The sequence below is a fragment of the Protomyctophum bolini genome (assembly GCF_963924005.1).
Source record: "Protomyctophum bolini genome assembly, chromosome: 4".
Lineage (NCBI taxonomy): Eukaryota > Metazoa > Chordata > Actinopteri > Myctophiformes > Myctophidae > Protomyctophum > Protomyctophum bolini.
The window spans coordinates 19,713,573-19,857,751 of NC_137865.1; the positions used below are offsets into that span (position 1 = coordinate 19,713,573).

The following is a 144,179-nucleotide window of genomic DNA, read 5'->3' on the forward strand; positions in this document are numbered from 1 at the left end:
TTAAGAGCTGTGTTATTAAAGAAAAACAGGTGACGATGGCGAAAATTGTCGATCGAAAATTGGCCAATTGGATGAAGTGCCTGTTTTCAAGATGTTTTGGCCATTATCTCTGGACGGAAAGTCCATCATGCTCAATGCAAAGCTTGTTGGAAGCGTGACTTTGAGGACATTCTGAATCCAAGGGCCCCCATTGGCTCAGGGCCTGTAGCCTCGGTCCCGAGGCTTACTCCTGTGCATGTGCATTGTGCACATTTGGCACACCGTAATTCGTCCGCGCGCGTGTGTGTGTGTGTGTGTGTGTGTGTGTGTGTATGTGTGTGTGCATGCGTGTGTGTGCGTGCGTGCATGCATGCATGCTTGTGCAGTAATCCTAGTATATTCATTCAATCAAGTTGTTTTCGCACGTAATTACGTTACAATGCAACATTAACCCAGCAATCTTCTGTTGCAAGATAATCTACAAATTTGCACTGTTCTAAAATAATGATATGGTCTGCGTGACAGCCATTGTAGGTTCTGGCAAGAATCCAGCCGGCTAGCTGCTATCTTCATTCCATAAATTTCCATCTGCAATGGAGGAATTATAAGCACAGGACAAAAATACAAGAATAGGTTGCACATAGCAGGGGGGTGTTGAAGTTGGCACGCCTCTGCATTATTCACAACAACTTAGACTGTTACTGGCAGCTATAAGTGCATGCACACTCTTGGGATGAATAAGTAATGGATGTAATTTCTTCTTGCAGAAGAAAAAAGCCACCTACTACTGGTGCAGCAGCAGCAGAAGCAGCGCCATTTTATTATTTTTTAACCAGTAAAAAACACATTGAGACTAACGTCTCTTTTACAAGTGTGAACTGGCCAAGAGAAGAGGCAAATAATATTACACAGCTCTGCCAGTACCAACACATATTGGACAACATTTAGGACAGACAAATAACATTTGTAAGCACCCACTACCTATAGGAAGCTCAAGGAAAGAACAGAAATATCTAATAAGATGACCAATAAAACTGATAAGGATAGGACTAGCAGACATTTCCTATACGTTGAAGCAGGAGCAGTGTCTGGGAAATGTGCCCATGACAAACCTTTTAATACTCACTAGGGGGAATCACAGAAGCCAGTTTGAGTCTGGTAGGTTTGTAGGTCATTCCAAGACCGAGGCCAGAAGAGCGCCATGCTTTTTTCATTTGATTGTGGTACTGCAGGGTACGACATAGCATTTGATCTGAGATCGAGAGAGTTTTGGACAAGCTCAAATTCATACTGAGAATGGCTTTGTATTGTTTGTAAGTGAGTACCAGTGTAGCAGCCTGTGAGACTTTAAGGAGGACCATAGTAGAATGATGAGTCCAGGCCAGGAAATTGGTAAGGAATAATGTTGAGGAACAGGCAACGCGATAGACGGTATCGCCATAATCGAGCTGTGACAGGAAGAGGCCTGTGACCAGCTTTTTACAAGAAGCAATGGAAAAGACTTCATTCTATTGACCTTATGCAGACCGTGGCCATCTTGTCAGCACGGTGCTAACTAGATGCAATTTCCCATTGACAGCCCATTCATCCAAACAGAAAAGTCCTATCTGATTGTATTAAACAACGTCAAACCCACCAACATTGCAGCTGTGCAAAAAGCTTGAATTTTCCTCTTTCTATCTGCAGTGTTAAAATTCACTGTAGACTTGTTATGAGCAACTTCCTGTCAAGAGTGAGATGTTCCAAGGCAAGTGAGTCGATGTGTTTCCTCCAACTGCTCCTTGGTCTGCCCCGGGGTCTCCTCCCAGTGGGACGTGCCTCGAGGACCTCCCTAGGGAGACGCCCGAGAGGTATCCTAACCAGATGCCCGAACCAATAAGCTGGCTCCTTTCCAGGCGAAGAAGCAGCGACTCTACTAATAGTTAATAATTAATAGTTAAAAGTTAATAATTAATCGCAATTAATCGAAAAGTCTGCGGTTCTATCATTGAGTGGTTTTCTGTGATGCTGTCTGCGTGCGCGCGTGGCCAAGAAGGAATGCACATACAAGCATGCCAGCCAGCCAGCCAGCCAGCCAGGGACACACATTGCGCATTGAAGTGGCTACACCACTCAAAAAGGAAAGTATAATCCTGTTATACTAAGATGTATATCGTAGTTCTACAAGCAAGCACATCATCAGTGGTTTCAGGGTTACTTCTCTGAAACAAGAGTTACAAGGTCCTATAAAATAATTGTGAAAACAATTACAGCAAAAAATACGAAATTTACTTTTACTTACATTTAAAGTACATTTTAAGTACATTTAAAAGTAAGTACTTTTTTACTCTCACTTAAGTAACATTTTGATTGAGAGCTACTTTTACTTGTAGTGTGTGTGTGTGTGTGTGTGTGTGTGTGTGCGTTTGTGTGTGTGTTTGTGTGCGTGTGCGTGTGTGTAGTGGCTGGTGAGCACTTGCAATACCCTGAATGCCCACCAGTGGGCCTCGGAACAGCTTCTAGACTCCAGAAGAAAATCAACGGATGGATGGACAGTTTGGAAAACCAGTCCCATCCAAGCAACATGTGGCCACAGGGGGCGCTGTAAACCCTGTAGTGTAGTAGTAGTAGTAAAGCCCAGAGCCCAGCATGGACATACATAACAGTCAGCGTTCATTCCATTGAAGAGACACAGAGATGATGACGGAACTTCTCTGATTCCAATCCTTTCCTTCCAGGCAGTCTGCTTTCTGTGTCTGTCTGTCTGCTGGCCCACAGCCTCGCTGTCTGTCCGTCTGTCCCCTGCCTTCATTCCACGGTCTATCGTAGTATCATGGACGGTACGTGTAACGGACTGACTGACTGACTGAGAGAAGGAGAAGACATGTCTCCACTGCGCTGAATACAACAAGAGGAAGCTCTCCAAACAACCGCTGCATGCACAGCAGCAGCACCAGCCCTCCACACTGAGTAAGTTTATATCTGCGGATATTCCTTTCTTATACGAGCAACAGGAAAAAAACACATTACAGCCTGGAGAATAATGTCGCTCCCACGCGGCTTTTTTCTTTTAGTTCTCGAGAATTGCCTTTCTTTTCTTTCACGCGCTAGCCCGGGCTAGCGAGGCTAATGCTAACTCAAGTATACAGGGCTGACTGCCACTTTAATGTGATTTCTGTTTTGTTTTTGTTTTTTCCTTTTTTTTGTTTGTTCGTGTCCCCCCCCCCCTCCAGTGTGTCTCTCTCTCTCTCTCTCACTCACACTCACTCACTCACACACACACACACACACACACACACACACACACACGCACGCTTAACACGCACGCACGCGCGGGTGGGAACTGCATGGTGTCCCCGTTCTGGTCCCCGTTCAGTTATTAGGCTATGGCTATGTATGTATTATGTGTTATTTTATGTATTATGATGAGTTAGTTTATCAACGTTATATGGGCTACTATACACCGTAATAGGCTGCAACCTGTGTCTAATATTAGCCAGTCAGCTGAAACGGGATGAGGCTGAGGATGCCTGCCACATGTTTTGACTGTCACTTGTTTGCATGACAACCATTATCCATTAGCCGTGTGTGCGTGTGTGAGAGAGAGACACAGACCAGGGCGGATCGAATCTGTGCGTGCATGATGCTCTTCTTATGGATGATACATGTATTCATCTTGTTGCCTGGGGTTGTTACAGTTGGTTTATGAATGTGATGATTATTAACTCACGAGGACGGAATGTCCGATGTAACACGCTAGCATGTGTTTTTAAGAAGATACAGTCTCAGTCAGGCTGCATAACCCATGATTAATTAATGCCCAGAGTGTAAGCCAGTGGTCATAATAACAGTGTAGTTACATTACAACACATAGGTAACAGGAGAGGTGGGCACCTCAGTGTTTACATTGGCTAATATTGTTTATGCAAAATGTAAAAAAATAAAGTAAAGTATACATGAGTATAGGACATGCTTAAACATAGAACAATCTGATATTTCTACAAATTGCTACAAAACCTGTATATCCAGTGGATTTTGGGGCATAAATAACAACAAAGACGTTTAATGATATAATTAAGTCTGATCATCATAATGATGTATCGGCCTATCGGGCATGTTCACATCATGAATAATGCAAGAAAAGCAATCTGCAAGCTGCTTAGATTGGCTAGTCCCAGCAAAAGTAGTTAATGTAGCATCCCAATCATTTCACCACTTTATCCATTTGTATTTTAGCATTTTGGCTATGTAAAAAATAATAGTAGAACTACGAGCACACTGTGCAGTGCAAGCTATAGCAGTGGTACGTCTGCTATTTACATTTTTGAAAATCTTCTCTTCTGCATGGGGTCCCTGGCTGGCACAACACCTTTTCAGATGGGGGGGACGGACGGACGGACGGACGGACGCATATCAATTTGGGTATCCTTGACACGAAAAGCTCTGAGAACTATATATGCACTGGACTGGACTGGTGGTTAATGTATACTGACTGCATGCATGGTGACCTAGCCTGCAGCCTGACTGGCTGACTGTCTGCAGCCTGACTGGCTGACTGTCTGCAGCCTGACTGTCTGACTGTCTGCAGCCTGACTGTCTATATAGAGGCTGCAGACCAACAGTTCAATGTCAAATCCATGCAGTGCAGGGCCAAGCTGCAGGGCCACGTCTGCAACGTGACAATCCCCGCTGTTGATGTTGTGGAAGCCAGAGGTGTAACCTTTCCCTCCATGTGTTCATAGTCAACACGTGATGGTTGTCAACAAGCCTTTGAGGTGCACACACCTCTCTCATCTATTGTAGAAGATGTACACACACACAGACAAAATGCTTACACAGGTGATTGACTTTACAGCATGCACTATGCTACTACTTTCCTTTTCTACCCTGGATTTGAGTGTGAAGTGCTGAAATGTTTACCATAGGGATAATGGAGCCTGTCTGCTTGCTCGGGGGAGGGGATACATTGAATCTTGGCCATCAGGTCAATATTCTTGTCAGATTCTGTGTCTAGGTGAGACAATTGAAGAACAGGCAGACAAATATAAACTTATATATTGTATTAACATACAGATTGGACAAAAAAGTTACATAGTGCCACTTTAGCTTTAACCAGTTGAACTCCAAGGGCTGTATTTTGCGTGTCTTAAGTACCAGGTCTTATTCCCTAACTTGAGTAAACTAAAGACCTGGAGGCGTGATCAATGCCATTTGGCTATTCTGAGTGGCCAAAGAGCATTGACCACGCCTCCAGGTCTTTAGTTTACTCAAGTTAGGGAATAAGACCTGGTACTTAAGACACGCAAAATACAGCCCCAAGCATCAATCATTCATAATTCTGAATCTGGAGGGGGGAACATTAGCAAAAAATAGCCAATTTAATCTACAAGCTTGTTGTTTATTTTTGGCGAAGACATTTGGTGTAGACTGAAAAGTAGCCTAATAGAAGGCGCAAATGTAATGATATCCTACAGTATGCTGATTACGCCAGTGATGAAATCTGCAGGTTTGAATCATTCCATTTGGACCAGAGATTAATCTGCTCGTTTCCAGAGAGACAAATATAAGAGTTTATCTTTCCGAGATGAAACGTGCAGCCTCAGCGCTAATATTTCCATTTGTAACTGAGAACAATTCGTCTCAGTCGACTCGAGTGGAAACCTCATAATGTCTGAGGTTGCTGTTACTTTCCAGGATTCACATTCAAAAGCATGGAAAGTAGCAGACCGACTAGGTCTGTGGATCTGCTACTTTCGATGCTTTCGTGTGGCGCTGTAGTTAGTATGATCAACGAGGACGTTACTTTACGTAAAAACGCAAAAAGCTAGAACATGCAGATAAGAGGTTTCTTCTCGTCAGTGACGAAATGTAATGTGCCCTCAGAGTTAAGTTGACGCTTAAGATTTGAAAGTGTGTTGTTGAAACCACCACAAATGGAAATGATTAGCTACAACTGACATGTCGGGTGAGAGGTGACATTTTGGTAAATTACAGCTTAATGAGAAAAGAGAAGCATAACAATCTCTCCCTTGTTTCCTCCTCCCTCCTTCACGCCCTCTGGTTTCGTTCTGCCCCGGTATGTTTTTCTTTGCTTGGTTGTCTATTCCACACTGGTTCTCAAACTTTTTCATGTGATGGAAGATAGATGATACAAGCTCGAAGTGATGCACTGTGAGCTTGTAGATCTGCTATTTTTAAACAGCCAACATATAAATGGATAAAGACAAAGTGGTTAAAAGGATTGTGTTGCTATGTTAATACTGTTGCTATTACCTTTGCTGACCAGCTCAGTGGCCTTGTGGTTAGAGTGTCCTCCGTGAGACTGGGAGGTCAGGGCTGGGGTTCAATCCCCGGCTGGGTCATACCAAAGACTCAGTGCCTCCCTCAGCATCAAGGGTTGGATTTGGGTCCCTGTGACATACTAGCGTCATGTCCATGGGGGTGTACTTGTACATCAAGCTGCCTCACGCTACAGAAACAGGAGATAGGCTCCTGCCTTATGGGCCTCATGGCTCAGCAAGGCAACTTACTTACTTACTACTTTTGCTGAGGACCCCCTGGAACCCCTCCAAGGAGGTAACCGGAATGTTATTTGTAGGAATAAGGTTAGGTTTAGGCATAGTTTTACTGAGGTTATGTTTAGGAATAAGGTTAGGTTTAGGCATAGTTTTACTGAGGTTATGTTTAGGAATAAGGTTAGGTAATTTAGGCATAGTTTTACTGCGGTTATATTTAGGTTAGGTTAGGTTTAGGCATAGCATTACTGAGATTACGTTTAGGAGGTGGCGACTGTTCTGAGGTCGCCAGACTTGACCCCGGCGAAGGTGTTTTGGGGGCGAGCGTTCTTGTACTTTGACAACCACTGGTCTATCTATTCCTTTCCCAACACACCTTTTTTTTTGTCTGGAGTTTGGAGTGCTGCTGTAGCTGCTCTGCCTATGCAGAACATTCAGAGAGGGGCTGCAGTTCTCTTCTCACACTCTGGCTCGCAATTTTGACACAAAAATCAACAGAATATTGATCGAGTCGGAACACAAAATATCACCATGCTGCAGCTTTTTTGTGTTGTAGCATTTATATCTCCTGCTGCCAGTAGAGAGATGCTACTATAGTCCAACAAGGCATTACACCTCTGCTGCCCGAAAGCCCATAAAACAGATGCCTGGGACCTTGCAAATAGGCCAATCGATCCGTCAGAGAGCAGACATATTATTTAGTGTATCCCCCATTCTATTATGTGGATTGTTGACTCCTTAGTGCCTTTTGCAGGTTTTATTATAGCTTGTCTTGTCCTTTTCATGAAACAGATTTTATCTTCTTAAACCAAGTGACCTGCTGTTAATACTTTCAGTAGAGTTCGGTGCGAGTTGACTCAATTTAGGCTTTGAGGCTTATTGGTATTGATTAGAGGCTTGTGGTGGATCTGATCTCATTCTCTCAGCAATCTCTTGTGCTGTGATAGAATCTGCCCTGTGCTAATCCCAGCGGTGGGCAGTAAACAAAGTACCACAAAGTAATACATTGACTTGAGTACTGTACTCTTAAGTACATTATCTGTACTTTACTTGAGTATTTGTATATTTTTGTGCCTCTGAGACCTATACTAAGGTCTCAGAGGCACTTTCCTTTCCCATTGGGCAAGTAAAATTCAAAAACGGCAAAAGTAGCAGATCTGCAAGCTCATAACGCTTCACGCCAAATTTCGAGTTTGCAGATCCCCTCTGCTGTTTTGATGCCTTCGTGTGATGCTGTGGTATGATCTAGTAGTAGTAAACGTTAAAATATGAAGGCTTGTAGTTGAGTCATATTTGAGCAGGTGTATCTCTATACTTGGACTCAAGCACTGGGGGTTGAGTACTTTGTCAACCAGTGACTAATCCGGCAGGCCGTTTTAATGGTGTTGGCCCTTAAACCTATCAACTAAAGTTTTAATACTGTTGGCCCTTGAACCTATTCAACTAAAGGTACAGGGGAGAGAGCGGATGGTGGGGTGGGGGGGGGGGGGGTTATGGGTACCGTCCACAGCTTTACTGAGAGAAGGAAACAGTGTGCAAGTGAGTGTTTGGAAGACTGTTTGAAGGGCTGTCTGATAACTTAGGCTTGATTTAGGTTGACACTTTGATTGATTGATTGAATCGATTGATTGAATCATTGACAGATTAAAAGCATAGTATGTAAGTAGCCCTGTGTTTACATAACAGAACAGAATATATCGATTTGTTTTCTCACCAATTATTTCTCTCTATAGCAGGCAGTTATCAGCCACCCGACGGAGGTGGTGGTGTTTAGAGTCTGCAGAAACACGCATTGCCCTCTCGCTGTCATTTGGGGAGTTTTTACCGTTTGGTTTGGTAGCTAGAAAAAAGTGCCTGGCTACCAAAACAAAAAACAGTGTGTTTGTTTTCTGCAGCTAAACGCCACCATACCCCAGTGGTGATGTGATACACTGCTGGTGTAGAGGGAAATGACCCCAGTGGTGATGTGATACACTGCTGGTGTAGAGGGAAATGACCCCAGTGGTGATGTGATACACTGCTGGTGTAGAGGGAAATGACCCCAGTGGTGATGTGATACACTGCTGGTGTAGAGGTCACCATACCCCAGTGGTGATGTGATACACTGCTGGTGTAGAGGGAACCATACACCATACCCCAGTGGTGATGTGATACACTGCTGGTGTAGAGGGAACCATACACCATACCCCAGTGGTGATGTGATACACTGCTGGTGTAGAGGGAAATGATGGATACAAAATAAATAAAATGCATTGTTTTCTTATGTTTTGTTGTTCTGTTCAATAGAACCAGGTCAAATGAGATTCACAAAATAAAAACAATAACATAAAAATAATAATACAAACTAGCTTAGTCTTCTATTAGTGCAGTGGAGTCTGTACGTACTGTACATAAGTCCAGTACGTTCTGGGGCACAGTGTGAGAGTTTGACTGCTGTGGCGTGATGATGAGCCATTCTTTTATGAATGCTCTCTCTAGGTCGTCCTCAGACGAGCCCTCCATCGTCGTTTCCAGTCATCCCGGTTCTCCATACATCTGGCCAGTTCGTTGGTACTTTGCGCTCCTGCGTCGTTCTTGAGTACATCCACGTATGTTAGCGTTGGACGTCCTCGTGACCGGTGCCCGTGTGTTGGTTCCCACAGCACTAGTTTACTGGCTGGCAGCTCTTGGTGTCTTTGGCAGTGTCCTGCTAGTCTCATTCTCCTGGCTGCTATTTTCTGGGTCACCCTTGGCATTCCATCATACAGAGTTGTGTTTGTAACATGTGTGCTCTTATTGATGTTGAGTACTGCCCGCAACATTCTGGTGTAGCACCCATCGAGAGACTTCTGCAGGGTTGGCTTCAAGGTCCAGCATTCACTGCCATATAGGAGAACGGACTCTACCGTTGCGTAGAAGAAGCTGAGTTTGGTTTGACAGGGGAGGTTGGAGTTCCATACGCTGGCCATGCCGTTTAGGGCCCTCCATGCAAGGGCCTTCCTCACTTTCAGGTCTTGTTCGGTGGAGTTGACCCATGAGCCCAGGTACTTGAAGTCATTGACTTCCTTCAAAGCAGTGCCTTCTGTTGTTGTTAGAGGTGGATGCTCTGATGGGATGTTATAAGTGATAACTTGAGTTTTCTTGGCATTCAGCCGGAGGCCAACCTTGGCACATTCTGACTCCACTCTGGTCAGGAGCTCCTGCGCTTGTTCCACGTGGTCAGAGAGCAGGCTGATGTCGTCCGCGTAGTCCAAGTCTGTCAGGACTACTGTTGGGTGTCGCCTCGACCTCCTTGGTGTTATGGTGAGGCCAAGGTCCTGCTCTCGTCCATTGATGGCCTTCCTCAACGCGTAGTCCAGGACTATGACGAAGAGGAAGGGGGCTAGGGTGTCTCCTTGCAGTACTCCAGCCACGATGTTAAACTCCTCACTGTTGCCATCTGGAGTCAACACCTTGGCCCTTGTTCCTGCGTACATGGTTTCTATTGCCCGGTGTAAGTTGGGAGGGACACCGTAGGCCTTAAGGATCTTCATCATCGTTCCTCTGTGTATCGAGTCAAATGCTTTCTTGAAGTCGATAAAACACAACACGGCAGTCAGGTTGTTCCTTTTGACCTCCTCAATGATTCTCCTTAGGGCCAAGATCTGGGCCACGGTAGTTCTCCCTTCTCGAAAACCGTTTTGGTTCTCCCTCAGATGAGGGTCGATGGCATGCCTTATCCGGTTCAGGATCATACGGTTGTAGACCTTTGCGGTGATGCATGTCAGGCTGATGCCTCGGTAGTTGTCTGGCTTCGAAAGGTCCCCGGCCTTAGGCACAGGGATGATGTTGGACAGAGACCAAATGTCAGGCTGCTTGCTGTTTAGCAAGGCGAGGTTACAGAACTGTAGGATGACGTTGTCAAACCCGCAGTTCTTTACCACCTCTGGAGGTATGCCGTCCGGCCCAGCACTTTTGCCCACTCTCAGTGTGGCTTTCGCCCTGGTTAACTCACTGACCGTGAAGGGGCCATCATTGATGTCGAGGTTCTGGAGTAATGGTGGTATGTCTTCCTCCTCTCCCTCAACTGTTGTTCCCAGCAACCTTTGGAAATGGTTGAACCTACTTTGAACCTACTTTGGAAATGAATGCCCTACTTCATCATACTACAGCGTCACTAAAAAACATTAAAAATAGCAGCTCGGCAGGCTCAAGAGTGTTGCGCTCGTAGATATGCTACTTTTGTTGGTTTTGAATTTGAATTCTTGAAAAGTCACAGTTTTGGACATATGAGTTTCCGCCCAACAGAGATGATATATAACTACTGCACTTATACAGTACGTATCCACTATCCAGGATACCTTTGTTTTGCAGCTTTCAAAAATGTTTCCTGGGTGGCTTGACTGTAGGCTTAAAATAACTCTGGAAATCTCTAGTGGGAAAAATGAATGGGGTCTGGAACGATGGAACCTGAAAATGGCCACCACTGCTATGCCCAATTGGCATTATATTAGGCATTACTGATAGTCATCCCCGCAGTGTGGTCAGGTCACAATATGGTTATAGTAATAGTCATCCCCGCAGTGTTGTCAGGTTATAGTAATAGTCATCCTCAGTGTGGTCAGGTCACAATATGGATAATAAGTCCTACTGTAGTTGCTGCCCAGTAATGTTCTAGTTCCCCCTGCAGCATCATCGCCCTTACTTATCTTATGTGGGGGAATCTAGGGTAATTCTCTATTTTCTCTTCACTTTCTGCCTCCAGAGAGGTTGCATTTTTAGCAGCCTTCTGTCGTGTCGTGCCAATGTTCCTTTCTCTTTCTGTCGCAGGGTTGTTTTTATCCCTTTCCCCAGTTTTTTCCCGGGTTATTTAAGGCTGGCCTTTTTGTCTAAAAGCAGCTTCCTCTCCCACACAGACCGTCTTTCTCCCTCAGAGAGTGAGTGAGAACGAGAGAGAAACACTTTGCTGTGAATAAGATGGATCAAAACGCACATTAACGACCAGATCACAATCTTGAAAACCTTTTGATCTAAGCTGTGTTCTGAAATGCCTTAAGCAGACTGATAGATTTTAGTTTCTGACATCCTGTAGATCAGTGCTTCTCAAAACTTTTCATGAACATATTTTGTGCCAAAACACAGATTTACAAGCGTTGTTTTGTATTTTAGATGTATATAGGTTTAAAGTGGTTAATGTCCATTAAAGTTGCATCATGTCCTTGTACGTAATTCATCAACGTAGAACCAATGTTCAACATGATTATAATTTGAAGCATAAACAAGTCTCCCTATTTTGTGTTGATTTTGTTTTCTCATTTAATAAAGAAATCCAAAAATAGCTAAAATAGACAAACGTTTTTGACCCAAGTGATTCAAACCAGGAAAACACATTACATGCGTGCCATATCCAACATCCCAGACGATAGTAGTAGGCTCCTACCGCGATATCAACATAATAATATTGATATATTGCCCAGGTCTAAATCAAACAATATATTTTTGAGGGGTGCTAGCCCCGACCCCATCTTATGCCCAGCTTTGTGTGTCTGTGTATTTGTGCCACGGAATGTGTTGATTTGATTGGCTGAGCACAGAATGTGATGTATGATGATAGGAACACCCCTCACTTCACACACGTGTGATTTTTGAGCAGCGATAGCCCCTACTATGTCCAGCTTTTGGTATGTGTGTAAACACAAACATTGTCCTACACAAACATTGAATGCCAATGACAATTAATGGACAATTTTGAGTGTTTGTGTAAACACAAACATTGCGTACCACAAACATTGAAGACGAAGGTGAGGACGCAAATTCTGATTGGCCGGAAAGAGATGATGTATGATGATGTACGATGATAAGGGCGCCCCTCACTTTACACGCGTGTGAGTTGTTTTCTCCCTACGACCTAGTACAGAACAATGGGAAGAAAACCGTGTTCATTTAATCATTTATCCTCTAAACCCCACATAGTTCTAATAGAGGGTATGCGTGTGACATCATCATCATACCTGGAAGTTATGCAGGAACGCCCACTGAGTGGCAAAAAACTACTTTCTGCCCTTGACAGGCCATCCAAACAGAAAAGATCTGATTGTATTAAACAAAGTTAAACAACTCGATCTGCCACTCGATTTGCCACTGACTTTATGCATGGGCATACCCTCTATATGGAACAGTGCCGATCAATATGCGCCTGTCTGATATGAAAGGTCAGCTCTGATCTAAAGGCCACGCCAGTCCACACCAATGCAACTCCTTCCACCCCAATGGCTGTGCCGCTGTTGCATTGGTGTGGACTGGCTTTAAAACTCTTTTGTTGCAAGGAGATGCGACTAGTTGCATTGGTGCGGTCTGGCCTCTTAAGACACATGAATGACTGTAATCCTGGTGAAAATAGCCGATCTACGATCAACGAGTCGCGATGCGACACATTGCCAAGCTTGTAGATCGTAGCTTGTAGCTATCACTACTTTAGTGCAACACTCGTAACAAGTTGACATATGGAGATCAGAGATATGAGGTTTCTGCCCCGACAGCAACCAGTTGTATATCACTGACAATCAAGCCTCAGAAGATATGCTAAGGACGTGACAGTTAGATGCTGTGATGACGTGATCTGTCCACATTAACCATGTCAATGCTGCTGGCTCGAACGCATTTAGCTGCTTGCATACAATGGGGCCCTTATATAGGGCAGTGGTTCTCCGTCCGTCCGTCCGTCCGTGTACAGCTAATCTCCGACACCGTTTAGCGGGTCGATGCCAAATGTAGCACACACACTCCCTGGATGCCAACAATGAACCTCTGTCACAACGGCCTGTTATAGCGCCACCAGGAGGCCGACTTTTGAAAAACATAATTTTTTATATTACTCCTCCAGATTCTGTCAAAAAATCCTGCAAATCGTTACACACCATCTCTACAGTCATTTGTTCAAGCCGGATCTGTCCGATATTTCATATTCCATCCTAATTTGCCCCGAGGGGCACTTTATCTAGTCTTTTTTTATAATCCACTCAGTGTCTTTGTCAAAAACTACCGATCTACAAGCCAACATCGCAGATCTGCATATTGGTGTATGACACTGGCATAGCAATGATTTGAGTGGCTGATCACCCCATAGCGATGATTTGATTGGCTGATCACTTCATAGCAATGATTTGATTGGCTAATCACCCCATAGCGATGATTTGATTGGCTGATCCCCCATAGCGATGATTTGATTGGCTGATCCCCCCCATAGCGATGATTTGATTGGCTGATCCCCCCCATAGCGATGATTTGATTGGCTGATCCCCCCATAGCGATGATTTGATTGGAATGTATTGAGGATTAAAAGTGAGGACAGAAAGTGAGGACGCGAATTGTGATTGGCCAGAATGAGATGATGTTATGATGATAAAAGTGCCCCTCACTGCACACAGGTGTGATTTCTTTCTTGAGGGGCGCCAGCCCCTCCTATACACAGGTTTAATGTTTGTCTTAACATTCCCCCCCCCCCCCCCCCCCGAGGCGTCGCGACCCCCAGGTTGAGAACTCCTGCCTTAAACAACCAACCATTTCTCCTCATAACATCTACTTCTCAAATTCTACTATAGGACATCATGGTCCTCACAAGTTTAGTAATACACACGGACACACAGTCACACTGTCACTGTCAATTGACCTCTGACCGCTCATGTTTGTTCCAGAGCTGCATGCATGCATGGGGCTGGCTTTGCCAAAAGAGCGTATTTATAGACACAGGTTGCTGCTTGTCTCTCTCTCTCTCTCTCTCTCTCTCTCTCTCTCTCTGCAGACACAGGTTGCTGCTTGTGTCTCTCTCTCTCTGCAGACACAGGTTGCTGCTTGTGTCTCTCTCTCTCTGCAGACACAGGTTGCTGCTTGTGTCTCTCTCTCTCTGCAGACACAGGTTGCTGCTTGTGTCTCTCTCTCTCTGCAGACACAGGTTGCTGCTTGTCTCTCTCTCTCTCTGCAGACACAGGTTGCTGCTTGTGTCTCTCTCTCTCTGCAGACACAGGTTGCTGCTTGTCTCTCTCTCTCTCTGCAGACACAGGTTGCTGCTTGTGTCTCTCTCTCTCTCTCTCTCTCTGCAGACACAGGTTGCTGCTTGTATCTCTCTCTCTCTCTCTCTGCAGACACAGGTTGCTGCCTGCTTGTGTCTCTCTCTCTCTCTCTGCAGACACAGGTTGCTGCTTGTGTCTCTCTCTCTCTCTCTCTCTCTCTCTCTCTGCAGACACAGGTTGCTGCTTGTGTCTCTCTCTCTCTCTCTGCAGACACAGGTTGCTGCTTGTGTCTCTCTCTCTCTGCAGACACAGGTTGCTGCTTGTGTCTCTCTCTCTCTGCAGACACAGGTTGCTGCTTGTGTCTCTCTCTCTCTCTCTGCAGACACAGGTTGCTGCTTGTGTCTCTCTCTCTCTGCAGACACAGGTTGCTGCTTGTGTCTCTCTCTCTCTGCAGACACAGGTTGCTGCTTGTGTCTCTCTCTCTCTCTCTCTCTCTCCGCAGACACAGCGCAGCGCAGGGACGTGCACTCATAGACATCAAAGGGGGCTTCAGCCCCTGCCCTCTCCAGATTTACTTTGGCGAAAGAAATGCAAATGCCACTCCTTGCCACGCCATACCAGAAGGCAGCATTCAGGAGAATAGCTTTTTTCCGATGTCTCCTGAACTTGAACACAGCATTTCGCGTTGAACTAATTTGTTTAGAAATCCATGTCGTTACACCGCATCTCCACTAGCTTATAAAGAGTGCGCCCCGGAAATAGCTGATCTACAAGCTCTCAACTGCGACGCATTGTGAGCTTGTAGATCTGCTATTTTCGTCCAAAACTGCCCTCTTACAGGGATTGCAGCCCCTGCCCCTCTAAGTTCTAACACTCTCTGCACGTCCTGGTGCAGCGGCTCAGAGAGAGAGAGAGACGGTTCTCACGGTGGTGGTGGTGCCTTTTGCACTTCCAGAGCCACCTCTCTCTCACTCCCTCAGTTCAGATTAGTGTCCAGAAGCTGCTGATATCCTTACACGCTGCCGAATACACTGGCTCATTCAAGTAGCAAATCGTTGCTATCGGGCAGAAACCAATTATCTCCATATTCTACATTTTTTTGTTTTTGAGGGTTCGCTAGGTATCTCAGCTTTGTGTACAACATTTGTGATGATTTGATTGGCCAGTGTTGAGTGTTTGTGTGTACCATGGTTTGATTATTTGATTGCCTGAGCATGGAATGTGATTTTTGATGATAAGAGTGCCCCTCACTTCACAGCAGTGTGATTTTTGAGTGGTGCAACCTGCACTCCTATAGACAGCCATGTGTGTCCCTGCCTGGCTGGCTGGGTCTGTCCGAGCACGAAATAGCGTTTGGTTAGTTTTCACAACCAAGTGTCACTGTACATGTTGCGCAGCCTAACACACACACACACACACACACACACACACACACACAAACACACACACACACACACACACACACACACACACACACACACACACACACACACACACACACACACACACACACACACACACACACACAGATTTGGAGACCAGCCGTGTAATCCGGGGGACCCTGCTCAACGAAATATTTAGGGTGCAAGTCTCAGTGTAATGGTTAAATTGCAAGGCTCATACCTTGCTTTGTCATCACGTTGTAAGCATTTGTTTAATTGAGTCTGTATAGTGTATACAGTATGTAGTTAATAGTTCATCTGGTTCACCAGGCTCATCTGTTGTCATGGGTTTCCTAGAAGCTGTTTTATGAGCATTGGGACCTTGGGACCAGAGATGACTGCTCCACTCAACTTTATTATCACATGGGTTAACACTAATGGTTACCCGTCTGCCTGTGGCAGGTAAATAAAAGGGTCGGGCAGGTGGAGTTTGCTTTCAGGTTGCACCTATAGGGGAAAGTATAGACATAAGATGCATGGAATACTCACTGGATAAGGAGCGTTGTTAAGGCCAGAGCTGCCAGACCGCACTAATCCAACTAGTCGCAACTACAACAAAACCGTTGAAAAAACTACTAGGAGTTGCAATGGTGTGGAGTCTGTGGACTGTCCTTAAAACGATTTTGTTATATTTTTGCATGGACTTGCAACTTTAGTTGCATTGGTGCGGTCTGGCCTTTAGAAATAGCAGTGGCGCGTGAGGAAGTTAAACACATAGCAGATGTTCACGTAAGTATGTCAAGGTGCATAGTTGCAGTTAAAAAAAGCAGCAGCATGTGTCAAAAAAGAAAAAAAACACTTCGCGTCATATTTCGACTTTCGGAAGTAGGGCGTTAATTTTGCGAATAAACATGGCAAGATATAGAATATGGAGGTACTGTAAGAGGTTTCTTCCCAACATCAACGATAATGACAGTGTGCGGCAAGGCAGCTTCGGGCTATAATGTATAGACAAAAAAAAACAAGACACTAATCCTGTGATGTTGGCCTGTTTCATAAACATAAACCATGGACACCCCATGCTGGTAATCCACAGCTTTAAGGGCTTACCTGCAGTCTGTCTGCGTCATGTTTACAGGAGAAATGCGGCTGTGTCATCACTGACACATATGGTCGGCCCGCTTGCACCGACAACGATTGAAGGGAACTTTCATTAAATTTTTTTTTTTTTTAATGTCTATTCAGATTTTTTTTGTGCACACCCCAGACTATTAACTGCCAGAGTTTCTCTAGAACAGGGGTTCTCAACATCTTAGGCTGGGGAGCCCCGGAAATGCTTTGGCCATGTCTCGCGGGTACCCCCGGGGACCCTCACATGGTAACTCTGTTATTTTTCTACCGTTTCCGACGTGCGGCAGCTTGCCGGAACCGGCCCGACCCTCTGGACGCACTCCTGGGGGTCTGGATGTTCCGGGTATCCCTCGGGACCCCCACATGGTAACTCCATCATTTCACTCCTGGGGGTCTGGATGTTCCGGGTATCCCTCGGGACCCCCACATGGTAACTCCATCATTTCACTCCTGGGGGTCTGGATGTTCCGGGTATCCCTCGGGACCCCCACATGGTAACTCCATCATTTCACTCCTGGGGGTCTGGATGTTCCGGGTATCCCTCGGGACCCCCACATGGTAACTCCATCATTTCACTCCTGGGGGTCTGGATGTTCCGGGTATCCCTCGGGACCCCCACATGGTAACTCCATCATTTCACTCCTGGGGGTCTGGATGTTCCGGGTATCCCTCGGGACCCCCACATGGTAACTCCATCATTTCACTCCTGGGGGTCTGGATGTTCCGGGTATCCCTCGGGACCCCCACATGGTAACTCCATCATTTCACTCCTGGGGGTCTGGATGTTCCGGGTATCCCTCGGGACCCCCACATGGTAACTCCATCATTTCTCCACCGTTTCGGACGCGGGTGGCTCGCCGGAACCGGCCTGGAACCCTGTGTGGGTTCCTGGGTGTCTGGATGTTTTGGGGACCCCCGCTCAGTACACTACAATACAGTACAGAGCACGGTAATTATAACAATAAATGTATAGTTGCACCGGTCCGCTCAGTTCACACAGGTGTGATTCTTCGCTTAAAGCTGCACTATGTAACTTTCCTCGTGTGTGTGTGTGTGTGTGTGTGTGTGTGTGTGTGGGGGCCTGGATTGACTCCAAACTGTAAGCCTGTTGTCATGACGATTGGCCCTGGGGGGTCACTGGTTGACTACTGATCGTCATCACATCATTCAGCTGTTTAAGCTGGCTCATTTGACACCCTCCTCCTTCATACTCCAGGGTTAGCACCATGGACGTGTGTGTGTGACGTGTGTGTGTGTGTGTGTGTGTGACGTGTGTGCATGTGTGCATGTGATATAGTCGTTGGGAGGCAGCAGGCTCAAGGGAAAGTGCCAATGTGTCAAATTTCCCCTCGAGAGGATCTTGTGATGACACTTGAGAGTATTGCCCCCCCCCCCCCACACACACACACACACACACACACACAAATCTTAGCTGAAGAGTTCTCGGAAAGTTTCAGAGCATGGACAGTTTCCATAGCAGTGTTTCTCAAAGAAGTTGAACCACTTCCACCCTGAATGCGGGCCAATCTCGGACGAGGCCTACCAGGCCGCACTTCAGGAAAGTTGCGTAGCACATCTATGCACGGAACATCTATGTTCACAGTGAAAGGGGCGTGTTGTTGAAGAACCACACGCCTGGTCCCTTTGGGAGACCCATACAGCCATTATTTATTATGACCACGCCCACTCGCTACGCATGGTCCCTTTGGGAGACCCAGCCATTATTTATATTGACCACGTCTCAATGGAAGTAGCTCACCAAAGAGCAGAGTTGCTTACATGTTGCCCTTTGTGTGCATATGAATGAAGTTCTTTCCTTTTGTTTGGAGGGAAGACTCTTATAACTGGTGAGATATGAAACCTGAGAGATCAGAGACACCATTTAGACCCGTCTATTCTCGACTCAATTCTACAAAATGTCTTCTAAATCATGACTGTTTTCTGAAAAACCTCATGTTTCTATGTCAGTGGTTCTCAAACTATTTCATGTCAAGGAGCCCCAGGAATTATTTGTATTTGGCTGCCGACCCGCATCTGAAAATATGTTGTTCCAGGGACTCCCCCAGAAGCAAAGATTTTAGCTAAAAAACGTTCACTGTGAAAGAATATATATTGCGCTACATTTTCACGATTTTTCAAAAATAGCAGACCTACAAGCTCTATCTTTTAGATCTGCTATTTTTCAATAGCTAAAGTATAACATAATGCTTAAAACACCAAAAGGTGTTCCCGCCCAAAATCGGTTAAGTTCCTCGCGCACGCACGGCTTCCATTGAGCACTGTAAAGAGCGACCACCACCATACGGTGGAATGTTGCCCTATACTTCTCCTTGTTCTGGATAGGAAGGAAGTGTGATTGAAGCTGTATGCAAAGGCCCTACAGCTATTGTTGTCATTTAATCATATAACAGCGTACATATAGGTCAATGAAGACAACCTAGAGATACAAACACACACACACACACACACACACACACACACACACACACACACACACACACACACACAAAGATCGACTAGACAAACAAAACTAGACTAGACCACTCAGTCACACTGTCCGTCAATCACAGGAACAGGAAGGAGTCGAGGCTAAACATATAATGGGTTATCATATAGATAACGTAATGCAGGGAAGGGAAATACAGCTTTAGTTCAGATAAGCTTTCAAATGCAGCCCATCTCAAACCATAGACCTGAGGCCCATTCTACAAAGCCTTCTAAATGCAGCCCATCTCAAACCATAGACCTGAGGCCCATTCTACAAAGCCTTCTAAATGCAGCCCATCTCAAACCATAGACCTGAGGCCCATTCTACAAAGCCTTCTAAATCAGTAGTTCTCAAACTTGTTGTGCCAAAGACTCCCCAATTTGGTGTTTTGCAGCAAACCCCTAATCTGAAACGGTTTGCCAGGTACCCCCCAGAAGAGAAGATTTATGTGATAAAAAAGAAGAAGAAAATCTTTCATGATTTTTCTAACATAACTGTGAGCTTGTATATTATGCTAATTTGTAATAGCCAACGCTAAAATCTAAAATGACACAGATGCTTTCCCGGTTTTAACGGGTAAATCGTGCTTCTTTTGAAGAATGTATGACACCGGTGTTGATCAGTTTTCACCTCATTGGCGTTGACCTTTGATCCCGGAATGTGTCAGACATTGAGTAAGAGCTCTATTACATAAAGTTTGTGTTGTGATTTGATGACAGTGTATTGAGTCATTGTGGACAGAGAGACAGACGGCCTCATTACGTTAGGTTTGCAATCACGACATGGATCATAAAAAAAACCCTGCCTGGCCTGCTATCCATGCAGTTATGAAGATGCATTTGGCATTCACTATTACTGTACGTTTTCCTTTTTTGGTGCTTGGAGCAGCCGGCAACTCCTCTCGACCACAGCAGCAACCCCATGTTCTGGGAGTTCTGAATCTGGGAGTGGATCTTCGGTCACAGTGAAGTGATTACATTTACAATGGAGATTGTGTGGTATGCATAGCGCATCAAAATAGTAGGCATGTGATGGATCATGGAACACTGAAATACTAAGACATTTTCTGTATGTTGATGAGAACATGAGAGCTGGCGCCACAGAAATGTCCTTCAGTTGTGCGCTGTATGAGCAACTTATGACTGCTATATCTTGTAACACATCTTCCTTGTGCTGAGCCGTCAATGAACAGATGATGAATTGAAAGGGCATCTCTCTCTGCTCCTCAGCAACATCAGACAGGCCACACTGTTTCTCATTAAAATGTACCGGAGCAAATGGCCACTTGAATGTGCAGACTAACGTTTCAACATTTCATCAGTCCTCTGATGAAGATGTAACACTAAAACGTGAACTAAAGAGGCTTCAGGTGCCCACATGCTCCTCAAAGCAGCCTAATATTTATAATAATTATTATTTTATGTAAAAAATAAATACAAAAACTTGCCTGTGCTAGTATGTGCCACTATAAGGCTGATATTTTGTTACCATACAAAAACTCGGCAGCCAAAACAAGTCAGGGCCCAAAATGTCTTGTGGCATTCGGAACTTAAAGGCCAAATGTGGCACTTGGCTGGCAGTGTTGAGTTTGGACCCTGCTGATCGTTGTAGGACATTTGTAGGATAATATAAGTAAAGGGTTGCACACAGCAAGGATGTATTTTCGTTTTGCATTTTATTTTTTTCTACATCACAAATGGCAGACATTTTGGCTATCCGGCCTTCATCAGTGTGTGGACACTTGCTGTATGCAACCCTATATTCCTACAATGATGATTTAAGCGGGTAATGCACCATTCGTCAAAGCGCAGTGGTTACAAGTAAGGGGACCCTGCAGATCAGCCATAATGCAAATCCTCACAATGTGTCAGTACTGGGCAGGGCTGCTGCAACTGCTACTATTGATTATCATTCATTCGTAGTGAATATTCTTTCAATTTACAAAAAAAGTTAAAACATGGAAATAATTGATTGGTTCCATTAGGTGTTGCACATGCAACCCTACTCCTGTATGGCTGAAACCGTGTCGCACAGGAACACACAACCCACGGCTTCGCAGGGATTGCTCCCTGAGCCGAGTCAATGCATGGAAGTAAAAATAACAATTACATCACAACACAGTGTGGGCTGGCCAGCGGCTTCCTAACAGAGAGCCAAGAGTGATTCATAGGAAGGAGTTTGAATCTGAGGGTCTAGGGCAGGCCTGATTCTTTTACAGCTGATTTATATTCCTGCCAATGTAGGGAAGTGTCGGGGAAGGTGGAAGGACATAAATAATGTTTCTAGGCGTGAACTTCTTCTTGCTCTATATTACGGACCGATATACAGTTACTGTAGTAGCTGCAAGGAACTTAATAAGACCACACCTACACTGCAGCAATCCCTGTTGAGTTATTAATTCAACTCTGAAACTGAACTGAACTTCTGAACTTCTGAATTAATTTCCTTAGTACAGGCAGGAATCTGCCTGAGGTTTTGTACGCTGCAGGGCAGTCTGTAAGATTTTAGGCCTAAACAAAAGTTCTACAAAATAGCTGTTTGAAAGCATTCATTAAATGCTCCCTCCTCAAATGTCTTTGTTTTTGCAGTGTTAAATTAACCACATCAACCCTGGTGTGCCTATTTTGGACAGGTCATCATTCTCCCTATGTCGTCCTCAGACAAGCCTTCCATCGTCGCTTCCAGTCATCCCGGGTTCATACAGTACATATGGCCAGCTCGTTGGTGCTTTGCGCTCCTGCATCTTTCTTGAGTACATCCACATATGTTAGTATGGGACGTCCTTGTGACCGGTGCCCATGTGTTGGTTCCCACAGCACCAGTTTTCTGCCTGGCAGCTCCTGCTGTCTTTGGCAGTGTCCTGCTAGTCTCATTCTCCCGGCTGTGTGTACTCTTGCTGATGTTGAGCACTACAAGTAACATTCTGGTGTAGCACCCGTGCCTTCTGTAGAGTTGGCTTCAGGGTCCAGCATTCACTGCCGTATAGGAGAACAGATTCTACTGTCGCATAGAAGAAGCTGAGTTTGATTTGTCAGGGGAGGTTGGAGTTCCATACACTGGCCATGCCATTCAGGGCCCTCCATGCAAGGTCCTTCCTCTCTTTTAGATCTTGCTCTGTTGAGTTAACCCATGAGACTTGAAGTCATTGACTTCCTTCAGCACAGTGCCTCCTCCGCTTAGCATTTTTCCAAGTAGCACGTGTGCTCCCAAGTTGAAAAAACTAGTAGCACACAAATTATTTTAGGGGCACGATGAAAGGTTATCAAATAATGTGTTTTTCTTTAATAAAGGGATATGAGGTCAATGCGGAGGCATTTACAGCATAAGCAAAAATGCAATACATCAAATTGTTTTTGAAAAGGAGCCACAGGAATGTTTTCTGCCAGTCCGCATTAAAATTGTACTTCTTACGGCTGTGAATATTAGCGTTATCGCCTGCTCCTCCGGCTTCTTCAGTCACGTTAGCTTCTTAGCTAATGCTTATTCTTCCTCGTCCTCGTCCGTTTCGTCCTATTCCTCCATTTCGGCCTCGGTGCCGGAGTGCACAGCTTTTGGCTCTGCCGCCGCCGTCGGATTCGGCCATTTAAAATAATCGCTAATGCGCTTCATAGTTCATACTAGTTCATGTATTTTCTGTTTCACAGTTAAGTTTGGACTTAGTTTCCCCTCTACCTGGCTTCCGCTCACCAGTGAACTATTACTTAGTTAGTACTATTAGTACTATTTCTTACTAGCAAATGCGAGTACCTGCTCGCAACTGTCGAACCCTGCCTGCATGACAAAGTATATACAGCAGGTTGGTTAACACAGCTGGTTAAAACATGATTGCACTGTGTAAATAAACACCTTGATATCTAAACACTTGAGACACACTTCCTTGGCCTACAGGAAGTGTATGCCTACAGTACGTGCAAATTTCCACACTGACCGGTCCAGGTTTTTTGTCCTTCAACTACCTCCCTTCGTTCGATGTGATTTTTACTATTTTCTGTCTCTTTCTGCCTTGATTCCTGTCACAATCACAGTCCAGTTTACTATCCCCTTCCCTACATCCCAATCCTCCCCAGAACCCCTTCAGGCTTCCATAATGGACCATAATGGGACTCCTCATTCTTAATAAGGGGAAGAAGTAGATTGTAGTAGAGTGAGTGTGTGTGTGTGGCAGCCTGAATGACACCTGAACTGCCCTGCCCTCTATAACGATTTATCTTCTGACTAGATGGTGAAACAGTAAAATCGACTCTCTCGCTCGAGCCTATACATATGAGGAGATTGCCTTGCCCGTCTTCACATTAGAACCCACAAGAGGTGTGTTTGTGTGTGTGTGTGTGTGTGTGTGTGTGTGTGTGTGTGTGTGTGTGTGTGTGTGTGTGTGTGTGTGTGTGTGTGTGTGTGTGTGTGTGTGTGTGTGTGTGTGTGTGTGTGTGTGTGTGTGTGTGTGTGTGTGTGTGTGTGTGTGCAGCAGATTTAGTCCAGGTTTACGTGTGGGGTGGACGGAAAAAGCCACCCCTCAAAAATAAAGTGTCTCTCTAATCAGATGAAGCCTCCTCCATTTTCCCAATTTCCATCTCCGCCCTCAATAGCTCCCACATGACTTTGATGTAATGGCTTAGTTGGAGGAGGCTGGCCATACGGCGCGCAAAAGACCTTCAAATCAAAGTCAAACACGAGGGGAGTCGAGCGGCTGTTTTCGCCAAGCAAACCTTTCTCCGTGTGCAAAGCGATTAGGCAGAGTGAGTCCTCCGTCAAGCTCCCCTGAGCTAATGGGCCCTAAACCAAGTGGATAAGTTGAGTTGATATTTACAAGGCAAAGTCGATGCCTGTGGACTGGCTTTGCAGAGTGCAGACGTTGTTTGTCTAACTAGGCCTGGCCGCCGTTGCGTCAGAACATTATGTTTCGCCTGCGTCCCCAGGATAACAGAACAGTCAGGAGAGAGCATCCGGGAGGCGCAGAGGCGATGGGAGCAGCCGGCCACCGCTGCTCCTAATGGCCATCTATAGAGGCTCTAAGGAATGGATGGTGCCTGGTCTGAGGGCAATTAAAACGTTAAGTGCATTTCAATGCCTTGCAGACCAATTACTGTTCATCACACACACTGTCCCCTGGGAGAACACACTGTCTGTGCTGTTAGGTTTTATTTGTACTGCCTGGAACGTAGAGAGAAATTGATAATAATTATACATGTCAAACAAAAATACAAGATCAATTGGCTCGGAAGTGTTTTGAGCTTGTAGACCAGCTATTTTTGCTATCTTCACCGCAAGATGAAGTGGAGCTGGCTTAGTGGCTAATGTCTATGGTGAGAATATCGGACGAAAAACTGCTCTTAGGTCGCATTCTCACCTAATACTTCGGTAGACTCGAATGCGTATGGGAGGAGAAATGGGATTCTTGCATATTTAATTGGCTACGGTTTGCCTTCACACTGTCATGATCCGCAGCAATTGGAAACGCAGCAGGGGGGACCTTTATCAATGTGTTACATTCATAAACTAGCCTACACAGTGAAATGATAAATCTATGGTGATAAAATTATACTCAGATAACGTGAATTATGTGTCGTGCTGTCTGGGACTGCCCCCCCCCTCTCTCGCTCTCTCACTATAAGCACGCAGCCACGCACTGTTCTTTTGGGCATGGAGGCACAGCGCTGAGCGCACTGATATAACAGACAGCAGCGCAAAATGTTTACAAGTTTATTGAGATGAAAGTTCCTACTCCCCACTAGTCCCCACACAGTGACAGCATTCCATGTTTACGGCACGCACAGACAGACAGAATATTCTGTAGGCTATAATACTATTACACTGCACTGCAGTGTTTGTGTTTTCTTAAGCAATTGATTAATGTACTCGTCCTCATTTCGATCAGGGCTTCAGTCTCCACTCTCCTCATTCGACCACGTCTATCCACGGTAACGGGACATCTTTGCGCTGCGTAAAATATGCCTTCTCCGTCTCCAACTGTGTTCAGCTCCTCACCCGCCACATATGTTTGCTTCATTTCCTGTATTTGCTGCGGATTGCATTCACACCTGCACCGAATCGTAGTCAAGCGCGATTGGAAGCGAAGCGAAACCCCCGTTTTTGCTCGGAGTAAAATGCGGTTCTTTGTTGCGCATTAGGATTCGAAAGAGCCTTCACACCTGCCAAACGAAGCGCACTTTCTGAAAATGCGCAGCAGGATTCGTTTTAATCGCAGCAAAGCTCTCTGGTGAGAATGCGACCTTAGACAACCCGTTCAGGTGGCAGAGGTTCATGTGAAATGCACTGACACGTTTTTTATATCGCCCTGCCTGTACACGAAACAAGCAGTCGTGCCAAAACAGACAAACACTCACATAAACAAGTGTATGTTACAGTATGCTTGCTGAGGAGCTCATGAAATAGTGGAGGTAAAACTGTAGATCTGTTGTCTTGTGAATCCCAGCAGGGGACACAGTCAGTCCACTGGGGTTCTCATGCAAGCTCACCCCTCCTGGTGTCGCTAGGGTTGGGAACTGGAGGAACCAATTATATATAATTTGTGGGGTCCTTGACGTGAAATAGTCCTCACGTGTAACTCAAGATTTAAGATACATTTGAATATAGTCAAACTTATGTGTGATTCGTGTGAATTATTTTTCTTTTTACTGAACTGGATATTCAAACGTTCTGCTGGCAGCTCTCTCCTGCATGCCAACCCTTCATCCAAATTGCCACAGGCGCACTGTGTTTTTGGCACACTGCACTGAAGGCTCAATTCGATGCAGTCAATAAATATTCAAACTGACACCTTATTCAGTACAGTGGCGGAGTACTATCACGATTCACCCATGAAAGGACAAGAGTGCGGTCAGTATGTATGTATACCCAACACTTAGTGTGTGGAGGTAGTATATCGTCCCCGTCAGGCAGAAACCTCCCATCTCCATATTTCAACTTGTATGCTATGCCCTAGGCTATACTTTGTCGCCCCACAAAAGCAGTGAAAACAACTGATCTACAAGCTCACAAAGTGTTGCGATGCGACACGTTGTGAGCTTTTACATCGGCTCTTTTCACTGTTCCTGAGAAATGTCTTTCCTTTTCCTCAAAAGCAATTTTGAATTTACAAGGTTTCCACCTGACAGCGACGATGTCGAGGCGTGCAGCCATCTGAATCACTCGCAGCATCTCTGGACTTGCAGGGGGCGGGTCCAGACTGTCTGCCAATCATCACTGGTGTTGCAATGATGAAGAGTAAAATTGAGCAACTTCCCTCTGCAATGCTTAATTCTGCACTGCGAACACTGCAATACACAATTTGTTACGCGCACCTTGTTAACGTGCACACAAGCACAACGCTGCTGCTGCTTACACCATGACACCTGAACTGCCCTGCCCTCTATAACTATTTATCTTCTGACTAGATGGTGAAACAGTAAAATCGACTATCTTGCTCGAGCCTATACATATGAGGAGATTGCCTTGCCCGTCTTCACATTAGAACCCACAAGAGCGGTGTGTGTGTGTGTGTGTGTGTGTGTGTGTGTGTGTGTGTGTGAACATTCTCCGAGCAGACTAGTTGGGGGTGGTGGTGGCTCAGAGGTAGAGTGGCTGGTAACCGCAAGGTTGCCATTTAAACCCGGGCTCCCCCAGAGTTAGTGTCGAAGTGTCCTTGAGCAAGACACTGAACCCCTAATTGCTCCTGATGTGCTGGTTGGTGCCTTGCATGGTTTCCGCTGCCATCGGTGTATGAATGTGTACAGTAAGAATTTAACCTTGTCGTTGTCATTGATGTATGACCAACAAGGACATCTTTTTTACATTGGCCAGAGGAAGAAATGTGTAAAGGGTGGGATATATTCCTCAGCCTAGTAGGAAAGTGCATGAAAGATTTCACGTAAATTGCACGTTCCGTTCATGATTTGAGGCTATTTTGTTCAAAATGGGCCGATTCTGCAAACTTTGAAAGCCAATGTTAGCCAATTAGGATGGAATATGAAATATTGGACAGATCCGTCTAAAGCACATGACTATAGAAATACTGTGCAACGATTTCAGGGAGTTTTGGACAACATCTGGAGGAGTAATATAAAAAACTGTGTTTTACAAAAGTCTGCCTCCTGGTTAACGGTGCCAGAGATTAGCTGTTAACGGACGGACGGAGACGGACACACGGAAGGACGGAGTGCAAAAGGACTGAAGTAGCATACTGATTGTAACGTTTGTAAACCACATCACAGTATCTCCTTCCTCCACGTCTACACGTTAGTCCACATCATACGCGGGCCTATTCTCGCCACAGAAAACCACACCCTACCTACAGGAATATAACTAGTAGGTGTAATAGTAGGTGTAATGGTTCCATTCCGACCTCTCCTCTCTCTTCATGCCTCAGTGTCTTAAATTACCCCTCTTGCTTCTTTTTCATCCCTCTGCCCTTTCTCATTTTCTCTTCCACCTCCCCCCTGTTCTCTCTTCACTCCCCTTCTCATCTCAGCCTGGGGCGCCGCTGGCTCAGGGATTCTCTCTCAGACTCGGTTCATATTTAGTTTAGATGGACTCTGGTGTTGTAACCGCCTCTCCCCACTACACAATCTGGTGTTGTAACCGCCTCTCCCCACTACACACTCTGGTGTTGTAACCGCCTCTCCCCACTACACACTCTGGTGTTGTAACCGCTGCTCCCCACTACACACTCTGGTGTTGTAACCGCTGCTCCCCACTACATACTCTGGTGTTGTAACCGCCTCTCCCCACTACACACTCTGGTGTTGTAACCGCCTCTCCCCACTACACACTCTGGTGTTGTAACCGCCTCTCCCCACTACACACTCTGGTGTTGTAACCGCCTCTCCCCACTACACACTCTGGTGTTGTAACCGCTGCTCCCCACTACACACTCTGGTGTTGTAACCGCTGCTCCCCACTACACACTCTGGTGTTGTAACCGCTGCTCCCCACTACACACTCTGGTGTTGTAACCGCTGCTCCCCCACTACACACTCTGGTCTTGTAACCGCCTCTCCCCACTACACACTCTGGTGTTGTAACCGCTGCTCCCCACTACACACTCTGGTGTTGTAACCGCTGCTCCCCCACTACACACTCTGGTGTTGTAACCGCTGCTCCCCCACTACACACTCTGGTGTTGTAACCGCTGCTCCCCCACTACACACTCTGGTGTTGTAACCGCTGCTCCCCCACTACACACTCTGGTGTTGTAACCGCTGCTCCCCCACTACACACTCTGGTGTTGTAACTGCCTCTCCCCACTACACACTCTGGTGTTGTAACCACCATCGACAGTACTTGTGCGCTCTGGTTGCGCACTAGTAGGCCATTTATGGCCTACTTGTGTGCAACAAGCAAGTAGGCATTCGACAGAGTGCAGTTCTAGTTTTGTTCTGTATCTGTTTTGTATTTGTTGTCATGTATTATAGTTATTCTATTTATAGTGACTCATAGGAATAGACTATGTGACAACCAGGTATAGTCTGGTGACCACTGGAGAGATGGGTGACAGCCAGAATGTAGACGGCACCCGGGTGAGCAGTATGTGCTAACGCCCCAGCCTGTGTCCTCCGTGAGGAGGAAGCCCAGCAAACCTTGGTGAGGCCTTTAGGAGGGCCATTATAGTCCACCACTCCTGAATGCAGTGCCTGGTACTGGGAGTCTGGTGCAACGCACAGGTCCTGGGCCTGGTGAGAGCAGGAGTGGACCTGGTGAGACGTAGGAGGGGCCCGGTCAGGAGTCAACCCACAGAGCCTAGTCTTTCCACGCGCCAGATTTTGGTTCTCCCAGTACCGGCAGAGTAGTTCCGGAGCAACGGATTGTGTGGCCTTGCTCATTCCCTGATGGACTGATCAAGGGTAGCTACTGGGACTTAAGTCGGGATTTGATCAACCCCGGCTGGGTTGCCTGAGTGAGGGGTATGATGGAAGACCCGAAACCACGTTGACCTCAGGAAACATCACTGAGGATACGTCCCAGGTGCATCCATGCAATGTATTTTTATTTATTTATGTTAGTCCTTGAATGTGCAAACTTCAATAAAAATACTTGAATAATAATAACACATTATGTAAATGTAATTATGCAAATGAGGAAAGTTTGCATAATGTAGTTATGGCAAGAGATTACTATTAACATAATATATATAGACACTAAAATAACCTTGATATGTTAATGTTAATATTTCGCTAATTCCTACCTATGTTTTACATACATTTATGGAAATTATGCTAATGAAGAAAGGTTGCATGACTTCACCATTATAGATGAATTTCTGGATATCACAAACATGGACTTTGATTCTTAAGTCTCCTTTCTCTAAATATATTTTTTATCCCCCCACCTTCGGGTATGGGCACTGATGACGCGGTGGAGGAAACACACCGCCAGCATCCACAGTGTCCCGAGCGGGAATCGAACCCAGGACCTTCTAGCTGTGAGGCGACAGCACTACCAACTGTGCCACCGTGCCATTTCTAATGGATGCAAAATGATAGACATTTCCAATTTCCAGTCAAATAAGTTTATGATCTCTGTCGGGTGTAAACCTCATATGTCCATTAGGGCTGTCAGTTCACCTCTATAATCCAATTCGAATTTCATTGCTTCATTATTTGTAATTTTCGAAAATATTCGAATATTTACATTGTTTATTTTAGCTCATATTTAGCCTATAATAATACACAGATTGACGATGCACGTTCTGTCCACTAGAGGGGCCCCCCTTCCAAACGACAAAGCAGTACTTTCAGCCCATGTAATAATGGTTTTCGGCACAAAATAGCGTTTAAACTGTTGTTTTATTGAGCACAGTGCACTCAGCACGGTAAGATTGTTGTCTGTCTATAGTGCAAATGCATTTTACAGTGAACGTTGTATACTTCTGATACAGTATAGTCTGAGTAGTGAGTAGGCTAGTCAGGAATCATGAACTTTTTCTTTTTTCTTTTTAAACAGAATGCTGTCACGATGAACAGGCCATCATTAGTAAATAGCAATGAAGATATATAGAGAAGCCTATATTTTGCGCTAAAGTAATTGTTGAATAACACATAAATGTAGGTTTTAAGGCTAGAATGGCATTGTAGTGGACTATAGTGAGAGGCGAGATTGTCTTTCCTTCATTGCGGGACTGCAGGACTAGTCTGGAGATAGTTAGTCGTGGATGATCAGCTTCAGACAGTCAGTGTTTTTGTTCGTACCTGGAGTTTTGCATTATCTCCGCTGTGCACAGGGGAATTGTCTTTAATATATCCATGGTCGTTTTCAGTTGCTTTCCATGTGCAACACAAAAGTAGGCTACCATGTGTTTGTTTTGGTAATAGCCTACTGCAGGCGCAGCCATGCTGATTCACGTAATCGCGTAGGACAAAATGAAACCAGCCGGACCAACGTTAATGGTTTAATGCACGTAGGACCCGCATTTTCAAACTGTCCACAATATGCGACAGACTCGACGGTACTAATAAAACATGTGAGTGATTCTTCTTAGTTGCAGCGCGCTGTGCGACTGTGCGTGTGTGCATGCGTGCAGAGGAGGGAGGAGGTGACGAGGCGCGCGTGTGTGCGTGCGTGCAGATGGGAGATTTCACAGCGGTAGATTCGTTACTCAATACATTTAGTGAGCGGATAAAATAACATAAAACAAAATAGAAATATTAAATAGAATTAATAAATGATAAAAGCTCCATTCGAATGGCAATTTTAGCTTTCGAATATATATATATTTTTTAATATTCGAATTTCTTTCATATTATGAAATTCGTTCTGACAGCCCTAATGTCCATAACTGTTACGTTTCATCATTCAAAGTTCAAACTCAAAAATAGCTGATCGCGACACGACAAAACGTGTTACTTTGGGCTGCATTTCGAGCTTGCCGATCTTTCAAATTTAAAGTTTTTTATTCAGCATAGAAGAGGGGTATAGACAGGGGAAAATGCAGTACATATGTTATTTTTGTATATACAATACTGAATACAACATGACAGGAAACAGGACGGTTTTGCTACTGCATTTTGGTTTTTGAATGGTTACAAAACGACCCACCACCCTCCCACACGTTTTTTTTAATAAAATAAATAATAGCAATAGCCAGCAAGGATTTCATGAGCATAAGAGAAGAGAAGAAAGAGAGAAGAATAGAATGGTGAGATAAGGACTCCATGGTGTTGTAGGAGAGAATGGCAGAAAGAGATGGTTGGTTGTGCGGAGTAGGAGGGGAACATCATGGTTGATGATAACTGATGCCTGTTAGAACTGATAACTGATGATGGTGTGAGCTTGCAGATCTGCTATTTTTTTAATACTTTTGTGTGACGCTTAATATGATCAATTAGGGCGTTCATTTACGACAATTATTTTTGCTCAGAATTTTATTAAAAGGATCCTTGAGATGCAGCATCAACAGCAACGACAGTCACATACCTGTAGGGTTTAAGTTCACCCTCCAGTGTTGACAATAATGCATTTGAAAGTGTGTTATTTAATGGGGTCAGATCCACTGTAATGAGTTCCAGTAATCACAACTCGGCATGTCTGAGTTTCACCAGAGGGAAAAGTCATCTGCGCTTGTAACGCTACTCTGTGGTTGGTCCACGGTTTGTCTAAAGGAGGTTTCGTTATTGGTCAATTCGTTATGTCTATCATGCATCCCCCTGGCCCCCTTCTCCATATAGTGCCCCAGACATTAGATATGCATCTATCTAATCATCTGGCTAGTAACTGTGACACCATGTTTCTATAGTGAGAGTGCATGTCTGTGATACTGTATATGGCTTATCACACTTGGCCAGCTGTTCACAATGCATTGTTCTGTGGCACGTACAGGATTAAACAGGCTTCAGAGAAAGGGAAGAACATTTAACTGTAGCAACCGGAATCAATGCACAGGAGGCAATAGCACTTACAATGCAGTTAACGTATACGCTGCTATGAGAGACAAAATGCTTCAATTAGCAGTGAGCAGCAGCATCCAGTTACAGTATGCAAATGCCTGACTTGTCTGCAGGAGTCACCCGACTAAATAAACCTTCTGGCTTCATGGCTTTCCCTATACCAACTGGGTGTGTGTTTGTTTAATGTATGAGAACAGTAATGATCGTGTGTGTGTGTGTGTGTGTGTGTGTGTGTGTGTGTGTGTGTGTGTGTGTGTGTGTGTGTGGGGGTGTGTGTGTGTGTGTGTGTGTGTGTGTGTGTGTGTGTGTGTGTGTGTGTGTGTGTGTGTGTGTGTGTGTGTGTGTGTGGTGTTAGGCTGTAACTGCCACTGTAGCCGTGTTGACTCAGTAAACACTATGCACTCTGAATAGAACCCTGTTTTCCTTTTCTCGCATGAAATAGTTCCCAAAAAAGGAGTACTTCTTCTGTCGCTGTTCGCTGCATGCTGCCGAAAGGCCCCGACTAATGACCTTTTCAGGGCTTCAATTATGCTCTAATTCTGTCGGACTTCACTGGCATGATAGACGGATTAAGTAGGTCTCTGCAGCTGCAGCTTCTTCTATAAAAGCCTGTAGTATGTTAACCGTCGACTGACAATGATTGACTTGACAGTGTTGTTTACATGCACTTTCACGAGGCAAACTGGGCTGTGCGCTTGCTTGCTTGGCCCAGGGTGATGGTGGTGCGCTCCAAGCCGAGACGCCCAGGGACTGGGTGGGTGGGACCCCTCTCTCTCCCTCTCTCTCTCTCTCTCTCTCTCTCTCCCTCCCTCCCCGGCGTGACTCTGGCGGTGGTGTGACCAGGAGGGAGGGATGGAAGGAAGAGGGAGGTATAGTAGGAAGGGCATGTGTTTTCCAGAGTGTGTGTGTGAGAAGTCAGAATGAAGCCTTATTCTCTGTTTGTACCTCTCTCCGTCCGCAGGTGAGACGAGCTGCTTCCCAGCTGAGGCCTTGTTCTGGATGCTGTTTCCCCCTGCACGGTCCAGGTGAAAGGTAAGCCAACCGAGCCCTCCTCACCTGTGTGTCAGGTCGACACGACCTGACCCAGCACTCTGATGCTCTCAATAATTCACACGGCCTGGTCAATTACAGACTCATTGCCATCTACTGAAGTGAGTTAATCACATGGTTTGCATAATGTCGTTCACTCGATGCTTCTAATGTGGAAAGCCCAGTTTAATGGCCATGTGTCACTGTTTGATTTGTGGGTCAGGGTTCTGTCTGGGGTGTCAGTCTACTTTCAAAACAATATAGCACCGATGGTGCTTTTGGCACCCTGGCTCCCTGAAAGGGTTGACTTGATTTTGGAGCAGGATGGCATATAAATAGGATATTTCCCCATAGGGCTACAGTACACTACTTACTTCTTCTATGTGTGCCAGTATATTTTCCCTCTTGACTCCTTGCAGCTATTTGTACCATGGAATTCTCTCAGGAGGGACAGTCAAATCTCACGGTTACACTTCCCACGATGGCCAGCGCTTCACTTGAGTGTGTCCGATGCGTTGGTAGTGGTGGTGGGCGGGCGGGCGGGCAGACAGCCGACGTTTGGAACTGCACTCGGTCAAAGCTTCGAACAGCCTCGAACAGGCGCCATCGTGAGAAAGAGGAGCAAACCTACACAGAGCTTCTTTATGCAGCGGTCCTCAAAGAGGCACTTACTGTAGCCTGGAGGAGTGTTTGTCACCTTTGATGTAACACTGTGGTAGAGAGGTGGTTCTCAAAGTGGGATACCACCCGGGGTGGGGGTCTTTGAAGGGGTTTCAGGGGGTGACCAGAAAAATGAGGAACAACTTTAACCCTAATTTTAAACTTGATTTTTCAAGATTTTTCCAAATGTTTCGAAAATTCTCTTATGGGGGCCCTATACATTTTCAGAATAGTGCTCTGCAGCCAAATACATATCAAATGATGGAGTCCAAATACATACAGATCTGTTTTCTTGCATTCATGTATTTACTTAATTAATTTGACAGCAGTGTTCTGTCTCTAGGACAGGCCAGTGTTCCAGGGTCTTCATGTGCATTGATTTGTTGGGTAAACAAACAGCAACGGCAGAAGGCCAGCTGTTCAGCACACGATGTGCTCTGAGTCGACTTGGGCTCTGACCATAGAAACCAGGTGTCTCTGTTTAGCGGGGACTGTGCATGCTTGCTGGACGGATATCCCACTCTTGTGTGTTGTTGTGCAATATAATTTATATGTACTGATGCTCTCCCATAGCAGGTTTTTTCTTTCATTCATTGCTGCTGGTTCCCTATATAGGGCAGTAGTTTCTAAACTTTTTGTGCCAACTAAGGACCCCAACTTGATAGTGGATAAAATGATTGTGATGCTATATTAACACATTTAGCTGGGGACCCCCGGGAACCTCGCCAATGCCCCTGGGGGTCCCCAGATCTCACTTTGAGAGCCAATGCCCTGGGGTATAGCAGGGTGGCAACAGGTATGCCCTGGGGTATAGTACGGTGGTAACAGGCTGTGGTTTTGGACGGTAGGGAGAGAAAAGCAGCACTTGGCCTCATATATCAGTCAGGAAGTGTTTACATTCGGCCTCTCCCGCCTGCCGTGTTTGTCTTGGCACGTTAAGCAGCGCCAACAGTTTATGAGATTGAACAGAAAATGACACATTAACCAGGGTTACAGTAACAGCCTTCGCCGCTCACTCTCACACAAACACACAATCTTGAAGTTGTACATTTGCGAGAATGTTTTTGCCTGTTTACGATTGACTACGTTCATTTCCCTATACTTTAAACGGTGCCCTCAAAGGAGTAGTTCACCCCCCAAAGATATTGGTATTTTCTATCAATAACACACCCCATGAAGCCTTGAATGTCTCAATCCTGAGCCAATAATTGTGATGACCGGTTCATCGGTCAGTAGGAGACTCTGTAGTAGGCTTCATGGGGTGTAATTGATAGAAAATAAGTCATGTTGTGGGCGAACTCGTCCTTTAACCCGTACAATAGAATACATTATATGAAAATGAAAGATTGTTCCCACATCTTTCGCTCCTTTACGAGTATGTTCAGTCCTCACAAGGGCAGTCGTACACGTACACGGAACACACAGAGCTTCTTTGATTTACTACGTCATTTAATGCTTTTTTATGGCAAAGCTAAGATAAGACGTATAGATAATTCCCTTCATGGTTTATTATAATGATAAGGGCCCTATACCGCTCAGCTCTTGCGTTCCATTGACCCATTAACAATGTGACAACATCAGTGACGTTTTATACTTGGGTTATTCAAAAATGTTCTATTTGAAAAGAACATTTTTTTTGCAAATAGTTCAATATATGTATTATTAAAACAAGCATTTTTAACTCAAATCTAAATATTTTGAGATGAGAGGACGTGATACAAAGACATATATAAGTTTGGGGGTCCTTGACATGGAAGAAAAGTTTTGAGCACCACTGATACAGCAACATATTTTTTCAGAAAACCGTTAGGATTTAGATTGACGTTTGGCTTAATAACATTATACACCCACGGTGTGTCCATGTACTGGCCTGCTCTCCCACACATACAGTCTGAACAACAGAGAGAATATGGCTTCAGTTTGATGTACAATCTGTCATAACAAGACTCGGCCACCCAATAATTATGGAGTTCTCTGCGGAATTTGTGACCTGAAAAATGGAAAGTTGTGCAGTTCTTTAGCCCTTCCTTCACTTATAAAAGTCCCTCTCCCTGACTGTCATGACAGCTTCGGCGTCCTCTTCGTGACTGATTTTTTCTTCTTTCTTTTTTGTCCTTTGTACCTGTCTCTGATGAACCTCTTCCCTTTCTCTCTCTGTCAAGGTTAGGTTCCTACTTGCGAGGTAATTGTTGTTCTTATCTCTCGGCACACACACAAACTCACGCGCGCACACACACACACACACACACACACACACACACACACACACACACACACAGACACACAGACACACAGACACACAGACACACAGACACACAGACACACACACACACACACACACACACACACACACGTTGAGTCTCACTCAGTCCTGCTGCTGCTGTGGGAACTTGGAGAGAGACAGAGTCATGTGGGCCACGGCTTGGCTGAAGAGTCATTAGTCACTGATTAACGGCTAATTGTAAACCACAGTTTCAATATTACAGAATGACGCATGATAATAAAACAAGTTAGTGTCCAGGGTCAAGGACGAAGGCCGTATTTTAACCCAATCAGACCTGAAGCAGATTCCAAATATGTCGTTTCTAAAACGGTTAGTCACAATACTTGATTCTGATTGGCTGGCTTCTGATTCGATAGGCCGACCATATGTCCTCTTTTCCCCAGACATGTCCTCTTTTGGGGGGCTGTTCGTTTTTTGTCCGGGGTTTTGCACGTATCTTTACGGGGAACGCTGACACAGACCATTAAAGAATATGTATTTACAATGCACTTTCATGGTTCCTTTGGAAAAGCACTCTGAGAGGCGGACTGTGTATTATTCATAACTCAACTCTGCCCTAGCAGCATGTGCTCTCTCCTTGTCCTCGCGATGCACAGATAAAAGGCTAGCTGTTGCTGCACTGTGCTGCACTGTGCTGCACTGAACTGAGCTCTCCTCTACCGTGAATGAATTCAAATGACAAAACACTATGCCATTTCACCATTGAAATGCAGAAAAAGTAGGCTACCGTTTTTTTGTCGTGCCCAATGAGAAGCAGATTGTATTGTCTGCAGGAACTTGTGTCTCTCAAATAAAAGTTCTGACAGCACGTCCATTAATTATCAACACTACAAAAGCCTACAGCTGTGCGTGAGCTGAGCTCTTCTAAATTGACCAAAGTACTAATTCTTAAGTCGTTAAGAGTCGTTCTCAAACGTTTTAATTATTTCTCTGCCGCTAGCTGTTAGCATAAATGAAGTTAGCCTATGCCACCATCCGCGTTCACTTTAACATTAGCATGACTGAAGTCAAATGTGACAGAAGTAGCATGTGCTTAAATTCATGTTTAGAAAATCAGATTGCTGAGATGATGGAATGGTGATGGATGATGAAAGGGGATCCTTCTGAAAGCTTCATGGGCAAAGATAATCAACTTCAATATCTAAACAAATCCGTAAAAATAACCTCCCCCCAATAGAGTGTATGCAAAAAGTGAATGGCAGATCGAGTGGCAGATCGAGTGGCAAAGTGAGTGACAAAGTGAATTTAATGTTGTTTAAAGTAATTTAATTCAATCAAATAGGACTTTTCTGTGTGGATGTCTGGGCTGTCAAAGCCAGAAAGTAGTTATTTGCCACTCAGTAGGCATTCCTGCATAACTTCCTGGTATGATGATGATGTCACATGCATACCCTCTATACACACACGCTTGCATGTCGGGAGCTACGCAGTACAAAGTGTGGTCCAGGATCAGTCAGGTGCAGTGTAGTCCAAGGCAAACTCCATGAGTTGGTGGGGGACAGACCCATATGAGTTGGTGGGGGACAGACCCATATGAGTTGGTGGGGGACAGACCCATATGAGTTGGTGGGGGACAGACGCATATGAGTTGGTGGGGGACAGACCCATATGAGTTGGTGGGGGACAGACCCATATGAGTTGGTGGGGGACAGACCCATATGAGTTGGTGGGGGACAGACCCATATGAGTTGGTGGGGGACAGACCCATATGAGTTGGTGGGGGACAGACCCATATGAGTTGGTGGGGGACAGACCCATATGAGTTGGTGGGGGACAGACCCATATGAGTTGGTGGGGCACATTCGGTGCAGACTGCAGAGTACTGAAACAACGGTCCAAGTCCAGTCGTAACTCTGATAAGAGTTAGAGCATAATATGACAATTTGCCAAGGAAGAATGCAATGGGTTGGGCTAGTGTAGTGAGTCGCAGGTAGCGGGGATGGACCCCCAGTCTCCCACTCGCCAGACCGACGCACAATCTGAGCCCGATTGGCAGGGCTGTTGTGGGCCGGGTCTTGGCTGGGAGGCTACATTAGGCGACGTGTAACATCATGGTTTTCCAAATGGATTCAATTTGCTGTCCTTCCAGAGAGTGTAGACTAGAGTATTCTTAACACCCTGAGCGTACAGGACCAAGTTCTCCGCCTTTTCAAAACGCCCAGCGCTCAAGACGGAGATTGATCAAAAAGATTGCATCATTGCGTCTGTTGCGCAAAACACTCAATGTTATTTTCCGGTGGGAAATAGCCGACGAGATGGAAAATCTTAAAACGTGAATAACTCTTGATCTAAATCATTCCGTCCAATTCTAAGAAAAGATCATGTGTTAGACGGCCGACCGTGTTCCCGTCGCTAGTTGCGATAGAATGAATCACAACCTCCCGTTGTTGTCGATCACTCCGCTCAGTTGATTCTTTGAGGTGGCACCGTGGCAGTGAAAGTAATTCGGCCTGGTTCATTGGTTTTAATTTCCTTCAAAAGGTCTTTGACTTCCTGCACCTCTTGCTGTCCTGCACCCGGCTGAGTGAGCGCAAAGATGGTGTACTCTGTGACCCCTGCTTGACTCCAGCGTCTTTTTCATCATAGAATGTAAATATGAAGTCGTAAGCCACAATACAAGCCTTATTATCATCAAGTTCCTTTAATACACTTTTGAAAGGTTTGTGGCTTGATTGCGACTTGATTGCGACACTCATTTCCCTCTTTGAAGAGCAGGAGAGGCTGAGAGGCGCTATCCTCGCGGCGGTATACACCCGGTATTTTGCGAGCCATGGTATTTCTCCACAGTATCAGAAGGTAGATTATGTCCTGGTGATTTGCTCATTAAAATGACACCAATCATATTGGGAGAACTCTTTGAAACACCGGTCGTGTGCAGCTTCAAAATACGTTTCATTTGGCTCTGACCTTGGAATATTGAAGCCGGCAGAATTACAATTTCCTGTCGAACGTCAGGCAGAATAAATCACGGTTGGGCTACGAACTTGGCCAGCATGTTTTAATTGTTTCTAGTGCTAAAGCTTTTTTTTTGCATAAAGTGTCAACGTAATGCTTCGTTAAAGGACCACTTCACCACTTTTTAACCTATCTTCATGTAATACTAATTCTAATCATGATAAAATGGCACCATTTCTTTCTACTCAGTCTGTGTCTCATAGGAGGGCTGTGGGCAGTTCAGAAACCTGTCATTGGGAATCCAAGCTAATAGAAACGGCAGGCTTTCTAGTCCTGCAAAGTTGCAATGCGAAAATGGAAGCCACTGTTCTCACCATAATACAAATCTAAGCATTTTTATAAAATAATCTTGTTTAAAAGAAAATCTGTCTAATGATAATGTCAGCCCTCCTATGAGACACAGACCGAGTAGAAAAAAATGGTGCCATTTTATCATGATTATTAGAGAGGACCTATTATATGAAGAATAAAGATAGATTGAAAAGTGGTGAAGTGGTCCTTTAAAAGAATGAAGTAGAGCGTTGCGTTGAGTACCCTTTTGATCATAAAATGCAAAGCGTCGTTTAATGAGCACAATGCAGTCTGCAGACTCATGTCTATTCATATGCTTTAGTCGTGCTTTGTGTTTGATCTCACAGCCTCTTCCTCTTCACCAATGACAGGAAGAAAGCAATCAGGGCCTTATTGTCTTCTTCTTCTGAAGCACCGTAATGAAGACACAATTAGACCTGAGGCCGATTCTGCAAAATGTCTTCTAAATCCTGAGAGTTTTCTTGAAAAACCTATGTTTCTATATCAGTGGTTCTCAAATTATTTCATGTCAAGGACCCCAGAAATGATCTGAAATTGGCCACTGACCCTCATCTGAAAATATGTTTTTCCAGGGAGCCCCCAGAAGCAAAGATTTTAGTTAAAAACATAGTTTGTAAAAAGATAGCAGAGCTACAAGCTTGCTATGAGCTTGTAGATCTGCTATTTTTCAACAGCTAGTATAACATAATCCTTCAAACAGGGGTTCCCGTCTAACCTGAGTTCCCGTCCTGAATGGGATAAAAAATAAATCACACTTTGTCTGCCATGGTGAGCTGTGATATTGTTTGTCTTCATTATTGTGCGTCAGCAGGAAGCAGCATATAGGGCAACACATTGTACCTTGGACCCTTCGCTGTTAATGATGTTCTTAAGGATGATCTCCAGCTCAACAGCATTTATGTCGCTTCTGTATTTTAGACAGCTCCCACACTCTCTTTTAAGATTGTCTGCTGTTGACGTATACATATATTTTAATAGCCATCTGTTGTCTGCGATTGACGTATATGTTTTTTATCACTTTATATGGATCTGAAACGGCACCGCTAAAAAAACGTTTTGCCCTGAGCCAGTAGCTAGGCAACGAGCTTCTCCCCGCACGCACAGAACGTGCTCGCGCATGCGTAGACTACTGTTATAATTAGGATCTTCTGCATGCGTAGACTACTGTTATAATTAGGATCTTCTGCATGCGTAGACTACTGTTATAATTAGGATCTTCTGCATGCGTAGACTACTGTTATAATTAGGATCTTCTGCATGCGTAGACTACTGTTATAATTAGGATCTTCTGCATGCGTAGACTACTGTTATAATTAGGATCTTCTGCATGCGTAGACTACTGTTATAATTAGGATCTTCTGCATGCGTAGACTACTGTTATAATTAGGATCTTCTGCATGCGTAGACTACTGTTATAATTAGGATCTTCTGCATGCGTAGACTACTGTTATAATTAGGATCTTCTGCATGCGTAGACTACTGTTATAATTAGGATCTTCTGCATGCGTAGACTACTGTTATAATTAGGATCTTCTGCATGCGTAGACTACTGTTATAATTAGGATCTTCTGCATGCGTAGACTACTGTTATAATTAGGATCTTCTGCATGCGTAGACTACTGTTATAATTAGGATCTTCTGCATGCGTAGACTACTGTTATAATTAGGATCTTCTGCATGCGTAGACTACTGTTATAATTAGGATCTTCTGCATGCGTAGACTACTGTTATAATTAGGATCTTCTGCATGCGTAGACTACTGTTATAATTAGGATCTTCTGCATGCGTAGACTACTGTTATAATTAGGATCTTCTGCATGCGTAGACTACTGTTATAATTAGGATCTTCTGCATGCGTAGACTACTGTTATAATTAGGATCTTCTGCATGCGTAGACTACTGTTATAATTAGGATCTTCTGCATGCGTAGACTACTGTTATAATTAGGATCTTCTGCATGCGTAGACTACTGTTATAATTAGGATCTTCTGCATGCGTAGACTACTGTTATAATTAGGATCTTCTGCATGCGTAGACTACTGTTATAATTAGGATCTTCTGCATGCGTAGACTACTGTTATAATTAGGATCTTCTGCATGCGTAGACTACTGTTATAATTAGGATTTTCTGCATGCGTAGACTACTGTTATAATTAGGATCTTCTGCATGCGTAGACTACTGTTATAATTAGGATTTTCTGCATGCGTAGACTACTGTTATAATTAGGATCTTCTGCATGCGTAGACTACTGTTATAATTAGGATCTTCTGCATGCGTAGACTACTGTTATAATTAGGATTTTCTGCATGCGTAGACTACTGTTATTAGGATCTTCTGCATGCGTAGACTACTGTTATAATTAGGATCTTCTGCATGCGTAGACTACTGTTATTAGGATCTTCTGCATGCGTAGACTACTGTTATAATTAGGATCTTATCTGGCTCTTTTCTTGAAAACTACATCGCTGTCCGTTGTGCTGATCAGACATCCGAGGTTCGGATCTGAGTTCAGATTTTTCATCGGATCGCGATTGAAATATAAACGTTTCTCGAGAAATATAGCTAGTGTGAGCTAAGGCTAACATTAGCCTTTTCTTACAATGGCGGTCTGCGAGCGGGGAAAACGCCGGAATCTCCCCAATTCCGGAGCCACACAAGATATTTACATATTAGAGCATGTCTGAAATAAGTGTCAGAGCTGAAATTGACATGTAAATATGAAATAAATGCTTAAACATGTAGCTAGGTGTAATGTTAGAGACCACATAAGTGAACCTTTCAAGCCTGTTTTCTCAACTCGCTGTTTTCTGCAAGACATTACTCTATAAGCCATATCTCCAAAACTGGTGGGTCAAACTGAAGAACCAAAAAACGAAAATTCAAAAGAATCCAATGGCAGTCCCTCAGTCAAATTTGGTCACATATTACTAAAACATCATACTTTTACATATTGTGAAAATTATTTAGGAAACGGTGCTATAGTGTGTGGCCTGTGGGGCTTGTTTCACACTGTTTCACAAATCGCACATAGGATTTGGTCATACAGTTTTTCAGTAGTATGTTTGTATTTTTGCTTTAATCCATGCAATCTCCAGCTAAAGCACAACAGCTTCTATAAGTCTCTGCTTCTGTAATTTAGACAGCTCCCGCACTCTCGTTTTGCCATTGATCTTTGCGGGCCTGTGTGCTGTGTGTTTGTTGACTAAACCGGGCTGGCATCTGGCAGAAGAGCCTCTCGTCCATATGCTGATGGACTCCATCGGTCTTCTCTCTGCCCCACATTGAATTGCTGTCGTGTTCATTCGATTAGCACTCAAAGGCTGCAGGCCTATATAAGCCTGTGTATCTGTCAGGGAAAAGCACCACCCTTCCTGCCAGCCAGCTTCTATAAAAACATCTTGTCTGTAAGTTATATAGGGGCGTTGAGGGACAAGGGAAGCGAGACAGGGGGATGGACCGTTTTGGCGAGAGAGGTGTTCATGTGCACCCATACAACGTGTCGGACTGTCTGTATTGCTTGCTGACTGATCAATGGGTCCACTATGGAAACGAGTCGCCTGGGGCATTTTGTGTTCTCCTTGCATAACCTTTGACTGTATTACATGTACTGTTATCAAACTGGTTAACCCATTTAGACCGGCTGCCGGGCCCACGGTACTTTCCCCTTATTGTTACATCACAGATTATCATTTTAAGGTGCGTAGACTCTGACACTCTGACAGTCTTTCAAAGTTTGTATTTTAGATTTGAACATTTGAACATCAGGGTCTGCAAATATTTGACACGTGACACCATAAAATATGCTTTGAGTGTGTTTTTTTTGTACAATGCATTGTTCTGAATGATTCTCATCTAGCATCCCGGGGACATTTAGGCAGCTCTCTGTGCCAGTGTCATGAATCAGAATAACAGCAATTTTGAGGATTAAAAGACCTGAAACCACTACTGACAACGGTGTGTGTAACCAGAGCACAGTGGCTGTTTAGCCATCGGGACCTACACAGCATATAGTGAAAGCCTAGCCGCGCTGCAGCGTAACTTGGTGTTCATTTAGCTTTTGGGCCTGGCAGCTTTGTGACACGGCTATCAAGTGGCTGCCCAAGACAAAAGGCCAGAACTTGCACTCTCAGTGACAGTGACCCCATTGACTTCCCTCTCGCTGCCGTTTTAAATAAACCATGAAGGTGTTTAGTTGTCTTATTTACTTACTTACTTAGGTACTACTCTCTCTGTGTGTGTGTCTGTGTGTCTGTGTGTGTGTGTGTGTGTGTGTGTGTGTGTGTGTGTGTGTGTGCGTGCATGTGAGTGTGCGCTATGTTATTAGTGGCCCAATAGGTGCTGCGTAGAGACCAGCGGATGAGCTTTTTTGTCACCTGAAATCCGTGTGTGCATATTAATAATCCGCCCGTTATCCGACCGCATTAATTCATTAATGTATTAATCTGCAATCCGCTGCGCAGGGAGGCCTATACAGTATAGCCAATCTACAAGCTCACAACGACGCTTTGTGACCTTGTAGATAAGCTATTTATACGTACTCGTACAAACAAATTAATATGTCACTCACCACTCTCTCAACACAGTTCACCAATGTTACGTAGTGGTTGTATATATCCATTTCCATGGTAAAAAGCCGTCCACGTTCTCACATTGCAATGTATTTTCATACGGCATATCCATCCGTCATCGGCAGGGTTGAGAACTTAATCACTCCCAGTCCCACGCCAAACGTATATTCCTCCCTTCAGTTTGACTTAGTTTTAAGTTTCTCTCAGTCTCACTATACTGTAGCTGCCTGTTAGCAGCTTTAGCCTAGCTGCCTGTATAGCAGACCACATTGTTGTTGTTTTGCAAGGAGGACCCAACTTCATAGGCGGCTAATTTTTGCCAGATGGAAAATTATGTAATATTAGAATACTACTAGCGCACGCACGGCGAGATTTTGTGAATTTCATAAGCATATAGATAGATGGCATTAATTTATTTCCCGCGGTTTATCCAATATTAATTTATAATATATTGAATTAAGCCAAATCCACCCTAAACTGCCGTTACCCGTGGCAACCGCGGCTAAATCCGCCACCCTGGTCTCTACTGCTGCGGTTTGACAGAATTCCTCTTTGGGGCCTTTTTAAAGTTTCTTCTTTTCCAGATAGGAATGGACTGGCTGTTTATACAACCAGTTTATACAATCAGTTTATACAATCAGTCTCTCTCTCTCTCTCTCTCTCTCTCTCTCTCTCTCTCTCTCTCTCTCTCTCTCTCTCTCTCTCTCTCTCTCTCTCTCAAATATAGTCATCGTTACTTTTCGGGATTCAAATAAAATAAATACCGAAAGTCGCAGATCTGCGAGCTCTAGACGCTGTTCGATGCTGTAGTATGATGGAGTATGGCATTAATTAACGTTAGAATATGGAGATGAGAGGTTTCTGCCTGACAGCTAGGATCTATCTGGAACTGCTCCCAGCATGGTGTGTTAGGAGGAGGAGGGCCTGTTCAGTTCCTCTCTTGTCTCCAACATGATGTCAGCTCCAAGTCTGCCAGACAAAAGGGTCCCATTGAGAGGAGAGTGAATTAACCCATTTAAACCTGAGGACGATTCTACAAATGTCTTCTAAATCCTGACAGTTTTCTGAAGAACCCTATGTTTCTATGTCAGTGGTGCTCAAACATCTTCATGTCAAGGTCCCCCCAAAAATATTATGTAATTGGCCACCGACCCCCATCTGAAAATATGTTGTTCCACTGACCCCCCAGAAGTCTTGATTTGAGTTAAAAATGTTCGCTCTGAAAGAACATATTCCAAATTTGCGCCACATTTTCACGAATTAAAAAAATAGCAGATCTACAAGCTCATAGCGCGGCACGCCGTGCTACGAGCTTGTATATCTGCTATTTTTCAATAGCTAAAGTATGACGTAATGCTTAAAACACCAAGTTCCCGTACAGAATGGGTTAAAAGCACCCTGCTAGGAAATATTATCAGGCTCTCTCCATTCAAGCAGAATGGGACCCTGTAACAACCCTGATCCTGGAGCCAGGGACTCTTGTTTTAAAATGAGACTCTATATTGGCCGGTCATGCTTGAGGGAAACTGTAGTCCGACGAGACAAGACACCATTCAGTATCTGAGCTCATGGCATCACCATAAGCTTCTTACCTTCAGATACGGGAACTTGATTTGAGCCGTGGATTAAAGCGCTCAGTCTCGCCACGACTGATCTTTCAGTCATTTGGATTCCATAGTCGGCATGTCTATCAGTATCTGATACTTTCACGTTATTAGTTAGTTTAAGATTAAGAGGAGGAAGGAACACGTGTTTCTACAGCTCCTCCCTTTTGCCTGATGAAGACCTTGAGGGTCGAAATGTTGCATTTTTGCCTTTAATAAAGTAAGTCTTTATAGGAGCTCCATAAACAAGTGTGCGGATGTTCCTCCTCTTTGATGTTTGCCTTGATTCCTTGAAAAGGGTATCTTTGAAAGACAAAGAAGAGGTCCTGCACACTGTCAGACACAAAGAAATGTTGCTCTTTATTAGGTCGACGTTTTGGTCGCTTAGACCTTCAGTAGGACAGACAATGTCCTGATGGAGGTTCTTGTACTACTAAAAATACGTGTTCAAAAGTGTGTATATTAATTTTGGCTGCCTGGTGGCCAGTGTGGCGATGTTGCTGCTTGTGAAAAGCAGAGCTCACTGTTGAGCCCTGCAGTGCGTCTATAGCATTGCGCAACACAGAGATTAGAGAGCTTGTTGCTTTGTCATCCATAACTTAAAGATGGTCCTCTCCTCACGTCTGATCTGCATTCTGCACACGATCAGCCTTCCAAGACAGACAGGCAGGCAGACAGACAGACAGACAGACAGACACGTGCGCGCGCACACATACGCACACGCGCACACACACACACACACACACACACACACTCCCTCGAGGCCCGCCCTTTACACATCCAAAACCCACCCCATGTTAATCAGCTACAGGCTCATTCTTTCTCTGCAGCCTCTGTCTACAGCATAGTATTCTCTTCTCTACCGTGGAGGGATAGAGGGTTATTGAGCTCTGTAAAAAGGCCTCGTCATGATCTACTCGTAACGGGGCCTTTAAATGCTGCAGAGAAGTGAAAATAGAGCATGCATGGGAAAGAAGCTCATTTGCATAGCCCCCTGTTGTATAATTCAAATTGCCGTTGCGATTCAACTCAAATTGGCTGCTTGCGTTGCTTTTCCTTGTCGTGGTGGTTGTGTGTGGAAATTGAAAGAGTGTCATTTAAGAGCCCAACGCAAGGCAGGGCGAGATGTGGCCCTTGCAGTGCGTTTTAACAGCGGGCAAACATTGGCCGACACATCGCCCGTTATCGCCCGAAAAGGTGAATTATCTTTTCGACAATGTTCCTCCGCCCACTTTTCGACCATCGCCTGTTGCCTGCTATCGCCGGTAGTCGCCGGGTCCCATAGACTGTCGCGCAACAATGTGTTGATTAGAATGTACTGTAGGAATTACCACTCTTACTCTATTTCTATTTACTCTATTTACCCTTGGTAATTGCGAACGCACTGAGCACTAACTATGAGACCCTGCAGATCATGTCTGTCTGTCTGTCTGTCTGTCTGTCCCGCTGTTACACCACCCGCCCGCCACCAGAGGGCGCAGCTGTATCACACACAAAATAAACATGCACGCAAAATAAAAGTGTGTGTGTGTGTGTGTGTGTGTGTGTGTGTGTGTGTGTGTGGTGTGTGTGTGTGTGTGTGTGTGTGTGTGTGTGTGTGTGTGTGTGTGTGTGTGTGTGTGTGTGTGTGTGTGTGTGTGTGTGTGTGTAGCAGATCTACAAGCTCAAAACACGTCGCTTCGCGCAGGGCTTCGCGCTTGTAGATCTGCTACTTTTTATGCGCTGTAGTATGGTCAAAAAACACAATTTGGACATGAGGTTTCCACCCGGAACTATATCTGGAAAACTACTAGCTGGGTTGCTCTCCTCCCTTCGTACATTTTTCAGTTTGTTGTAAGGAGCAGCGTGGCCCCTAGGGGCCACTTACAGAGCTTTTAGACAGTCTTGTTACTGTTCAGCTATGTCCCCCTCCTACACTCTAAACCACCTGTGGGAGCTGCTCAGCACAACACCCCAACCTGATAGTGGGCCACTAAAGGGACATTTAGGCTTTGGTGCGACAAAAGTGACATCAAAAGGGCAATGTGTCAGAGGGCCACCGATGGCCATTTAGACCTAAGTTCGATTCTACAAATGTCTTCAGTTTTCTGAAACACCCATGTTTCTATATCAGTGGTGCTCAATATTTTATGTCAAGGACCCCAAAAGTTATATGTAATTGGCCGCCGACCCCCAGCTGAAAATATGTTGTTCCATGCAGGAACCCCCCCAGAAAGAAAGATTTGAGTTAAAAACGCTCACTCTGAAAGAATATTCAAAGATTTGTGTCACATTTTCACGATTTTTCAAAAATAGCAGATCTACAAGCTCATAGCGCGGCACTCTAACTCTCGGGTCGGTACTTGACTGTCAGTCTGTCTGTCAGACCGTCATGTTTGTGAACCATAGAATGCATGCATAGGCGCAAGCTGCACGCTACTCGGCTATACTGTATATATCATTTTTTAATGTGCTGACCAATGTTGGGGATTGGGGACACATGCCTACATATTTTATTTGAGGTTTGGGAACTATTAATTGATCCAGCATGAAGACTAAAGCCTTCTAAATAAATATATGCATGCCTTGATCAGGTTACACCACCCTCTGAGCTGACATGGAATAGGAAATGAGCGGAGTTTACGACCAACGGCCGTCAACGTCACAGCCAAGTTCATGGCCATGGATTCCCACGTAACGTGGGAATCCTCGTAAATGCCGTAATACGATATGATGTGAATGAGGTCCATAGGCTCTAAAGCAGGGGTGCCCACACTTTTTTTACTTGAGAGCTACTTTCAAAATTACCAGCTCAACAAGATCTACCCACTGAAATAAATATTATACCGTTGCTGAAAATAGTTTAATACCTGAGGGGGCTCTGGAATAGCGACACTGGCGTTACATATAAGACAAATGCACTGGGAAATAGAGGGGGAGATATGGAATAGGTAGGGTATTTTTGGTATTTAAGTTATAATGTTACCAACGTTTGTATACAGCAACACAGGCCCTTTTTTATGTCAATCAATCAAGTCACCTTAATTCAAGTGGCAGATGCCAAAAATATTTTTTTTATATTTCAATTAAATATCCTTTAGGGGCATGTCACGCTCAAAGCATGGCCTAGATGTCATGGTAAAATTAACATTACTAATTTTAAAATTAATTCATTTTTAAACCTAGACCAGGGTCTCTTTTTCAATGCTGCCCTGTAACCTCACGTCACCAGGCTTTCCACCTGCTCTGTGTTACTAAATTGATCCGGTCAGGAGCGGATATCGTTACGTCATGTTGTCATTGTTTTGTAGTCATCAGGCCGAAAACCATCAAACCAGAACATATTTTCCCTCAAAGCAGAAGACTAATACATTCCAAATAAAAGCCTTGATGTGGCGTAGTGCGAGTCATGCTTTTATTGGGAAGGTATTATTCTTCCGGTACTATTCTCCATATTTTGACTTTGTGTTGTTGTTTTTTTGTAAATGAATGCACTACTTGATCATACAGTGTCACACATAAAGTAGCAGATCCTTTGCGATGCGTTTTGAACTTATGGATCTGCTTTTTGCTATTTTGGAATTTGAACCCTGAAAAGTATTAAACACTTTTGGACATATGAGGTTTCCACACGACAGTGTGCACATGCATGTGTAAAAAATAAATATTTAGATTAATCAAAATTAATCTGAATAGATTATATCTCTGACATAAAATAAAACTAGCTTAGTCCCAGTTAACATAGTGTAACAGAAATATGTTCATGTTGTTTCTGTCTTGTCTATTTCTGTCCCTCGCTCCCTCGCACAGGAATTTCAAAACAAAACTGTGAGTTCAAAGCATGAATGATTGATGGCTGCTATTCCAGCTGAAAGTGTGAAAATGGAGCCGGATTTACCTTTGCAGAATGAATCCACTGAAAGTAAGTGCGTGCGTGCGTGTGCTGCTTGTACACCGACACAGCTACCGTAAGATCTGCTTCTCTCGGGCTGTATGTTCCATTGATGCTGAGAGAATCCCTGATGTCCCATTTTTTTTGGTATTTCATTCTATGCTAGGAGAAGTGTTTAATTGTACGACGGGTTTAAGTTGTTAAAGGAGCACTTCTTTATCAACTTCATCTTCATATATTTGGTACTTACTAATCGCTCATTAAGATATAGCCTGGCATAATGGTTACTTAACCCACTACCCGCTCTGTTTGTCATTGGCGGGCTATGGGCACTTTGGGCAGTTCAGAAACCGGCCTACCAATGACATCATCAATGGGGATTCCAAGATAAAAGGAACTACAGCGTTTCTCTTCCTGGAAGGTTAGCATGATTAGCCTGATTCTATTCTACGTCCGAGCATAGACATGGTAACGCCCCGCGTGCCTCTGATTGGCCTACTGACACTGCCCGTCTTACCCAGCTGGATAGTCTGACGCGAGGTTACTCCATGGTGGGAGATAATTAGGGGTGTAGCCATTGTCCTTGCATCAATGAAGTGATAAATAAGTTTAAAAAAATGCAAACTTGTTTGAAATGACCAACTGAACTGTTCACAGCCCTCCTTTGAGACACGGATAGAGTAGACAAAAATGGCACCATCTCATAATGAGCGTCGGTGAGGTCCAATTTAGGGTCGAGGAAGGTGGGTGAAGTGGTCCCTAAAGCATGTGCAAAGTGGCACTGCACTGCATGCTGGCTGTGTGAGTGTCCTCATGGCACTGCACTGCATGCTGGCTGTGTGAGTGTCCTCATGGCACTGCACTGCATGCTGGCTGTGTGAGTGTCCTCATGGCACTGCACTGCATGCTGGCTGTGTGAGTGTCCTGATGGCACTGCACTGCATGCTGGCTGTGTGAGTGTCCTCATGGCACTGCACTGCATGCTGGCTGTGTGAGTGTCCTCATGGCACTGCACTGCATGCTGGCTGTGTGAGTGTCCTGATGGCACTGCACTGCATGCTGGCTGTGTGAGTGTCCTCATGGCACTGCACTGCATGCTGGCTGTGTGAGTGTCCTGATGGCACTGCACTGCATGCTGGCTGTGTGAGTGTCCTGATGGCACTGCACTGCATGCTGGCTGTGTGAGTGTCCTGATGGAACTGCACTGCATGCTGGCTGTGTGAGTGTCCTGATGGCACTGCACTGCATGCTGGCTGTGTGAGTGTCCTCATGGCACTGCACTGCATGCTGGCTGTGTGAGTGTCCTGATGGCACTGCACTGCATGCTGGCTGTGTGAGTGTCCTGATGGCACTGCACTGCATGCTGGCTGTGTGAGTGTCCTGATGGCACTGCACTGCATGCTGGCTGTGTGAGTGTCCTGATGGCACTGCACTGCATGCTGGCTGTGTGAGTGTCCTGATGGCACTGCACTGCATGCTGGCTGTGTGAGTGTCCTGATGGCACTGCACTGCATGCTGGCTGTGTGAGTGTCCTGATGGCACTGCACTGCATGCTGGCTGTGTGAGTGTCCTCATGGCACTGCACTGCATGCTGGCTGTGTGAGTGTCCTGATGGCACTGCACTGCATGCTGGCTGTGTGAGTGTCCTCATGGCACTGCACTGCATGCTGGCTGTGTGAGTGTCCTCATGGCACTGCACTGCATGCTGGCTGTGTGAGTGTCCTCATGGCACTGCACTGCATGCTGGCTTTGTGAGTGTCCTCATGGCACTGCACTGCATGCTGGCTGTGTGAGTCCTCATGGCACTGCACTGCATGCTGGCTTTGTGAGTGTCCTCATGGCACTGCACTGCATGCTGGCTGTGTGAGTGTCCTCATGGCACTGCACTGCATGCTGGCTGTGTGGGAGACATGGAGGAGTCTCATGAGTGACGTCACTTGGGCATGGACGCAGCGTGCCTTCAGCACTTCCGCTTGACTTCCTATCTTCAACGGAGACACGTGGCTCCAACGAGGCATCTCTTTTTTTGTTTTAATATCTATGGTCACCGCTAGCGCTGCTGCTGCTTTGTCCGTTGTGCTCCGTGCTATATGTGTTAAGTGTTTTATATGCATGTCCACACGTCACATGGCGGTATGCCACGCCATGCCACACGGCTGTGGCTGTCTTAAGATTGGCCCCTACATACAGATAGATCAGTGGTTCTCAACCAGTGGTCTGGGGACCACCAGTGGTCCGTGAGGGTGTTCTAGGTTGTCCGCAGCTAAATGATGGAGAGTTTGTAACCAAATGGACCTAGTAGTTCTTTAACTCTTGAGAGTGTAACATGCACAACATACACTCTCAATAGTTCAATTATTGTTAAACATCTTAATTAATTACTTACCGTAATTTACAAGAACAATTAACGGAATTGTTATTGAAAAAACGATAAAAACATTGTCCATGAGGACAAATTTCAACGGCAGCAGTGAGAATTTAAGGCCTCATTTAGACTGCAGTCACAGTTCTAAATGCAGACCGGTCACATACAAGTCACATGGAATCTGATTTAGAACAGGTTGTTGCATTCAGACAGACAGGTCAGATTTGAATCAGATTTGAAACCACCTCTGAATGTGGCTCAAGTCACATTGGAAAAAATCTGATTCCATGTGACTTGTATGTGACCTGTCTTGTATGTGACCAAAAGAAAGAAGTCTTCCGTTTATCTTTTTGACTTTGTCCTGGATAGTTTTGCTGCGTTGCAGCAGCCATAGATGAATTGTTTTGCCAGAAGACTGTCGGTGCGTAAAACAGGTCACTGAATAATTAGGACCCACAGGAAATGCAGCCATGAGGGCGTGTGCCATTTCTGTTCAAACATTTTATTCTACAGTCTTTCAGTCAAAAAAAAGCCTGACAATAGCGACTAAAATAAACACAATTTGAAATTGTGTCAATTACAGAAGAAAAGGCATGACTCTCGAACCATGCACAACTTCATAACACATCACAAATAAGGGGGGGGGGGGGGGGGATAACGTTTGCACGCAGAAACTCCCTTCATTAACGTTACGAGTTTATAGTTTATCCTAACCATGCAAAACATTTCCTTTTCAGGGCTGTGTTTATCTTGTTGTTTTCCCCTCGCCGCAGCACTGACAGAAGCCTCTTTCCTCTCCAGAGCCAGGCTGTTTACCAAGGGCAGAGAGAGAGCAGCAGTATAGCTACTGCCTGCCAGGGCTGACCCTAACCCTAAGGCACCGAGAACTGAGGAAGCATTCTGCCCAATTAGCCCCTGAATAGATGGTTGCTTTCCATGTCCCTGGTTGACCCTGAGCAGACGGGAGGAATGCCGGAGATAGAGGAGAAGGCCTTGACGTTTACTGTCAACCCTCGCTCTCTCCTGCCTGGCCTTTGATCGGCGGGGCGTCTGGGTAGTGTGAAGTACTTGTTTTTGAGGAGGGGGAAGTTGTGCATGCGTGCGTCCGTGTGCGCGTGTGTGTTCGTGTTTATGTTGGCGTGCATCAAAGTTTCCATGAGGTGTTTTTTTTTTTGCAGACGTGGTGGTTTTGAAGGATGCAACTGGAATTGCTTTGTTTTAGTGATGGAACTGCAAGTGGTAGCGAGGGTCGCAATTTAAAGTTTTGAAGATTAGGGGCGAAAATACTGTGAAAATAGCTGATGTACAAGCTTTATATGGCCTACTTCTTGGTGTTTGTTTTACTACAAAGTAAGACGGTTAAAGGTAGGGTTTTTGTTCAAAAATAAGTTTTAAAATAGTTCTATATTTTCTCCTATTGTTCAATAACAGTGCTCTCCCCATCCCTCCAGCTCTGTATTCAACACCGATCAACAGTAAATGCATTTTCAGGTTGGAATATCAATTTCTATCCAGTGTGATATCCAGTTTATCCTGTGAGCGAACTCACAGGATTCAGGATAAACAAGTGACACTATAGAAATGAAGCTGATAAGGGTACTCTCCTGATTGGCTGAAATTGGCAACCCACCTGCAAATGTATTTTCTGTTTTTTGATGAGCTGGAGAGACAGGGAGACCCCTGTTACTGAACAAACACTAAAGCTACAATTACTATCAGAATATCTTTCGTTTTACAATATTCCTTTCTTAGAAAAAAAAAATCACTTAGACCTACCTTTAAAAACTAGCCAAAAGAAATAGCAGATCTACAAGCTCACAGTGCAACGCATTGTGTTTGTTGTAGGACAAAGTAAGCGGTTATGGGCAGACATGGGTTCAGGAGGGCACAGAGTGAGTTCCTATTTTTAATCCAGAGATGAAAGCGCAACTCTGGCTTCAGAGCATTTTCCCCCACGTCAGCTTCCCCAAAATACACCTGCACTTCCCCATCCCACCCCAGCACACACACCGGGTGTCCTAGAATAGAGCAGCCACGTCATATGCACCTCCCCGGTGACCCCCTGTGTCCTAGAATAGAGCAGCCACGTCATATGCACCTCCCCGGTGACCCCCTGTGTCCTAGAATAGAGCAGCCACGTCATATGCACCTCCCCGGTGACCCCCTGTGTCCTAGAATAGAGTGGCCACATCATATGCACCTCCCCGGTGACCCCCTGTGTCCTAGAATAGAGTGGCCACATCATATGCACCTCCCCGGTGACCCCCTGTGTCCTAGAATAGAGTGGCCACATCATATGCACCTCCCCGGTGACCCCCTGTGTCCTAGAATAGAGTGGCCACATCATATGCACCTCCCCGGTGACCCCCTGTGTCCTAGAATAGAGTGGCCACATCATATGCACCTCCCCGGTGACCCCCTGTGTCCTAGAATAGAGTGGCCACGTCATATGCACCTCCCCGGTGACCCCCTGTGTCCTAGAATAGAGTGGCCACATCATATGCACCTCCCCGGTGACCCCCTGTGTCCTAGAATAGAGTGGCCACATCATATGCACCTCCCCGGTGACCCCCTGGCACGGAATTAGACCATAGGAATCCAGAGTGCACAGTCACAATTCAATTTATGATATATCCTTTTCAGAAAGGAGGTAAATTCAGGTAATGAACCTCTTCTGACACTACAGTCTACATGTGCAGCATGTGTATGGACTAGTAACTATGGACGTGGCACTGGTGTAATGTTTTGTAGAATAATAACACAGAGATGTGAGCGTTTAAGTAGACCAGCGGTTCCCTACAGTAGGTCATATTGTAAGGGATGGGTATCGTTGTTTCATTGATTCCAATTCTGCTTATCAAGCTTGTCGAGCGATGATGCATTGTGAGCTTGTTGCTCGTCTATTTACTCTGTTTTCCATATATTTTTTAAAGCATAACATTATTAAATGTAGGTCAGGTAGGTCAGTCATTTCTTTGTACATATTATTATCCCGGACCCTTACATATTAAACATTGTGATAATATAATTTTGTTGTTACATCCATTTAGTGTTGCACTGCTTTTTTTTCTCCTCTTCTCTGCTATTTCCAACTGAAACGTTTTGAAAAAATCTTTTTTTGGGGGGTTCCCTGGTGCACAACACCTTTTCAAATGGCGGTCTGTGGCGCCAGATCTATATTATTTTAGTGGTGCTAGACATGAACGCGTGTCTGCTGTCTGTGGTTCTCAAACGTTTTCAGAACCACTGAAAGTGTTGTTGTTTTTCCCAGTTATCTACAGCAGTGTGGTCCCCTCATGCAGATAACATGAAAAACAACCGGCTGCGTCTCCAGGCGTAACTGCGCGTGGTTCGTATCTGCCTGGGTCTGCTGTGCCACTGCGCACGTATTTCTTTGAAAGATGCATGTACTGTAGCTCACACACACATGGCTACACACGCGCGCACACACACACACACACGCGCGAGCACACACACACACACACACACACACACATACACACACACACACACACACACACACACACACGCACACACACACACATACACACACACACACAGAGAGACACTGCAGCAGCACTGGGACAGGCTTCCATCGAGTCTTGCGGCAGTGGCACACTCCAGCCACGTGTCTGTGTATGACTGGCCGCAGTTCCGCCCATGAAGTAATGTGGCTGTCGGGGCAGAAACCTCTTATCTCCATATTTTAACGTTGCCTGTTTTTTTCGATCTGACTGTTTATGTTTATGGGACATATGAGGTTTCCACCCGACAGAGACGATATGTAGGTCATCCGGCTAGACTGTAATCCTGTCGGAGACCAGTGGAAGGGGAGAAGGGGTCCTGCCAGAGACCAGTGGAAGGGGAGGAGGGGTCCTGTTGGAAACCAGTGGAGGGGAGGAGGGGTCCTGCCAGAGACCAGTGGAGGGGAGGAGGGGTCCTGTATGGTGGAGACCAGTGGAAGGGGAGGAGGGGTTCTGTTGGAAACCAGTGGAGGGGAGGAGGGGTCCTGCCAGAGACCAGTGGAAGGGGAGGAGGGGTCCTGTTGGAAACCAGTGGAAGGGGAGGAACGGTCCTGTCAGAGACCAGTGGAGGGGAGGAGGGGTTCTGTTGGAAACCAGTGGAAGGGGAGGAACGGTCCTGTCAGAGACCAGTGGAAGGGGAGGAGGGGTCCTGTTGGAAACCAGTGGAAGGGGAGGAACGGTCCTGTCAGAGACCAGTGGAAGGGGAGGAACGGTCCTGTCAGAGACCAGTGGAAGGGGAGGAGGGGTTCTGTTGGAAACCAGTGGAGGGGAGGAGGGGTCCTGTCAGAGACCAGTAGAAGGGGAGGAGGGGTCCTGCCAGAGACCAGTGGAAGGGGAGGAGGGGTCCTGTCAGAGACCAGTGGAAGGGGAGGAAGGGTCCTGTCAGAGACCAGTGGAAGGGGAGGAACGGTCCTGTCAGAGACCAGTAGAAGGGGAGGAGGGGTCCTGTCAGAGACCAGTGGAAGGGGAGGAGGGGTCCTGTCAGAGACCAGTGGAAGGGGAGGAGGGGTCCTGTCAGAGACCAGTGGAAGGGGAGGAGGGGTCCTGTCAGAGACCAGTGGAAGGGGAGGAGGGGTCCTGTCAGAGACCAGTGGAAGGGGAGGAGGGGTCCTGTCAGAGACCAGTGGAAGGGGAGGAGGGGTCCTGTCAGAGACCAGTAGAAGGGGAGGAGGGGTCCTGCCAGAGACCAGTGGAAGGGGAGGAGGGGTCCTGTTGGAGACCAGTGGAAGGGGAGGAGGGGTCCTGTCAGAGACCAGTGGAAGGGGAGGAGGGGTCCTGTCAGAGACCAGTAGAAGGGGAGGAGGGGTCCTGTCAGAGACCAGTGGAAGGGGAGGAGGGGTCCTGTCAGAGACCAGTGGAAGGGGAGGAGGGGTCCTGTCAGAGACCAGTGGAAGGGGAGGAGGGGTCCTGTCAGAGACCAGTGGAAGGGGAGGAGGGGTCCTGTCAGAGACCAGTGGAAGGGGAGGAGGGGTCCTGTTGGAGACCAGTGGAAGGGGAGGAAGGGTCCTGTCAGAGACCAGTGGAAGGGGAGGAGGGGTCCTGTCAGAGACCAGTGGAAGGGGAGGAAGGGTCCTGTCAGAGACCAGTAGAAGGGGAGGAGGGGTCCTGCCAGAGACCAGTGGAAGGGGAGGAGGGGTCCTGTCAGAGACCAGTAGAAGGGGAGGAGGGGTCCTGCCAGAGACCAGTGGAAGGGGAGGAAGGGTCCTGTTGGAGACCAGTGGAAGGGGAGGAGGGGTCCTGTTGGTAGTGATGATGGAGAGATGCAGAGTGATGGACTGATGGAGAGTAACAGAGCAACTTATGTTCGCCAACCTTAACGAATGTTCGCCTACCTTAACGCATGTTCGCCAACCTTAACGCATGTCCGCCAACCTTAATCCGATGGTTTTCCGCATGTCGGTCCTATGGTATGTCGGATAAGCGTGCGCACCCCAGCTGTCTCTCTCTGTGTGGACGTTCCCCTGCACACTGTCACAGACGGCTCACACATAGCTGATGGAAACTTAGACATGGTCTTGGGGGGGGGGGGGGTGCTTGCATACACACATAGCTGATGGAAACATAGACATGGTTTTGGGGGGGGGGTGCTGGCCTGTCACTCATCACCTCCTTTGTGTGTCCCTATATATATCTTCTCTGTCGGGGGTGGAAACCTCATGTTCTCATAAAACCTTACCTTTTCAGGATTCAAATTAAAAAACGGCTGCTACTGCAACTGCTACTTCTGATGCTTTTGTGCCACGCTGTAGTATGATCAAGTAGGGTGTTCAACTGTTCATTTACAAAAACAAAAAGTTACTACTGATATATGCCTACTGTACATGCCTTACTGATATGTACTGTACTATACTGTTTGTCTAAAAAGGACAGAAAAAAAACCCCTAAACTAAACTAACTAACTAATATCGCCGCTGTTGTGATGAGAATCTGGGAAACCGTTAATTCCGTCAGTCACGTCACCATATGGCTGTCAGTCCCTCACGCCTTGTGACACGCTCCATATATGGGCCCTCAAACCCTGTACACTCAAGACACTGCCCCCACTGCCACCCGTGGGTTTCAATTAAAACGTTAAAAAAATAGCCTAACAAGCTAACAAATCGTCGCGTCATGAGACATTGTGAATGAGATTTTAGATCGGCTATTTGCTCGGTGTATCGGTGAGCAGAAAAACCACAAACTCAGTATCTGAAATGAGCCTGTGAATATCTAAATTAATGCATGAATAAATTCACGTATAAATTCACGGTCCTCCATTATTATATCACATGACTTCCCGGTGAAGTTTAACCTCACATGGTAAACTGATGGCCTAAACGTCCGTCTATCACACTCATCTAGTTAGCGTTACAAGATTATCCCCCTGATTCGTCCAAAGATAAATCAACTAAGCATGACATCAAGTTAAAATGACCTAGTTTAGAAACAAACGGTCCTGTTTCCTTAGCGTTGTAACCGCTGTGGAATTTGTATTGCCAATTAATCATCACCCGGGTAATTAAATAATCAGGGGTTAGTGCCCTCATTTGCACATGTGCGGCTTGTTTTGATGTTTGCGTTGTAAGCAGATGGACACAGACTCTATATGAGCATGTCAGCTGCCTCTGTGTAATTATATTGGTGGCCGAGACACAAGTGCATGTTAGTTACTATTCTTACTATTATTTATAAGATTTAAGTTTCTTAAATTATTTGACTGTCCATGGATTTGGATTGACTAATAGACATGAGAGAACTGATTGGAAATAACTTTGTTAAAACTCAGGTCGTCTCTGTCGGGTCAATTCAAATAACAAGATGGCGAGTGATTTCTGGTATAGAGGGGAGAGTGATTTCTGGTATAGAGGGGAGAGTGATTTCTGGTGTAGAGGGGAGAGTGATTTCTGGTATAGAGGGGAGAGTGATTTCTGGTGTAGAGGGGAGAGTGATTTCTGGTATAGAGGGGAGAGTGATTTCTGGTGTAGAGGGGAGAGTGATTTCTGGTATAGAGGGGAGAGTGATTTCTGGTATAGAGGGGAGAGTGATTTCTGGTGTAGAGGGGAGAGTGATTTCTGGTATAGAGGGGAGAGTGATTTCTGGTGTAGAGGGGAGAGTGATTTCTGGTATAGAGGGGAGAGTGATTTCTGGTATAGAGGGGAGAGTGATTTCTGGTATAGAGGGGAGAGTGATTTCTGGTGTAGAGGGGAGAGTGATTTCTGGTGTAGAGGGGAGAGTGATTTCTGGTATAGAGGGGAGAGTGATTTCTGGTGTAGAGGGGAGAGTGATTTCTGGTATAGAGGGGAGAGTGATTTCTGGTATAGAGGGGAGAGTGATTTCTGGTATAGAGGGGAGAGTGATTTTTGGTATAGAGCGGCGAGTGCTACAGCGATCAATGCGTTGGATTATATTGGTTCACCGATCACTAATGAGCGATTGGAACACGTTACTGTTTTTAAACCTTGCACATATGCAGGGCGTCCAGTGAACCAAAACAAGTGCTCAACTGTGGTGAGAATCGCTTAACACGCAGATTATAATGTACTTTTTTGACCTATTTAAGTCCTATATACAGTATACGCTTTTGGAAACTATTACTATAGTAGGATTAGGAATGATAGGGTGTGTGTGTGTGTGTGTGCAACATTCACTTCTGTTGGTTAGCTTTAAGGATTGGGAAACACATTTTGTCTATAAAAATGCACGCACACACGCAATGCACACACGCGCTCACGCACGCACACACAACAGTGAGACAGAGGACCACACAACCTCTTTTATTTCCACTCTGAAAACGTAGGCTAATTCGGGGGTGTTTCAGAATGACATGACATTATCCTCCGTAAATAGCAGTGCTGTGGACAGATGTAAATAGCAGTGCTGTGGACAGATGTAAAGTGATTTGGCCTTAAGGGGCTCTGTGTAAAACACACCGTGGACCTCCTTTGACTGCAACAGGACACTGTCGGGCAGAAACCTCCTATCTCCATATCCTAACTTTTTGTGTAAATGAATGGCCTTCTTGATCGTACTACAGTGTCACACAGACGCATCAAACATATAGCAGATCTGCTCTATCTGCTAAACTTATGCTATAACTGTTTTATCTTGAATCCTGAAAAGTAACAGTTTTGGACATATGAGGGTTTCCACCCGACATGCAGAGACGATATTCTTCCTATAGCTCCGGCACTGTGTGTGTGTGTGTGTGTGTGTGTGTGTGTGTGTGTGTGTGTGTGTGTGTGTGTGTGTGTGTGTGTGTGTGTGTGTGTGTGTGTGTGTGTGTGTGTGTGTGTGTGTGCATGTGCGTGTGCGCGCGCACCCCCCCCCCCTTTGGTTCTTGTATGTGTGTGTGTGTACGTGCATGGGTGTGGCCCGAGCCTGCCAAGACATTTATTGTTCATCACCTCTCCCTGGAGGAGTATTGTGCCAGCCAGAACAAACCCGAAGCGCCTCGGCTGGCAGAGCATGCACAAAGGGGTTTCAGGGCTTAATTTAATTCCAGCGGCCTGGGACGTTTTTTTTCCGTCCCCGACCTCTTGCCGAAGGGTGTCATCATCAGCCCTTAAACATCTCGACACCGAACAGCCCCTGAGCCCCGTACGGACTTCATAACAGTGACAGAAACAGTCACTGTGCGCTCGTTAGCTCACTCAGGCATATTACCATCGCACAGGTCGCGGCATGTCGGAGTGATCCCTTGCAGCCAGACACCTCTTTCCCCTTCATCTCCTCCTCCTCCTCCTCTCCCATGTGGGTAATGACTGATGAAAAGCAGCTGCCCCCCTGCGGAGATAAGGCTGTGCAGTGTTTCCATCATCGCAAGGCCAAGCAAGGCCTGGGGTTGGTGGGGGGCTTGAACTCTTAGTTTTTGTCTGCATGCCTCAGGCTCTTCACTCACTCACGACTTCAATGTCATCGCAGGCCACACACACACACACACACACACACACACACACACACACACACACACACACACACACACACACACACACACACACCAGCAGCACTATTGACTGACCCAGTTCCCCATCCCTCACTATACCTGGGGCCTTATCTTATCCACAGGTAGCCGCTTCGTAAGTACATATCAGAGGGTAAATATTAGCCTAGCGCCTGAGGACTCATGCACATGGTGAATAGGGTTAATATTAGCCTACTTTAAACAGACGCTACTGTGTCACGTAAGTAATTTGGACTTTGGGGCGAGGGCAAGGGGGGTGTTGCGCGTTGTTTTGATGCTGTATTAATAAAAGATGAGTCCGTTCCCAGCGTAAACCACAGCGAGTGGTTTGGGGGTTTTGCTCGAAAACGATCTGTCAGCAGATTTGTTGGCTACTACGTACAGTACGTCAGGACAAATTCCTCTCACCCCATATTCTCCTTTGTCAATATTTGAACCTGTGATTGAATGTCACCAAGCCAGGTGCAATTTCCCAGGAGGAGTGCTATTTTGCGAATGTCAAGGGGAAGGACAGAGGTGGGAGGGGGGGGGGTTGGGCCATTTTATGTTTTCCCTTTTCTCAGATATAGGCATACGTCCAGTGCTGCCATGTCTGCTTATTATAAGCGACTTTGGGCTTTGTTTTTTCTGTAAAGTTGCTTGTAAATATGCGTGTTGCGCCTTTTTTTAGTGTACAGTTGCTTATTTTTGGGCTTGTTTACTTATGTTATTTAAACCAGTAGTTTAACATTTTCATGTCAAGGACCCATGAATGAACAACAAGCTCACAACGTGTCACAGCGCCTGACCAGCTTGTTCTGGGATGTCTGGGGCCTTTTTTGTAAGGCCTCTGTGGTGCTGTGGTACCAAGAGGTGACATTGGGATGAGTGCTTCTGTTAGAGTCCTCAGTGTATTCTTACTGACCAGTAAGGATCTTGTACAAAAATATTTTTTTACTACTTTAGTTGCCATTTCATCACTGGAAAGATTTGCCTTTGAAATGGAAAACCCAGGAGCCAGTTGCTTATTTCTCTCGCAAAATCTGGCAACACTGCTTTAAGTCTCTCCTTGCCATTGACCACAAGGACATGTAGGCCGACGTCGACCGCCTATTCATGGCTCATGTGTGTACAGTGTGTTTTGTTTTGGCTCTTTTGTATCGCTACCAAGTGGACTTTCCCCCCCAGCGGTATCTGGTGAATGCTCTTTCCGGTAGCCAACACCACATCAATGTGTTTTCATCCTCCTCAGTGGCACAGTCTCCGTTACACGTGGCCTCCGTCTACCCTTTCTGTTGCAAAGGCCAAACGCTGCACTGCTTCAGCTCCGACTCTGAGAGCATTTGTCACATCAAAAGAAGTGAGGTTGAGATCTGAGATGGACCGTATAGCATTGACTTGTTGCCTCTCCTTCGAAGATAGACTTTGTTCGTTGTCTTTTAGAAGGTCCCGGTTGACTGAAACAGAGTAAAAAATGAATGAAGGAAAAGTGAAATACCAGCTGCATACTCGCAGATGCAACATTTAGAAAAGAATGTCTTTTTTTTCAATAGCTGATGGGCCCTGGGGGTCCCCGGACCCCACTTTGAACCTGAAAGTGTACAAATGGAACAAATGGACCCTAATGGGTCCATTTGGTTCCATTTGTACACTTTCAGAGTTACAGCCACAGCAGTGTCCATTTGGTTCCTATTCCTAACTATCCATCATTTATCTGAGGACCCCCTGGAACCCACTCAAGGACCTCTGGGGGTCCCCGGTCCTGGTCTAGACACAGCGTGTGAAAGCGTGGCGGATGGTCAGGTTTCATGAGAGTGACAACAGAGGAACAGAACTTAGCTGCTGTTACCGGAGCCTCTGCCAGGTGCAGGTGCAGCCTGCAGCCATACTGCTACGGCTCATACTGGGAAAGACATTCCAGTAGCAGAGCGGAAATAGTACTCTATTCTTTTACCGGCTGCTTGACAAAACAAGCTGGTCAATTTCCTCCCGGGATTGCATCCACGGCCGTAGTCACGACCTGGCTTCCTGATTGGCTGCCTCGTATCTAGGCAACCAGACACTTTTAATGCCAGCAACAACCCATCGTCTAAACGGATGCGCGAACCAAGGGATAACAGGCACGGCACGGTGCAACAAAAACAAAAAATACAGAAATACAAAAAACCAACAACAGACACACGTGGCCCGTTGAGAACTCTAATTAGGGCTGGGGCCAGACACATGACTGAGCAAAAATGGTTTCGTCCAATGAGCTCGGCTCATGCATACGAGACGACGTAAAACGCGTCACATAGGACCATAGGAATTCGGCCCAAAAACCTTTCCAACCCCGAAGGTGTTAGCACAGAAAAAACATTTTTATCCTCAGACAGTGTACTCTAGTTCAACATTCTTTTTAAAAGCTATGTCAAATGTCAATATATTTATTCATAGTTTTAGTCATAGCTTAGTTTTGATTGGGTTTTTATTTAGTATTTGTCAGTGAGAAAAGGTGAACATTTTTCTTCACTGGTTTGAAGATGTGGATGGGGAGTCAACGTTTGACTCCCTCAATAAATGTCACTCACAGCTTTGCAGTGTTGGCACTTCAGGATGAGTTAGATTGAATCTCCTGCTTAAGCTGTACTGGCTTTGTTTCAAACTATTGCCATAAAGAGCCTGCATTGTTATCCAGATCATTCCAGGCTCCAAATCAACATCAGTTGATGTTGCACCAAGAAGCGTTCAGAATGTGATTGATTCACAATCGTGAAAAGCTTAAAGATGCTTCCATGCCTGCAATGTCATTATTTCAGGAGCAAGGACACTTTGGTTTTTTGGTTTCTTTTTAGAGCACAAATGGCATGGGGCAGTGTGGTCGTTAAATAAAACACAGATTTGTAAGTCCAGGACAAAGTCAATGAAACGTAATGGTTAAGGATGATTTTAACTTTTACATTGTATACGATACATGGAAAGAAAACATTAGCGTGTGTGTGTGTGTGTGTGTGTGTGTGTGTGTGTGTGTGTGTGTGTGTGTGTGTGTGTGTGTGTGTGTGTGTGTGTGTGCGTGTGCGTGTGCGTGCGTGCAAGCAGCTGGAGCTCTGCTGGTGGACAGTGTTCTCACTCTTCTCCCTGGAAGTGCTGGCTCTGCTAATCCCTCACTTCACTCACTCACACAGCAGGCAGAGGCAGGGAGACACACACACACACACACACACACACACACACACACACACACACATGGAGTCACAGACCCTGACACACTCCCTGCCCTGCAGGCCCACAAGAAGCAATGACGCAGGCACATTTAAATTCCATACATTCCCATGCTAGTCATACTTATTGTCTATGTGATGCACACACACACACACACACACACACACACACACACACACACACACACACACACACACACACACACCAATAGAATGATTCCTCCCAGAAATTCCATCTGTGTGTGAGTGTGAGTTCAAGCTTGTGATTGGCTTTCACACCTGCCACTCTGTCTGGCCATAAAACGTGGACCAGGGCTGTGCGTGCATGTGTGTGTGCGTATGTGTGTGTGCTTGCGTTGGGTAACTATACAAACACACACAGTTATCACTACACAACCTGTCACACTGATCAAGCCGTTTTTTTATTTTTTTAATAATATGTGATTCTCAACTCACTGTTTTCTGTAAGACATTACTCTATAAACCAATATGTCAATTTGAAGCTATGATTCCCCGCTTTCATATGACATGAAGAAAAAAGAAAATCCAATGACTTACTCAAGTCAAGTTTGGTCACATGATGATGATTATCCATTGATCACTGGACAATTTGCGGAAACCCCCCTCCATTCTGAGCGTTCCTTTTTTTATTCTTTCTTTCCATCTGTTGTTGTTGTGGGGAATAACTGCACGGAGTGTGATGACTCTTACGCTGCTCTGCATTTGACCGTTTGAGACCGCCTGCCTTTCTTAAAGGCGCCCTCTATATATATTTTATTCGTTTTTCCGCCACTAACAGGTGTTCATAAATACAATATCAACCTAATTCAGTATACTAAACGGGTTGCGCGGAACTCTCCTTTAACCGCAACAGTAAGCTACAAGCTTATCGTCTCTTATCGTAGAAACCTCATATGTCCAAAGCTGTTACTTTTCAGGATTCAAATCCAAAAACGGCAAACGTAGCCGATCTACAAGCTTGTGGATCTGCTAAAATACGGAGATAAGAGGTTTCTGCCCCGGCAGTGACGGCATACTGCGTCGCTTTGCCGCTTTGTATCTGGTGTAGCAGCCAGTGTGAACGCAGCATCATGCCACGCTGTCTTTTACATGAGGCTGCACCACACCCAGGGTTCAGTACACACACACACACACACACACACACACACACACACACACACACACACTGCAGCAACTGGAATGCTATTTATAGACCAATACAGGGAGCAGCACACACATGGGACTCTTCCACTTTTTTGGGGGGAAAGGATAGATCTACCTTGCTTTTCTCTTTTGGTTGCTTCCTCTCAAGAGCACAAAGGAACATTATGGTGAAATGGAGGGGGTGCATACTTAGTTTAGACTAGTCATTGGTTAGACATGGGTTAAGGTTAGGTTTAGGTGTGCTGCCCCGTGGGAGGTTAGGTTTAGGGTGAGGGTTGGAGATAGGTTGTAGTTGTAGGACTGATGACTGGTCTAACCAATGACTAGTCTAAACCAAAAACTGAAATAGAAGATAATGTCTCACAGGACCGGAGACAGCTGGTGTACTTTGAGTACAGGTGTACACATGGCATGTACAGTATAGTATGCATCATCTAGTGTGGAACACGAGAGATTCCAGTACTTTGTTAAAAAAACAACACACAAAGCCCTCAGTGTGTCGTTGCTCATGGCAGAAACCTCTTATCTCCACTTTTGAACTTTTTGTGTTTTTGTTCTGTCAATTAACTGCCTAATGGATCATACTACAGCTTTTCAATATCTCTAATGCGTTTTGTGGGAAAGAGCAATGTGGCTGTTCTGGCCACGGCACGCACACACACACACACACACACACACTCACACTCACACACATGCACCCGCCCACTCTCGTCTCGGTATTCCATTCAGGGACAAATAGAGCAGCGCTGCTGGCTTCCATAGCAACGCTGAGCTAACAGCCTCGCCACGGTTGAACACAATGTGAGAGATCTCACATCTACGATACTATGATATTTCTATTTTCTACACAATACACCACTGTGCAGTCAGAGAGGATACACCACTGTGCAGTCAGAGAGGATACACCACTGTGCAGTCAGAGAGGATACACCACTGTGCAGTCAGAGAGGATACACCACTGTGCAGTCAGAGAGGAGTTGTAGGTGCGGACTGCTGCATGCAGTGGTGGTTAGTTGCTACTAAGACGGCACACACGTGTGTGTCTATGTCTGTGTGTAAGTCCTGGCAGTCGGCATGGACCCAGGTGGCCCGGCGGTCTCTGGTCAGCATGGACCCAGGTGGCCCGGCGGTCTTGGGTCGGCATGGACCCAGGTGGCCCGGGCGGGGTCTTGGGTCGGCATGGACCCAGGTGGCCCGGCGGTCTCTGGTCAGCATGGACCCAGGTGGCCCGGCGGTCTCTGGTCAGCATGGACCCCGGTTGTCCGGGCGGGGTCTTGGGTCAGCATGGACCCAGGTTGTCCAGGCGGGGTCTTGGGTCGGCCTGGACCCAGGTGGTCCGGCGGGTTCTTGGGTCGGCATGGACCCAGGTGGCCCGGCGGTCTTGGGTCAGCATGGACCCAGGTGGTCCGGGCGGGTTCTTGGGTCAGCATGGACCCAGGTTGTCCAGGCGGGGTCTTGGGTCGGCCTGGACCCAGGTGGTCCGGCGGGTTCTTGGGTCGGCCTGGACCCAGGTGGTCCGGGCGGGTTCTTGGGTCAGCATGGACCCAGGTGGCCCGGCGGTCTTGGGTCGGCCTGGACCCAGGTGGTCCGGGCGGGGTCTTGGGTCAGCATGGACCCAGGTGGTCCAGGCGGGGTCTTGGGTCAGCATGGACCCAGGTGGTCCAGGCGGGTTCTTGGGTCAGCATGGACCCAGGTGGTCCGGGCGGGTTCTTGGGTCAGCATGGACCCAGGTGGTCCGGCGGGTTCTTGGGTCGGCATGGACCCAGGTGGCCCGGCGGGTTCTTGGGTCGGCATGGACCCAGGTGGCCCGGCGGTCTTGGGTCAGCATGGACCCAGGTGGTCCGGCGGGTTCTTGGGTCAGCATGGACCCAGGTGGTCCGGCGGGTTCTTGGGTCGGCATGGACCCAGGTGGTCCGGCGGGTTCTTGGGTCAGCATGGACCCAGGTGGCCCGGCGGTCTTGGGTCGGCATGGACCCAGGTGGTCCGGGCGGGTTCTTGGGTCGGCATGGACCCAGGTGGCCCGGCGGTCTTGGGTCAGCATGGACCCAGGTGGTCCGGCGGGTTCTTGGGTCGCCATGGACCCAGGTGGTCCGGGCGGGTTCTTGGGTCAGCATGGACCCAGGTGGCCCGGCGGTTGGCCTCGCTCCATTAACCTCTAGTGCAGGGCCGGCTGAACGAGCACTAACGATCTGTCTGGATGCAGCCGCGACGACGACCCTCCTGCAGCTGAAAATCCCTGGGGCTAAAAATAGCTTCAGTCATGCCTCGTCGATAAGCCTGGCGGAGCTTGATGGAGGAGAAAACGAGAGAGAGAGAGAGAGAGAGAGAGGGAGGGACGGAGGGAGGGAACCCAGAGAAGAGGGAGGGAGGGAGTTGGAATGCTTCATCACTGCGTCTCCCCCTGGGAGTAAACGATATGGATACCTTCACTCATTATCAGACAGATGTGTAAAACAAATATCTGTTTGCATGTAACCGTGAATGTACTGTCGTCTCTGTCGGGCAGAAACCTCTTATCTACATATTATAAGTTGTGTGACTACAGCCGCAGCGTCACACACGAAAGCATCAAAAGCAGCACACGTTTTGAGCCTGTAGATCTGTTACTTTTTATGCAGTTTTGGACATATGAGGTTTCCACCCGCCAGAGACGGCATGATGCCTGTTCAAGGCCCTGTATTGTAACATGCACAGTACAGCAGGAAGTGAAAATGTTGTACTCGATCCTTCTGTACCTCAACAGTGTGGAAAAGATGAGACAAAATAAAGTAAACAAGTTGATAGAATAAAAAATATATATATATTGCGCGTAAGTGTAGCCGGTCTGGAAGTTTTGGTGAAATGCATTAAATATATATTCTATACCTGCTACCTTTAATCTTAAAAAGAAACTGCACACCACACCCTAACGGACGGTACATCCTGTGTGTGTGTGTGTGTGTGTGTGTGTGTGTGTGTGTGTGTGTGTGTGTGTGTGTGTGTGTGTGTGTGTGTGTGTGTGTGTGTGTGTGTGTGTGTGTGTGTGTGTGTGTGTGTGTGTGTGTGTGTGTGTGTGTGTGTGTGTGTGTGTGTGTGTGTGTGTGTGTGTGTGTGTGTGTGTGTGTGTGTGTGTGTGTGTGTGTGTGTGTGTGTGTGTGTGTGTGTGTGTGTCACCCACACGCGAATTACCACAGTGTGTGCTGCGCACCACACCCTAACAATACATCCTTGTTCATTACAACACACTATAAAACACACTGTCACAACTGTTGTTGGGGGCAGGCCAGTGTGTTCTGCTTCGGGACCCTTAAGGGTGCCGGAGGGGCTTTTTCATCTGAGGATAGATGGAGGGGTCCTGGATGAGAGATTATCCTTATGCTATTGGTCCGTTAACCCATTCAAACCTGAGGCATTTCTCAAACTTCTTTTGAGTCGAGGACCCCCTAAAATTATATATATTTGGCCGTTTGGACCCGCCATCTGGACATGTTTGCCGGGGACCCCCGAAGGGAATATTTGTGTTTACTTATTTTTTTAATTAGGCTACAACATTATTCACTCAATATCTTTTCTAATGTTCAAGCAGTGAGGCACGAAGTGACACACTGTGCACTTGTATATCTGCTATTTGTTTGAGAACCACTTTGAAAAACTTGCTTTGGCGGTTTTAAAGGTTTAATGGCACCAGCTGGCGCTGCCCCACACAGCTCATCAAGCACACCCTTGTCCCGGCGAGGGGGAGTCATTGGCATCATTCTCTAGGTATACCTACACTATATACATAATATGCAGTGTGTAGGACATGGCCACTCCCACTGCGGTTTGTGTTCGAGCAACAGAACTTTTTCAAAAAGGTTAAAAAATAGCAGATGTAGGCCTACAAGCTTGCAGCTTGTACAGTACATCTGTTATATTTTTTAGCTTGTTGCTGTTTTTGGATAGCCAACGTATAAGACATGGATAAAGGGGTTAAAATAATTGTAATGCTGTATTAACACATTTGGCTGGGGACCCCCTGGAACCCCCCCGAAGCACCACTGCTCATGGGTGGTACAGTATCGTACGACAAATAGTGTAAATAGCTATCAATTAAGCTCACGACTCATCTGCTATTGTAGTTGGGTTTTTTTTTTTTATTGGGGGAGGGGGGGCGGACAATCAATTTTAAATATTTGAAAACAATTAGATTGGTGAAGAGAGACTAGTAGTCTCTGTGCAGTGTGCTAGTTGTAGAGGGCTGTGCAGCACTATAGCTAGCAGTGTGGCGAAGCTAATAATCTGTCCCATACAGTGACATCATGCAGAGTGCTAGGCCCTAGCTGTCACCACCACATACACTACACTACAGTACACTATAGTATAATACTGTCACTGTGCTGCTGTGTGTGAGTCAGCCAGCGACACAGTCTCCTACAGTGGCTTGTTGTTATATAGCCTGGTAATGGGGAATGAGAGAGAGGAGGAGGGGGGAAGTGGGGGATGAGGACAGAAAGTTAGCTAGTGGGAATTGAGGATAACCAACATCATGTTTTAAAAAAGCACTATCCTATTATCCTGATAGTACTCATTGCTATTGTGTTCAGTAACTGGAGTCTCCATGTCCAGCTCTTTATTCAACAGAAGATAAAGTCAGGATACCAATTGTATCCAATCAGGATAGAGAACCCGGACAGGATAGAGTTTAAACAAGTTACATTGGAACAAACATTGGAACTATCTCATTGATGGTTTGAAAACCACTAGACCAGTAAAACGCGGGTATGGACTGGTTATGCGAGAATGGATTCATGGAGTGATGAATCTCTTGTAGGACAATATTTGACAACTGATTCTACGACATGTCAAACTCATCAGAAACGATCGATGTTGAAATGATGTTCACATGACCTCGACAATACACCTGTAGATTTGTTATTGATTTTCTCTCTCTCTCTCTCTCTCTCTCTCTCTCTCTCTCTCTCTCTCTCTCTCTCTCTCTCTCTCTCTCTCTCTCTCTCTCTCCCTCTCTCTCTCCAGAGGACGAGCAGCAGCTTGTCACGATGAAAGAGGAGAATTTATTCCAGCGGAGGTTTTCGCTGTGCCCCAATGCCACCTCGCCGCCCAAGATTGACCCGCGGTCCCTTACTCGGAACCTGTCCTACGCAGGGGACACAGACCTCTACTCCCTCAGGGCAGGTAAAGTAAAAAGACCATGGCGGCCACATGCGACCCTCACCTTCACTTAATGCGGCCCACAGGTTAATATCGGAATGCTGATATATTATTGATTTCACCTGTTCCAAATCCAGCCATGCAAACTTAACCCGCTTTAATTACTTAGTTTTTTTCCAATGCATTTGCATTTAAGTTCATAAAGTTAACATAAGTAACCTATAACTAAACACATTGAAATTAATTAAACATCTTACTTTCCTGATTCCAAAAAATTGCAAATTGTCTGTTGTCATATGTCCACACCACCAGGGGGCGACACAGACAGAAACGGCATCCCGATGCTGAGTGACGAGCTAAGTCCCTCCAGCCCCGCCCAGTCACCAAGCAGCCAGGTAAGAAACCGACACCGGGCACTGCACTCTCTGTGGGGGTGTGGAACACTCTCTGTGGGGGTGTGGAACACTCTGTGGGGGTGTGGAACACTCTGTGGGGGTGTGGAACGCGTGTGTCGAGGTTGAAGTCGGTGGGGCGAATGGTTCTCGAGTTATTTGGATTACAGACGTAACTACAAACAGAGACTTGGTTCCTTTTTCAACCCTCAGCCTAACCGCTCCCCATGTACCCCTGGCATTCTTCCTTTCTTATTGTCATGTCGTCAAACATTTTCCCAAACTATCGAAAATAGTTCTGTATGTGAGCTATTTTCGCTATAGCTAGCCTAGGGCTTAAGTGGTTAAAATGATTCATGTTTTACTTCAACCAAAAATAGCAAAAGTAGCCGATAAACAAGCTCAAAAAGCGTGAAATGAACATTTTCAAGCTTGGATCTATTCTGTACTGTAGTATGATCAAGTAGGGTGTTAATTTATGAAAATAGTAAATACACAAAACATTCAGATAATAGGTTTCTAGCTTGACACAGCATCAATATTTATTTTCCTACATTCCAGTAAGTAAAAATGTACTGGAATAGATTGTGAAGATGAAAGGGTACTGCGCAAAATTAGGCAGTTCGGAGTAATGATTGAAATTCTTTATTTGGAATACCCCTTGAGATACAATATCTCGTTTTCGAGAGGGTCCACAAGCATACAATCAATACAAGATAATTAACAGAAAATAAAAAAGGAAAACAAAACAAAAACAAAAACAAAACACAAAACAAACAGTTACAAAACACAAAACAGGGTATCGAACTAGACAAGCAGAATAGCAACAAGATGGAAAAGTTGTTTCGTCAGTATCACTGTTACTATAGGTCAGCATTAAATACATTTCATTTGGGTTCCAGCATTGGAGAACTTTTGGTGAAGAGAAGCATTAAGTTAATCTTATTGATTGCAAATGAGCGTATAGTAATATATTAGTAAAGTATAAAACTACAATGAACAAACCTATTGAAGCCTTATGTCCGATTGGGAACAAGAGGAGTAAGTAATATTAAGTAATGCATAATAGATCAAATGGAGTGAGATGGTCATGGGCATGTACATGAGGTCGTGAAATAGGAAGACACTGCGTTTTTGAACATAGTAAAGGATGAGATGGTTCGAATATGTGTTGGTAAATTGTTCCAATCAGAGGGGGCTTTAAATGTGAATGCTTTCCTACCTAATGCATTGGAGACTGCTGGAACAGAAAAATAGGGTTGGGCGGAGTGCCTCAACTGAAAATTGGTGGTGGATGGTACTAGAAACTGTTTAAGATATTGTGGATAGTTGAAGTGTATACATTTAAAAATAAATTGGGTCCAATGAAGCTGTCTTCTTACAGTGAGAGAGGGCAATTCAAGATTATCATACATAGTGCAATGGTGAGTTGTAAAAGGACAACCTAGGATAAATCTGCAGAGTTTGTTGTAAGCTATATTGAGACTGTTCAAGTTGGATTTGGATGCGGTTTGATACACGACATCAGAATAATCAAATATGGGTAAGATAAGTTGTAGAACTAGTCTTTTTCTGACAGAGAATGAGAAGCAGTTTCTAGAGCGATATAGTACTCCAATGCTGAAATTAGCTTTTCTTATAATGTGGTCAATGTGACATTTAAATGAGAGTTCAGTGTCAAGCCACATGCCCAAATATTTAGTATGTTCAACTCCTTGCAATAGAGTACCATCCAGGCTGGTAATAGAACAGGAGTGATTTAAAGATTTAGATTTAATATTTTGACGTGTTCCAAAGATCATTGTGAAAGATTTGTTTTTGTTGAGTTGTAGTTTGTTGGCTGCTAGCCAGTTTTGTAAAGTGTTAAAGTCTGATTGTAGGGCTGATTCAATCTCTGGTATAGTGGTTTTGGAGGTGTATAGTACCGTATCATCGGCATAGAGTTGAACATTACATGCGGAACAGATTGAAGGCAGATCATTGATAAATATAGTGAATAGAAGTGGTCCAAGGGATGAACCTTGAGGCACGCCTCGTTCCTGAACTGTCAAATCCGATTTACAACCTTGTATAACGACACATTGCTTTCTATTATGAAGATATGAATTGAACCATAGCAAGGCATTACGAGATAAACCAACAGAGTACAGTTTGTCTAAAAGGAGGTAGTGGTCTACCAAATCAAAAGCCTTGGAAAGGTCAATGAAAATTGCTCCAGTTAATTTTTTATTGGCGGATGCTGATGTAATATCGCTTGTAAGTTTCATTAAAGCAGTAGTTGTGGAATAATTTGACCTAAATCCAGATTGATAGGGTGATAAGATATTGTTCATGTTAAGGTAGTGTGATAGTTGATTATAGATTAGCTTTTCAAAAGTCTTTACAATTGAACAGATGATTGAGATGGGTCTATAATTGTTGGGTTCAAGTGCATCGCCTCCTTTGTGCAAGGGAGTGACACGAGCACATTTCCATACAGCAGGTATCTGACAGGTGGTTAGTGACATGTTGAAAAGATCACAAAGGGGGTACATAAGAATATGAGGTGCTAATTTGAGAAATTTAGTTTCTATATTGTCTAACCCAGGTCCACTGCTCTCCTTTAAGTCATTGATTGCATCATATACCTGAGTTGGTGTTATTTTCCTAAAGGAGAAGGAACTATTTGTCTGTAAGTTGTTAAAAGCAAAAGGCAGGTCAGGCGTTGGTGGAGGACAAACTGAGGAGAAGTGCTGATTGAATGCTTGAGCAATTAGCTGCGGATTATGTAATATCACATTATTCACTTTTATTTGATTAGAGGATGTGGTTTTAGCAGATGGATTTGTTAGGGATTTTACTTTGCTCCAAAATTGTTTTGGATTTTTAAAGTCACGCTGTAGCGATTCCTTATAATAATTAGATTCTGCATTTCTAGTCAAAGTTTTGCTTTTATTCCTCAGTTGTCTGTACTTCTCCCAGTCATCAGGAAGCTTGGTCCTGCGAAATGAAGCCCAGGCATTGTCTCTCTGTCTAAATAGACTTATGAGTTCAGATGTGATCCAAGGGAGATGTCTTCCCTTCACTCTTGTCATTTTATGAGGAGCATGTTTATCTATGACTTTATTAAATTCAGAGTATAAGAAATCCCAGGCATTATGAACATCTGGTATTAGTTGATACCTATCCCAGTTAATCAAAATCAAGTCATTAATAAATTGATCAGTATTCATTTTTTTGTATTGTCTGATTTTAATTAGTTTTGGTGGTAATTTCGGTAGTTTGATTTTCCAAATACAATAAACAATTGAGTGGTCGCTGAAGCAGTCAGACATAACCCCTGATTTTAGAACTCTATTTGGGTGTGATACTAATATCCAATCGAGTAAAGATTGACAAGTGGGCGTGATACGAGTAGGCTCAGTGATAAGCTGGGTAAGGTTCAAATTGCCAATGATGCCCTTAACTTTACTGGAGGATCTATCCATCCAGTTTTTATTAAAATCTCCCATTATTATTAATTCATTTTTATTGTTAATAGAATTTATAGTAGAGGCCAAACAGTTGAATGAGTCAGCAGGTGCAGAGGGAGGTCTGTAAATATTTCCTATTATAATAGATTTATTTTCATGTAGAGTTATTTTTACAAAGATGCTCTCAAAATGGGAAGGCTCAACAGCAGGTGTGACCAGTTCAGAAGCGAAGTTATTTGACACATATGTAACTAGACCACCACCCTTGGATCCCCTGTCAGCCCTAAAAAGGATATAGTTTGTAAGTTTGATCTCATTATCAGCAATTCTACTGGAGAGCCATGTCTCTGACAGAGTGATAATGTTGGGCTTGTGGAGTTCAACCCATGCACGAAGTAAAGTGATTTTAGGACGAAGGCTTCTGATATTAAGATGAATTATCTTCAGACCTTTAACATCATCCATTTAAATAACCAGTGCTCATATAGATATTACAACTGACCAGACATAAAAGTAATAGAGCAGAACAGATCCAAAAAGTACAATGTAATTCATACCCAGACAAGACAAACAAGACAGACAGACTACACAGGACAGACACACAATCAGGTCATGATGTTGATTGGCAATGAAGTTGGCTGGAAAATAGATCTAAATATACTCACAACAAGTCGGTGACAATGTGTGTGTTGTGCTGTGTCCGTGAACCAGTGGTCAGAACTCTGGGAATGTTGATTAAAGCTGCATACTGTGTAACGTTTCTCTTCTACCCTGGATTTGAACCCGGTTTCAAGTGTTGACATTTTATTGAGCTAAAAGAGCCTTGCCTGCTTGCTCGGGGATGAATTGAATCTTGACCATCAGGTAAAAAATGTGTGTCAATTTGCATGTATGCACATTAGGTCAAACAAAGTATAGTATGTACATGAGGTCAAACATAAAGCACGGTATGTACACGTAGGCCTACATACAGTATAGTTGTATGAGTCAGTTCGACATAAAGGTGTATAGTACGTGAGATTAGATATTGAAGGTGTGAAAGACTGTATCAATGCATTGTACATGAGATTAGGCTCAATAGAGCATTGACACATTGTCATTTGTCAGGTTCACACGTTGGTGAGACATATAATACTTACATGATGCAATTTCATCCTGGGCACAGCGACCGTTATTACAGCTGTTAACTTTCTTAACAGCTACATTATTACAACATCCTACAACATTGACTAAAACTAAGATGAAAAATGTTCGTCGACTACCTTTTTTCACTGACGAAGACAAAATGGAAACTAAAAGAAAACGAAGCCATGATGACTAAAATTAAGACTAAATGTATTGACAATTTCGTCAACAAATTAAAAACTAGACTAAAATGCTACGTAGGAAGGGGACTAGTGGACAAGAGATCCAGTATACGTCATTTTACACTTGGTTGCATGCTGTAAATAGCAGATCTACAAGCTTGAGCTTGTAGATCTGCTATTTTCAGCAAGTGTAAAATAAGTCATTGCGACGGCATCAAGGCCCACCAAAATACATTTTAGTCGACTAAATCAACTGTAGATTTAGTCAACTAAAACCGCCTCGACTAAAATGAGACTAACACTAAGACATTCCAGGTGACTAAAATATGACTAAAACTAAATGAAGTTTCATTCCAAAGACTATGACTAAACTAAAATAAAGATTTGCTGCCAAAAACAACACTGGTGCACAAAGATGCTAACATCCTCCACATCACCTTTTTGTCCATGCATAGAAGTACAGTATTCGTGCAGTGTACATTGTTTGAAACTGACTTAAAAGCAGTATAAATGGGCCTTTAATCAATAAATCAGTACAATTGTGTTTGCTGCATAACGATTGATTGATTGATTGATTGAATACTTTATTAACGGTTTACAAAAAGTAACGTACAGTTATACAATAATGCTAAAAGGAAAACACATTAAGCGTTGTGGGGGTAATTTCTTTACAATCCGGATTCTCTTTTATGGCGGCTTTGAGGGAGTCACACTTTTTGATGGAATTTCAGTCAGGCTATTTGTGCTAATAGCGCAGATGACACAGGACACGGCATGAGCAAGGCAAACGCTCGATAGGTTCTTAACGTTGCGTGGGCATCAATAAACGCTGCTGTGTGTGTGTGTGTGTGTGGGGCGGGGGGATGGTGTTCTGGAACATGACATACATTGCGCTCCCTTAGGCAGCACCAACCCGACGAGACAGGTCGTCTCGGGTCATCTCGACGTTTGCTGCTGTCTGTTCCTCGGTGCTTCGCTAATCCTTTCATGCAGGGCTGGCATGTCAGTAGGGGTGATGCAGGGAGTCAGGACGCAGCTGGCCCAGAAGCCCTCCTTCTGGGACCATGGAAGCCTCGACACGGCTGAGCCTCATGTAGTCCCATGCAGCACGTACCGTGCTAAGAAACCCCCCTCTTGTCAACACAAAGTGGCTGGTGCTCAGGGTGTAAGGGTCTCACTTACTTAACATTGTTTATAATGCAGGCAAAGCCACATTTTTAAAATGCATTTAACCTTTATTTAGACCAGTACAGTTCTCAAACCTTTTCGTGCCAAGGACCCCCCAATTCATAGACATTTTGGCCGCAGACCCCCATCTGGAAATGTATTGTGCCAGGAAGGGACCCCCGTCTAGAAATGTATTGTACCAGAGGGATCTCCAGGAGCAAAATGTTTTGTTTAAAAATAAAAACTGCTTTAAACAAATTATTATATTCAAAGATTTGCATTATTTTCAAGATTTCAAAACAGCTAATCTCATTGAGACCTGAGGTCACAAACAGCAGCAAGAATCACACAAAGTTCCAGACCAGACAGGACATTCAATTTGAGAGAGAGATGAAACACAAAACGAATACAAAAGTGTGCTAACAGCACTAACAATATTAAAACCGCTAGACTCCTTCAAAAGGAATACATAGTCAAATCACAGGAACAATTTAACACTTACCGGTATTTATGTTTTTACTGACTGACTGGTTACGCCCCCAGCTATCTCAGCTTGCAGGTCACTGGGTTGATGGTTCAAAACCCCAGGGTGTGAGTATAGGGTCAGAGGACTCAGTCACTGACAAATGTACAAATGACTGGTGCAGTCCTCAGCCAGCTGATACGCACAGCCTGATTACTTTATGTATTTATGTCCCAGACAGTGCACATTAACAAACATTTCAATCAATACAGATGATTTCATGTAAACAAGCCGGATTTACCTAGCTAGAAGCTCATTTCCCTCCGTAGTCCTACGTACGTACAAATACACCACAGTGACAACATGACGGATATAGAGGAAAAATCAACAAACAACATACCTAATTTAATCCTAACTAACAACTAACTAAACCTATTTTGACCCATCTAACATTTAAAATGAATCAATGGTCACATGTCTGACACATTTATTTTGTAACCATTGTTTTAGTTGTGTTTTATAACGACACAAGGTGGGGACACAAGGGTGTTTCCCATAGACCGACATCCTAGGCTTCCCTTGATGGAGAGGACATTCTGTCCCTTGATGGAGAGGACATTATGTCCATTCTGTGTCTCTTCCTGTGGCTATAGAGACCACACAGTGGAGGAGGAGCCAGTCCATGTGTAGACACTTCCAGACAAAGCAGTGACGTGGCACGCAACAACATGTCACATGAGGGGTTCCCACTTCCCACACCATGCCAAGGACCACCATAGCCTCTGGCTGGCCCCTGTTTCTAAATAGCTTTTAAACAAATGAAAATAGCTGGTGTGTCTGTGTTTGGGGGGGTGGTTTGTGTGTGGCTGCGTGTGTGCGTGCGCGTACACAATATGTATCATACTGTCTCTGTCGGGTGGAGACCTCATATGTCCAAAACGGCAACTTTTCCGGATTCGTATTCAAACATAGCAGAAGTATGTGCATGTTTTCCCTTTGCCCCTGTATATGTATGGCAGTGTTTGACCTTGACCCTTGACCCCTCTGTCCCCTGCAGTCCGAGTCCAGGCTGTTCAATGACCTGGAGAAGGACGACACCTCCCCAGACAAGCTGGACCGCAAGGAGTCTCTGAAGGTACCCTAGTGGTCACATGGTCTCCTCCCCATGTCACATGACACAGGTTACAGTCTCTGAAGGTACCCTAGTGGTCACATGGTCTCCTCCCCATGTCACATGACACAGGTTACAGTCTCTGAAGGTACCCTAGTGGTCACATGGTCTCCTCCCCATGTCACATGACACAGGTTACAGTCTCTGAAGGTACCCTAGTGGTCACATGGTCTCCTCCCCATGTCACATGACACAGGTTACAGTCTCTGAAGGTACCCTAGTGGTCACATGGTCTCCTCCCCATGTCACATGACACAGGTTACAGTCTCTGAAGGTACCCTAGTGGTCACATGGTCTCCTCCCCATGTCACATGACACAGGTTACAGCATATAGACATATAAACGCGTAGACGCCTCTTCCGGCTCTGGGGGGCTTGTCAAAATTGAAGGCACAATTCTCCAGAGATTCCTTGCGAAGCATGAGTCAAGCTTCCGCGTGCGTAACATAAGTCCCAGAAAAAACGCGCTGTGATTGGCCAGTAGTCATTTGAGTGACAGTGAGAGACATGGAGGAGTCGCATGAGTGACGTCACTTGGGCAGCGTGCCTTCAGCACTTCTAAATAAGAAAGCTGCGTGTGACCCATGTCACACACAGGTTACAGCTGCGTGTGACCCATGTCACACACAGGTTACAGCTGCACACTCTCGTGTGATGTCAAATTGCTAATTGCCCCACAATCTAAAACATATTTTGTGCAAAAGCAAAGATTTTAGTTAAAAATGTTCCCTTAATTAAAAAAGTCAAAAAATGTAGCCTACTTTGTATGACGTTCAATTCCTGTGCTTTCACTTTGTTTGTTTTGTTTTATTTTGTTGTATCTTCTCTTTGATTTATATTCAAAATTATATATATATACACACACCCACACCGATGCCCTGGTACTCTGTATATAAAATAGGTTGTGACAAACCAAGCCACTCCTGCATGAAATCTCCTTTGACTACACTCCCCCCTAGTGGTGGCACTTGGTAGGACATGAGGGCCTGCCAGGCTGATGGTGATGATTAATTGAGGTGTATTATGTGTGCATCATGCCACAGGTCCAGGCTGATGGTGATGATTCATTGAGGTGTATTATGTGTGCATCATGCCACAGGTCCAGGCTGATGGTGATGATTCATTGAGGTGTATTATGTGTGCATCATGCCACAGGTCCAGGCTGATGGTGATGATTAATTGAGGTGTATTATGTGTGCATCATGCCACAGGTCCAGGCTGATGGTGATGATTAATTGAGGTGTATTATGTGTGCATCATGCCACAGGTCCAGGCTGATGGTGATGATTCATTGAGGTGTATTATGTGTGCATCATGCCACAGGTCCAGGCTGATGGTGATGATTCATTGAGGTGTATTATGTGTGCATCATGCCACAGGTCCAGGCTGATGGTGATGATTCATTGAGGTGTATTATGTGTGCATCATGCCACAGGTCCAGGCTGATGGTGATGATTGATTGAGGTGTATTGTGTGTGCATCATGCCACAGGTCCAGAAGCAGAACTACCGTCAGGAGAAGAAACGGGCAGCCAAAGAGTTACATACTGCCCTGAAGGACCCCAGTGTTGTCATCATGTCCAACTGGCTAAAGGTACAGTACAGCCTTAACATGTTGAAAGCATAAGACGTTTATTTCCAATGTCACGTCGATTAGAAGCTCCCAGCAAATTGTCACGACTGGATTCAGTCGTTTGGATCTGGTCTTTCCGTTGGAATTATTTTGTTTTCCATGTTTTACACCAGCAAATAAATGGTGACCGTTTTTTAAAATGTTTATGCGTCAGTGTTGATTTTTGACTAAAACTATGACGAAAAAACAAACTAAACTAAACTTGGTTGGCTGCTTTCAGCATACAACCAAGTGTAAAATCAGGCATTACGACGCCATCAAGGCCTGCCAGTGTAAAATCAGGCATTACGATGCCATCAAGGCCTGCCAGTGTAAAATCAGGCATTACGACGCCATCAAGGCCTGCCAGTGTAAAATCAGGCATTACGATGCCATCAAGGCCTGCCAGTGTAAAATCAGGCATTACGACGCCATCAAGGCCTGCCAAAACAAATTTTTGGTCGAACAAATCAACTGTAAAATAAATAATCAAACAAAAACAAAAAAACACACAAAAGGAAACACAAAAAGACTAGACTAGCACTAAAACATTCCAGAAGACTGCCGTCAAAATCAACACTGTTACATGTGTGCATTGCGTGTGTGGCTTCTTCAGATCCGCGGCTCTCTGAAGAGCTGGACCAAGCTGTGGTGTGCCCTGAAGCCCGGGGTTCTCCTGATCTACAAGAGTCCCAAGTCGGACCACTGGGTGGGCACCATCCTGCTGAACGCCTGCAAACTGATCGAGAGGCCCTCCAAGAAAGACGGCTTCTGCTTCAAGGTCTACCACCCGCTCAACAAGTCCATCTGGACCGTCAAGGTCAGTACTGTAGAGCCCTGTCAGGCCTGTCACAATGGGCTAGTCTATGCACACAGAAGAACTCTTCCTACTTCCGGGTCACTTCCCTATAGTCCCTTCACAGGTGTTACCGTAGTAAGTAAGGCTCTGTTCCATTTAGTGTGCAGTGGTTCTCAAACTGTTTTCATTTCAAGGACCCCCATAACTCTAAGAGTTATGGAACCGAATTAACCCTTACGGTCCATTTGGTTCCATTTGTACACTTTCAGAGTTACATACCCGTACGGGGCCATTTGGAACACACTCAGGGACACTTTGAGACCCACTGGGGAGTGTTTCCAGTGAGCCAAAACATACAATAGCCGCACCCTGACTCTGTTTGACCAGAATGGAACAGAGCCTTCACTAGTATCATCGGTAACACCTGTGAAGGAGGTAGGGAAGGAGCCCAAGTTCTTTCCAAAATGGCGTGTGTGCATAGAGCCGGTGCATGGCGATGTGTTGTTTGCTCTTTTTGAAGTTGAATCCTGAAAGTAACAGTAACATTATGAGCCGACAGAGAGACATTAATATTTAATACATGATCACATTTATTTGTTACAAATCTTGCCATAATCGTCCATTCATCTAAACGTTCATTCAATTCAAGTACTTTTGTAAACCTGGCATAATGGAATACTTTCATTACCGTAAGCAATAAAGAGGAGTAGGTCATTATTGAGAAATGAAGGGTGATTAGACCCCTCCTCCGCTATGGCGTCCGGGTCTTAAGCACCCTGTCGCAGTTTATTCCTCAATAAAGACCTGCTCCCCATATTGACTATATACCTTGCTTATGATCATATTGAGTCGGACTGGAGGTGATCTCACTGGCACCTGACCTAAATGACTCTGACTGGAGCTGTTAGTTAATTATTGTGACAAATAAATGGAGGAAAATGTACTCACATTTCCCCTTTTGTATTGGCACTACACCAATTGGTGTACTTTGTCCTCCATTTATTGGAAACTTTAAATGTGCTACCTTTTGGGGATTTCTTTTCAATTCCTACTTTTGATGTATACTGGATTTTTGGTCTAGCACTTTGAGAAAACCATTGCTGATGCGCAACGTTGTTTTCTTATTTAACACATATAATGGCTTATAATGGCTTAATTAGTGTTCATTTTCTTTTTGTTCTCGCTATACCATGCAGGGTCCCAAGGGTGAGAACGTGGGCTCCATCACTCAGCCTCTGCCCAGCAACTACCTGATCTTCCGAGCAGCGTCCAAGTCGGACGGCCGCTGCTGGATGGACGCCCTGGAGCTGGCGTTGAGCTGCTCCAGCCTCTACAAGCTCACCCCCCTCAGGGGAGGCAGGGAGGGAGACATGAGCACCGCCTCGCTCAGCGACACGGACCTGCTGCAGTGAGTACAGTACAGTACAGTACAGTAGACCGGTGGTTCCCAAACCTTTTCATGTCAAGGACCCCCAAATTGACACCAATCAGCCCACAACCCCCATTTGAAAAGATATGCCCAGGGACCCCCATGAGAGCAGACTTTTACGGTTCTAGCAGTGATTCTCAACCAGTTTAATTTCAAGGACCCCCAGTTTGACATGCATTAGTCTACGGACCCCCATTTAATGTCATTTAATTTTCATTTCATCTCTGGGACCCCCGATTTATATTGTAAAATCAATGTTAATTTAACTCTGAGGCCTCATTCACACGTATCAAACACCAATCCAGCTAATGTTTGGTTGTTTGGTTTTTTTGGGCCACCACAATGCTTTTCCAATGGGAGTCACATGGTTTGATCAAACAGTTTGATTGCTGATTGCTGGTGGTGTTCTGAAATGTATTTTGGCGGCGCCTTGATGGCGTCGTGATGGCTGATTTTAGACTTGGTAGTTTTAGTCGACGAAAATCAACACGACTGGGAACCCATTCGTTCAAAAAAGTGATTTAATAGATAATTGAAACTGGGTGAAAAAAATGGGTTACAAAATCGTGGGATAAAATGTAAATGATTTGTTTTTCCAACTTTTGTTTTTGCCTCTGGGGGCACCACCTTTTGTTTTATCAGGAACTCTGTTTGGCTCCTCCCCTTCGTAGTCCAATTCCTCCTGGGTGCTTCTGTGGTTATTCCCAGAGTAATGTAGAGAGTGGTGACATGCTTTGATCTCGCCGCAAAGTGGGTGCCTATGGGCGATAGTTCCAAACATTGCTCCTATGGCTGGAACTATTCCAGATAGAATGAGTACTTCCGCATTCCATTGTTACAATGAGAGTCAACGGGAGTGTCATTACTCTCTTACTAGATTACTCTGGTTATTCCTACTAATAACACTATATGCTTATGGCAGCGGTGCTGACAGCTGTCTCGAGAGATTACTAGATTAGTGAGTATAGTTGAGGAAACTATACTCACTAATCCACATTTTTTACTAATCTGCAAAATAAGTTCTGAGTTCTCCCAACCGGAATGAATAGTGGGGTGTTGGGTTTTCAAACGCAGATGCTTTAAAATAATACTAATTTAAAAGTAGGCGTCATGGCTTGCCAGATCACCGGCACAGATCTTTGTTGCCACTCGACAAGGAACGCTACTTTAGAATTCAATTGGAATGTTTTCCTTGACTGCTGGACATGATCCAACACAATGGCCTGATATATTCCCCTGGTAAGAGACACTTTTCTATATATATGATCAATTCAACTTATCATAATATATTTTTTAAAAGCCATTCATTCATCAATAATGTTTATAGAACACATTTTAGTGAATTCCAAGTAGGCTACCGACACCATTCGTTTGGAAGTTGGGTATTATTATGCAGAGTTTATACACAGAACACAAGCCAAACAAAATAACCCTATAGCGGTTTCAAACTTACAGAAAATACAGTTTAAAATAATGTCAATGAATACGAGTAAAGCAGTGTGTAGATCCTTGCCTGTTAATATTTCTATCATCCAACAAATCGATCTACAGTATGGGGAAGAGAATTTTCTACCGGATGTGACGTTTGTGGGCGTGTGTATGTATAGCTTTCTTAACAAATGTTTTCATGAAGGTGTCTACTAATAGCCAAAATGTGGCACATTTTCACCTAACTAGTAGAACCAGCCTGGAATCCAGACTCAAACGTTGCAGTGTTTGGATTGTTTCACACTCATGCCTCTCAATCTTAATTCTTTGTTGTGAATGGGTGTGTGGGCGAATGCGTTTCAAACAGCTCCATTCATAAGCATAATATTAGAGAGAAGTAGCTACAGTGTCCAATACGGTCCTCGAAAGTTTGATATGTATTTGGCCACAGACATCTCAAAATGGGACCCCCCAGAAGAGAGCATTAGTGTAAAGAAAAAGATAATTGAGATTTTTCAAACAAATAAAAGAAATAGCAGTGGTTAAAATGATTGTGACACTATATATATTTTTTGGGTACCTCCCCAAGGACCCCCTTTGAGAAGCACTGGACTAGTTGGATTGTTTCACTTATGCTTTTCATTCTTAATTCCTTGTTGTGAGTCAGGTGTGTGGAAGAGAATGCATGTCAAACGTCTCCATTCATAAGCTTATTAGAGAGAAATGCAGTGTCCCAATATATGTACTGTACAGTATGCCATACGCACCCCAGCCTGGATCGGGAGAGAATCTCGGGCAGAGTTATCCTCTAGTCTGTCTAGACTAGTGAAAAACAAATTAACAAAGGATCGTTCAAGCGTGTGTTTCATGGCGTTTTTAGAGCAGGCAGACAGTACGGCTACAGAGTGTATAAATACCTCAGGGAGAGAGAGAGAGAGAGAGAGAGAGAGCCAGAACAGCGAGTTTGACGTCATTGTAAAAGCAAGAAGTATTCGTTGCTGTCGGGCAGAAACCTCTTCACTCCATATTAACTTTTTGACCTACTTGATCATAACTACAGCATCACCCTATAGGGCTGTGAATCTTTGGGTGTCCCACGATTCGAGTGACTACAGTAACTTGAAAATGACTGAAGACATGATGTTTACTGTGATTAGGGTAAGCTTACATTTCATATCACAAACACCATGCAGTGTAACTGTAACTGTAACCAGATTTTTTTTTTAGCTCGAAATGCGGCGCTAAGCAACACATTTTGAGCTTCTAGATGTGCTACTTTTCTGCTTTTGAATCCTGAAAAGTAACAGTTGTGGGACATATGAGGTTTCCACGGACAGAGACAGTCACATATTGATATATGACTGAACACCCCCTCCTACACAGAGCTGCCTCTACAACACCGTACATTACAGCCTGCTAAGTGCCTTAGAATCCACACATCCACCTCCTCCCAATGGGTTTGAAAGAAAAATGCAAAACATGTGATTCAAGTGATTCATAGTTATTTGCTAAAACAGTGTACATGTTTTTTCTGTTGGACATGGCCATGGCAATGATGGCGTGGATGTGCCATCCACAACTATCACAGACTAGATGGCCCTGACATGTCATTTAGGGCCAGGACCTTGTGTACAGTAACTACTGTACACAGTGTGTTAGGGTTAGGGTTACATTATCGGTCGGAACACTGTAACGCATTCTGCTGTGACTACAAGAGCCACTTAATTAAATTCATTCCATTCACGATTCATTTAGATGTTGGCTGAATAAAACGATCCACATGATAAAGAACATTCCTGACACGCATAAACAAGACGGCGGTTTGATCAGATTACTCCTGCAGTTAATGTTATTAAATGCATCGGAGAAGGCCAGCGCAGGACAAACTTGACCAGTGCCGGATCTAAACCCCCCAAATTCACATGTATTTGGACGTGGACCCCCATCTGAAAAGGTTTTGTGCCAGGGACCCCCAGAAGAAAAGATTTGTGTAAAATAAAATCAAAATTATTTAAAATCTTCCAAACATAGCTGCCATTTAAAAAAATGATGAATGAATCCATAATGTACTGAGCCTACAATTCAATCATTTAGTGAGTCAATTCAAAGAGTCTCCTACAGAGGAGACGATTGACGGTCATGAAGTAATGCAACAAAAACAAAACAATTGACAGAAAATATGTAACTACTCCTTTAAGCTTTCTGGAACAAATACTGTAGTAATATTTCAAGGTTTATCCGTCATTCATTCATGAATGCATTAATTCATTGCAAATTCAGTCAAACTTTGTCCAGCTGAATATTTTTGGTGACATCTCAATTATCATCTTCCATTTTGAAACAACATACAAATTATGAAACAAGTATCTTTATTATTCAGACGGTAAATCCTACCATATGGCATTATATTTCTGTGTTTAATGCACGTTTGTGTGTGCTAACAAAGACATGCTGCTTTATGGCACTCTACCATACACAGAAATACATGCCTTTATTGTCTTTTTGACACAAGTGCTTGAAAAACCGGTTGCGTTCGCTCTCTGTTTGTTCTCCATTACACATCCCTGTTGTCCCCACCCCTCCTCCGTCCCCATCTCCTCCTCCTCCCTCTAGTCAAACCCATCCATCCCTTCTCTCTGCCGGCCAATCGCAGCTGCCTGTCTGGGTCAGCTGACTCGGATGGGAGCACGACGATTGAGCAGCAGAGAAATCTTGTACACCACCCAGAAAGACAGCAGACACACTGCCAGACGCGCACACACACACACACACACACACACACACACACACACACACACACATACAGTACAATCAAGTGCCTGCACGCACGCACACACACACACACACACACACACACACACACACACAGGAACATGCACACGCATAAATTGAGGAAGCAGGAGTGGTGTAGGGAGGGAAGCAAATCTGCACGTTTCAGTCGCTGTATCCTGAATGAAGATACACATACATGCACACACATTACACAGAAATACATACACGTACTGTACATACACACTGTACATACTGTAGACCGAGCTAAGGACTGGCAGGAACAGGCTGTTGCGAGTGTTTGGATTTTAAAATAGAGCAGTCGGAGGAGGAGGTGTTTTGAGACGTGCGGAAGGATTATTATCTGTGCTGTATGTTGGTCAGGTAAGGGACCTTAATTATCTATTGTTGCACAGACAATCCTGCAGTCTGCATGATGGCATCTTGCAGCTTTATTATTCATTAATAATTAATTCGTTCATCCATGTAGACGTTTATGTTTTACATACACAACATTTTTGCTGTTTTCCTTTAATGACAATTCCTGCCCTCCTGTTCCTGATCAGATACATGAGTTCCTGACATATTTGTCTGTGTTTTAAACAATGATGTGTGTGTGTGTGTGTGTGTGTGTGTGTGTGTGTGTGTGTGTGTGTGTGTGTGTGTGTGTGTGTGTGTGTGTGTGTTGTGTGTGTGCGCGCGTGTGCATGTACAGCACGTGTGCGTGTACAGAATGTGTGTGTGTGTCCCCTCAGTCAAACACAGTACACAAAGCTCTACTGTGAGGCTTTTTCATTGGCTGGTAGATTGGATCCATGACGTTCCCCTTTAGCTCGGAGTCCTCATTTTATTTCCCCGTCAGTTTCACTGTCCCTCTGTGTCCTCTGTCCTCTGCCCTAGCTGTGGCCTTTAGGACACAATGCCCCACAATGCCCCATTCCCACAGTTTTCCTTCCTTCTTTGTTTGATTCGGTTGCTTGGAGACGGTTCAATGTATCACTGAGAGTATCACTGAGAGTGGATCTATTTGTTGGCAATTGGCATCTGATTAATGCACGTGTGTAATCAGGCATTTTTAAGGTGTATTATGTGTGGGGGAAGCGCATGTGTGTGTGTGTGTGTGTGTGTGTGTGTGTGTGTGTGTGTGTGTGTGTGTGTGTGTGTGTGCGTGTGTGTGCGTGTGCGTGCGTGTGTATCAGACTCTGAAGCGTCCAAAAATGAAGCGGCTGGAGGAACCAAAGGCTTCATAGTTGGAAGCATAATACTGACAGATCTTCAGTAGGGAGTGTGAATGTGTTGCGTGCATGTACAGTACTGTATGCCTGTCTGTGTGCGTGCATGTACAGTACTGTATGCCTGTCTGTGTGCGTGCCATGCCGTACTCTCATGTCCTCTGTGTTAAATTCAAGGTCTGTACATTTATTTCATCCCGTTTATTCAAACTGCTGACATCCACACAGAGCTGCTAATAATATAACGGCACGATAAATCAAGGTAATTATTTATCAAAGCAAAGAAGATTTTTTTCCTCCCACTGAGAATGAAAGCCTGAACCTTGGGTTGTCAGTTTATCATGAAGTTTTGCTTGACTATTAATTGCCAATCAAATAATGGCGATCAACGATTGAATTGAGTTTCTGTCGTTGAACATTATTGGAACATTTTGAATAAAAAATAATATTTTTGGCTTTTAGGCTTCACAAACAAATTTGCACAGGACAGACAAATTACAGACATATTATTTCATTATTTTATACATAATTGTCTTTTTTCTCTCCATGAAGACGTCATGCTGTGTGTAATTGATATAAAATAAGTCACTATTTGGGTGAAGCACTCCTTTAACACTGCCGTGACCCCAGTTCCATGTGACCTTGCTGTTGTAGAGGCTTTTCAATACTTTATTAGTCAGAAATGTAAACAGCACGTTGACATTGTACACCACTTGTGGGGCGGACCTCATTGCCATGGCGATGTGTCCGCCGGGCCCTCTGGGTCAACCCGGCGTGACGGCATTACAAACAGACACACAATCAGTGAAGCCAGAGAGGCGTGAATGTCACAGAGGGGACATTAAAGTCCCCAGCGCTTCCAGGCAGCCACGTTTTGCCACGCTGTGGCACAAAAGCATGTTTTTCTTTGTTCTTTGATTTCATCTTTAAAATTTGTATATATTTCTGCCTGATATTTCCGGTGAGACGGAGCGAAAGAGGCATTTATTGGAGTTATAACGTTGCATGCCGTTATTCATCTGTCTTTTTCTAAGACAGCATCTTAATCACTAGACATCCCTATGGACCGGGGGAGATATATTAGATTTTTGAGGCCATCATGCTGAGGCTCTGAGCCACTTTGCTACACTCACCCCCCTTCTGACCTCCTCCCACGGGGAAACCCGATCCAGGTCACGGCACCAATGTAACGCCTGGGATTCGAACTCGGGTCTTCCGCGTGAAAGTCCAATATCTTAACCACTAGAAAGGGATATCCAATTACACTATATATATATATATATATATGTATATATAATTTATATTTATTTTTTTATGTCTACATAAATATCTACCCAGCTCAGTGGCCTTGTGGTTAGAGTTAGAGTGTCCGCCCTGAGACTGGGAGGTCGGGGTTCAATACCTATATCAATATCCAAGGGTTGGATTGGGGGTCCCTGCGACATACTAGCGTCATGTCCAGGGGGTGTACTTGTACATCAAGCTGCCTCACGCTACAGAAACAGGAGATAGGCTCCTGCCCTATGGGCCTCATGGCTCGGCAAGGCTACTTACTTACATAAATATCTATGTTACATAAGTTAAGTTGAGCCTTTGCATATACGCCTGTAAGGTCGTCAGGGCTAGGGCAAGTGCTATGGGCTAAGATGCAGTCTGAAGAGGTGGGTTTTCAGTCTATGGCGGAAGATTTGGAGTGAGTGCACTGCAGTTCTGATTGCAATGGGAAGTGCATTCCATAGTTTTGGAGCCAGAAGGGAGAAGAGTTTGGGACGTGTGGAGCGTCGTCCCGGCGTTTTTAGTGAAGGTACTTCCAGCTTCCCTGCGTTGGCTTATCTGAGTGCACAGGAGGGTTTGTACTGGTTTCGATCAGACTTGCAAGATATGGGGGAGCCATACCTTTGGTTGCTTTGAATGCCAGCATCAGAGTTTTGTATTCTGTGCGGGCAGTGACCGGGAGCCAGTGGAGGGAGCGGAGCAGGGGGGAGACATGTGAGAATTTGCGGCTGTAGGCAAGTAAGGAGGGAGTTACAATAGTTACGTTTTGACATGACTGATTTCTGGAAAGGAACTGGGCTGACTACTGGTTGAGGAAAGGTCTAATTCGTCAAATGTCAGTGTAAACCTACAGGATTGAGTGACAGCTGTAATGTGTGCTTTGGGGCAGAGTTTACCAAGGCGTTGTCTATGGAAATAGTTAGCTCCCGCATTGGGGCTGCTCAGTCTTGTCTGGGTTCAGCTTGAGGTGGTTGGATATCCCTATGGACCAGCGGAGATATTAGACTTTTGAGGCCATTAGGCTGAAGCTACGAGCCACTCTCCTACACATGCAGGCGTCCAATTTGGGTGTGTCATTATGATCAGTTCCAACTAGGGAATCCAGCTTCGTAGTTGGAACTGAACATTATAAAGTTTATGTTTTGAAGCGGAAAGCGCATGTCTCCCAAATCCATCTCTCACAGTGTGAACATCAAACACGTGTTATCTGTATGTGACACAAGCTCCTCAGGTTGATGCTACACAGTACACTACACACTATTAGATTGTCCCCCTCCGTAATGAGATCCTGCTGCATCCTCATGTGTCATTGGCTCCGTAATTTAATTAGCAAGCCATTAAGCATAGAACAACCTGTAAAAACGGAAAGAACAAACCACTTTATAACCCATTACTATCAAATGGATAGTTCCGGCCCATGATTATGCAAGGACCTGCAGACTGTAATATACCGTATTGTCGTGCTGCGTGTGCTTAAAGGGACATTTCACAGCTGTAAGAAACTGCAGTCACTCAATGTTAATAGTATTTGTTGTAGATAACAGTAGCACAATTGAAATTTGCACCCTATGGCCAGAAAAATAATGTAGTCTGTGTTTGACTACTAAGGTTTCACTGGATAGCTGAATTCCTACAATGACCATAATGCTTTAGTGCACTGCCCCTCCTTGTGGAGAGGGGGGAGGCTGCGTGGAGGTGTGACTTGTAAAGTGAGACCACATTTTCGTGACAAATTTTAGCCATGAACATGGCTTCATAACTACAATATCTCAAAGCACATATTACACACATACACAAAAAAACAGGAGAGTGTGAATTTAAGAGGGTGTATTTATAAACACAACATAACCCGTGTAGGAATTAGTATGTAGCGGTGGAGACCTGTGCCCTGAGGGGCACTTTATCTAATTTAGGATGTTTTGAGAGCCACTGATCTAAGCCTTCTGTCTGTGTCTGTGTCTCGCTGCCTTGCCTCCCAGGTTGAATGACGCTGTGCTGCTGGGCATCAATCACCACATGGAGCAGGACGGCTGCTCGGACAGGTCTGCCGAGGCCCAGGACGACTGGGACGGCGTGGCCAATGAGAACGGGGCGCGGGTGACTGAGGAGAGCGACATGGACCAATCGGACGAGGGGCTGCCGTCCCCGGGGCTGCACGCCACGGCCTACGTGGAGCAGGGGCCCGAGGAGATGGCGGAGGTGAGGCGGAGGAGTGACGTCATGAGCGCTTATTGGTTCCGTGTGATTTATAAGGAGATCTATGCTATGTGAAAGCATGCTATGCCAGTGGTTCTCAAACCTTTTCATGTCGCGGACCCCTAAATTAATGTGTATTTGGCCATGGACCCCCATCTAAAAAATCTCAAAGAATGTAAATTGTTTTTGAAAATGGCTGATGTATACAGGGCCCTGGGGTCCTCACTTTGAGAACCCCTGCATTGGACCGTGGACCACCATAACTTGAACAAATGGAACAAATGGTTCCATTTGTACTAGTTTAAAATCAGTCATTACGACGACATCAGGGCCAGAACACATTTAGTTTGACTCAATCAACTGTAGAATTAGTTGACTCAAATCTTATGACATTTAGTCGACTAAAACTAGACTAACAATAAGACATTCCAGGTGACTAAAATGTGACTAAAACTAAAATCTAATTTTGCTGCCAAAACTAACAGTGCCTCTGTGTGCTTGTCCCTGTCCTATGGCCCACCCAGGCTGGGGAGGCCTCCCAGGTGGAGACGGTGTCAGAGGAGAACAAGGGCCTGATCTGGACGCTGCTGAAGCAGGTGCGGCCGGGCATGGACCTGTCCAAGGTGGTGCTGCCCACCTTCATCCTGGAGCCGCGCTCCTTCCTGGACAAGCTGTCTGACTACTACTACCACGCCGACCTGCTCTCTCAGTCAGTCATATCATAATAATAATAATAATAATAATAATAATAATAGCACATTTCATGACATGAAATGCAGATCGAAGTGCTTTACAGCAGTGGTTCCCAAACCTTTTCATGTCAAGGACCCCCAAATTGACACTTATTAGCCCGTAGACCCCCATTTGAAAAGATATGCCAGGGACCCCCATAAGAGAAGGTCTTTACGGCTCTAGCAGTGATTCTCAACCCGTTTGATATCCATATTAGTCTACGGACCCCCATTTAATGGCATTTCTATCTCTGGGACCCCAATTTATATTGTAAATTCAATGTTAATTTAATTCTGAGAGTGTACAAATGGAACCAAATGGACCCGTTACTGAGTTTCAGACCGATAAGGGTCCATTTGGTTACAAACTATCATTTAGCTGGGGACCCCCTGTAACTCCCTCAAGGACCCCACGTTGGGAACCACTGCTTTACAGAGCAATAGAGAAACAATGAAAAGCAAAGGCATAAAACAACATTAAGTGAATAAGGCCAAGGACCAGTGAGGACATGAATAACAACAAGGATTTTAAAAGAGGTGCTTTAAACATGTCTACAGAGGCTGTCTGTCGAAGGTACAGTGGGAGTTTGTTCCACGCCGTCAGCCCATAGAAGCAGTAAACGGCTTCACCGTGTTTTTCAGTAGCACTCTGGGTGTAGGGTCATGACATTTCACTTGACTGTTTGATTGTCAGGGATTGCAATTAGTAGTAACCTTTTGTGTTTTTGGCGTTGGACCTAAGGACATCTAAATGCAGATTACATTTTTGTTTTCCTTTTAGGTTTTGTTAACAAAAGTTGCACAGGACACATTATTATGATAAAGATAACGATAAAGAATGTACGGTAACATAAAACAGAAATGTGCCTTTGTCACACTGGTATCAATACATAAACAAAAAGAAAAAAATAATACATGAAATACAGTCTACAAATGCAATACATTTATGTTAATATACAAATAAGTGATAATGTATTATGGACAAAATAGGCCATATATAGTCATTGTACACTTTAAATCAAATCAAACTGTATTTATAAAGATGTATTAAATATAGCGGAAATACCCATCTGCTTTACATTATGTTTTTGAAATTCCTGGTATTGTGTAGTTTTTATTTAGTTTAATTACAGCAGGATTTACTCATCCACTTAGACAACTACACTGAGTCAATACTGTATGGGTGAATTTGTTTCCCTGGAATGGAAATGTGTAATTGATTATGTGTCTCTGTCTGTTAATGTCCTCCACCTCAGAGCTGCACTGGAGGAGAGCGCGTACGAACGGATCAAGCAGGTGTTGAGATGGTACCTGTCTGGTTTCTACAAGAAGCCCAAGGTCATTCATTAGTTCTTATTCCTTTAGACGTGGATATTTGTGACTAGATTTGACTGAGAGCCTGCCATCGCGCAAATTCCAGCTTTTCACCAAAGGAGAAAAACATATATTTTTTAATGACTTAATAGCACAGGCAGACTCTTCACATACTAGAGCATGTCTGAAATAAGTGTCAGAGCTGAATAATGTAAATATGAAATAAATGCTTAAACATGTAGGTGTAATGTTAGAGACCACAGAAATGAACCTTTCAAGCCTGTTTTCTCAACTCGTTTTCTGCAAGACATTACACTATAAGCCATATCTCCAAAACTGTTGGGTCAAACTGAACAACCAATATGTCAATTTGAAGCTATGATTCCCTGCTTTCATGAGACATGAAAAAAAGAAAATGTAAAAAAGAATCCAATGGCAGTACCTCAGTCACATTTGTGCAGGGCTTACTTTTATTCTATGTATCTTTGTGTGCATTCTAGAGCAGGGGTTCTCAAACCTTTTCATGTCAAAGACCCCCAAATTGATATATTTATTTGCCCATGGACCCCCATGTGAAAAGGGTATTCAAAATGTTCCAAACGGGCCGCTCTGCAAGCTTGTACATCTGCTATTTTTGAATAGCCAAAGTATAAAATATGGTAAAAGTTCTTAAAATGACACTATGTTAACTAATTTAGCCGGGGAGCCCCTGGTTACTCCCCCCAAGGACCGCTGGGGGTCCCTGCACTCCACTTTGAAAAGCACTTTTCTAGAGCACCCCCTGCATTCCTCAATAGGGGTGAGTTATTACAGGGGTATAAAACTTCTGTTGTGTGATAGGATTAAAATGTAGTTTATAGCTGCTCAAATGAATAAAATAAAAAATGAACATGACAGAACTGTCAAACGAATCTCCCAGAGTTACTGGCCGTCCTTGGAATTATAAAGTTTGTGAAAGACTGTTCTAGAGTAATAGACACCTGTGCTGTCCCATTCCCTACTCTCTCCGTCCTTTGTAAGCTGATGCAACACTTGTGTAATAACTGTGGACCCACTCTCACAGAAGGTTTGGAACAGATAGCTAGGACTGGTTTAACTGGTTCTTCATTTGAGAGAAAAAAGCAAGTAAGTAAATAAGTAATAAGTATGTCAAAGAGGCTTATTGTCAGTATTAGCCGTGTCAATGTTGGCCTGTGTGGCCCGCAGCCCTCCTCTTCCTGTGGGTTTATGTTTTCATTCCGCTAATCCAGGGGTTCCCAAGGTGGGGTCCGGGGACCCCTAGGGGTCCTTGAGAGAGTTCCAGGGGGTCCTGGAACCAAATGGACCCTTATGGGTGTGTAACTCAGAGAGTGTACAAATGGAACCAAATGGACGCCAACGGGTCCATTTGGTTCCATTTGTACACTCTCTGAGTTAAATTAACATTGATTTTACAATATAAATGGGGGTCTCAGATATAGAAATGCGGAATACCATTAAGTGGGGGTCCGTACGTATTCTTGTCAAACCTGGTTGAGAATGAGATGCTGCATCTCAAGGGGCTATCATTCTAATAGAAAGTTAGAGCTGTGAATCTTTTATCTTTTGGGGGGTCCCTGGCATCTCTTTTCAAATGGGGCTCCGTGTCAATTTGGGGGTCCTTGACATGAAAAAGTCTGCACTAATCCCCACGTTCTGAATGCCCCATGCCGACAGATTCAGTAGCACAGCTCGGAATCTTTATCCGTAATGTTGTTGTTGTTGTTGTTGTTGTTGTTGTTGCAGGGTCTCAAGAAGCCTTATAATCCAATCTTGGGAGAGACGTTTCGCTGCTGCTGGCTTCATCCTACAACCAACAGCTGTACCTTTTACATTGCAGAACAGGTTAGACTCATCTCGTAGCCTTCGCATGCACACAAGTACGCACGCACGCACAAGCTGCAAGCACACGCACACACACACACACACACCTGAACCCCACTTTGAGCACCACTATAGATACACAGTAACATTCTTCTTACATGTCCAAGTCACCTGAAATGCTCTTTTAGTCCTTTTTTCTTTCTTTTTTTGATAGATACAAGTGAAGAAAGAGAGAGACATGTAGCAAAGGTCGTCATGAACGGGACTCGAACATGCAATGCGCTTTTAGTCAACTAAATCTACAACTGATTTAGTTGAGTAAAATGTATTTAGGCGGTATTTAAAGCGTCATAATGGCTGATTTAAACAGTTTATACAGTACTTGGCAAAAATAGCCGAACTGCAAGCTCACAACATATCGCAGCACGATGCGTTGTGAAGTGCATTTAAAGTGGGGCAGATTAATGGCCTACGTGTATATCATAAGAATCGTTCACTTTGTGATGCAAGCATGAAATTTGGCACAAATACTCTCTAGGGGCCACTCTTATGGAAAATGGCACTTGGGTGCGTGCGTCACTGGTGAGTCACTATAGGGACCCCCTTAACTCATACAAATTAATCCGTAAGGGTCCTTTGGGTTCCATTTGTCTGTTGTTCATTTGTTCATTTCGCCTGGGTTGTTGGCAAACATTCATTCAGTCGACAAAATTAACATTGCTATGAGTGAAAGGCCGCAAATGGTGAAAACGATCACCTACTGTATGTACTATGTACTGTCCTTTACAGTAACACCTCTCTTTCTCTCTCATCATACCAGGTCTCCCACCATCCACCCATCTCTGCCTTCTACATCTGCAATAAGAAGGATGGTTTCTGCATCAGTGGCAGCATCCTGGCAAAGTCCAAGTTCTATGGTACGCTGCTCAGCACTACCTTGAACACAGATAAATGTGAAACTATGGGTGACTATTTACCCAGTGAATATCATGTTTACTGGTTGTTTTTGAAGGTTTTGGGGGAATTTTCAGGTTTAAAGAAATCTACAGCAAATTGTGTAGACTACCCACTGAGCAATTGTCGTCTATTAGTCGTCCATCTAAAACGGGCTATAAAGGTCCCCACACACCCAGCGCGTTTTTCGGATTTTTAGTGACGTTCGGTTTTACGAAAAACGCGTGTGAAACCACCTTGCAGACTGGACGCGTTTTCCGGGAAACCGGCTGAAAAACACTGCTAAAAATCTGAAAAACGCAGCAGTGTGCAGGGAGGGACCTTTACTGGTCTAAAAGTGAACATTTTTTAGCGGTCTAGGCGTAGCTTAGGCGTTGATTAGCTGTTTTTTTAAACCAGTGGTTCCCAAACTTTTTCATGTAAAATTGACACTAATTAACCCATGGACCCCCATTTGAAAATATATGCCAGGGACCCCCCATAAGAGAAGCTGACCCCCAGTTTGACATGCATTAGTCTACGGACCCCCATTTAATGGCATTTCTATTCTCTAGGTCCTAGAGAATATGACTTATTTAGAATTTACATTGTAAAATCAAGAGTGTACAAATGGAACCAAATGGACCCATTAGGGTCCATTTGGTTCCATTTGTACACTCTCAGAGTTACAGACCCATAAGGGTCCATATGGTTCCAAACTATCACTTAGCTGGGGGGACCCCACTGTTTTAAACGTCTATAGACCGTCTATATTTTAGCAGTTTTTAAACCTCTTTAAATAGACCGTCTATACAGTATATAAGCTGTCTGTACAGGGTATATGCACATACATGCTCTATAGACGAATCCACAGAGCGGTTCCCTGGGCATCAGCAAAGTTATTTCCTGTAGGTGGAGCCAACATGGTGTAGAAAGTAATTTCTACTACGACAGTCAATGGGAAAGTGACTGATGTTCACTTGCTCAAGTTACTCTTTTACCTGCTTTTTACTAACACTAACTCTTTTACCTGCTTTTTACTAACACTAACTTTACAAAGATGCCCAGAATATCGGGACGAACCTGTGTAGTTTATCGCTGCTCCAACAGTAGTGTCAAAATTCAACTTTGGAGGGAAACTGAATGTGAAATGCATGAACCTCTGAGCCCCTGCCCAATTTGGTAGAGTGGCCCACTGGCCAGTAAATTAATTCTAGTGGCCCACGGGTCAGTACATTAATTCTAGTGGCCCACGGGTCAGTACATTCATTCTAGTGGCCCACGGGTCAGTACATTAATTCTAGTGGCCCACTGGTCAGTACATGAATTCTAGTGGCCCACTGGTCAGTACATGCATTATAGTGGCCCACTGGTCAGTACATGAATTATAGTGGCCCACTGGTCAGTACATTAATTATAGTGGCCCACTGGTCAGTACATTAATTCTAGTGGCCCACTGGTCAGTACATGAATTCTAGTGGCCCACTGGTCAGTACATTAATTCTAGTGGCCCACGGGTCAGTACATGAATTCTAGTGGCCCACTGGTCAGTACATTAATTCTAGTGGCCCACGGGTCAGTAAATTAATTCTAGTGGCCCACTGGTCAGTACATGAATTCTAGTGGCCCACGGGTCAGTAAATTAATTCTAGTGGCCCACTGGTCAGTACATTAATTCTAGTGGCCCACTGGTCAGTACATGCCAGCTAACAGAAACCCTGCCTTTAACATCCTGTGTTTTCTCCTGTCCTCTGATTGAAGGCAACTCTCTGTCGGCCATCTTGGATGGAAGAGCCAAGCTGCTGTTGCTGAACAGGGATGAGGAATACATCATCACTATGCCTTACGCCCATTGCAAAGGTAACAGCTTCTATAAACTTACTACAATGTTCACTATTATAGTCAACATATATATATTTATTATGACGTAAGGAAAGTTAACTACTTATGCCCTTTATATAGTTTGATTGATTTATTGAATACTAAATTAGTAAGAAATGTAAATAGCACTGAGCTATGTAGAGTTAAAAGGTCCTGGGGACTTTCCATTGTGGTCCTATGTATTCATTCATCAACTGACCATAGAATATTAACACATTTATAAATGTCATATCAACCAATACAAATATTTTCAAAGGCGAAACAGGAAAAAGAAGGGAAAACGGTGGCAGTGTATGATCCCTCATTTCAAAATTTCAACGAGATTTAATATCTATATCTACACTCAGACAGATGCTTTTTCAGACCAGTTGTGAAGGGCCTGTGGCTGTGAGGGCATTCCACTTAATGGTGTCAGAGTCAGTGGTAGAATGAATATTGTCCCATGTTTGTGCTAAATTGACCGTTCCCTCTGGTGTTGAGCCTGTGGGTGTCACTCACTCTGGAGAAGTAGTTAGACAGGTATACTGTATGAGACAGGCACTGTCCCTCTGAGTATATTGAATACCAATCCCATTGATATTTACTTAACCTTTCGTCTGAGCCATCCCAAACTAACTAAATTAGGTTAGTGAGTTCTCAACCCGTTGGTCACGACAAATGGCATAGTTACGCGTGGCCTTGTGAGGCGTAACTGCTATTATTTTTGCTAGTTTTGTTTAGCAAACATAGTTTTGGACACTGACAGCAACGATATGGTATTTATGGTTATGAATGTCACGCTGAGATTTGATCATCGGCACACTGATTTGGGGACAGGATAAGATGTCTTTCTTCAACACAGTGGCTCTCTATTTTGCTGAAACTGGTCTCAAGTTCATACGCTGTGACAAAATGATGTGTGTCTTTCTGTCCCCTGATGAGCACATGTCCAAGCTAAATGGAATCATGTTCCAGAGTGCTGTGGTCACACACCATTAGAATGGCAGAGAGCCCAGCATTGAAGAAGGAATTTAACTGGGCTTACAGTTTTCCTTTATACTCTACGATCAGATTTAGCACGCTGTTCTCTCTGCATCTGCAGTCAGGTGATTGCATTTGCAGTGAATGATTAAAGGGTAAGACCACTTTTGTAGAGGTTTGGTGTAGTACTTACGTACCTTGCCATGATATAACTCCAAATGTGGACATATATTTTTTAAATTGCTCCAGTGATTAGAACAGCTCTCAAGGCCTGGGCCGAGGCTCAGTGGTCCAGGCACCTTGACTGGTAATCCAGTCTGGCAGTGTGCCGCGGGTTCGACTCCCGATCCCGACGCCCTTTACTGCATGTCACCCCCCCATCTCTCTCCCCATTTCCTGTCAGCCTACTGTCTATCCCTCCATAAAATATATACAAAAATAAAGGCGAAACCAAAACCAAAAATTGTTTGGCAAATGCGGAAGTAGAGCGTTCTTCCGGGTGCTTCAAAACGCCACTTATATAGTCGGGGGCGGGGCTGTAGCTATCCCTTTATAACTCTATGGTGCTAACGCTTCACCCTCCATGTCCAGGAATCTTGTACGGTACAATGAGCCTTGAACTGGGAGGGAAGATCACAATCGAGTGCGAGAAAACCAAGTGTGCTGCAGAGCTGGAGTTCAAACTGAAGGTAAAGACAAAATATGCAGGACTAGTGTGACTGAAGTGTTATTTCATTCATTTTTCATTTCAAACCTTTATCTATGGTATGGTCGAGAGGGTCTGATGACAAACACAGACAGCCCTTATACAAGCAGCAACATACTAAATTATGTAGTGAAATAGTGAGTAATTGTATTCAGCAGCATCATGCAATAACAGGGAGTTTTCCATTAAAGATATTGGTAGCATTCAATATATCATGACCCTGTTTAGGAAAAGTTTCTGAGGTGTATAATATCATATTTGGTTAGATCGTTTGTGATATCACTCATCCAATGAGGAGATTGTGTGCACATCTAGTATTTAGACCAGGTACAGTATTTCAAGAGGCAGCGGGCAGCAACAGAGAAAGCCCCAGCCCCCCTAGGTACGGTACTTATTGGTCTCAGGGACCTCGAGGAGGTTGGCAAGAGCTTGTTTATCGTATTTGATTCATCTCTCTGTAAAATCTGGGCGGGCCTTAAAAATGATTAGAACTCCTAGAGGGAATAAAAACACAGACATTACTCTTTAGTAGCCAGCAGGCGATTGGAGATCTCCGCCTACAAATCTTCTGGGGAAATGTAAATTCAGTGCTAAACATGTAACCACTGCTACAACCTACACCCAATGCTCATATACCACCTGGGAGTCGGGACCAATCTAAAAGTGTTTGCATTGGTTTGTGCTGTACTGTTGGTTTTAAAATGTCTGACTGTTTTTTCCACCCAGCTCTAGCCCCCTACATTTACTTAGTTTAGATCAGTGGTTCCCAAAGTGGGGTCCGGGGACCCCCAGGGGTCCTTGACAGAGTTACAGGGGTCCCCAGCTAAATGATAGTTTGGAACCAAATGGACCCTTATGGGTCTGTAACTCTGAGAGTGTACAAATGCAACAAATTTGGTTCCATTTGTACACTCTCAGAGTTAAATTAACATTGAATTTACTATATAAATTGGGATCGCAGAGATAAAAATGCCATTACATGGGGGTCCGTAGACTAATATGGATGTCAAACTGCGGGACCTTGAAATTAAACGGGTTAAGAATCACTGCTAGAGCCGTAAAAATCTTCTCTTATGGGGATTCTTGGCATATCTTTCAAATGGGGGTCCGCTGGCTAATTAGTGTCAAGTTTGGGAACCACTGGATTAGATGATGGGTAGGCAGTTATCTCTGGTCACCTGGCTATCAGACACAGCTGATAGGGACGGCATTATTATCAGTGACTGATCAAATTATTCAATTACCTCCCCTAGCCTATAGAGAAATCAACGCTCAAAATAAATTGTGACTAAAAAACCTACCCTGGAGAAAATAACCAGCAGAAAGAAAGAACCCCAGAATAGGGCTATAAAGGCTGTCTCTTTTTGTCATTTTGTTTGTGAGGTGAAGGTGTTAATAATCTTAATGGATGGTCTTCTCTCCACACAGCCCTTCCTTGGAGGCGTTGTGAACCAGATCTCTGGGAAAATCCAGATGGGGGAGGAGCTAATGGCTACTGTGGATGGACACTGGGTGAGCGCACTGGAAATTAAACAGTTCCTCAAATGGGGTCCGCAGGCTAATTAGTGTCAATTTGGGGGTCCTTCACGTGAAAAAGTTTGGGAACGACTGCCCTATGGGGCTGCAACTGTTGATTATTTCATTGATAATAAAATCAATCATTTTGCACACACACACCATGGCCACTGGCCCACGTAGAAATACCAAGAGGAGTTTGTGTTGATGTGTGTTTGTGTGATGGTTTCTCTCCAGGACGGCGAGGTGTTCATCACTGAGAAGAGGACGGGGCAGCAGCAGGAGTCCCTGTGGAACCCCACGCTGGAGGTCCGGAACAGCCGCCTCAAGAGGCAGGTGGTGCTGCTGGAGCAGCAGGGCCAGTTTGAGTCTGAGAGGTATTCACACACAGTTAAACACGCACCACGTTGCACACACAGTTAAACACGCACCACGTAGCACACACAGTTAAACACGCACCACGTTGCACACACAGTTAAACACGCACCACGTTGCACACACAGTTAAACACGCACCACGTTGCACACACAGTTAAACACGCACCACGTTGCACACACAGTTAAACACGCACCACGCTGCACACACAGTTAAACACGCACCGTGTTGCACACACAGTTAAACACGCACTGCGTTGCACACACAGTTAATATACCTTTCCTTCAGCGATCCTAGGCCGGTTCTATTTCGTCCCTGCTGACCGCCAGAGGCGGTGCTTTAAGCATGAATATGTCCTTCGCGCATGCGTCGTCGAGTGTTGTATACAAACAAAGTCAATTTTGACCCCGTGATGACCCGAAGTAGTCTATATCTTCCGGCAGTCTGCAGGGGATCAGTCTCTAATTTTTCTCGCGCGTCGTGGTGAGAAATTTGCACTGGGCTGCGAGGTATTGCTATGCAATACAATATGCAGCTACGGTGCCTGTACCTGGTCGCCGGTAGTTCTGTGACGGCGTGACTGCCTGTCGGAGTAGCGTTTGTTCGCCCTCCAGGAACTGCGACTATGGTTTTCTATCTCCTCGATGAATGGAGTTTATTTCGCGGATTCACGTGGACGCAGGAGCGTCCAATCTCTCTCGCCGGTAAGGAAGGCTAACCCCCCTCGGACGAAAGGTACGTTATCGTTTAAAGTGGTGCTATCCCCGCTAAACAGACGTCCAAATGATATGATATATATTTTTATCATGGCATAAACTCTTGTGAGTAGAGGCTGCGTTCGCGCCGCCTCCCTGCTCTGCATAAAAGTTTTTTTCGACTGTGAACGCTAACAGACGTTCAAATTATATGATTATTGTATCATGGCATAAACTCTTGTGAGTAGAGGCTGCGTTCGCGCCGCCTCCCTGCTCTGCATGTTTTGTTCAACTGTGAACGCTAGCGCTTATTATAAGCGACTATAAGACTTGCCGAAGGATAAGAACACTGTCATAATATTACCTTCGTTTGATAAACACGCTACTGTCAAGCTTTGGTTAGCCCCTGCTGATGGCAAGCATTGTCGCTACATACTCTCAGCAGTCGACATATAACTTATGACTTAAGTTAGTTAAGGCTAACCGGCATTTTCTGTTTGACAAGCCCCGCTGGCCAAAGCCATATACCAATATTGGCAGCATTCAAGCTTAACCGCTTTTGCGAATAGCTTGTATTCTTGTTGTTATTATTAGCCCGGTACAGGAGCAGCTACCTGCGTCCTCCCAGGGTATTGATGTTGCTACCAGTATAGTCTGTAGCTAAATAGCTATTGGTGTACATAGCCTGTCTGGTTGTTAACCCAGCTGGCCCCCAGCAGTGGGCCTAGCTGAAGCTGCTACCAGTATGTATTATTATACAGTATGATTTTATATTATTTTATTTTAATGTGAAGCACTTTGAGTTACATTTATGTATGAAAATGTGCTATATAAATAAAGTTTATTATTATTATGTCTGGAGCTCAAAGCTCCATTAACAGTTTTTGCATATACAGTGGGTGCAACTTGGTTTGTCCACCTGTAGGTCCCATTAACCCAGCTGGTCCCCAGCACAGGGTATCTGGCACTGCTGCCAGCGTAGCTCACAGCAGCTACCAGTAGTTTAAAGTTAAAGCTGTTTATGAACAGGCTATAGCTTGTCTTGTTTTTAGTAGCCCAGCTGGTCTCCAGCATAGATCTCTAACTGGCGCTGCTACCTGTAGTTGTAGCCCAAGCGCTTATTATACTATCTAAGATAAAAAAAAAGCTATCTGTGTATAGCTTGCTTTACTGTTTGTTGGCCCAGCTGGTACAGGGCAGGCAGCGTATGCGCTCCGCTCCTCCAGCATACGGCCAGCTTGATGTTACTTACTACTAATGTTTGTTAGCTCAAGCATTTATTAACAGCTATCGGTGTATAGCTTGTTCTGTTCTTAGCTGCAGCTGATACAGGCAGCGTACGCGCTCCCTTCCTTCGGCAGGTGGCCCCTATTGGTGGAGCTATCGGTTGTAGCCTTTTCTCCAAAACTAGCTTGTGTCGGTTTATTTAACCAAACTTCTGGCTGGGGTAGGCAGCGTTAGTGCTCCCTCCTCCCAGCATGAATGCGTAGTAGTGCACACTTGACTAGTGTATTGGAAGTGTCTTTTGTTTCGCTCTGGACTAGCAAACATAAATTACAATAGTCTGGTTGCCCTTTAACCACACTAATAATAATGCACTTGGAGTTTGGATAAATGTCATAGTGCTGGGATAAGCGTTCGCATAGGAAACACTACAGCTGCTACATAGCAGCGTCCAAACCTTGACTGGAGGCTACTTTATTATCATAATGTATAAGTAAGCCTCCGCCGGGGGTACAGGTAGCGTACGAGCTCCCCTCCCCCACCGCGACCATGCAGGTCGCACAGTCTATCTAACAGCAACATCTGTGTGCTGTTTCTATGATGCACTTTACATCTGGCTGAATCTCAAAGTGCTACAATGAGCATTTGCATAAAACGTAAATGCATGCTGCGGCAGGTATAGCAGCATTCAGTTTTTCGATTAAGTCATTAGATGCCGATCTAAGTTAAAGCCTCTGCTGGTACAGGCAGCGTCCGCGCTCCCTTCCTACAGCATACGGCCCCACCCCTAGCAACCAGTAGCGTCCGCGCCCTGGGCTAGTTGGGACTGGTGTGCACCGGCCGGCCCAAAGGAACCGGTGCCACCACAACGGAAAGTTCCCACTTTTGTACCTCGAAAGCCTCTGCTGGTACAGGCAGCGTACGCGCCTCCTCCCCCCAGCATACGGCCAACACCTAGCAACCAGCAGCGTCCGCGCCCTGGGCTAGTTGGGACTTGTGCGCACCGGCCGGTCCAGAGTAACCGGTGCCACCACAATGGAGAGCTCCCACTTTTGTACCTCGTATGAAGCTCTCCTTCAGCCGTGAGCCAACCTTGGTCCTGCCCCGTGTGCCAGGAGGAAAAGGTCTGACCGCTGGCTACAGCAGATCCGAGAGGGCTCAGCTATCTGCGGAGTTGGCCCACATGAGGTCCATGCTCACTTCGGATGACACCTAGGCACCTCGGAGGGTGCCGAAGCGCCTCCCTCTCTGATGCCACAGCTGACTCGAGGTTGATGTGCTCTCCCCGACAGCTTAAGCTATGCACTTCCATGACTATGAGGAAGATGCAGAAGGCAGTGCCTCCCAGGCATCAGAGCCAGCCTCCCACTTCTCAGCTCATGCGCATAGCCGTGGAACGCATACTAAAGCAGGCAGTCGGCTCCTCCAAGCGCCTACTGCAGACGCGGCTTTGCCGTCTTCGCCGTCCCCCACGCCTGTACCTGAGTCAGCTACAGGCCTGCCGGGCGGACGATCAGGGCTTTCTCCCATCTCTATACCGATGGCGAAATCCTGGCAGCCCTGCCCTGATTGAAAAAAGTGTCCTGAGACAACCCGTTACGACTTGACACTTTAATAGATTGGAACGCACAAGGCGATAAGGGCTGGCCTGGGTTACATGCCAGCCACCAAGCCTGTCACTGCATCCCTCATTGTGTTCTCCAACGAGGCCCGGCGGCGGAACGCTAGGTGACCTCGACCCCAGTACAGGAGCACAGGCAACCTGCTCACTGGGGCCTCCTTTTCACACCTAATAGTGGCAACGTTAATACTGGCTCAGCCACCTTGGGTGTATCACTGGAGGCATTGGCGTCATGTCCTCAGAGCACGGACGGCTGATGCCCATCGTATCTCTAGCCCGTCGCCAAGCCGGGTTTCCACAGTCAAGCTTGACTGATGAGACTAGGCCAACTCTCCGTAGTCTCCCTGAGGAGCCAGGAGCACTAGGTGGTTCAGCCGGGGCGAGAAGCGCCGGAGCGAACCATCCAGGTGGGGAAGACCAGGCTGCAGCTTGTAGGCCTACGACACATCACGCCTCCCAAAGGGCCGAGCTCCAACATTGATGAAATCATCTTGACTGCCCTCGGAGCTCACGTATCACCGCCGGCCCACACTAGAGGCCAGCGTGTTCCCTGGCGTCCCACGCAGGGACCTGACTGTGACTTTCCGGGCTGTGCAGCGCCTTCTGACGCCAGCCCCCCATATCCGGCGGGTCAAAATGGCCATTATCAGCAACATGACGAGAGCCCTACTATCAGACCAGGAGTGATGTGTCCTCCTGCCCAAGGGCGCAACAGAGGCTGTATATCCTCAGTCACACTAAGGGAAGTCCGATCTACATACTTCCTTGTGACGCAAGACAGACGGGTGTCGACATGTCTTGAAGCTGATGGGACCCAACAGGTTTATGAAGTTCGTGCCAGTCTACTGGGCCGAACACGGCAATGTGCTGGAGCGGCAAGTGGTGTGCTCCGCTCTACAGCACTTCCTGCCGTATTTTTATTTAACCTTTATTTAACCAGTAAAAAAATCACATTGAGACTTGTGTGCACTTCCTGCCGTACAGGAGAGGCGAGCACATTCTCATACGTTCGGGCAACACCTCGATCGTGTATCACGTAAGTCATCGGGCAGGGCCACGTTTGCTTGGCTGCTGTAGGTGTCTATGGACCCCCTCCTGACTTGGGCAGCCTCCCCGCCCGATCAGCCTATAGGCAAGTTGTCTGAGTGGAGAGCGGGACTACATGGTAGGCTCTCCCTCCCATCGAAAGCTTCCATGAGGGGAGCGGTACCCCATCCAGTGGTGGTGAACACTAATCAGAGGCTACCCCGGCAGAGCGGAGGTGGACCTCCTCACCCTGGACCTCACTAACCTCCCTGGTTCTCCCTAACGGAGACACCCAGCCCACCGGGCCAGGACGCAAGGGTCCGACGGTTTCATAGAACCTGAACGCCACAAATGGCTGTCAGCCTGCTGGACTTCTTAGGCTTCCTGCCACATAGCCAGTATGAACGGAACGACCTACATCGTTCCTGACACACATGGCCCTAAGCAGACCACCGCCCACAGGGCACTATCCTTTTAAATGCGCACTGCCAGAGGCACTGCATATGCCTTGCCACTGCCTCTCTGATACGACCAGCGCCTCAGAGTTATTTAGGAGGGTCACACCATACTGCTGGTTGCCCCCCCCCCCCCCCCAGCCAAGAAGTACTTGGTCTCCAGACCCAGTCGGAGGACGCCATGGCGTCTCCCCGACAGAGGTCTCCCCAACTGGGAGGCGGTCGGATACGGCATTCAAATGCTCAACGCCCCCAACTGTGCGTTTGGCCACTGGCGGCCCTGAACCGCTGTGTGGAACCAGCCAGGCATGCCACCCTGAATTCAAGGGTGACATCCATGACATCCATCAGGCTACTGTACGATAACCGATGGAACCTATTTCCAACTGAGGCCAGAGCAAAGACCTAGTGCGCTGCTCTGCCTACCTGTCTGGAGTTCCGCAGTCCCTCCTAGACAAGGGCCGATCTCCTACTCTAAAAGCATAAGTAGGGGCAATATCATGTTGATATGCTAGAATCAATATTGCTGTAACGAAGCGTGGCCGTGAGCGGCACGTCCTGTCTGTTAGTGACTTGCGTTCGAAGCAAAGCTCAGACGGCCTGAGTGTCTCTGTGGCCGAACAGTGTTCCTCCTGAGGGTGCTGTCACATACACACCTCAACCAGCCTATACGGCTAGCATAGTTTTACCCTCCACCAGGAGAGTGGATGGACGAGCGGGACCTATTGCGCCCAGTGTGGGCCCTGAGAGCCGCTTGTTAGACCTGCCGAATGCTTTCGGCGGTCAGAATGGCTGTTCCGTTGTGACGATGGCCCTTTCAAAGGTAGCGCTCTCTCCAGACAGCGCCCGCCCCACACTATTGTGGATGCCATCAACCACGTTTATGGGGCGAGTGATCGTACCTTACCATTTGGCGTGAGGTGCCACTCTTAACGGGAGCGTCCCCACATCATGGGCTGCCCCGAGGGAAGTACCCCTGGAATGTATCTGTGCCGCTGCCTCATGGGCATCACAGCGAGTTGTCTGTTCCTCTGGGTGAGTGTTGCCACTCCCCACCCGCTGGACGTGGTCCTCTTACGAGAGTCCTCCAAGCCTACTCCTTATGGTTTGTGATCAGGATCCCTCGTGACTTGGCTGGCATAAGTCATTCATGCTTAAAGCACCGCCTCTGGCGGTCAGCAGGGACGAAATAGAACGATAGTTACGTATGTAACTACGGTTCTATGAGTCCCGAATGACCGCCAGAGGCACTCTGTCACTCAGAATCCTCGAGTTCGCGCGAGAAAATTCTGTAGAGACTGATCCCCTGCAGACTGCCGGAAGATATAGACTACTTCGGGTCATCACGGGGTCAAAATTGACTTTGTTTGTATACAACACTCGACGACGCATGCGCGAAGGACATATTCATGCTTAAAGCACCGCCTCTGGCGGTCATTCGGGACTCATAGAACCGTAGTTACATACGTAACTATCGTTTTGCGCGCACACTGCCGTTCACTTCTTGTATACAGGTGGACTAAAAAGCTGAATGACTCTAAATCTACGGCATTCTCCCTGGTTTTGACAAAACGCGCAATGTTCGGAGGTCTTTTCTGATTATCCGGTGATCCTGATTGGAACATTGGCGCTTTCTAGAGCGATAGAAGATGGTATAATTTTAGCTCGCTAGCATTGACGCAAATTATTGTCTCCACCAGGCGGTTAGAGAGTATGTTTTGCACTCCGTCAGTCCGTCCATGTGTGTGTGTCAGTCCGTTAACAGCTAATCTCAGGCACCGTTAAACACCGCTTTCATTGCTACTTTGACTATGTCATTATAGGTGAACATTTTTACATTTACATTAATGGAAGGTTTCTCTTCTTTTTTTAAAAGCATTTTCAGAAATAGCTTGTAGTTAAGCTATTAGCATTTGTCTTGTCTTGGGCTTAATTGGTTAACCACTTAGGCAAAATCTCCCAACATATCAGATCTACAACCTCACAAGGTTATTTTATCTATTTAACCTGGAGTCGTTATTTAGGGCATGTCAGGCAAAAACATATATATTATATATTTACATTTGTCACTATTTGTATGCGTCACTTGCAGCCACAGGTTACTGCTAAATGAATGCGTGTTATATTGACACGGGGAACCTGTGTGTCCCAGACTGTGGCAGCAGGTGACCAGAGCCATCGGTGAGCGGGACCAGAACCAGGCCACCCAGGAGAAGTTTGTCCTGGAGGAGGCTCAGAGGAAAGAGGCCAAGGAGAGAGGAGACAAGCCCTACAACTCACGCCTCTTCCACCTACACCCTGTCACCTCCGAGTGGACCTACAAGCACATAGAGTATGTACTGTATGTTTGGACGCTCTCACAACTCCCATGTGCGCAACGCACACACGCACGCACACAAATACAAAGCGTACGGGTTCATTGGTTTCTATGTGTACGCTCCCATAGTTATGGTGCATATACTGTATACATATCAAACTGTAGGTCCTTGAGATTCAAATGTTTGAGAATATTTCTGGCATTCACTACTGATCTGGTCTGTCGGTCAGCCGGTCGGTCGGCCAGTCTGTTAAATAAAATACAATTTAGAACATAACATTTTATTTCCACTGCAAATCACAGAAAGCTAACCTGACTCCGCCAGATGGGGCAGCAGAGAGTACACTGGGTTCCCCCTCCTGCTCCCATCTGGGAACTCACAGGCCACCAAACGGCCTGGCCAATCAGCGGCAGCTAGAAGCTGGATCAAGGCATACACAGTCCTGTGTGTCAGCTGCCGCTGATTGGCTGATTTACTTGGTGAATACATGTTTGAATATTAGGTGAATATTCTAAGTTTGCAAATTAATAGCCCTAGATTAGAATGCCTATGATCTTACATATATTTCATGTATTCCAAGTCCTATCCGTGCACGGTTACCAGACTGATCTTGATGGCATTTCAACTTATAGCACTGCCTGTGCACCATAATGCCAGACAATATTCTTGGCTGGTATGAGCGTCACAGAAAAAGTGAAACCGAGAGTCACTTGTCCAATAGTAAAAATGTAATGCACCAAGATGTAATACTTGTCCTGGACAAGCGGACAAGCCTTAATGTCAAGCCCTGTAATGTGAGCATCGTATATTTAAAAGTCGTTAGAAGCAATCATATTTTAACCACGTGGTAGCGACGATTCAGTATTGAGACCCTAACATCATCGATTTGTTCAATCCAAAGATTGCCGCTCCCATAACATTGTACGGGCTGCCATCTTGCCACAGGAAAAACACAGCGAACTGATCGTTTTTCATATTTTATATGTTCTACTGTTAAAGTTCCTGCCCACCACCACAGAAACTAGAGGTTTGATTCCTCCACAGTGCCTCTGCCTTAGCCAGGAAGGCATTCCAAGGGACAAACAGACAAGTGATTGTGTTTTACCACTGCGGCCGAGTCGACTCTAAACTCAACTCGATTATTGCAGCACACCGCTTTGTCACTCTCCTTTCAGTCACGTGACCGGGGGTCTTCCCTGTTGTCCTCGAAACGAGGAAGAGAGACAAGTCTGTATTGTGAAGGCGTGTTCAAGAAGCTCAAAACTAGGGTTTAAATAAGATTCCGTTGTCTGTGTGTGGTGTGCAGCACGCAACCCTGGGACCCAGAGACCTGCCTGGTCCAATATGAGAAAGACGGCGTGATTCACACACAGGAGAAGTCACGACACCGGCGACACAACGGCCTCTCCTACGGTCACCCCTGGTCCAGCAAACAGAAGGTGAACACACACACACACACGAATACACACAGCTATAGCTAGCATGTTACATCAGACCTCTTGTTGTTTATTACTCCAGACATCTTGAAGCGGTTGTGTAATGTGTGTGTATGTGTGTGCGTGTGTGTGTATGTGTGTGCGTGTGTGCGTGTGCGTGTGCGTGTGTGTGTGTGTGTGTGTGTGTGTGTGTGTGTGTGTGTGTGTGTGTGTGTGTGTACGCCGGGCGTGTGTATATCAGGCTGAGATGAACGGGAAGCGTAGGAAGACCAGCACTCAGCCGTCCACATGCAGTCAGAACACGGAGAGCAGCAGCACCACGCCAGAGCCTGCACACGAGTCCTCCGACAACGAGGGTAAGAGTTCAGAGACCACCTCACCCATTTTGGTTTATTCATCACAGGTAATCTCTCAAAGAACCCATTCAGAGATGGAAGCAAACAGCAGAGGGCGTGTTGGTTTCCTATTTTCTTTTGCAGATGGGTTCTCAGATTGTTTATTTTGTAATATTTTATTTATTTATTTACCCATCGACAAGCTCGATGCTCAAGATTGTCGAAATTGGCTATTTTGTGTTATGTTTCTATATGCGAGTGGTTCTCAAACTTTTTCATGTCAAGGACTCCCCAGAATTTGTCTGCAGAACACCAGAAGCAAAGAGAATTTGCACAAATATTCATGATATTTCAAAAATAGCAGATCTACAAGCGTTTAAGTGTTTTATTGTTTTGGCAGAGTTCTCAGACCAGTGCACACGCTGCGTTAAGGAAGGGAAGGACATCGCCTTGATAGAAGCCTCCATCACGTCCATACAGAAAACACAGCAGGATATTCAGAGGTGAGCACACATGGACGGTAGATCTGCAATTTCTGAATATCCAACATATAAATGGATAAAGTGGTTAAAACGATTTGCTGTGTGTGTGTGTGTGTGTGTGTGTGTGTGTGTGTGTGTGTGTGTGTGTGTGTGTGTGTGCGTGCGCTCACTTCCAGGAACCTGGTGGCTCTGGGTCGTCAGCTGTCCTGCCACCGCGCCGCGGGCACAGAAGATGGCGTGTCGCTAACGGGACGCCACTGCCTCATCCTGTGCGTCCTCCTCCTCTCCCAGCTGCTCATCAACTACGTCTTCACCTGAACCCCCACCCCACCCCAAGGACCCCCGACAGCTGACCCCCACCCCACCCAACCCCAGCACCCCTTCCACCCACCCAAAAAACACAAACAAACAACCCCTATAAAGCGTGATTTATACTTGTTTGCACAACCGAAAATAGCTGATCTGCTAAAAGTCCTAGTGTTGTTGGGTCGTTGTTCTTTTCTTTTTTTATGTTTTTTAGGGGGGCCTACAGTACAGTACATGCTACTCCTTTACTGCCAACCGAACTTGTTCTGAGAGCTGATCCCTCCCCCCGCTCACTAATCGGATCGAATTAATCACAGCTGTGTGCAGTTTGATACTTTCATCTCCACATGCTGGTGCATTGTGTACAATCAGTGCGGTTATATGTTAATAGCTGGATATCGTTCATTCTGGTGTGCTGTGGGACATTTGGTCATGGATGTTTTGCTATTTTGTATTTGCGCAGGCTCGCGAGAGGGGCCGATTGAGACTTTAGTTCATCTCGCCTCTGTTCCAAGTTGCTTTCACTGCTGCCTGGTCTGAATGCGGAAATAAGAATACATATATCACAACATCACAACCAGACAATAAGGACCAATAAATACATCACACGGAATTGGGACAGTAAAGACATCTAAGCTGGGGTGACCACCGACAGTTCTGAGGCTGCTCATCAGAACTTCTTATTGATGTCATTTTGTAGTTATTATACCCCATAAGAACAAAGTTCGGACATCGAAGGGTCGCATGTTACTGTAGCCCTCTTTCATCATCCCACCTGCGAAGGACCACTTCGTGAAGCAGCACTAGCGGTCAGGAAAGGCCTTATTCGTTATTCGGCCTTAAACATTTTGTAGATACCAAAAACAAAATCATATAAAGAGGTGGGGGGGATGTTAGTCTTTTTGGTCTTAAAGTACAGGCTCAATTTCTACATGAGCTTGTAGATCAGCTATTTACGGTGCACGACGCAATTACGTATATTTGTACAGTAATTGTGTAATTATTAAGTAGGCCTATAGTATAGTAGGGACACGCAGGGGAAAAGGCTGATCTGGAATCAGTGCCAGGGAGGGGAGTGGCGAGTTGTGGGACACAATATTGCGGGCACAATAGCAATAACCACGACGGCACCCACCACCACCACCACCTGTCAGTCAAACCCCCCCCCGACCCACGCACTTTGGACACGGAAGGGAGGATACTGAGCGGATGGGGATTCGTGTTTTTTAAGAATGGAAGCAGAATCGTCGGATGTTGTTGTTTGTTGCCAGGACATTGGAACGAGAGGATCACTCCTTTCTTATGTCAATGTGATTTTATTTTTGTTTTTTAAGACTCTGCAATACTGTCAAACTGTGTGTGTCTGTGTGTGTGTGTGTGTGTATGTGTGTGTGTGTGTGTGTGCGTGTGTTTGTTTGCGTGTTGTCCACATGTCTACTAGGCCCTATGGGCGTGGTTAGAACATTGCTTGAGACATTTTCCTACTCCCCTTCCACACGAGACTTTGGGCCTTAATGCTAAAGCCAAAATTAATAAATAAATAAAACTTGAGGAAGAATCGGACATCTTACACACGATGACGAAGAAGAAGGAAAACAAAAAAAGAAAATAAATTCCCAACAGTGCAATTCAGTTTTTTTTTGTTTTTGATTAGTTTTAGTTTTTAGTTTTGATGCTCCAGTACTCTCTCGTCTCGTCTTTTAATAATGACGATTTTACCAAAAGAGTATTTCTAACCCGAAAGGACAAAGAGTACTTGTTTACAGGGTGTTATGTTTCCTGTGACACATTCTGTAAAGCAAAGAGACAACGTTTTTTGGCTGTTGTAAAAATGTAAACGGAGCGTGTTTTGTGTTTCTGTGCCTGTCTGCTTGTGCCATCACAGGAAGGGGTCAATAGCACTACTTTTGGCCTAGAGACCATTACAAACTAGTGTGTACAATCAGTTATATATTTACGTAGCATATACGTATTGTATAGCATTACGCTAGTTGTGTACACCAGTGTGTACAATATATGTATAGCAAGAAGGAAGGAAATGGCGGGAGGGAAAATAATATTGTCTCTGTCGGGTGGAAGTCTGTCCAAAACTATTACTTTTCAGGATTCAAATTCAAAAACAGCAAAAGCAGCAGATTGATATAGCTCGAAACGAGTCGCTTCGCACTACGTTTCTAGCTTGCTAGCTAGCTGCTACATTTGATGCTTTTGTGTGACGCTGTAGTATGGCATAGGGCGCTAATAAAAAAGTTAGAATATGGAGATGTTTCTGCCCAACAGTGACAATATGAAAAAATGTTTTTTTTAAAGTGCAGTTTCTAGAAAGCACAGGCTGAGAGGACTGTTGCAGCTGGAACCAGTTGAAGGGGTGTGCTGCTACATCTAGGTTCACGCTGTTTCACAGGAAATGTTTTTAGTAAATTGGTTGTTTTTTTGTTTTTTGTATCCGTGTATCAAATATATGTATATATATCTGGACTGGAGCACATTCACAGTCTGTGTTTTCCACAAAGAGATTTCAGAATGTATTTATTATTGGGTTGATTATTAACCTTGATTTTCTGATCTATAATTCTGCAAGCTTGGAGAAGGGATAAGGACACGGCTTGAACCATCACTCCTGAGAGCCGCCATCTTGAGAACAAGAGCACACAGCGACTCATTGAATGCTTTTTATTCACTCTTCTTTATTCTTTTGTTTCAATATTTCTTTCCTTCCCTGTTTTCTACTCTATCTACTGCCATGTTGTGGGTATTCTAGATACCAGGGTCATTTTTGTCATATGGAATGATACGACACAGAACATGAGTATGCCTAATGTTTTTGTTAATAACTTGTTGTATGCTGTAGCACTACAGTAAAAACAAAGAAAGGTTACATTTGAACTCAACCTTGACTTTTGTGTTGATTGATTCATTAGAAAGTATTAACCATGCAAATGGACAATTGAACAGGTGAAAACAAGCGAGGATACAACACAATATCATCCAGGACTTATTATGGGCATTGCAGGGACAGCACTAAAGTGGTTCTCCTCCTACCTAGCTGAGACCTGCCAGGTTTCTTGGAAAGGTTTGCTTTCATTCACCCGCACCCTCTTACTGTAACTGAGGTCCCCCAGGGATCTCTACTTTGCTTGGCCCTCTCCTTTTCTTCCTGACTGTACACTAAAATCTTTTGGCACTGCTATATCTGCTCACAATCTATCTTATCACTGCTATGCTGATGACACTCAACTGTTTCTATCCCCCCCCCCCCCCCCCCTGCTACTCAGGTGCCCATCACTGCATGCCTGGCTGACATCTCACAGTGGATGTCTTCTCACCACCTCAAGCTGAATCCAGACAAGACTGAGCTGCTCTTGTTCCCAGCTAAGTCCTGCCCCACGCAAGAGCTAACTATTTCCATAGACAACGCCACCAGTTCCAATTAACAGCCAAGAAACTTGATGTTGTCCTGGACAGTCCGCTCTCATTCAAGGCACACATGTGACATGATACATCCCAGCAGTCACTTGATCCTGTAGGTTTACACTCTATAACATTCGAAGGATTAGAGTTAGACCCTTCCTCACCCAGCAGTCAGCCCAGCTCCTTATCCAGACATCAGTCATATCAAAACTTGACTATTGTAACTCTCTCCTTACTGGCCTTCCGGCATGTACCCTTAAGCCTCTCCAATTGATCCAGAATGCCGCAGCTCGCTTTGGAGTATTACCATGTGTTGTTCTTGCTTACTGTAAGTCGCTCTGGATTTAGAGTGTCTGCTAACTGCCTAAATTGTAAATTATTTCCATCGTGGTCCTCACAAAAACATGACAAATAGGCCTATAACTAAGTAGGTTAAAGAAACCATTTTCATAACACAAGACTTCACACAACAAAACTTTAATTGTAAAATTACTTCTGCAATTCTGATTCATGTGACAAAATGGAATGGGCACATTTTCTGATTGGATGATCACGATCACCGCCACTAGAGGGAAGTGTTGTATTAGAGTCTTCATTGCTGTTTAGGCTACACAAAATTACTGTATTAAAACATCTTACTTGAGTAAAAGTACAAAGGTATTGGCATTGAAATATTCTTACTAAAGTAAAAGTACTCACATATTTTTTAATATTAGTCAAACTTTTTAAAATGAAGTCTAAATGGGGCCTAAATAAATAGTCTCTGTCGGGTGGAATTTGGAAACCTCATAATGTTCAACATGGGTGAGCCGAAAATGGGTGAGCCGCCGATACTTTTGTGTGAGGCTGTAGTAGGATAGAGTAGGCTAGTATATGATACTTTTGTGTGAGGCTGTAGTAGGATAGAGTAGGCTAGTATATGATACTTTTGTGTGAGGCTGTAGTAGGATAGAGTAGGCTAGTATATGATACTTTTGTGTGAGGCTGTAGTAGGATAGAGTAGGCTAGTATATGGTACTTTTGTGTGAGGCTGTAGTAGGATAGAGTAGGCTAGTATATGATACTTTTGTGTGAGGCTGTAGTAGGATAGAGTAGGTTAGTATATGATACTTTTGTGTGAGGCTGTAGTAGGATAGAGTAGGCTAGTATATGGAAATCAATAAATCATCAATTACACTTCAGTTGAACCACTTAAACCCTGCCCATACTTCACTCGCCAAAAGTATGCCGGTCTACAAGCTCACAATGTTGGATGAAAACGTTATTTACAAGACAAAAATGTTTGAGAACCACTGACTTAGAGTAAATTGACTTAGTTACTTTTACATCACTGCTTAATCCAGTGGTTCCCAAACTTTTTTCACGTCAAGGACCCCCAAATTGACACTAATTACTAATTAGCCCGCGGACCCCCATTAGAAAGTAAATGCCTGTAGGGACCCCCATAAGAGAAGATTTTAACGGCTCTAGCCGATATTCTCAACCCGTTTAATTTCAAGGACCCCCAGCTTGACATGCATTAGTCTACGGACCCCCCCATTTAATGGCATTTCTATCCCCTGTCCCTGGGACCCCCAATTCATATTGTAAAATCAATGTTGCAGTTCTAGGGAAAACCAAACACATTTTGGATCATAAATCACTACATATATTATATTGCTCGCTTGTCCTACTATATCTCAATTACTGTGTAGAAATGTGGGGAAACACCTACTGTATAAAGAATAGTTAACAAGGCAGGATATCTGGATCACACTAATACACTATTTTTACAATCACATATCATGAAGTTAATGGACCTTGTTGAATACAAGACTGCACTAATTATGTTTAGAGCAAGGAAAAATCTTTGACCAGGTAATGTACAAAAAATGTTCAGTGATAGAGAGGGGGGTTATAATTTAAGACGAGAACTTAATTTCAAAGTACACTGTATTAAGTTAAAATCGAAGAGTATGTGCATCTCAGTTTGTGGAGTTCAACTGTGGAACGGACTGAGTAAGGAGGTGCAACTCAGTCCAAACATTAACCACTTTAGAAAGTCATATAAAATGATTATATTTTGGAGGTACTTAGACGAGGAGGGGCGGTGTTGAGTCAACATAACTCTGGCTGTCTGTCCTAGCACCTTTATGGCAATCCAGCCCGTTGTGGGCCCTTTTACCGGTTTTACCAGTTGTATTGATTTTATTTCTGTTATTGCAGAGATTGTTTTTATTTGCTCTATTTTCATGTCTTCCTTTAAGCAACGATAAATTGGGTTATTGTAAATAAATATATTTTTAAGTTATATGGGTAAAAGCAGAAGGGGGGTAGGGGTTTAATAAGTTTTATGTTAATTTAACTCTGAGAGTGTACAAATGGAACCAAATAGACCCGTTAGTGTCTATTTGTACACTCTCAGAGTTACAGACCCATAAGGTTCCATTTGTTTCCAAATATATAATTTAACTGCGGACCCAATAGAACTCCCTCAAGGACCCCTGGGGGTCCCCGGACCCCACTTTGGGAACCACTGCTTAATCCACCTGTCTGACTTGTACATGATGTAATATCTTGAGGGAGTCGGTCAGGTCTAGAGGGCTAAAGGCATATTGCTTACAAGGGAAAGAATTCATTGAACTTGGAACCACAACACAAGCAGCAGAACCAACTTTATAATCCTCCCCTCTAGAGACACCAGGAAAGCCTTCAGGGGTGCTTTGATACTGGGGAGGACAGACCACACACACACACACACACACACACACACACACACACACACACGCATGCACGCACGCAACCACGCACATCCCTTTTTAAAAGCCCCCACACACTGCAGGCATGAGAAGACCCATGCAGGTGAAAATCCCTCTGTAGACACCACACTGATCACGTGCACAGACGCACGCATGTCGCATGCATGCGTATGCACAACTGCACGCACACACACACATACACACGCACATCCCTTTTTAAAAGCCCCAACACACTGCAGGCATGAGTAGACCCATGCAGGTGAAAATCCCTCGGTAGACACCACACTGATCACGTGCACAGACGCACGATACGCATGCATGCGTATGCACAACTGCACACGCACACACACACACACACACACACACACACACACACACACACACACACACACACACACACACACACCTAAGTCACAGCAGACAGAGTCCCACCGCTATGCAGAATGAGTCATGACTGCAGCCCGGATCACGGCTCAGACAGCTGAGGCATGCGAGTGTGAATGTGTGTGCAATACGTGCATGTGTTGCTGTACTTGGATATACCAGTCATCATAATTGACTATATGTTTCTGGTCCACATGAGGACGTTTGGGTCACAAATCACATACCCAGGCTTTTATTTTCGTTCACATTCGGCTACAAATCACGAATTCTGAAAATATTCAGGTAATTTGCAAAGATTATGCATTTAGGAGTTAAGATTAGGGTTTGTTATTAGGAATTTAGGATTTTGAGATTAAGGTTAGGTGTGGTTTGGTTATTATAAACTCCTTCACTCAGTGAATGGCTCTGTGGGGAGTGCCATCTCTGGAACGAACACTGTAACACATCATAGCGTAATAAGCTTTCTGGGCCCATAAGAAGACTGATGATGATGGATTACTATATGCTTCTTCCTCATGCAAACATTCTTAACAATGGGTTACATTGATCAAGGGAACAAGTGCTGATTTCATTTATTCTTTCCGTCATTAGTATAAATGTACGGTTTTGGGGACATGCTCAAATATCCCAGAGCCATTATTTTAGTCCAGATGTACAGTAAATACCAGCTATATTTCATTGCTGTTATGTGTGTCATCCATCAGTGGCAGCTAGCCTCACTGCTATTCTTTCTGATGTGTGATGATGGGCACAATATTATCAAAGTGACAGGTCTGTCAAAACACAGACTAATCTAGGGCATATAAGGAATGTGTTTGTGGTTTACCGTAACATAGCTATTGGAATTCATTCTCTGGCAACTTGTGCAAAGGAAATACGCTTTCGTTATTGGAAATGGCTGAACCTTAACTGTCAGGGTTGCAATAGGTGGAATGTACTGTGCCCTCTGTGGGCACATCAGGCAAAGATTATCAATGTTTTTCAAACCATTTTTTTCATTATTATTTTTAGATCAACAGGTTCACAATATGTTCCTACTCTTCACCTATGTCATGAAGTATGGGTCATGACCGAAAGAATAAGGTCGTGAGTACAAGCGGCCGAAATGAGTTTTCTTCGACGTGTGGCTGGCATCTCCCTTAATTAGGTCTTCAACAATTGCTCTAAAGTTAAACGTTGCTATCCGGCAGAAGCCTCTTATCTCCATATTTAAACTTTTAGTGTTTTTTTTTAAAACATTACTTCATCATAGTATAGCATCACACAAAAGTATCAAAAGTCGTTTTTTTTTTAATCCTGAAAAGTAACAGTTTTGGACATAATGGTTTCCACCGGACAGAGAGAAAAATAATGTTATCCTCTGAGCTTCTTTCTTCTATTTCCAACTCCATACAATGAGAGGTACACACATGGCATGTAAAGTACAAGTATACAAATACCCTTGGGCAGTGGTTCTCAAACGTTTTCATGTCAACGACCCCCAAATTTACACTAATTAGCCCGCGGACTGCCCATTTGAGGAGAAAACGCCAGGGACCCCCGTGAGAGAAGATTTTGCCAGCTCCTGCAGTGATTCTCAACCCATTTAATTTGAAGCACCCCCCAGTTTGACATGCATATTAGTCTACAGACCCCCTTTTAATGGCATTTCTATCTCAGGGACTCCAATTTAAATAGTACTAAAATCAATGTTAATTGAACTTGTGTACACTCTCAGAGTTAATTTGTACACTCTTCATTTTGTACACTCTTTGGGAACCACTGCCCTTGGGGATGTGCGTGCACTGCCAACTGACCCCGGCACGATATCTACCCGCGTGCCAGCGCTGAACAAACAGTGGCACCATCCCAGCAGCAGGTCTATAAGATCAGAGCATCTGACTCTGATCCCACTAAAGCCTCTGTTCCCGTTGGCATGTAATTCCTCCACAGGGCCTTCCCGTGGCAGCCATTTAAAGTATGGAGCGGTACTGTATAGGGGTGAAAGGGACAAGAGAATACACGCATGTTATTGTTAGTTAGCAGTGTGCTGTCTGTGGGCAGATCATAGGCAGTGGGGCAGGGGTCAAAGGTCATTGCCCTCCCTTGTGGTCGGTCTCTGTTGTGTGGAGTTGGCCCCCACATCTCAGAGACAGACAGTCTGAGTGGACACACACACACACACACACACACACACACACACTGGGACATTGTGTTGTGTGTTTCACGTAGGCAGGGCGGAAAGTCCAAATTAGGCCATACGAGAGTAGTTCTACGTTTGTTTGTTTGTTTGTTTGTTTATTTGTCTGTAGTCGTGTTCAAGATATCTCATTTTCTTATGACACTTCTTGCCACATATCTTTTTGATATACGATATCGTCGGGTGGAAACTTCATATTTCCAAAAATGTTACTTTTCAGGATTCAAATTAAAATGTCTCAAAAAGCAGATCGACAAGCTCGGAACGTGATCTGCTACTTTTGATGCTTTTGTGCGACACTGTAGTATGATGAAGTAAGGCATTAAGGTGTGCCTGTGTGTGCGTGCGTGCGTGCGACCGTGCGTGTTTGTTTAATTCTCATACAAGCGGAGGAGGAGAATTGTCCCCTAGCCAGAAGCAGAGCCCACACAGCTCACTGTACAACCACTGCATTCATGCAACTTCCAAAAGACTTCAGTGAGTCATACGGTCAAAATGACTATAATATGAGAAAGGTCTACTTTTAAATGTTTTGAGGAAAAAAAAGAAGCATACTATGGGTCTTGCACCATGGTCCATAGAAGACTAGGAAGCACCATAGCAGGCACCACAGAAGACGTTTGTCTGTCTGTCTGTCTGTCTGTCTGTCTGTCTGTCTGTCTGTCTGTCTGTCTGTCTGTCTGTCTGTCTAGTGATTGAGCCTCCAGCTGCTCCCGAGGCGTGTTCTGCTACAAGTCAAATCAGAAGTGTGTTTTATGATTAACAGCTCTGTGTCTCTATCATGTGAGCCATGCTGAACGTGGACTCTGCATGGGCAGGAGAGAGACGCAGGGGAACATGCCTGGGCTTGTCTAGAAAGTTTAGTCCGGCAGCCGACAGGCTTCTTTTGGGAAATTTGGTATATAGTCTTCCTTTGTATTGGCCTACATTCATTCGAATCCACTTGCTGACCGGCTGTCAGTATTGGGCAATTTCTTTTTTTTCTTGTTTCTTGTGACCCTACCATTAACATCCTATGCCAGGCAAAATTGTCAAAAATGTCAAACTTTCCTTTTGCTTTAAGTGACATGTCAAACTAGGGGGGTTTCATGATTCTGAATCCATTCCAAGCTTTAGTTTTGCACAAAAAACACTCCTTGGGCTAAAAACGGCCATAGACGTCATGACAAATGTGATGAGGTCATCACATTTTGGCCAAGTGACTATGGCTGTTTTTAGCCCAAGGAGTGTATTTTGTGCAAAACTTATGTTTGGAATGGAGTCGGAAACATGAAAACCCCCTAGTTTGACATGAAAAGACTATACTTAAGCAAAAGGAAATTTTGACATTTTTGACATTTTTGCCTGCCATAGGATGTTAATGGTAGGGTCACAAGAAACCCCTATAAAAAATTGCTCAATACTGACAGCTGGTCAGTAAATGAATTCATGAATGTATATAGACAATATTTTTGGCCAATAAAAAAAGACTATATACCAAATTTCAACACCCGTCCACCTCGGCTGCCAGACTAGATGGAAAGAACAGCAGGAATAAGAGAGAGAGAGAGAGAGAGAGAGAGAGAGAGAGAGAGAGAGAGAGAGAGAGAGAGAGAGAGAGAGAGAGAGAGAGTTCTGCCCTGAGGCAGTCTGATCCGCCCTGGCTGCCTGGGGGAATGTGTCATGTCTGTCTCTTTATCTCATGTTTACTGTACACTGGAACACCTCTAACCACCTATGGACTGTGTTGCTCTAGCCAGAGATGAAGGGAGTCCATAAAACGGACCTAGGTTGCTCTATACTTGATGCTCTCTTTTTTATAACCTCTACACCAGGGGATCTCAACGTTTTTGGCTGGGGACCCCCGGAAATGCTTTGGCCATGTCTCGTGACCCCCTCCCCACCCCCAATACAAATTGACCTCTACAATAACCTTAATAATTGAGATCTTGTTTCCCCAAGATCAAACCTATGTTTGATCAAGTCAGAATCATCACACTACCCTGAAATCACTGGACCCCTTGTTTGACTGCAGCTTTTTTTTTTTTTTACCCAAGTAACTCGTACTGTCCGTACTCAGACATGCCTATACATACAGACAGACAGACACACATAGCTGTGCATATAGGAGACAGTGTGCCACCGCTCAAAAAGTACTATTGTTGAAAGAAGAAGCCCCGTTTGGACCATTGCCACATGACTGTAGTAAATAGTGAAAGTAAGTAAATGGTAGTGTTTCACTTCATGATTATGGGCCTGGTTTGAAAATGAGAGCATTATACCTGCAGGTAAATTGCATGGTGAGATGATTCTTTGACAATGTGCAACACTTTGATGTTTGCCTTAAGGTGACTCACGGAGCCTCTAATACCTCTGAAGGTAGTTGTGGTGGCTGATTAAATAGAGCTGTATCCCTGATGAATCACAAAACCTCGCTATAAAAAGAAAACGGATTTAGGTCTAAAAGATGTTCGGTCTTGTTTGAGCTTAATTTCCTTCCGGCAGTGACCGCCTAGCGCCTACTTTATGTTGTGTCATCGAGGGGATGAAGGAAGGGAGGTCACCTTTGTCTAGTCAGGTAAATTATTGCACCTGGTAAATACACAGAAACAGATCATTCACAGCGCCTCTCCAAAAACGCCCACAAAATTACCATTGTTCTCGTGGAATGTTATGTTCAGACTGGCATCCATCAAAATTGGAATCAGATTGTTTATCATCAAGTGTGAACAGTAAATATCGGATTGTGTCTGAAACCACATAGTACTACGTACATAGTACATAGGCCTATACTACATAGTATGCTATTTTCAGCCTACTATTTAGTAATCTACTAAGCGTAGGGATTCACTTCGGACATATTCAAAAGTAATTTGGCATACTATAATAGTATGTTAGTATAGGTATAGTATGTGTGTGATTACGGATGCAGCTGGCCCCGTCCAAAATCACATACTAACATACTATCGAGTATGCCAAATTACTTTTTAGTACAGTATGTCCGAAGTGAATCCCTATACTAAATAGTCGGCTGAAAATAGCATACTATGACATGTGAAGTATATTTTAGCATAGCAATTCAAATATTATCTCTGTCAGGTGGACATATCTCACCTCATAAGTCCCAAACTGTTACCTTTCAGGATGTGAATTCAAAAATAGCAAAAGTAGCAGATCTGCAAGCTGAAAACTTTTTGCTACTTTTGTGTGATGCTGTAGTTACTACAGTGTAGTCTACAGTGTAGTATGATCACACATTGTGTGATGCTGTAGTTACTACAGTGTAGTCTACAGTGTAGTATGATCACACAAGGCGTTTACGAAAACACAGCGATGACTTCTAAAGATGTGTCTCAGTTTGGACACATGGACAGAGAAGTAGACAACAGTGTTGTCTAATCAGATCACTTCCAAATAACAGAGTCAGTTCTAGAGACAGTATTAGAGAGACAGAGAGTATACTATACAGTATCAGACTGGCCTGCAGTCTGAATAAAGCTGATCCACTTCAACCCTATAGCCTCCCCATTCTGGGGTCGAACTACAAGATTGCGTGACCTTCCAGATTATTTTCCCAGCGAAGAGATTTAGTGCAAATAGTGAAAACAGGAGAACACTTTTTCGACAGGAATCACAGCATTGCATGTATTTTATGCTTTTATAGTGCCCAAAACCTCCCCTTCCATAAAATGGGCCCCTGGAATAAAGACGTTTAGATATTTTCAGGAATCCGGTCAGCTCTAAGAACAGGGCTTGAGTGACTGAAGACTCCCAGCTGATCAGTGCAGTTCAAACAGATGTTATAACTAGTCATTTTGACTGTCAGATCAGAGTGATTTATTATCACGTTAGTGGATGATATCTGGTGAGTTTGCTCCGGTTCTTGCAGTACTTGTCGGGACATGCCTGACAGAACAAACACGCTCAGTCACAAGCAGGCGTGACAGCGTTACAACACACCCAAAACACTTCCACCAGCTCTTTATTGAACTGAGGCCATGACATTCTGACCCTGATGCTATAGTCTCTCCCCAGTCACAAAGGGACTGTATATCGTTGCGGTCTGGCAGATAATTATTATGTCCATATTTTAAACTTTTTGTGTTTTTTTCGTAAATGAGTGCCCTACTTGGACATGCTACAGTGTCACACAAAAGTAGCAGATCCACAAGTTTGAAACGCGATGAGAAGTGACATGTTTTTTGCTTGTAGATCCAGCTACTTATTTTGCCTGCTTTTGAATTTGAATCCTGAAGAGTAACAGTTTGGGACAAATGAGGTTTCCACCCGACAGAGACGACGTAGTTAGCTATACACGCAGAACGGGGCTTATTCACTTTCATCCTGACATTTAAAGCAGTGGTTCCCAAAGTGGGGTCCGGGGACCCCCAGGGGTCCTTGAGGGAGTTCCAGGGGGTCCCCAGCTAAATTATAGTTTGGAACCAAATGGATCCTTATCCAATTAACATTGATTTTACAATATAAATTGAGGGTGGTCCGTGGAATAATGCATGTCATTTTGGAGGATTTGAAAAAAAGTTGAAAATCATGAAAAAACCACATACTATAATTCATGGTTTCGGACGGCATACTATAGCATGGCGTTTTTCGTGATTTTGGAGGATTTGAAAAAAAGATGAAAATCATGAAAAAACGTCATACTATAGTCCATGGTATATAGTATATAGAATGTCATATTTTCATGATTATGGGACACTATGTCAGAGCCAGGACTTGATTCCCAGGCAGGCTCTGTACCCAGTAAGCCACTGTGCATGATCTTCTCAAAAGAACGAATAGTTAATGACAGAAGAGCCAGAGACTTGTTTCCATTGTGGTTCATAAACATTCGAACGTCTTTTATCTAGCGATAAACAGCAAAAGAAACAATAGACAAATCTATTGTTATTTTATTTTTTGTATTTTATTTTTGTCAATGTTGTTACTCAAAGGGAACAGCAGACTGCATTGTGGCAGGTAACAAGTAGATCAGCGACTTAGCACTCTTGCTGCATGATCTGGAGGTTGTGCGTTCGAACCCCACTCAAATCTTTACTTGCCAAAATCTGCTATTGACCCCCATTCTGAATTTTGCAAATTTGAAAGCACTATAGTTCTAAAACTGTGAAACTTTCAAAGATTCCTTTTCAGACACACATGTCCACCGTAAGATGAACCTAAATAGGTTTGAATGGGGTTTCTAGGTGTAAGTATGTAGGACTAGTAGCATGCCAAAGTTTGTGCTGCGCAATAATATCCTCGTAAGAATTATACAATGGAGGTCAATGAGCAGATTTACTGTTTTTGTGTCACTTAAAAGGCCGTAGTTCACATTCTGTATGTCTCTGTGCTTTGGTGGTCACATTGTGTGAAAGAGGACATGTGTGGCTACAAAATGACCAAAGAACATGCATGTAAAATGAATACTTTGGCCGGGACGACAATTTGTTTGGTAAATTTTCAAGGAAAGAATTTCAGTTTCCACACTCTAGTCAAAGAAGGCCCGCACTCTAAAATGGCACTAATTACGCGAAACGGCCTGCGATTGAACTGCGATTTCGGAAAAACCGTTTAACGTATTCGAATACGGTTTGAACCACGAAAAAGTCCAGAGTCGTGTGAGCGTTCTAAAGTTTAAATCACGTTTCTACGACAAAGTATGCCAGAGTAATGAGGCTGCAAAAGTGAGCTTGATTTAGAGATAAATCCCATACATTGTCAATGGGAGGAAAAAACTATAAATAAAGTTAAATATATTAAAAAGTATAAACTTTTTCAAAACAACTTTTTCACCAATGAAAGTTCAAAGATAGATACATTATAAAGTTTGAATGAAGTTTCAAAGTGAAAGTATGACGGAGTAATAAGAGCTCAAAAAAGTTAACTGTGAAAAATGGGACCTTTCTTCCATCGTCTCTCATTATAAAGGATGTTAAAAAAAGTTATAAAGTATAAAACTTTGTAAAAGGTTGTATGCAAGCACACATCACTGCAAAGAGCTGAACAGTTTGAAGTTTGAACTAAATTTCTAGCATAAAGTATGTGGAAGTAGTAGGGTTCCAAAAAAAAGGGTGGAATAAATAAAGAATAAATATAGGAAGGCAATATTAATAAAGAGAAAAGTTATCCTCGTTTCTCATCATTTTGGACCATGGGCTATAGACCATATCGTACGGCATACTATAGCGCGCCGTTTTTCATCATTTTTGAGGATTTGAAAAAAATGACGAAATGACAAAAACGATGGGTTATAGCCCATGTTTTTTGAAATTTTGAAAAAAAAAGTTAGCCTCGTTTCTCATCATTTTGGACCGTGGGCTATAGCCCATATCGTACGGCATACTATAGCGCGCCGTTTTTCATCATTTTTGAAGATTTGAAAAAAATGACGAAATGACAAAAACGATGGGTTATAGCCCATGTTTTTTGAAATTTTGAAAAAAAAAGTTAGCCTCGTTTCTCATCATTTTGGACCGTGGGCTATAGCCCATATCGTACGGCATACTATAGCGCGCCGTTTTTCATCATTTTTGAGGATTTGAAAAAAATGACGAAATGACAAAAACGATGGGTTATAGCCCATGTTTTTTGAAATTTTGAAAAAAAAAGTTAGCCTCGTTTCTCATCATTTTGGACCGTGGGCTATAGCCCATATCGTACGGCATACTATAGCGCGACGTTTTTCATCATTTTTGAGGATTTGAAAAAAATGACGAAATGACAAAAACGATGGGTTATAGCCCATGTTTTTTGAAATTTTGAAAAAAAAAGTTAGCCTCGTTTCTCATCATTTTGGACCGTGGGCTATAGCCCATATCGTACGGCATACTATAGCGCGCCGTTTTTCATCATTTTTGAGGATTTGAAAAAAAATGACGAAATGACAAAAACGATGGGTTATAGCCCATGTTTTTTGAAATTTTGAAAAAAAAAGTTAGCCTAGTTTCTCATCATTTTGGACCGTGGGCTATAGCCCATATCGTACGGCATACTATAGCGCGCCGTTTTTCATCATTTTTGAGGATTTGAAAAAAATGACGAAATGACAAAAACGATGGGTTATAGCCCATGTTTTTTGAAATTTTGAAAAAAAAAGTTAGCCTCGTTTCTCATCATTTTGGACCGTGGGCTATAGCCCATATCGTACGGCATACTATAGCGCGCCGTTTTTCATCATTTTTGAGGATTTGAAAAAAATGACGAAATGACAAAAACGATGGGTTATAGCCCATGTTTTTTGAAATTTTGAAAAAAAAAGTTAGCCTCGTTTCTCATCATTTTGGACCGTGGGCTATAGCCCATATCGTACGGCATACTATAGTGCGCCGTTTTTCATAATTTTTGAGGATTTGAAAAAAATGACGAAATGACAAAAACGATGGGTTATAGCCCATGTTTTTTGAAATTTTGAAAAAAAAGTTAGCCTCGTTTCTCATCATTTTGGACCGTGGGCTATAGCCCATATCGTACGGCATACTATAGCGCGCCGTTTTTCATCATTTTTGAGGATTTGAAAAAATGACGAAATGACAAAAACGATGGGTTATAGCCCATGTTTTTTGAAATTTTGAAAAAAAAAGTTAGCCTCGTTTCTCATCATTTTGGACCGTGGGCTATAGCCCATATCGTACGGCATACTATAGCGCGCTGTTTTTCATCATTTTTGAAGATTTGAAAAAAATGACGAAATGACAAAAACGATGGGTTATAGCCCATGTTTTTTGAAATTTTGAAAAAAAAAGTTAGCCTCGTTTCTCATCATTTTGGACCGTGGGCTATAGCCCATATCGTACGGCATACTATAGCGCGACGTTTTTCATCATTTTTGAGGATTTGAAAAAAATGACGAAATGACAAAAACGATGGGTTATAGCCCATGTTTTTTGAAATTTTGAAAAAAAAAGTTAGCCTCGTTTCTCATCATTTTGGACCGTGGGCTATAGCCCATATCGTACGGCATACTATAGTGCGCCGTTTTTCATAATTTTTGAGGATTTGAAAAAAATGACGAAATGACAAAAACGATGGGTTAAAGCCCATGTTTTTTGAAATTTTGAAAAAAAAAGTTAGCCTCGTTTCTCATCATTTTGGACCGTGGGCTATAGCCCATATCGTACGGCATACTATAGCGCGCCGTTTTTCATCATTTTTGAGGATTTGAAAAAAAAGACGAAATGACAAAAACGATGGGTTATAGCCCATGTTTTTTGAAATTTTGAAAAAAAAAGTTAGCCTCGTTTCTCATCATTTTGGACCGTGGGCTATAGCCCATATCGTACGGCATACTATAGCGCGCTGTTTTTCATCATTTTGAAGATTTGAAAAAAATGACAAAATGACAAAAACGATGGGTTATAGCCCATGTTTTTTTAAATTTTGAAAAAAAAAGTTAGCCTCGTTTCTCATCATTTTGGACCGTGGGCTATAGCCCATATCGTACGGCATACTATAGCGCGCCGTTTTTCATCATTTTTGAGGATTTGAAAAAAATGACGAAATGACAAAAACGATGGGTTATAGCCCATGTTTTTTGAAATTTTGAAAAAAAAAAGTTAGCCTCGTTTCTCATCATTTTGGACCGTGGGCTATAGCCCATATCGTACGGCATACTATAGCGCGCTGTTTTTCATCATTTTTGAAGATTTGAAAAAAATGACGAAATGACAAAAACGATGGGTTATAGCCCATGTTTTTTGAAATTTTGGAAAAAAAAGTTAGCCTCGTTTCTCATCATTTTGGACCGTGGGCTATAGCCCATATCGTACGGCATACTATAGCGCGCCGTTTTTCATCATTTTTGAGGATTTGAAAAAAATGACGAAATGACAAAAACGATGGGTTATAGCCCATGTTTTTTGAAATTTTGAAAAAAAAAGTTAGCCTCGTTTCTCATCATTTTGGACCGTGGGCTATAGCCCATATCGTACGGCATACTATAGCGCGCCGTTTTTCATCATTTTTGAGGATTTGAAAAAAATTACGAAATGACAAAAACGATGGGTTATAGCCCATGTTTTTTGAAATTTTGAAAAAAAAAGTTAGCCTCGTTTCTCATCATTTTGGACCGTGGGCTATAGCCCATATCGTACGGCATACTATAGCGCGCCGTTTTTCATCATTTTTGAGGATTTGAAAAAAATGACGAAATGACAAAAACGATGGGTTATAGCCCATGTTTTTTGAAATTTTGAAAAAAAAAAGTTAGCCTCGTTTCTCATCATTTTGGACCGTGGGCTATAGCCCATATCGTACGGCATACTATAGCGCGCCGTTTTTCATCATTTTTGAGGATTTGAAAAAAATGACGAAATGACAAAAACGATGGGTTATAGCCCATGTTTTTTGAAATTTTGAAAAAAAAAGTTAGCCTCGTTTCTCATCATTTTGGACCGTGGGCTATAGCCCATATCGTACGGCATACTATAGCGCGCCGTTTTTCATCATTTTTGAAGATTTGAAAAAAATGACGAAATGACAAAAACGATGGATTATAGCCCATTTTTTTGAAATTTTGAAAAAAAAAGTTAGCCTCGTTTCTCATCATTTTGGACCGTGGGCTATAGCCCATATCGTACGGCATACTATAGCGCGCCGTTTTTCATCATTTTTGAGGATTTGAAAAAAATGACGAAATGAAAAAAACGATGGGTTATAGCCCATGTTTTTTGAAATTTTGGAAAAAAAAGTTAGCCTCGTTTCTCATCATTTTGGACCGTGGGCTATAGCCCATATCGTACGGCATACTATAGCGCGCCGTTTTTCATCATTTTTGAGGATTTGAAAAAAATGACGAAATGAAAAAAACGATGGGTTAATAGCCCATGTTTTTTGAAATTTTGGAAAAAAAAGTTAGCCTCGTTTCTCATCATTTTGGACCGTGGGCTATAGCCCATATCGTACGGCATACTATAGCGCGCCGTTTTTCATCATTTTTGAGGATTTGAAAAAAATGACGAAATGACAAAAACGATGGGTTATAGCCCATGTTTTTTGAAATTTTGAAAAAAAAAGTTAGCCTCGTTTCTCATCATTTTGGACCGTGGGCTATAGCCCATATCGTACGGCATACTATAGCGCGCCGTTTTTCATCATTTTTGAGGATTTGAAAAAAAATACGAAATGACAAAAACGATGGGTTATAGCCCATGTTTTTTGAAATTTTGAAAAAAAAAGTTATCCTCGTTTCTCATCATTTTGGACCGTGGGCTATAGCCCATATCGTACGGCATACTATAGCGCGCCGTTTTTCATCATTTTTGAGGATTTGAAAAAAATGACGAAATGACAAAAACAATGGGTTATAGCCCATGTTTTTTGAAATTTTGAAAAAAAAAGTTAGCCTCGTTTCTCATCATTTTGGACCGTGGGCTATAGCCCATATCGTACGGCATACTATAGCGCGCCGTTTTTCATCATTTTTGAAGATTTGAAAAAAATGACGAAATGACGAAAACGATGGGTTATAGCCCATGTTTTTTTAAATTTTGAAAAAAAAAGTTAGCCACGTTTCTCATCATTTTGGACCGTGGGCTATAGCCTATATCGTACGGCATACTATAGCGCGCCGTTTTTCATCATTTTTGAGGATTTGAAAAAAATGACGAAATGACAAAAACGATGGGTATAGCCCATGTTTTTTGAAATTTTGAAAAAAAAAGTTAGCCTCGTTTCTCATCATTTTGGACCGTGGGCTATAGCCCATATCGTACGGCATACTATAGCGCGCCGTTTTTCATCATTTTTGAGGATTTAAAAAAAATGACGAAATGAAAAAAACGATGGGTTATAGCCCATGTTTTTTGAAATTTTGGAAAAAAAAGTTAGCCTCGTTTCTCATCATTTTGGACCGTGGGCTATAGCCCATATCGTACGGCATACTATAGCGCGCCGTTTTTCATCATTTTTGAGGATTTGAAAAAAATTACGAAATGACAAAAACGATGGGTTATAGCCCATGTTTTTTGAAATTTTGAAAAAAAAAGTTATCCTCGTTTCTCATCATTTTGGACCGTGGGCTATAGCCCATATCGTACGGCATACTATAGCGCGCCGTTTTTCATCATTTTTGAGGATTTGAAAAAAATTACGAAATGACAAAAACGATGGGTTATAGCCCATGTTTTTTGAAATTTTGAAAAAAAAAGTTATCCTCGTTTCTCATCATTTTGGACCGTGGGCTATAGCCCATATCGTACGGCATACTATAGCGCGCCGTTTTTCATCATTTTTGAGGATTTGAAAAAAATTACGAAATGACAAAAACGATGGGTTATAGCCCATGTTTTTTGAAATTTTGAAAAAAAAAGTTATCCTCGTTTCTCATCATTTTGGACCGTGGGCTATAGCCCATATCGTACGGCATACTATAGCGCGCCGTTTTTCATCATTTTTGAGGATTTGAAAAAAATGACGAAATGACAAAAACGATGGGTTATAGCCCATGTTTTTTGAAATTTTGGAAAAAAAAGTTAGCCTCGTTTCTCATCATTTTGGACCGTGGGCTATAGCCCATATCGTACGGCATACTATAGCGCGCCGTTTTTCATCATTTTTGAGGATTTGAAAAAAATGACAAAATGACAAAAACGATGGGTTATAGCCCATGTTTTTTGAAATTTTGGAAAAAAAAGTTAGCCTCGTTTCTCATCATTTTGGACCGTGGGCTATAGCCCATATCGTACGGCATACTATAGCGCGCCGTTTTTCATCATTTTTGAGGATTTGAAAAAAATTACGAAATGACAAAAACGATGGGTTATAGCCCATGTTTTTTGAAATTTTGAAAAAAAAAGTTATCCTCGTTTCTCATCATTTTGGACCGTGGGCTATAGCCCATATCGTACGGCATACTATAGCGCGCCGTTTATCATCATTTTTGAGGATTTGAAAAAAATTACGAAATGACAAAAACGATGGGTTATAGCCCATGTTTTTTGAAATTTTGAAAAAAAAAGTTATCCTCGTTTCTCATCATTTTGGACCGTGGGCTATAGCCCATATCGTACGGCATACTATAGCGCGCCGTTTTTCATCATTTTTGAGGATTTGAAAAAAATGACGAAATGACAAAAACAATGGGTTAATAGCCCATGTTTTTTGAAATTTTGGAAAAAAAAGTTAGCCTCGTTTCTCATCATTTTGGACCGTGGGCTATAGCCCATATCGTACGGCATACTATAGCGCGCCGTTTTTCGTCATTTTTGAGGATTTGAAAAAAATGACGAAATGACAAAAACGATGGGTTATAGCCCATGTTTTTTGAAATTTTGAAAAAAAAAGTTAGCCTCGTTTCTCATCATTTTGGACCGTGGGCTATAGCCCATATCGTACGGCATACTATAGCGCGCCGTTTTTCATCATTTTTGAGGATTTGAAAAAAAATACGAAATGACAAAAACGATGGGTTATAGCCCATGTTTTTTGAAATTTTGAAAAAAAAAGTTATCCTCGTTTCTCATCATTTTGGACCGTGGGCTATAGCCCATATCGTACGGCATACTATAGCGCGCCGTTTTTCATCATTTTTGAGGATTTGAAAAAAATGACGAAATGACAAAAACAATGGGTTATAGCCCATGTTTTTTGAAATTTTGAAAAAAAAAGTTAGCCTCGTTTCTCATCATTTTGGACCGTGGGCTATAGCCCATATCGTACGGCATACTATAGCGCGCCGTTTTTCATCATTTTTGAAGATTTGAAAAAAATGACGAAATGACAAAAACGATGGGTTATAGCCCATGTTTTTTTAAATTTTGAAAAAAAAAGTTAGCCTCGTTTCTCATCATTTTGGACCGTGGGCTATAGCCTATATCGTACGGCATACTATAGCGCGCCGTTTTTCATCATTTTTGAGGATTTGAAAAAAATGACGAAATGACAAAAACGATGGGTATAGCCCATGTTTTTTGAAATTTTGAAAAAAAAAGTTAGCCTCGTTTCTCATCATTTTGGACCGTGGGCTATAGCCCATATCGTACGGCATACTATAGCGCGCCGTTTTTCATCATTTTTGAGGATTTAAAAAAAATGACGAAATGAAAAAAACGATGGGTTATAGCCCATGTTTTTTGAAATTTTGGAAAAAAATGTTAGCCTCGTTTCTCATCATTTTGGACCGTGGGCTATAGCCCATATCGTACGGCATACTATAGCGCGCCGTTTTTCATCATTTTTGAGGATTTGAAAAAAATGACGAAATGACAAAAACGATGGGTTATAGCCCATGTTTTTTGAAATTTTGAAAAAAAAAAGTTAGCCTCGTTTCTCATCATTTTGGACCGTGGGCTATAGCCCATATCGTACGGCATACTATAGCGCGCCGTTTTTCATCATTTTTGAGGATTTGAAAAAAATGACGAAATGACAAAAACGATGGGTTATAGCCCATGTTTTTTGAAATTTTGGAAAAAAAAGTTAGCCTCGTTTCTCATCATTTTGGACCGTGGGCTATAGCCCATATCGTACGGCATACTATAGCGCGCCGTTTTTCATCATTTTTGAGGATTTGAAAAAAATTACGAAATGACAAAAACGATGGGTTATAGCCCATGTTTTTTGAAATTTTGAAAAAAAAAGTTATCCTCGTTTCTCATCATTTTGGACCGTGGGCTATAGCCCATATCGTACGGCATACTATAGCGCGCCGTTTTTCATCATTTTTGAGGATTTGAAAAAAATGACGAAATGACAAAAACAATGGGTTAATAGCCCATGTTTTTTGAAATTTTGGAAAAAAAAGTTAGCCTCGTTTCTCATCATTTTGGACCGTGGGCTATAGCCCATATCGTACGGCATACTATAGCGCGCCGTTTTTCGTCATTTTTGAGGATTTGAAAAAAATGACGAAATGACAAAATCGATGGGCTATAGCCCATGTTTTTTTAAATTTTGAAAAAAAAAGTTAGCCTCGTTTCTCATCATTTTGGACCGTGGGCTATAGCCTATATCGTACGGCATACTATAGCGCGCCGTTTTTCATCATTTTTGAGGATTTAAAAAAAATGACGAAATGAAAAAAACGATGGGTTATAGCCCATGTTTTTTGAAATTTTGGAAAAAAAAGTTAGCCTCGTTTCTCATCATTTTGGACCGTGGGCTATAGCCCATATCGTACGGCATACTATAGCGCGCCGTTTTTCATCATTTTTGAGGATTTGAAAAAAATGACGAAATGACAAAAACGATGGGTTATAGCCCATGTTTTTTGAAATTTTGAAAAAAAAAAGTTAGCCTCGTTTCTCATCATTTTGGACCGTGGGCTATAGCCCATATCGTACGGCATACTATAGCGCGCCGTTTTTCGTCATTTTTGAGGATTTGAAAAAAATGACGAAATGACAAAAACGATGGGTTATAGCCCATGTTTTTTGAAATTTTGAAAAAAAAAGTTAGCCTCGTTTCTCATCATTTTGGACCGTGGGCTATAGCCCATATCGTACGGCATACTATAGCGCGCCGTTTTTCATCATTTTTGAGGATTTGAAAAAAAATACGAAATGACAAAAACGATGGGTTATAGCCCATGTTTTTTGAAATTTTGAAAAAAAAAGTTATCCTCGTTTCTCATCATTTTGGACCGTGGGCTATAGCCCATATCGTACGGCATACTATAGCGCGCCGTTTTTCATCATTTTTGAGGATTTAAAAAAAATGACGAAATGAAAAAAACGATGGGTTATAGCCCATGTTTTTTGAAATTTTGGAAAAAAAAGTTAGCCTCGTTTCTCATCATTTTGGACCGTGGGCTATAGCCCATATCGTACGGCATACTATAGCGCGCCGTTTTTCATCATTTTTGAGGATTTGAAAAAAATGACGAAATGACAAAAACGATGGGTTATAGCCCATGTTTTTTGAAATTTTGAAAAAAAAAAGTTAGCCTCGTTTCTCATCATTTTGGACCGTGGGCTATAGCCCATATCGTACGGCATACTATAGCGCGCCGTTTTTCATCATTTTTGAGGATTTGAAAAAAATGACGAAATGACAAAAACGATGGGTTATAGCCCATGTTTTTTGAAATTTTGGAAAAAAAAGTTAGCCTCGTTTCTCATCATTTTGGACCGTGGGCTATAGCCCATATCGTACGGCATACTATAGCGCGCCGTTTTTCATCATTTTTGAGGATTTGAAAAAAATTACGAAATGACAAAAACGATGGGTTATAGCCCATGTTTTTTGAAATTTTGAAAAAAAAAGTTATCCTCGTTTCTCATCATTTTGGACCGTGGGCTATAGCCCATATCGTACGGCATACTATAGCGCGCCGTTTTTCATCATTTTTGAGGATTTGAAAAAAATGACGAAATGACAAAAACAATGGGTTAATAGCCCATGTTTTTTGAAATTTTGGAAAAAAAAGTTAGCCTCGTTTCTCATCATTTTGGACCGTGGGCTATAGCCCATATCGTACGGCATACTATAGCGCGCCGTTTTTCGTCATTTTTGAGGATTTGAAAAAAATGACGAAATGACAAAAACGATGGGCTATAGCCCATGTTTTTTTAAATTTTGAAAAAAAAAGTTAGCCTCGTTTCTCATCATTTTGGACCGTGGGCTATAGCCTATATCGTACGGCATACTATAGCGCGCCGTTTTTCATCATTTTTGAGGATTTAAAAAAAATGACGAAATGAAAAAAACGATGGGTTATAGCCCATGTTTTTTGAAATTTTGGAAAAAAAAGTTAGCCTCGTTTCTCATCATTTTGGACCGTGGGCTATAGCCCATATCGTACGGCATACTATAGCGCGCCGTTTTTCATCATTTTTGAGGATTTGAAAAAAATGACGAAATGACAAAAACGATGGGTTATAGCCCATGTTTTTTGAAATTTTGAAAAAAAAAAGTTAGCCTCGTTTCTCATCATTTTGGACCGTGGGCTATAGCCCATATCGTACGGCATACTATAGCGCGCCGTTTTTCATCATTTTTGAGGATTTGAAAAAAATGACGAAATGACAAAAACGATGGGTTATAGCCCATGTTTTTTGAAATTTTGGAAAAAAAAGTTAGCCTCGTTTCTCATCATTTTGGACCGTGGGCTATAGCCCATATCGTACGGCATACTATAGCGCGCCGTTTTTCATCATTTTTGAGGATTTGAAAAAAATTACGAAATGACAAAAACGATGGGTTATAGCCCATGTTTTTTGAAATTTTGAAAAAAAAAGTTATCCTCGTTTCTCATCATTTTGGACCGTGGGCTATAGCCCATATCGTACGGCATACTATAGCGCGCCGTTTTTCATCATTTTTGAGGATTTCAAAAAAATGACGAAATGACAAAAACGATGGGTTATAGCCCATGTTTTTTGAAATTTTGAAAAAAAAAGTTATCCTCGTTTCTCATCATTTTGGACCGTGGGCTATAGCCCATATCGTACGGCATACTATAGCGCGCCGTTTTTCATCATTTTTGAGGATTTGAAAAAAATGACGAAATGACAAAAACAATGGGTTATAGCCCATGTTTTTTGAAATTTTGAAAAAAAAAGTTAGCCTCGTTTCTCATCATTTTGGACCGTGGGCTATAGCCCATATCGTACGGCATACTATAGCGCGCCGTTTTTCATCATTTTTGAAGATTTGAAAAAAATGACGAAATGACAAAAACGATGGGTTATAGCCCATGTTTTTTTAAATTTTGAAAAAAAAAGTTAGCCTCGTTTCTCATCATTTTGGACCGTGGGCTATAGCCTATATCGTACGGCATACTATAGCGCGCCGTTTTTCATCATTTTTGAGGATTTGAAAAAAATGACGAAATGACAAAAACGATGGGTATAGCCCATGTTTTTTGAAATTTTGAAAAAAAAAAGTTAGCCTCGTTTCTCATCATTTTGGACCGTGGGCTATAGCCCATATCGTACGGCATACTATAGCGCGCCGTTTTTCATCATTTTTGAGGATTTAAAAAAAATGACGAAATGAAAAAAACGATGGGTTATAGCCCATGTTTTTTGAAATTTTGGAAAAAAAAGTTAGCCTCGTTTCTCATCATTTTGGACCGTGGGCTATAGCCCATATCGTACGGCATACTATAGCGCGCCGTTTTTCATCATTTTTGAGGATTTGAAAAAAATGACGAAATGACAAAAACGATGGGTTATAGCCCATGTTTTTTGAAATGTTGAAAAAAAAAAGTTAGCCTCGTTTCTCATCATTTTGGACCGTGGGCTATAGCCCATATCGTACGGCATACTATAGCGCGCCGTTTTTCATCATTTTTGAGGATTTGAAAAAAATGACGAAATGACAAAAACGATGGGTTATAGCCCATGTTTTTTGAAATTTTGGAAAAAAAAGTTAGCCTCGTTTCTCATCATTTTTGACCGTGGGCTATAGCCCATATCGTACGGCATACTATAGCGCGCCGTTTTTCATCATTTTTGAGGATTTGAAAAAAATTACGAAATGACAAAAACGATGGGTTATAGCCCATGTTTTTTGAAATTTTGAAAAAAAAAGTTATCCTCGTTTCTCATCATTTTGGACCGTGGGCTATAGCCCATATCGTACGGCATACTATAGCGCGCCGTTTTTCATCATTTTTGAGGATTTCAAAAAAATGACGAAATGACAAAAACAATGGGTTATAGCCCATGTTTTTTGAAATTTTGGAAAAAAAAGTTAGCCTCGTTTCTCATCATTTTGGACCGTGGGCTATAGCCCATATCGTACGGCATACTATAGCGCGCCGTTTTTCATCATTTTTGAGGATTTGAAAAAAATGACGAAATGAAAAAAACGATGGGTTATAGCCCATGTTTTTTGAAATTTTGGAAAAAAAAGTTAGCCTCGTTTCTCATCATTTTGGACCGTGGGCTATAGCCCATATCGTACGGCATACTATAGCGCGCCGTTTTTCATCATTTTTGAGGATTTGAAAAAAATGACGAAATGACAAAAACGATGGGTTATAGCCCATGTTTTTTGAAATTTTGGAAAAAAAAGTTAGCCTCGTTTCTCATCATTTTGGACCGTGGGCTATAGCCCATATCGTACGGCATACTATAGCGCGCCGTTTTTCATCATTTTTGAGGATTTGAAAAAAATTACGAAATGACAAAAACGATGGGTTATAGCCCATGTTTTTTGAAATTTTGAAAAAAAAAGTTATCCTCGTTTCTCATCATTTTGGACCGTGGGCTATAGCCCATATCGTACGGCATACTATAGCGCGCCGTTTTTCATCATTTTTGAGGATTTCAAAAAAATGACGAAATGACAAAAACGATGGGTTATAGCCCATGTTTTTTGAAATTTTGAAAAAAAAAGTTATCCTCGATTCTCATCATTTTGGACCGTGGGCTATAGCCCATATCGTACGGCATACTATAGCGCGCCGTTTTTCATCATTTTTGAGGATTTGAAAAAAATGACGAAATGCCCCATGTTTTTTGAAATTTTGAAAAAAAAAGTTAGCCTCGTTTCTCATCATTTTGGACCGTGGGCTATAGCCCATATCGTACGGCATACTATAGCGCGCCGTTTTTCATCATTTTTGAAGATTTGAAAAAAATGACGAAATGACAAAAACGATGGGTTATAGCCCATGTTTTTTTAAATTTTGAAAAAAAAAGTTAGCCTCGTTTCTCATCATTTTGGACCGTGGGCTATAGCCTATATCGTACGGCATACTATAGCGCGCCGTTTTTCATCATTTTTGAGGATTTGAAAAAAATGACGAAATGACAAAAACGATGGGTATAGCCCATGTTTTTTGAAATTTTGAAAAAAAAAGTTAGCCTCGTTTCTCATCATTTTGGACCGTGGGCTATAGCCCATATCGTACGGCATACTATAGCGCGCCGTTTTTCATCATTTTTGAGGATTTAAAAAAAATGACGAAATGAAAAAAACGATGGGTTATAGCCCATGTTTTTTGAAATTTTGGAAAAAAAAGTTAGCCTCGTTTCTCATCATTTTGGACCGTGGGCTATAGCCCATATCGTACGGCATACTATAGCGCGCCGTTTTTCATCATTTTTGAGGATTTGAAAAAAATGACGAAATGACAAAAACGATGGGTTATAGCCCATGTTTTTTGAAATTTTGAAAAAAAAAAGTTAGCCTCGTTTCTCATCATTTTGGACCGTGGGCTATAGCCCATATCGTACGGCATACTATAGCGCGCCGTTTTTCATCATTTTTGAGGATTTGAAAAAAATGACGAAATGACAAAAACGATGGGTTATAGCCCATGTTTTTTGAAATTTTGGAAAAAAAAGTTAGCCTCGTTTCTCATCATTTTTGACCGTGGGCTATAGCCCATATCGTACGGCATACTATAGCGCGCCGTTTTTCATCATTTTTGAGGATTTGAAAAAAATTACGAAATGACAAAAACGATGGGTTATAGCCCATGTTTTTTGAAATGTTGAAAAAAAAAGTTATCCTCGTTTCTCATCATTTTGGACCGTGGGCTATAGCCCATATCGTACGGCATACTATAGCGCGCCGTTTTTCATCATTTTTGAGGATTTCAAAAAAATGACGAAATGACAAAAACAATGGGTTATAGCCCATGTTTTTTGAAATTTTGGAAAAAAAAGTCAGCTTCGTTTCTCATCATTTTGGACCGTGGGCTATAGCCCATATCGTACGGCATACTATAGCGCGCCGTTTTTCATCATTTTTGAGGATTTGAAAAAAATGACGAAATGAAAAAAACGATGGGTTATAGCCCATGTTTTTTGAAATTTTGGAAAAAAAAGTTAGCCTCGTTTCTCATCATTTTGGACCGTGGGCTATAGCCCATATCGTACGGCATACTATAGCGCGCCGTTTTTCATCATTTTTGAGGATTTGAAAAAAATGACGAAATGACAAAAACGATGGGTTATAGCCCATGTTTTTTGAAATTTTGGAAAAAAAAGTTAGCCTCGTTTCTCATCATTTTTGACCGTGGGCTATAGCCCATATCGTACGGCATACTATAGCGCGCCGTTTTTCATCATTTTTGAGGATTTGAAAAAAATTACGAAATGACAAAAACGATGGGTTATAGCCCATGTTTTTTGAAATGTTGAAAAAAAAAGTTATCCTCGTTTCTCATCATTTTGGACCGTGGGCTATAGCCCATATCGTACGGCATACTATAGCGCGCCGTTTTTCATCATTTTTGAGGATTTCAAAAAAATGACGAAATGACAAAAACAATGGGTTATAGCCCATGTTTTTTGAAATTTTGGAAAAAAAAGTCAGCTTCGTTTCTCATCATTTTGGACCGTGGGCTATAGCCCATATCGTACGGCATACTATAGCGCGCCGTTTTTCATCATTTTTGAGGATTTGAAAAAAATGACGAAATGAAAAAAACGATGGGTTATAGCCCATGTTTTTTGAAATTTTGGAAAAAAAAGTTAGCCTCGTTTCTCATCATTTTGGACCGTGGGCTATAGCCCATATCGTACGGCATACTATAGCGCGCCGTTTTTCATCATTTTTGAGGATTTGAAAAAAATGACGAAATGACAAAAACGATGGGTTATAGCCCATGTTTTTTGAAATTTTGAAAAAAAAAGTTAGCCTCGTTTCTCATCATTTTTGACCGTGGGCTATAGCCCATATCGTACGGCATACTATAGCGCACCGTTTTTCATCATTTTTGAGGATTTGAAAAAAATGACGAAATGACAAAAACGATGGGTTATAGCCCATGTTTTTTGAAATTTTGAAAAAAAAAAGTTAGCCTCGTTTCTCATCATTTTGGACCGTGGGCTATAGCCCATATCGTACGGCATACTATAGCGCGCCGTTTTTCATCATTTTTGAGGATTTGAAAAAAATGACGAAATGACAAAAACGATGGGTTATAGCCCATGTTTTTTGAAATTTTGAAAAAAAAAGTTAGCCTCGTTTCTCATCATTTTGGACCGTGGGCTATAGCCCATATCGTACGGCATACTATAGCGCGCCGTTTATCATCATTTTTGAGGATTTGAAAAAAATTACGAAATGACAAAAACGATGGGTTATAGCCCATGTTTTTTGAAATTTTGAAAAAAAAAGTTATCCTCGTTTCTCATCATTTTGGACCGTGGGCTATAGCCCATATCGTACGGCATACTATAGCGCGCCGTTTTTCATCATTTTTGAGGATTTGAAAAAAATTACGAAATGACAAAAACAATGGGTTATAGCCCATGTTTTTTGAAATTTTGAAAAAAAAAAGTTAGCCTCGTTTCTCATCATTTTGGACCGTGGGCTATAGCCCATATCGTACGGCATACTATAGCACGCCGTTTTTCATCATTTTTGAAGATTTGAAAAAAATGACGAAATGACAAAAACGATGGGTTATAGCCCATGTTTTTTTAAATTTTGAAAAAAAAAGTTAGCCTCGTTTCTCATCATTTTGGACCGTGGGCTATAGCCTATATCGTACGGCATACTATAGCGCGCCGTTTTTCATCATTTTTGAGGATTTGAAAAAAATGACGAAATGACAAAAACGATGGGTATAGCCCATGTTTTTTGAAATTTTGAAAAAAAAAGTTAGCCTCGTTTCTCATCATTTTGGACCGTGGGCTATAGCCCATATCGTACGGCATACTATAGCGCGCCGTTTTTCATCATTTTTGAGGATTTAAAAAAAATGACGAAATGAAAAAAACGATGGGTTATAGCCCATGTTTTTTGAAATTTTGGAAAAAAAAGTTAGCCTCGTTTCTCATCATTTTGGACCGTGGGCTATAGCCCATATCGTACGGCATACTATAGCGCGCCGTTTTTCATCATTTTTGAGGATTTGAAAAAAATGACGAAATGACAAAAACGATGGGTTATAGCCCATGTTTTTTGAAATTTTGGAAAAAAAAAGTTAGCCTCGTTTCTCATCATTTTGGACCGTGGGCTATAGCCCATATCGTACGGCATACTATAGCGCGCCGTTTTTCATCATTTTTGAGGATTTGAAAAAAATGACGAAATGACAAAAACGATGGGTTATAGCCCATGTTTTTTGAAATTTTGGAAAAAAAAGTTAGCCTCGTTTCTCATCATTTTGGACCGTGGGCTATAGCCCATATCGTACGGCATACTATAGCGCGCCGTTTTTCATCATTTTTGAGGATTTGAAAAAAATTACGAAATGACAAAAACGATGGGTTATAGCCCATGTTTTTTGAAATTTTGAAAAAAAAAGTTATCCTCGTTTCTCATCATTTTGGACCGTGGGCTATAGCCCATATCGTACGGCATACTATAGCGCGCCGTTTTTCATCATTTTTGAGGATTTCAAAAAAATGACGAAATGACAAAAACAATGGGTTATAGCCCATGTTTTTTGAAATTTTGGAAAAAAAAGTTAGCCTCGTTTCTCATCATTTTGGACCGTGGGCTATAGCCCATATCGTACGGCATACTATAGCGCGCCGTTTTTCATCATTTTTGAGGATTTGAAAAAAATGACGAAATGAAAAAAACGATGGGTTATAGCCCATGTTTTTTGAAATTTTGGAAAAAAAAGTTAGCCTCGTTTCTCATCATTTTGGACCGTGGGCTATAGCCCATATCGTACGGCATACTATAGCGCGCCGTTTTTCATCATTTTTGAGGATTTGAAAAAAATGACGAAATGACAAAAACGATGGGTTATAGCCCATGTTTTTTGAAATTTTGAAAAAAAAAGTTAGCCTCGTTTCTCATCATTTTTGACCGTGGGCTATAGCCCATATCGTACGGCATACTATAGCGCGCCGTTTTTCATCATTTTTGAGGATTTGAAAAAAATGACGAAATGACAAAAACGATGGGTTATAGCCCATGTTTTTTGAAATTTTGAAAAAAAAAAGTTAGCCTCGTTTCTCATCATTTTGGACCGTGGGCTATAGCCCATATCGTACGGCATACTATAGCGCGCCGTTTTTCATCATTTTTGAGGATTTGAAAAAAATGACGAAATGACAAAAACGATGGGTTATAGCCCATGTTTTTTGAAATTTTTAAAAAAAAAGTTAGCCTCGTTTCTCATCATTTTGGACCGTGGGCTATAGCCCATATCGTACGGCATACTATAGCGCGCCGTTTATCATCATTTTTGAGGATTTGAAAAAAATTACGAAATGACAAAAACGATGGGTTATAGCCCATGTTTTTTGAAATTTTGAAAAAAAAAGTTATCCTCGTTTCTCATCATTTTGGACCGTGGGCTATAGCCCATATCGTACGGCATACTATAGCGCGCCGTTTTTCATCATTTTTGAGGATTTGAAAAAAATGACGAAATGACAAAAACAATGGGTTATAGCCCATGTTTTTTGAAATTTTGGAAAAAAAAGTTAGCCTCGTTTCTCATCATTTTGGACCGTGGGCTATAGCCCATATCGTACGGCATACTATAGCGCGCCGTTTTTCATCATTTTTGAGGATTTGAAAAAAATGACGAAATGACAAAAACAATGGGTTATAGCCCATGTTTTTTGAAATTTTGAAAAAAAAAGTTAGCCTCGTTTCTCATCATTTTGGACCGTGGGCTATAGCCCACATCGTACGGCATACTATAGCGCGCCGTTTTTCATCATTTTTGAGGATTTGAAAAAAATGACAAAATGACAAAAACGATGGGTTATAGCCCATGTTTTTTGAAATTTTGAAAAAAAAAGTTAGCCTCGTTTCTCATCATTTTGGACCGTGGGCTATAGCCCATATCGTACGGCATACTATAGCGCGCCGTTTTTCATCATTTTTGAAGATTTGAAAAAAATGACGAAATGACAAAAACGATGGGTTATAGCCCATGTTTTTTGAAATTTTGAAAAAAAAAGTTAGCCTCGTTTCTCATCATTTTGGACCGTGGGCTATAGCCCATATCGTACGGCATACTATAGCGCGCCGTTTTTCATCATTTTTGAGGATTTGAAAAAAATGACGAAATGACAAAAACGATGGGTTATAGCCCATGTTTTTTGAAATTTTGAAAAAAAAAGTTAGCCTCGTTTCTCATCATTTTGGACCGTGGGCTATAGCCCATATCGTACGGCATACTATAGCGCGCCGTTTTTCATCATTTTTGAGGATTTGAAAAAAATGACGAAATGACAAAAACGATGGGTTATAGCCCATGTTTTTTGAAATTTTGAAAAAAAAAGTTAGCCTCGTTTCTCATCATTTTGGACCGTGGGCTATAGCCCATATCGTACGGCATACTATAGCGCGCCGTTTTTCATCATTTTTGAAGATTTGAAAAAAATGACGAAATGACAAAAACGATGGGTTATAGCCCATGTTTTTTGAA

At 43.7% G+C, this 144,179-nt stretch overlaps 1 protein-coding gene across 1 annotated transcript; it reads left to right on the forward strand.

Annotated features, from left to right (window-relative positions):
- Positions 1-2,631: 2,631 nt before the first annotated feature.
- osbpl5 (oxysterol binding protein-like 5) lies at positions 2,632-114,144 on the forward strand. The gene is made up of 22 exons (XM_080761847.1): positions 2,632-2,928; positions 33,278-33,348; positions 70,268-70,426; positions 70,715-70,797; positions 78,241-78,318; positions 79,845-79,946; positions 80,581-80,784; positions 81,960-82,171; positions 90,876-91,095; positions 91,617-91,801; positions 93,080-93,161; positions 94,902-95,000; positions 95,800-95,896; positions 97,674-97,772; positions 99,345-99,442; positions 100,888-100,971; positions 101,212-101,351; positions 108,523-108,702; positions 109,995-110,127; positions 110,366-110,480; positions 110,860-110,962; positions 111,118-114,144. The coding sequence occupies exons 3-22, from the start codon at positions 70,291-70,293 to the stop codon at positions 111,257-111,259; spliced, it is 2,592 nt and encodes an 863-aa protein (XP_080617973.1). The 5' UTR covers positions 2,632-2,928; positions 33,278-33,348; positions 70,268-70,290; the 3' UTR covers positions 111,260-114,144.
- The last annotated feature ends 30,035 nt before the right edge of the window (positions 114,145-144,179 follow it).

Bases quoted from the DNA above. Each gene is read 5' to 3' on its own strand.
- osbpl5 (XM_080761847.1), top strand. From the start codon at position 70,291: ATGAAAGAGGAGAATTTATTCCAGCGGAGGTTTTCGCTGTGCCCCAAT. The intron at 80,785-81,959 runs GTCAGTACTGTA...TATACCATGCAG, and splicing joins AGTCCATCTGGACCGTCAAG to GGTCCCAAGGGTGAGAACGT. The intron at 110,128-110,365 runs GTGAACACACAC...TGTGTATATCAG, and splicing joins CCTGGTCCAGCAAACAGAAG to GCTGAGATGAACGGGAAGCG.